The 144179-nt window shown below is 39.6% G+C and overlaps 1 protein-coding gene across 1 annotated transcript; it reads right to left on the bottom strand.

The window, feature by feature from the left end:
* Positions 1-44358: 44358 nt before the first annotated feature.
* On the bottom strand, positions 44359-124300 carry CASR (calcium sensing receptor). The gene is given in 8 exon segments (XM_020985933.2): positions 44359-46612; positions 53395-53518; positions 74272-74502; positions 107326-107765; positions 107768-108212; positions 110028-110125; positions 110128-110333; positions 123900-124300. Coding segments are annotated over 8 exon segments (3255 nt in total). The 5' UTR covers positions 124130-124300; the 3' UTR covers positions 44359-45131.
* Positions 124301-144179: the final 19879 nt, after the last annotated feature.

Below are 144179 nucleotides of genomic sequence, written 5' to 3'. Positions count from 1 at the left end.
TTTTATTGTTATTTTTTAGAAATAATTTTTACCAATTTTCTGGGTGTGAGGTAAAAGCTCAGAGTTGCTTTAATTTGAAATTTCTCTTAGTGATTTAGAATATTTTTTGTATGTTCACTGATAGTTTGAAATTCTTTTGAAAACTATTCAAATCCTTTATCTATTAGGACATGAATTCTATTCCTATATACAGGTTGTCCCAAAAATCTTAGTGTAATTTTAAGGTTAAAATTATTTAAACTTAAGCCTGCATTAAGACTTTTGGGGCATGCCGTATTTGTTATTTTTAATATACCATGGTCATTAGGCTTTTCAGAGAGACCTTGAAAGTATCCTTGTATCCTTCTTCTGACCTCCATGTGAGTGCTTGCCTTGTGTGAGTTCTCCATAAAATAGCCTTTTAGGCAAAGATATATTTGGCATTCTAACAATGTAGGCAATCTCACTGGAGCTGTGCTCTCTGCAGTAGAGTTTGAATGCCTGGCAATTCAGCTAGAGAAAGTACTTTGGTATCTGGTACCTTCTCTTCCAGGTGATCTTCAGAGTCTTCCTAAGACAATTTAAATGGAATCAATTTAGTGTCCTGGCATGGTGCTGGTAGACTAACCAGGTTTCACGGGCATACAACAATGAGGTCATCACAGCAGCTCTGCAGACTTTCAGTTTGCTAGGCAGCCTAATGCCTATTTTCTCTCACACTTTCCTAAATGAATCTGTGATTGCATCAATTTTTGTTTCCTCCAACAATACCAGTTACAACCTATTCCTGTTTGTCTATCCTGGGTGACTCTTCTTCATTTCTAAATGGAAAAAAATGAACTAAATTTCAAAAGTCACATCATAAGACAGTAGAGAACAAAAGGTTGTATCCTTCACAACTATAAGGGAAGAATTCTTACTCAAGTAGTGCCCAGTCCTGAATCCAGTGCTAGCACAGGAGTCACTTGTAATCTCTTTCTGACAAGTTGTCTGATCCCCTTACCATCCTTGGCTTGAGAGCTCCCAAAGCTGCTGCTGCTGCTGCTGCTGCCGCCACCTCCAAGGCCCACAGCTCGTGTGGCTGCCATATGGGCCCCAGGTCAGCCTCTATTCCAGTGTCACATACCTTCTTTTCTATGTCCTAAGTTGTCTTGGGCTGGAAAAATGTCTCACACCAACCTTTTATTGGCTCTGCTGCTTCAGAATTTTATTTGAAGAGCTATTTTAAAATTGTTCGGAGGGAAATGTTGGGAGAGCTTGGCTGTTTCTTCTACTCTACCATCTTGGCTGTGTCTCCCCCCACCCCACTCCAGAAGTCTCCATTCTTTTTTTCCCTAAACATGTAGAGTTAAAATAAATGTCTACATTGGCCATGTTTAAACATACACACACACACAAATAAAATAAAATCCCCATTCTATACATATCATTCTATACTTTGCATCTTTTACCTTTCTATTCAAAGATGAGAAGCATTTTCATCATGAGTCCTATGGAATCATGCTTGATCTGTATGCTGATTAGAGGTCCAAAGTCTTTCCACGTTGTTTAGCTTTACGATATTGTTGTCATTGTATAAATTGTTCTCCCGGTTCTGCTCACTCTGCATCAGTTCATCCAAGTTTTCCCAGGTTTTTCTGAAACTACTCCCTTCATCATTTCTTATGGTACTATAATATTCCATCTCATTTGTATATCATAACTTGTTCAGCCATTCCTCAATTGATGGGCATCCCCTCAACTTCCAATCCTTTGCCACCACAAAAAGAGTTGCTATAAATATTTTTGTACATGTGGGTCCTTTTCTCATTTGTATGATCTCTTTACGATACAGCCCTAGAAGTGCTATTGCTGGGTCAAAGGGCATAGTATTTATAATAGTCAGAATGACTTGGTTGCATGAAATTGAAGGAAGCATTTTTAACACTCCAGGAAAGTACTAAGGACCTGTATTAGGGAGGTGGCAGTGGGATATACGTAGCTAAATAGAAACAGCTAGCATTTTTATGGTACTTAAAGATTTGTAAAGTGCTGAACAAATGTTATCTCATTTTATCCTCACAACAACCCTGGAAGGTAAGTGCTATTATTATGTCCATTTTACAAGTAAGGAGGAAACTGAGGCAAACTGTTTAAGTGACTTGCTCAAGGTCACATAGCTTACTAGCTATCAGCAATCTAGCACTCTCTCCACTTCATCATCTAGCTGCCTCAGGAGATGCAAGAAAAATGGTGGAAATAGTACTGGGGAACTGATTGAATTTGAGGAATTTGGGAGCCAGAGAAGAGTCAAAAGTTGTGAGCATCGGAGATAGGGAGACCAGGATTCCACACAAATAAGCACCTAGGAAAGAAAAAGGAATAAGTTTAGGTGGAAAAGATGATAAGCTCAATTTTGGACATGCTGAATTTAGAATAATGGTGGGATATCCAGCTATCCTATAAGCATTTGAAAGTATAGATGTGGAGCTCAAAAAAGAGGTCATCTGGGTTTACACAATTGGAAGGCATTCATTGTTCATGTTTCTCTTTCTCTAAGCCAAAATTACTTTGCATTTATTATATGTTCATTTTGTAATCACCTATCTTAGCTACATGTTGCTTCCCACCAGTAGAATGTAAACCCCTCGAAAGCAGTGACTTTTGGTTTTGTCTTTGTATTCCTAGTGCCTGGTATGTAGATACATAGAGAATTTATTCATAGTTTTATGGATTATTCATATATTATAGATATTTATAGATTTATTAATGCTTCCTAGGAACAAGCATTTATTAAGCACCTATTATGTGCCAGGCATTGAGCTAAGTGCTTTACAAATATTACCTCATTTGATCATCACAGCAACCCTGTGAGGTAGGTCTGATTATTATCCCCATTTTACTGGGGATACAAATGCCAGCAAGTAAGACATTCTCTGCTCTCAAGAAACTTATATTCTGGTAGGAGAAGATAACACACAAATGGAAGTTGGAAAAAGGGGTTAGGGAGGCAGCTTTGGTGTGGAGATAGCTGGGAAGTAAGGTGGAGGCCTAATTCTAGGTAAAATAAAATGAAAGCTCACATAGCTTTTTGAATTGAATTGAATTAGCATATTAAATACTGCCTGAATAAATTTGAAAATGACAGAGTGTAAAGGATAGATTCTTGGGGAATCTTAATGTTTAGGGATTGAAAAGAGGATAAAGAGTCAGTGAAAGAGACAAAGAAGGAAGAACCATTAGAGAGGAAAGAAGAGAACTGAGGGTACGGGGTGCCTTGAAGCTAAGGGAAGAAAGTACTCCTCTTCCTACAGTAGTAGAGGGGAGCTGCTATAGGGGGTGGGTGACAGTGTCAAAAGCAGGAGGGTGGGGAATCTTCAGCTTAGAGGCCACCTGTGGCCTACGTCCTTGGGTGTGGCCTTTTGACTGAGTCCAAGTTTTATAAATCCTTTTATTAAGGGGGATTTGTTCTGTGAAATCTGGAATTAGTCATAGGGCAACACTTAAGGATCTAGAGGGCCACATGTGGCCTGGAGGCTGCAGGTTCCCCACCCCTGATCAAAAGGATAAAAGGTCAAGAAGGATGAGGAATGGAAAAAAAATCACTGGATTTGACCATTATAAGGTCACTATAACATTTCATAGAGTGGTTTCTATAAACTGGCCAGGGTGGGGAACAGAAAGCTGACTCAAAAGGGTTGAGAAAGCAGGTAGTAGAAGATTGGCCTTCGGCCGATAGGCATCTTTTGAATTTTTCAGTCATGTGTGTCCTTGGGCAAGTCACCGTCCTTCTCTGGGCTCCAGCTCCTTTTCACTAAAATGAGGGTTTAGACATGGAAGGGACTTCAAAGGTCACCGAGCCCGAATCCTTCCTTCTATGGATAAAGAAACTGAGAAATCAAGGTGGTACTGGTGTTAAGTAGGAGAGTTGGATCAGGTGATTTCCGTGGTCTCTTCCAGTTCCAAACTCAGGATCCTGTCAAGGTTTAAAAATATTCACACTTCCAAAATGTTCCATGGGCAAGGATGTAAAAGTAGTATATTTACTCAGGTAATCAGGAACCACTAAAAATTTCTGAGCAGTGACAAGACCAGGGCTGGGCAAAAGAAAGACTACACACTCTTGATGGGGGGGGAGGGGTGGTGGTGGTGGTGTTAAAAGAATGGTTATGCAGTTGAAAAAATACATCTGGAAACACCAATGATCTTGTGCGGTAACATTCTGCACTCACTCTCCCAGAGTTAGACTAGCTACATCTCCCCTTCGGAGTCGTAGGAGTAGCCCTATGAGGCAGTGGGATTGTCTTTTTCCAAATGCTATTGGTTTGAGCCCCCATCTCAATGTGTTCTGTCCCAGACAACTGCCTGGTGCAGTGGATAGAGCATTAAGCCTGGAGTCAGGAAAATCTGAGTTTGAATCCAGCCTCAACAATAGCTGTGTGACCCTAGGCAAGTCACTTAACCTATCTCACTTTCAGTTTCCTTATCTGTAAAATGAGGATAATAATGGTGTTACTTTCCAGAGTTGTTATAAGGATCAAATGAAGTAATATTTGTAAAGGGCTAAGCACAGTGCCTGGCACATAGTAGGTACTAAATGCTAGCTATCATTATTATTATTAATGTTAATCTCCAATAATTAGTGTCTAAGTTTCATTTACCCAATCAACTTATCTTTTACAAAGGGATATTTGCAAGACAAAAGAAATTATAGTGAAGTCAATACTATAAACACTTTCCCTTCAAACTTAGGGCACACACTCAGCTATTAAGAACATTTGTTCCACTAAGTTCGCTATTAAAATCACCATAACTGTGGGGCAAGTCATTGTCTTAGACTGTGTTGGTACATAAGCTGGTAGTGAACTCTGGTCTGGGTCTTGTCATTGGAATTATGGTGGATCATTCTCCTGACCTTCTGAAGGTCATAGGGCTATAGAATAGTCCTATATCCCTAAGAGCAGGAAAGAAGAAAGGCAAAGAGACAAAGAACAGGAGCCCACATTAACAGGCCACATGTTAGCCCAAGATGGGGAGGGCCCGAGGAAAGACTCACCATTCAGGGGCTTCTTTTTTAGTATTTAAATTTTTTTTTTCAAATAATATTTTGTATTTTCCCAATTACATGTTATAACATTTCTTAATATTTTATAAAAAGTTTTGAGTTTCAAATTCTATTTCTCCCTCCCTCTGTCCCCTCCTCTCCTTAAGGCAGTAAGCAATCTGATATAGGTTATATGTGTACAGTCATGTAAAACATTTCCATATTAGTCATTTTGTGCGAGATTTGAAAAAAAAAGAATGAAAGGAAGGAAGTGAAAAATAGTGTGCTTCACTTTGTATTCAGACAATCTCAGTTCTTTCTCTGGAGGTGGATAACATGTTTTACCATGAGTCCTTCGGGATTGTCTTGTATCATTGTATTGCTGAGAATAGCTAAGTCATGCACAGTTATTCATTGTACAATATTGCTGTTACTGTGTACTATGTTCTCCTGGTTCTGCTCACTTCACTTTGTATCAGTTCATGTAAGTCTTTCCAGGCATTTCATTCAGAGTCTTCTAGAAAATCTATCTTGATGGAAGGCAGAAAGAAAAGAGGATGAGAATTGCTTGCTAAGGAAGTCTTTTGTCTCTCAGTTCTGATTCAATGTCCAATCAAAAGTTCATTTCTTTACCTTGTGGTCAGTGGAGTAGAAGACAGTCATAGAGTACCTGTACTTGTTCTGAAGTCCATTTGTGGATTGTATTAGTTGGGGATACTACACATGCTTCCAACAGCTGCACTTGGTCAATCTCCCTTACGTCTGTAAGAAATTTAGCTGTGATAAGGAATAAGGCAGTAGCTGGAAGAGTCAGAAGAATCAAGGGAGGGTAGAAGACTCCCCACTTATAGGAGTTAGGAAAAGATTCTATTTTGGTTATATCTCATGCATCTGGTTCTTCCTCTCCATTCCCACCTCAGTTCAGGCTCTCAAAACTATGATGGGCTCTTTCTCTCTTCAATTAGTTTCCTCTCTAAGTCTATCCTCCAAATCACTATCTGAATAATAAACTTTCTGATACATCCCTAGGACCCTGTCACCTCTCTACTAAAAAACTTCCAGGGGCTCCCTGTTACCAAGCAAAATATTATTCTTGATTATTGAATTCAAGGCCCTCCATCATCTATTTCCAACCTACCTGTCTAGTCTCAATTCATACTAGTCTCCTTCATATATTCCATGGTTTAGTTCTCAAAGTGGGCGATACCACCCCCTGGGAGGCAGTGGAATGATCCAGGGAAGCAGTAGTGGTAGTAGCCTCAGATGCAATTGGAGGGCATTGAATAAAAATAAGGGGACAGTGGAAGCATAAGGAAAGAAGAGAAGAAAATTTTGAAAAGTCATTTGTACATTTTTCATCTGTTGTGTCATAGAATTAAAGTTGCAGTGATTATATTATTTTACAAATAAATGCACAAAATGCAAGTTACAACCAATCAGTGGTCAAGTCTGCCAACAAGTCTTAACAAGCATGCATCGGCAAAAATATGGGCGTGTAATAACTTGTTTACAATATGATACTATATTGTTACATGATAAAATAGTACATCATCAAAATGTCAGTGCAGGAAAAAAAACACAAATAATTATTAAATTTAAGAAATGTCATTTAAAAAATATTTTTTAAATGATGCAAATTAAAAAAAAAACATTAAGGGTTTCCGGGGGGAGGGGGCTGAGTAAATTTTTTTTTGGTAAGGCAGTTGGGGTTAAGTGATTTGTCCAGAGTCACACGGCTAATAAGTATTATGTGTCTGAGGCTGGACTTGAACTCAGGTCCTCCTGACTCCAGGGCCAGTGCTCTATCCACTGTACCACCTAGCTGCGCCCTGAGTAATTTTTTTTTAAAGGAGGTGGTAGGCCAAATAAGTTTAGGAACCTCTGGTTTAGCCAAACTGTGCTACTTTCTGTCCCCTATTTTTCATCTTGATCATCTCGTCTCTGTGTGTTGGTCATGGGGTCCTCTAAACAGGGAAATCAGAATAGATTCTCCCTCTCTGCCTGTTCAAAGCCCTCCCTTCAAGGCTCAATTCAAATACATCTCCTTCACAAAGCCTTCCCTGACCCTCACTGGGTAGCAAGTGACTTTGCTCTCCTCAAATTTTTAATAGCTCTTGCCTAAGTGCCATTTCTAATAGCCTCTGAGATGAACTCACTTATCTGTGTCTCACAGTCATTTGTGTATTTGGCCTTCCCTTCATTAGGCTGGGAAGATGCAAGGGCACTCTGTATGAAGGTAGGAAGATCTGGATTCAAAACCTCTTGATGCTTAACTATCTGACTTAAGTCGCTTTAGGTCTTTTAGACCCTCAATTTCCTCACATGTAAAATGGGGAAAATTATGCCTGAAATGTCTATTTCATAGGTTGTTGTGAGGCACTGATGAGATAATGCATGTTAGGGGCCTTTCAAAACTTAAAGACATGTAAATGTCAACTGTTATTAAGTTATTTGAGGCCAGGACCTATGCACTATCTAGCTTTGCAAACTTGGCACCTGTCATAGGGCCTGGCATGTAGTAGGTACTTAATCAATGTTTGTTCAATTTAATTGAATTTGGTGTCACCAATTAGAGCTTGTGCTTCACTAGCATTGCCTTTAATGGCCCAGGTTCCCATGCATGACATGGACATTGGAGGATAAACCAGTGTTAATTATGTTCCCAGGGGCTGATTAGAAGGTCAGAAAGTGGATTTATTAATTATATACATAGTGGGAGCTACAGCTGATAGAATTCTGGAGTTTGCTCTGATGATTTAAACTATTAAGAGGTTCTTAACCTGGAGTCTGTCAACTTGTATATGCATATACAATGTGTATATATATATATATATATATATATATATATACACACACACACACACACACACATATGTATATAAACAAGTTGACATTGATATTTTTATATATTAGATATGTATATATATAATATATATATATTAAGGGATATACATGTATGTATGAATATGTGTATGTATACATACATAAAACTATATTTTCAATAGAATTAGTTTCTTTGATAATCCTATGTATTTTATTTTATGCATTTAAAAAATTCCAAGATTACCAAAGGGTACATGGTATAAATAAAGGCAAGCTCCCCTGATTTAAAGTTTTCTGAACTCAGCCAGAGAAGAATTAGCACCTGGGGAGCTCACAGAATACCACAAAAGCATTACCAACTCCAGCACACTGTTTCTGAATTTATTTAAGGGGTACAATTTGGGACTGACTCTGGTCAGAGCTGTACATTTCTCATTTAGAACATAGGGGGAGGCAGATTGTGATTTGGGGATGGAGGGTGGAGTCAGGGTCATAGGAGTATAGATGTTGAGTTGCAAAAGATCATAGGAGCAATATCCTAATCCAAAAGGATTTGTTCTGTAAAATTTGGATTCGGTCAAAAGGCCACACTTAAGGATTCAGAAGACCACATGTGGCCTTGAGGCCGAAGGCTCCCCACCCTTGTCCTTATCCCCCCTATCCCCATGCAAGTTAGACTAGTTTTTCCTTAAGAGGTATTGAGATCTGGTTGACTCAGGGGACTAAAGGATCAAACTATTGGTCACATTCTCATTGCCTGGGCACAAAGGAGTCATGAGAAACGTTAGGGGTGCTCTGATGTTTGACTGGTGGATCAGGATGTGTAACTCAGGCAAGTGATTTTGCTCAGGGGAATTATTTTGTAGCCTTCTCAAGGTTAGCCTTGTTGAACAGCCTTCTCCTTCTGGAGCTAAGTAAATCCCTTTTTAGACAACTGTTGAATGACTTATGGATATCTCATTTTGCTTCAATATCCAACCTAAACTACCAGGAGACAAGTCTCAGGCCCTGACCAGAACAGGAACTCAGAGGTCATTTAGTCCAATGCTTTAATTTTAGAGATGAGACAACCGAGATTCAAGAGAGACTGGTTGACTTGTCTAAGACCATGTAAGTAGGGAGTATCAGAGGTAGTGTTTAACCTGGTTCTCTGCCTCTCACAGCAGCACTAGTTCTACTCAAAGGAAATAAGGCAGAAGTTGAGAGTCAGAAGAATCAAGGGAAGGTCTCTTAGGGGCGAGGAGAAGACTCTCTCTACCTTGGTCATATCTCTTGCACCTAGTTCTTCCTTTCCACTTCCTCTCCTCAGTTCAGGTTCTCATCTCCTTTCACCTACATGACTGTAATAACCTCACTTGTAACTGTGACAGGCTCTTTCTATTTTTCTTTCTAGTCTATCTTCCACACTATTACCTGAATAATAATCTTTCATATGCATCCTTATGACGTGTATCAATGATCATTTGTCACTGTACCCTGACTTCATGTTGCTTGTTTAAACCACATCAGTGACTTAGACAAGCATTTCATAGGCCTCCGGAACGATGCTTGCCTGTGTGGACAGAGGGAAGTGGTATTACCAACTTGCTGTATTTAAGCAGAGGAGGCAAGGAGAAAGACAGGCAAGTCCTTAAAATGTCCACACTCATTAAAAAGGGGAATGAAGCCCTGTTTTGCTTATGTCAATCTGTGTTGAACATAGTTGACTCTGTCAGGGTACAGAAACTAAGACTGTGGATTTATTTATTTAATTAATTCTTTTTTAAGGCAATTGGGGTTAAGTGACTTGCCCAAGGTCACGCAGCTAGTAAGTCTCAAGTGTTTGACCTGAAGCTGGAATTGAACTCAGGTCCTCCTGACTCCAGGGCCAGTGCTCTATCCACTGTGTCACCTAGCTGCCCTTAAAACTGTGAATTTAACCCATGTATTGTGTTTCCTACACCAGGAAAAATCTTTGCTCTCTAATCACAGGCCATAGCCTCAATTATAGTTACCAGTCATGAGCATGACTTGGAAAGAGAGTGTGAATGGCCTAGTCCCTCCTATTATGGGAGGGGAAAACCTTAAGCAAAAATCCCACTGTCAGCAGCTTATTTCCTCCTGAAAGGCAGGTAACTGTAAGACTTGAATTGTCAGACTAGGTTCTTACATGACACCAGCTAAGTGATTTTTGCATGGGCTCACCCCTAGAACTAAAGACCTGACTTGTCCAGACTGAGTCCCAGGAAGCCTCATAGATGATGATGCCATCATCTCCCAGTCTCATAGTCAAATGGAAAGAGAAAACAGGGATCATGTACTGAGGGCCTCTTTGCATCATAGGATTATATAGATTTTTAGCTGCAATGGACCTTATTCTAACTCAAATTCCTCCAGGCAACTTGGGATAAAAGAATTTCAAACTTTTTCTCATACACTAATCACTCAAGATTCTTGCCAAAACCTTCTAATAAGCTTTAAATAAGATTGATTATCTTGCATGCAGGCTAGAGTTCTTGGCTTTCCAGTGGACCATCACCCACAACTTCAAAGTTAAAAAGACTAAATGTATATGGAATAAAGTAGCATATGTGGAAAGACAACAGTCCACTGATATATTCTGAGCAGTGCAAAGTTAGATGCTTTTCATCCTAGATGAGTGCCAGTACTAGCCGACTGTGAATTCAGCATCCACTATTGGCCAGGGGAGAATAATTGGGATATAGGTGCCCTGTCTCGAAGATTATGTGACAGTGAAAGCTGTTTGAAATGCCCGAGGAGGTGGATTAAAAATACATGACGGTGCAGCTGAAAGTTTGAAACTTCTTTCTGACAGCATGCCAACAGCATGTGTGAACCTCTTTGTGTTGAGTCCATCTTCTTTGTCTCAGTTGTCTATAAATGACAGGCAAAGAGAGCAGAGGGCTGATGTAAGACTAAGTTATATATTTTATCTTTGGAAATTGCCTTTATCTTTTGTGTGGTTAAGAATATATCTCCTACCCATAGCTGTGAGAGATATATGATCTGTTTCTCTTTTAATTTTTTTAATACTATGGCATAATATTAAGGTTTCATATGCATTGAGAATGTATTTCAGAATATGATATAAGGTGTTGGTCTAAAACTATTTTCTGTCAAACAAATAATAAGAGAAATACAAATAAAAATATCCCTAACATTTCAACTCAGACTGAAAACTGGCAAAAATGACTAAAAAATGTCATTGTCAATGTTGAAAGGTTTTTGGAAGCATCAGTACACTAATACATTCTGTTGGTGGAGTTGTGAAATGGCACAACCATTTTGGAAAGCAATCTAGAATTGTGGAAATAAAATGACTAAAATGCCCATATCCTTTGAACCAGAGACTCTCTTACTGGGCTTGTACCCCAAGAAAGCCATTTTTAATAAAAATGTTGCAATATACTCCAATGCTTCCAATTGGAAACAAAATAGATATCCATCAATTGGGGGAATAACTAAACAAATTGTGATTCATTAATGTATTGGCATGTTACTGTGCTGTTAAAAAAAATATAAGCATGGTGAATACAGAGAAGCATGGAAAGATCTATATGAACTGATGCAGTGTGAAAGTAGCAGAGCCAAGAAAACAATATATCCGGTAATCACAACAATTTAAATGGAAACAACAACAAGCTACATGCCAAAAACAAAAGTAAATGCAAAAAAATTATAAATATCAGGCAGGTCTTGAATAAAGAAAAATTAGAAGACACCCCTAACCTAGCCTTTCTTAGAGGTGAGAGGTCCATAGTACATGTTGCACATGTTTTTGAACCTTTTCAGTGTTTCAGTTTCAGTTTCAGAACTTTTTCAGGACAGCTCAGACAACTGACCTTTTTTTTTCTCTCTAAAAAAATTATGTTTATTATATGAGCTGCCTCATGGAGATGGAGAAAGGGAAGGATACAGGAGGATACTATGGTGATGTAAGAACCAGAAAATATCAATAACATTTATTTTGAAAAACATTAATAGGAGTTAGAGTTATGTAACAGAGTACTGGACCTGACTGTCCCTTAAGTGCCCTTATGGCACCAGGAAGCAGTTAATACTATCCATTGCATATTGCTCTATAGTCACGAAAGCTTTGCTTGATGACTTTGGACTCAGAGGTCAATAAAAGGACTCTAGAAAAAGTAAAAAAAACAGATTTTATTGACCTAAGGTGGCCACAGATGTTTGCAAGAAGTGTGAAACTTGTGCTCACCATGTGCTAAGAAAGATACTACCAAATTGTACTGCTGCATTTGGGGAACACAAACACTAATAATCTTTGGAATTTGTCAGCATTGATTTCCTATCTCTGGAAAGAGATGGGAAGAATCTAAGTTATATATTAGTGATAACTGACCACTTCATTAGGTATGTGAAACCATACCTAACCAGGAACCCTAAAGCTTCCATGACTAAAGTACTGGGGGAAAGGGATTTCTGAGTATATAGACTTCATTTCAAGATCCATTCAGACCAAGGCAGAGACAAATATTAGCTCTGGCTGCATCAAGAAGTCTAGAATGACACCTTACCACCCTAAAGAAGACTCACAACTTGAACATTTCACCTGCCTAATGATGACTATGTTAGGGAAATGGGGACCTGAGCAAAAGTCTCCACAGAGTCAACATGTGGCTTTCCATGTGCAAACATACAATTCTACTGGGACTGATGCCACCAGCTTTATCTCCTACCTGCTGATGTTTGGGTGTGAGCCATACTTACCTACTTACTTGTGTTTCATAGCTTTTCAGGATGGAGAGATTACAGACACTTACAACAAGTATATATCTTGGTTAAGAGAGGAGCTAAAGTAACTTTACCACCTAGCTACAATTTTAGCCCAAAGAAAGCTAATACACCTATAACACCTGCAACTGGGGAGGTTGAGGCTGGTGGATCACTTGAGCTCACGAGTTTCAAGCTTCACTGTGTTAAGACAATTAAGCATCCACATTAAGTCTGGTACTAGTATAGTGAGCCCATGAGGGCTGGGAGCCATTAAGCTGCCTGAATAGGGGTGAACAGGTCACAGGTGGGAATAAAACAAGTTAACATTCCCATTCAAATCAGATTCAAGTGGAATTGAGTCCATGAGTGATTGCTATACTTCCAGTCTGGGTGAAATTGGGAAATCTAGTCTTTTAAAAATTTTTTTTTAAGAAGATAATTTACTTACTTTTAGTTTTCAGCATTCACTTCCATAAGATTTTGAGTTTTAATTTTTCTCCCCTTCTTTCTTCTTCCCCCTCCACAAGAGGGTGTGTAATCTGATATAGGCTCTATGTATACATTCATATTAAGTATATTTTCACATTGGTGGTGATATAAAGAAGAATTAGAACTAATGGGAGGAACCACAAGAAAGAAGAAACAAAACAAAACAACAAAAGAGAAGGAGAGCAGGGGGCGGAGCCAAGATGGTGGCATGAAAGCAGTGACTTGCTTGAGCTCTTCCCCAAACCCCTCCAAATACCCATAAAAAATAGCTCTAAACAAATTCTAAAGCAGCAGAACCCACAAAAAGACAGAGTAAAACAAATTTCCAGCCCAAGACAGCCTGGAGGGTTGATCGGAAAGGCAAATCCCCCAGGGCGGGAAGAGGAGCTCAGTTCAGCTTGGGCGCAGCGAACCTGGAGCAGGCCTCAGAGGGGAATCACGGGCAGCTGTGGCGGTTTCCAGACTCCTCAATCCACGAATGCCAAAGACAACTTAGAAGGTCAGTTGGAAAAGTCTGTTTTTGCGGTGAGAGAAGAGCTAGGTCAGAGCCAGTTCCAGAGCGCAGAGTACAGAGCACGGGCCCTGGGGCGTTAGCTGTGTCCTGAGCTTCTGGCCCACAGACTGAGGGGGAATCAAGTGGCTGATCAGACGGGGACTGCAGGAATCTCTTTGCCCGTGCTGAGACAGGAAACTCTTGCTTTGACCGTGCTTGGATCTGGGTCACAGTTCTGGGTGGCGGTCCTGGGATGAGGAGGAGCGCTGGCACGGTGGAGCTTGTAGTGGAGGGCACAAAGGAAACCTTCCTCACAGCTCCAAGAGAGAAAAGACTGCTTGTGGCTGGTTACTCAAAAGACCAGAGCTCAGGCCAGGAAAAGAGTAAATACCTCCACCCTTATCATACCACCTTGGAAGAACTGAAAATTTACAGGTCCCTACAAGTATCTCTGAAAACAGCTATACAAACCCCCAAAGCTTGGGACAGTACATTCTCCACATTGGAAGCAGACTTTTACCTTAACAAAGAATTTAAAACTCAAGTAATTGGCCGGGATCATGAGCAAACCTTGCAAAAAGAGGCAGACTATATTATCTTACTTTAGTGACAAAGAAGATCAAAACATACAACCAGAAGACAACAAAGTCAAAGCTCCTACATCCAAAGCCTCCAAGAAAAATATGAATCAGTCCCAGGCCTTGGAAGAGCTCAAAAGGAATTTTAAGAAGCAAGTAAGAGAAGTAGAGGAAAAATTGGGAAGAGAAATGAGAGTGATGCAAGAAAATCATGAAAAACAAGTCAACAGCTTGCTAAAGGAGATCCAAAAAAATACTGAAGAAAATAGCCTAACCCAAATGGCAAAAGAGGTCCAAAAAGCCAATGAGGAGAAGGATGCCCTAAAAAGCAAAATTGGCCAAATGGAAAAGGAAGTCCAAAAGCTTACTGAAGAAAATACTTCCTTAAAAATTAGAAGAGAGCAATTGGAAGCTAGTGACTTTATGAAAAATCACGACACAGTAGAACAAATCCAAAAGAATGAAAAATTAGAAAACAAAGTGAAATATCTCATTGGAAAAACAACTGACCTGGAAAATAGATCCAGGAGAGAGAATTTAAAAACTATTGGACTATCTGAAAGCCATGATCAAAAAAAGAGCCTAGATATCATCTTTCAAAAAGTTATCAAGGAAAACTGCCCTGATAGAGTAGAACCAGAGGGCAAAATAGAAATTGAAAGAATCTACCGATCTCCCCCTGAAAGAGATCCCCAAAGGAAAACTCCTAGGAATATTGTAGCCAAATTCCAGAGTTCCCAGGTCAAGGAGAAAATATTGCAAGCAGCCAGAAAGAAACAATTCAAGTATGGTGGAAACACAATCAGGATAACACAAGATTTAGCAGCTTCTATATTAAGGGACTGCAGGGCATGGAATATAATATTCTGGAGGGCAAAGGAGATAGGATTACAACCAAGAATCACCTACCCAGCAAAACTGAGTATAATTCTTCAGGGGAAAAAATGGTCATTCAGTGAAACAGAGGACTTTCAAGCATTCTTGATGAAAAGACCAGAGCTGAATAGAAAATTTGACTTTCAAGTACAAGACTCAAGTGGAACATGAAGAGGTAAACAAGAAAGAGAAATCATAAGAGACTTATTAAGGCTGAACTGTTTACATTCCTGCATGGAAAGATGATATTTATAACACATGAGACCTTTGTCAGTATTAGGGTAGTGGGAGGGGAAAAATTATATGTATGGGATGGATAGATAGATAGAGGGCACAGGGTGAGTTGAAGATGAAGGGGTGATATCTGGTGAATAAAATTAAGGGGTGAGACAGGATTATACTAGGAGAAGGAGAAATGGAGAGGTAGAATGGGGTACATTATCTTGCACAAAACAGACAAGAAAAGGTTCTTACAGTGGTGGGGAAACAGGGGAAGGTGAGAGGAAATGAGGGAACCTTATTCTCATAGGATTTGGCTTAAGGAGGGAATAACATACACATTCAATTGGGTATGGAAATCTGTCTTACCCTACAGGAAAATAGGGGAGGAAGGGGACAAGAGAGCAGGGGATGATAGAGAGAAGGGCAGATTGGGAAAGGGGTAATCAGAAGGAAGTACTTCTGAGGAGGGACAGGGTCAAAAGAAAGAATAGAATAAATGGGGGCAGGATAGGATTAAGGGAAATAGAGTTAGTTTTTCACAACATGTCTACTATGGAAGTGTTTTGCATAACTGCACATGTATGGCCTGTATTGAGTTGCTTGCCTTTTCAATGAGGGTGGGTGGGGTGGGAGGAAGGGAGAAAATTTGGAACCCAAAGTTTTAAAAACACATATTTTAAAAAAATGTTTCCATATGCAACTGGGAAATAAAAAATACAGGAAATGAGGTACAGAAATCTATCTTGCCCTACAGGAAAATAGAAGGGGAAGGGGATAAGAGAAGGGTGGGGAGGGATAGAAGGGAGGGCAGACTAGGGGAAGGGGTATTCAGAATGCATGCCATCTTGGGGTGGGGGGAGGGGCAAGATGGGGTGAAAATATGGAATTTAAAATCTTGTGGTAAAAATAAATTTATATACAAAAAAAAAAGGAGAGCAAATAGTATGCTTCTATCTATATTCAGACTCCATAGTTCCTTCTCTGGACATGGGTAGCATTTTCTATCTTGAGTCTTTTGGAGTTGTCTTATAAGGATCCTTGCATTGCTGAGAAGAGCTAAGTCTATCAAAGTCAGTCATAACACAATGTTCTCCTGGTTCTGCTCATTTCACTCTATCACTTCAAATAAAGCTTTCCAATAGGCAGGTAGGTGGCGCAGTGGATAGAGCACCAGCCCTGAAGTCAGGAGGACCTGAGTTCAAATCCGGCCTCAACCTAAGCACTTTACACTTACTAGCTGTGTGACCCTGGGCAAGTCACTTAACCCCACTTGCCTTAAAAAAAAAAAGGAAAAGAAAAGTCATATAAGTCTTTCCAGGTTTTTCTGAAGTCTGCCTGCTCATCACTTCTTACTGCACAATAGTATTCCATTCTATTTGCATACCACAACTTGTTCAGCCATTCGCCGGTTGATGGGTATCCCCTCAATTTCCAACTCTTGGCCACCACAAAAAGAGCTGCTATAAATATTTTTATACATGTGGGTCATTTTCCTGTTTTTATGATATCTTTGGGATATAGATCTAGAAGTGGTATTGCTAGGTGAAAGGGTATGTACAATTTTATAGCCCTTTGGGCATAGTTCCAAATTGTTCTCCAGAACAGTTGGATCAGTTCACAACTCCACAAACAATGCATTAGTGTTCAGTTTTCCCACATCTTCTCTAACATTTATCATTTTCCTGTTTTGTCATGTTAGCCAATCTGATAGGTGTGATGTTGTACCTCAGAGCTGTTTTGATTTGTACTTCTCTAATCAACAGTGACTTAAGCACTTTTTCATATGACTAGAGATGGCTTTAATATCTTTCTCCGAAAACTGCCTGTTCATATCCTTTGACCATTTATCAATTGGGGGATGACTTGTATTCTTACAAATTCGACTCAGTTCTCTATATATTTTAGAAATGAGGCCTCTATCAGAGATACTGGTTGTAAAAATTGTTTCCTAGCTTTCTGCTTCCTTCCTAATCTTGGTTGCATTGGCTTTGTTCAAAACTTTTCAATTTAATATTATTAAGGTCATCCATTTTGCATTTCATAATATTCTCTATCTCTTGTTTGGTCATAAATTCTTCTGTTCTCCATAGATCTGATAGGTAAACTATTCCTTGCCCTCCTAATTTGCTCATAGTATCAGTCTTTATATCTAAATCATGTTACCCATTTTGACTTTATCTTGGTACCAGGGTATAAGATGTTGGTCAATGCCTAGTTTCTGCTGTACTATTTTCCAGTTTTCCCAGCAGTTTTTGTTAAATAATGAGTTCTTATCTCACAAACTGGGGTCTTTGGGTTTATCAAACAGTAGCTTAGTCATTGACCATTGTAACTTGTATACCTAACCTATTCCATTGATCCACCACTCTATTTCTTAGCCAGTACCAAGTAGTTTTGATGATTGCTGCTTTTTAATACAATTTAAGATTTGGTATAGCTAGGCATGTTCCCTTGCTTTTCTTTTCATTAATTCCCTTGATATTCTGGACCTTTTGTACTTCCAGATGAATTTTGTTATTGTTTTTTTCTAGCTCTATAAAATAATTTTTGGTAGTTTGATTGGTATGGCACTGAATAAGTAATTTAATTTAGTTAGAATTGTCATTTTTATTATATTAGCTCGGCCTACCCATGAGCAACTTACATTTTTCCAATTATTTCGATCTGACTTTATTTGTGTGAAAAGTGTTTTGTAATTGTGTTCATATAGTTCCTGAGTTTGTTTTCATAGGTAGACTCCCAAATATTTAAAATGCCTACAGTAACTTTAAATGGAATTTCTCTTTCTATCTCTTGCTGTTGGGATTTGTTAGTAATATATAGAAATGCCAATGATTTATGTGAATTTATTTTATATCCTACAACTTTGTTAAATTTGTTTATTATTTCAAGTAATTTTTTACTTGATTCTCTAGGATTCTCTAAGTATACCATCGTATCATCTGCAAAGAGTGATAGCTTTGTTTCTTCTTTGCCTATTCTAATTCCTTCAATTTCTTTTTCTTCTCTCATTGATAAAGCTAACTTTTCTAGTACAATATTGAATAGTGGTGATAATGGACATCTTTGTTTCACCCCCAATCTTATCGGAAATGCTTCTAGCTTATCCCTATGACATATAATGCTTGCTGATGGTTTTAGATAGATGCTATCTATCATTTTAAGGAAGACTCCATTTATTCCTATGCTCTCTAGTGTTTTTTTTAACGGGAATGGGTGTTATTTTGTCCAATGCTTTTTTTGCATCTATTGAGATAATCATGAGATCTAGTCTTTTTTAAAAATGCTGAAAGAAATAAATGACAATATGACATCTGAGCTAGTTGGTAAAGTCTTCACCAAGATGACAGAATTTTGCTGGGAAGTCTTGGTGTTTACTGGCCAGACAAATGAATGGAAAACTACTCCATGCCTAGTTGTGGAAAGAATGAACAACTTACCTGTCTATAAAATAGCCTCACAGACTGGTAAGGGCACAGCAACAACGTACATACCATTGTGACCACGTATGGCCAAGAGATACATTGGGTGGACTCTGAGGAATAAGTAGAGACTGATGGCCAGTTGTCTCAGCAGACTCTAAGTAAAAGAGAATGCCCATTAATCATGCAAAGTCAGCTTGACCCAGACAGTGGCTCTGAAACAGACTTCCAAGTGAGGTCACTCTATGTATTGTACCCTCAGTTCAAGTGATAGAAAAGGAGTGAACTTAGAGTTGACACTTTTTTTTTTACTTCAGCTGTAGAGATTCTTAGGGTATAAATATACCTGAAGGAGTATATTAACATGGCTAGCCATCCTTGGTCCTCCACAAGCTTAGGTTTAGGTAGGCAGGGCTATAGTTATACTGGGAATTATAACCAGCTCTTACCATCAACTAGCTCAGGCATAGGGGTAGACAGGTCAGTAGGCTGCATGAGAGCTAGGACTATCTGACCAGTTACCAGAGTAACCTATAGTGTATATCATAAGGAAAAATTGGTGAAATAGTTTCACATGAAGCCAGCATCCATGCCAATTTTTTGTTTTTTGCTTTTTGGTGAGGCAATTGGGGTTAAGTGACTTGCCCAGGGTCACACAGCTAGTAAGTGTTATATGTCTGAGACTGGATTTGAACTCACATCCTCCTGACTCCAAGGCCAGAGCTCTATCCACTGTGCCACCTAGCTGCCCCTTTCCATGCTAATTCTCAACTATGTAATGTGTGCCTTGCATGTAATTGCATATGTCCATTGATATACATGTTAATTACCATGTGTTTAAGTATGCTTTGCTATTATTATTTGTTTCTGTTCATTTGCCCTTGTATTGGTATCATGCATTTATTGAAGCTGCAGTAGTCTGTTAACTATCCATGGTTTTGCTATTATTTGTGTATAGTTTTGCTTGTTTTGCATATTTTTATGCACACTAATGATATTATTGCTTTAATTTTGCTTAATGTCACTTATATCTATTTTATTATATGATATTCATGTCTTCCTATGATATGTGTACACAATATCTCCGGCATGTAATTTAGACCTGTAGTCACTGAAAACTCCTGTGAAGTGACTTTCTACATTGCACTATAGTTATTACTTATATTATTGATGTATGATAGTTAAAACTGTTCCCTTGTTTTGTTAAGTGTTAACGTATTTTGACTCTGAGTTACATAATTTCAGATGCCAAATGTACCCCAGGTAATTTTTCAAAGGACTGCAAAATTCTAAGAACAGGAGAGGAATATAACCTGGTATTTGAATGTTTGACCTGATTTACCCAAGATCCTCTGAAGAGGAGATGAAACTTAATACTATGGATTCTGGGATTTGTAGTCCAAAAGGACTTGAGAGAGACTAAGGGTGGTGAGGTGATGGAAGAGGAAAAGAATGATAAACTGGAATGGTTAGGGGCTACGACTTTCAGTTTTGGAGAAAGCTGAATGGAGAAGAAATCAGATGGGAAAAAGCAAGAGATGATGGACAGAAAATGGGGATCTGTGAATGGGAATTAAAGACCAGAGTGTTGAGATGGCTGGTTGGACAAAATGCATCTGCTCCTGACTGGGAGATAACAGCTGTTCTTTTGAGAAAATCGCTAATATACTTCATCTTTTCCCCTTCTATTTTATTTTAATATTTAGGAGGCAGTGTGACCCAATGGGTAGAGACTTGGTCTCAGAGTTAGGAAAATTTAGGTTCAAGTTTTGCCTCTAACAGTATTGGCTCTGTGACTCTGGGTGAGTGCCCTAAACAACTCTCTAAGGTTTTATGTTGTGGGGCAGTGGCTGATCTTCTTTGACAGAGTGTGGCTCCTTAACACAAGTTTCTCTGCACCAATTATTCTCAACCCTTTTTGGTCTTGGGATCCCTTTAAATCCTTAAAAATTATTAAGGACCCTAAAGAACTTTAGGTTATATGGATTATCAATATTTACCATGTTAGAAATTAAAATGTGAAAATAGTGATTATTTTTAAAAATGGTATTATTACATGTTAATGTAAATCACACGTTTATGAAAAATAACCATATTTTTCAAAGCAAGAATTGTAGTGAGAAGAGTGGCATTGTTTTACCTATTTTTGCAAATCTCTTTAATGTCTGGCTTAACAGAATTATATTACTACATATATATTATAACAGAATATTCTTATATCAGCTTCTACATTTAATCTGTTGCCAGGTGTCATTTTGATTGAAGTCTATGAAGACAAGTTGGCCTCACACAGACATGTATTTGGAAAAGGAAGGAGTATTTTAATAGGTAAATCATGTCTTAGTATTATTATGAAAATAGTTTTGATCTCAACAGATGCCCTGAAAGAGCCTTGGGGACCTTAGGAGTCCATGGACCACACTTTGAGAACCACTGCCCTATATCAATGAAATTATAGGTCTTCACTCCCCCATTAACCCCCTCTCCCCATAGGAGGAAAGTGTACATTTTTGTTTTCTTATCAGATACTTATAATTGTGCATGTTACCAACAAGAGTAAGTGACTTGATTACATGATTTGAACTATATATAAAGCCTTTTGTTTTGCTGGGATTCAGAAAAGGTTCCCAATTACAGATTAACCATGTTATAACCTTTTATTCCAAGTGTTGCTTTTTGTTATTGTTCAGTCATTTCAATTGTGTCTCACTGTTTGTGACCCCATTTGTGGTTTTCTTGGCAAAGCTCCTGGAGTGGTTTGCCATTTCCTTTGCCAGCTCATTTTACAGATGAGGAAACGGAGGTAAACAGGATTAAGTGATTTGTCCAGGGTTACACAGCTAGTCTGAGGTCAAATTTGAACTCAGGTCTCCCAACTCCAGGTGCCTGGTGCACTATCCACTGTGCCACCTACAGGCCTTTCCATTCTAAGTAGGGCTAGGTATATTTAGAGAACTTCCAGCCATTGCTCCTAGACAGACTGAGCACTGAACTTCCTTCCCCATAAAAGCCTTTCAAATAAGGTGTTCAAACTGGTTTTGAGAGCTCCAATCCTGGACAGCCAAATGATGGTGATGATGATGATGATGATAATTTGTATAGTCCTTTCAGGTTTAGAAAGGGCTTTGCAAATATCATCTTATTCAGCCTCACAACAATCCTGGGATGTGAATTCCTTTATTACCTCCATTTTACAGGTGAGTAAGTGGAAGTACATAGAGGTCTGGTGATTTGTCTGTGGTCATATAATAAGTTAAGTGTTTGAGGTAGAATTTGAATTCTAGTTTTCCCTGACTCCAGTGCTCTATCTACTATATTACCTGCCACCTAGATGTTTTCACTGTACAGGTCAGAAATGGCAGCTCTGTCAGGGTTCTTGCTAAAGAACCCAAACCAGGCTTTTGTCTACCCTTTTGTCTTTCCTATTGAAGTAGAGCTGCAGTGTTGTTGAGTTGTTTCAGTCATGTTTGACTCTTCATGACCCTATTTTGGGGTTTTCTTGGCATTTTACAGATGAAGAAATTGAGGTAAGCAAGGTTAAATGACTTGCCCAGGGTCACACAACCAGTAAATGTCTGAGGCTGGATTTGAACTCATGAAGATGATTTTTCTTGATTCCACTACACCACCTAGCTGTCACAGTACTATTTATTGAAATGAAAAGTGAGGAGCTGAAGCCCTGGCTTAGATATAGAAATATAGTCCCTTCTGGGACTAGTGTTCTTGACCTAATTATCCACTCTAATGGATCAGCTGGTAGAGATAGATAGTAATAATCACCAAACTGGGTCTTTGGAGAGCATACAATCTGGCCTGGATATAAGGGGAGAATAAGTGGAAGATGGCTTTCCAGACCAGCATACAGACTTTATAAATATTAGGCTATGTTGTTTAGGGCTATGCAATACCTCCACAGATGTGGCAGCTAAGTGGCACAGTGGATAGAGTACTGGGCGTTTAGGGTCGATACATACTTCTCCTACAATTTGAGTGTTATATAAATGAACTTTGGAATCTAGAAGAAGGTGCAATGGTTGCTCACAACAAAAGCTACATGGAAGGCAGGGAGGTACCAGCATGAGTGGTACATACAGTTTCCTTCATTTTCTAGACCTAGAACACCTATAGACCAACTCAATGAGTGCCAGGTCTCTTAAGCATTATTTCTCAGTTGGTTCAACCTCCTGTTATCTATATTATTCAAAAATACAACTTGTGGGTAGATATGCTAATTTAAAACCTGAATTTGTACATCTCGGGCATTGTATAGACCATAAACTTTGCAATTACTAAACTTCACTAGTTATTTTAAAATTGATTTTCTAGCACAAGGTGTGTAATGATTATTGTTAGACCCTGGCATTTCCAGTAAGGGCTCTCATCTGTTCTGTCTTGTCAATAATTATTGGATATATGTAGATGTGCTGTCGTGAAGCTGGTGACTGAGTGAATGTGCTAGCAGAGACTTACTCTCTGGGTGTGCCACTGGGAAGTGTGTTCAGGTTCTGGGGAGGGTGAATGATTCAAGTGAGTTTGTTGTGAATGGAGAATAGTAGCATGAATAAGAAAGAGAGAGTGATTTAGACAAATGACTCACAGTTAGATCCAGGAGTGTCAGGAAATCTTGGAGGCTTGGAGCTCTGGCCATAGGAAAGATTGGGTAAGGAGGAAGTGCATCTGGGAGCTTGGGAGATATGACAGCATGTGCTGAAATCTAGAGTAGAGGAGTGGTCCTTGATGTGAGTGTTCCTAGAAAGAGCAGGGACAACGGCCCAAGTGGAGTTTGGTATCCCCTGCCTGTGTATGGACCCCTGAGTCTTAGTGCTTTCACACACAGCATTAGCAACTTGGGAGCAATGAAGAGAATGTCCCCATCATAGCATCACAGAATCACATATCTAGAGCTGGAAGGGACTTTAGTGGTTGCCTACTCCAACTCGTTTATATTCTACACGAGGAAACTGGGGCTCAGGGAGCCCAAATGACCTAACAAATGTCCCACTGGCAGAAAGTGGCAGAGCTGGGATGTTGTATATCCAAATGGCAAATTGCTGAGCTCCCTATAGTTGTTTTTGTTTTTGGTGGGGGGGGGGGTGTAAAGTCCACACACCCTCAGATCATGCCTGAGGGACAGAATGTCTGGTGAGTTTGGCTGGGATGGAGAATAGTAGTATGAATCAAAAAGAGCTAAGGGAATGACTCATAGGCAGGGCCAAGAGTGTCAGAAAATCTTGGAGTTTGGAGCTCTGGCCACGTGAGAGATTGGGTGAGAAGGACTTGTATCCATGGAGCTTGGGGGACATGACAGCATGTACTTCAATCTAGAGTACAAGGAGTGTTCCTGAAGGAGGGTCAATATCGGATGGGCTCTTGCACCTCTGCTCCTGCCTGTACATCTCTCCTGGCAAAGTTCAAATGACAATGCTGTCTTTGGCAGCTAGGTGGTATGGTGGTTGAAGTGCTGGGCCTGGAATCAGGAAAACCTGAGTTCAAATCTGTCTTCAGACACTTATGAACTCTGTGACTGTGGCAAGACACTCGAACCTCTGCTTGCCTCAGTTTCCCCAATTGTAAAATGGGGATAATAATAGCCCTTACCTCATAGGGTTATTGTGATCCTCAAATAAGATAATATTTGTAAAGCACCTAGGTGACGCAGGGGATAGAGCACTGGGCTTAGAGAGTCAGGAAGACCTGAATTCAAATTCAGCCTCAGAAACGTCTTAACTATGTGACCTTAGGTAAGTCACTTAACCTCTGTTTGCTACTAGAAAAAGAAACTCCAGTACCTTTGCCAAGAAAACCCCATGGACAGAAAGGTCCACAGGATCATGAAGAGTCAGACAAGACTGAAATGACTGAACAACAAAAAAATGTAGTATTATATGAATGCTATTATTATTATTAGCCACGACAGTATGACGGCAGGTCACAGAAAACCATTCAATACTTTGCATAGAATTTCTTATGATTTTTGGGACACTACCAACTAGTATAATAATGATGATGATAACAACAACAACAGAAATAAGTAACATTTATCTATGAAATATGCACTCAGGCCGAAGAGCTGGTAAGCTGTCCAGCTGGAGCTTGTTATAACTCCTGCCAGTTTTCCTTCGTTCGTGGGAATTGTTGGTAAAGTAGATTTTATCACAGATCCATCCCCACCACAGAGTGATAGTAGATAGGATGACTAAGACTACTTACTCTTCCCCCTCATTATTTAAATTTTTTTTTTTGGTAAGGCATTTGGGGTTAAGTGATTTGCCCAGAGTTACACAACTAGTGAGTGTCAAGTGTCTGAGGTTAGATTTGAATTCAGGTCCTCCTGAATCCAGGGCCAGTGCTCTATCCAATGTGCCCCCTAGCTGCCCCAAGCCCACTCTTCATTATAGATCTTTCACTATGGTTGATATTGTTCAGTGTTAGAAGGAAATTTTTGGTTGGGGATCCCAGTTTACCTTTTATCTTTGTACAAAAGAATCCCCTTTCCCAGGCGATTGTCATTTCCAAACCATGCCATTCACATTCCTGCCTTCCTCCTCATCTCCTTCCCAACCTTGGGCTCTACTCCTGGGACGGTTAAGCTCTGATACGTAAGCATATCCCTTATTTTTCTGGGAACCAGGCCTCCATGTCATTTCCCATCATATTCTCCCTACCCTTTCCAACTCCCCTTTATTTGTTGTATCCCTTTGTCAGAATGGAGGGTAGGGGTTATCTTGCTTGCTTACATTTGTATTCCCAGTGCCAGGCAATGCCTTACAGAAAGTTAGGCTGGCTCAGTGACCTGATTGTAAATCAGTGTTGGGGGGAGACATCACCCAGTCCCCTGATATTTGTCATGTAATTAAGTTATGCCCTTCCTGTATGTACTTGGAAACTGTCACATACTTGCTACCTTGGGGGAGGAAATGAGATGCAAAGGCCCAACCTCTTTTACGATGTGGAACTATTTGAATTATCTTTATCTTATTATGAGTTAATAGTGAAAGCTAGCCCCACCTTAAAGCCATTGCTGATCTCCAGTGATTAACCTGTCAACATGTTGCTACCTTGATGTACTTATAATAAATTCCTTTTAATTGCCTTTGTCCTGAGTTTTACTTAGTTAATCAGGGCAAAAGGTCAAACAAAGAATTTTTCTTTTAACACCTGAAACATAGTAAGTACATATTAAAGGCTTAATCATTCATTTGTTTATCCATGGTCTCCTTTCTAATAGGCAGAAAGAACACAAATCACAACCTAGAATGATACTTTTGATGAAATTAGAATGATTGATGCCTATTACACATTCTAGAATTTTGTTATAATAATTTGGCTTAGTCGAATGCCTTGATAAAAATTATGGATTTTGTATGTGTGTGGTTTTTTCTCTAGAACTCACTATTCATATCATTGACCATATAGTAAATAATTGTTGGGGAGTTGGAGGCTGCTCAAGTTGACGCTGTGCATGCAGAGTAGCATAAAAACAAGAGAGATGACCACCACTGCCTCTGTAAAGAGCAAGTGAGCAGGGGTCTGGTTGTCCTGCAACTTCTACATCTTCATACCTTTTTCGAAATTGGTGGATATCACCTTCCCACCTCCCTCAGGTAGTCAGGCCTGTGCCCAACAGCCAGGGCTACTTGTTTACGGCAACCTACCACACATTCTGATCATCTTTGCTGCAACTGGCTCACTTCAAATCTGAGCTACTCCTTCTGAATTCTCGCTTACTTTCACTAATCATAAGTAAGCAGGAAGAATTCACTCTTCCTCAGTGTCAAATTCAAATAGAAATAGATCGCTGCAGGCTGCATATTGATTTGAAAAACCACAAATTAACATTATATATTTGGCATTATATTTTTAAAAGTCTGTTAAACATTTTCCAATTACATTTTAATCTGTTTTAAGCCATATTGGGGAGTTTTGTGGGCTGCTTGTGGCCTGTGGACCTGGAGTTTGACACTTCTACTCTTCAGCATAAAGGAGGTGGTGAGATCACCTCCTGGAGATCCTACCACCTAGTAGAGTGGGCTATGGACTTAAGGAGAGCAAAGGAACCAATGCTCCAGGTGTAGGTTCTGAAATTGGGAGAGTTCATCCAGCCGTGTTATTCCCCAAAACATGTCCATGAAGTCTGGAGAGATGCCAATTGGAGATGCTCAGGTCTACTGGGCTTAGTTGACTTTCCCAGAGTCACATAGCTACTAAATGACAGAACTTGGATCCAAATCCAGCTATTTTGTAAACACCATGCTATTTCCTCTAAGCTACCATACCTTTTTGACAATGCACTTTCCTTCCTCTGAGCTCCCTAGATGCCTAGAATAGCTTATATTCTAGTTCCGTGCACCTTATTTTCCCCATGGAAATAAAAGGCCCTAGAGAATAAGTATTGTGTCCTATTCAGCTTAACTTATTCCTGTCAAACCCCTTCACGGCAGGGACTGTACCACAGCCTAGCATAGTACCTAGAATGCCGTAGATGCTTAATAAAAACATGTTGAATGTGCAGGTGTCCTTAAAGCTTTTTGCCCTTAAACTTAGTGCTTAGTGAATCTCTGCTGAAGATATCATGCAATGGTGTATATAATTGATATATGGGAAAAGAAGTAGAAACCACAGTTGTCAGGAGAATCGTTTCAGTGCACTTATAAGGGTTATTAGAAAATAGAAAATATTATTCAGGAGCAATTATGTTTGAGGAATAAATCTGAAACAGCCAGTAACACATTTCAAGATTATGTAATAAGTGTGAGGCAGGGATTATCTGGAGGCTCATGTTTTAGGAGTGGGGGCAAGGCAATTGGGGTTAAGTGACTTGCCCAGGTCACACCAGTAGTAAGTGTGAAGTGTCTGATCTGAGACCGGATTTGAACTCAGGTCCTCCTGACTGCAGGGCCGGTGCTCTATCCACTGCGTCGCCTAGCTATTCCTGGAGGCTCATTTACCTGGAAAGTAAGTAGGATGCAAGTATGAACTTCATATACATGTATGCCAGTTTGTAGCTATTGTTGTTGTTGTTGAGCTGTTTCAGTTGTATCTGATTCTTCGTGACCACATTTGGGCTTTTCTTGGCAAAGATGCTGGAATGGTTTGTTATTTTCTTCTCCAGCCCATTTTATAGATGAGGAAACTGAGGCAAACAGGGTTAAGTGACTTGCCCAGGATCACACAGCTAGGAAGTGTCTGAGGCTGGATTTTAACTCAGAAGAGGAGTCTGCTGTGCCCCTAGTACCCAGTTTGCTCAAAAATACTAAGTCATTAATGATAAATATTCTGAACACTTTGCTTCACTAATCTAATGTATGAGGTATTCCAATACCGTAGTTTTTGATAAAGAAAAAAATGCATTGTTGTTAAAGTATGTATACATTTTATTGAAAAAATCTGTATTTCTATTTTTGTGCCCATACAGTATCATGTATACAGAGTTGGAAGGGACAAGCAGGGGTCATTGAATCTGGACTTCTCATTCTACAAATTTTACAAATTTACAAATTTTACAGAGCAATTAGGCCAAGGTCACACTGGTAGTAAAAGTCGTGGTGGGATCTGAACCCAGGTTCTTTGGGTGCAGAGCCAATGTTCTTTCTAGTGTAATTGGAGGGATCACACAATACTTAACTGAGCACCTGCTATGTTATGAGCATTGTAATAGATACTATTATAGATGTCTGTGGGGGCACGTGGTGGATTAGGTCACTTTGTGGTTCTTGTGTGCAGTCTCATCCCAATGCCTCGTTCTCTCCTCCCTCCCCTCCCCCACTCTTCACCCTCCAGGGATAGGCAAGGCCTCAGTTCCCAGTATTCCGTGAACTCTCTTCCCTCTGGAGTTCATGAGACCCTAATTCTAAACCACAGATTCCCTGGGGATAGCCTTGCCAGGTAAGTCACCTTTCACTGATTTATCCTTATTGCTAGGCCTCTTACCTTGATGAACCTCCAAGTTATTGCAGTGGGTTGGCTTTGCAAATCAATCTCCTTGTACTTTAATAAATACTTTTGAATTGAAATGAATTTGTGGCTTGTCTTGCTGTACAACCTTCTAGGTGTATGAAACGTAGAACAGTTGTAGACCTGCATTGGTAAGAGGAGTTTCAGCACTGGGAATTCTCTATACCAATAAAATCACAGGCCTGAACATGTAAAAAGAAATTGTATTGTAAGTCTCTAGAGACACTGGTTTTATTGTTGTTTATTGTGTTGTTAGTTTATTATCTATTGTTAACTGCTCCTCACCCCCCCAATAAAATAGAAACTCCTGGTGAACAGGAGTTATTTTTCATCCATCTTGTCTTTGGGTCCTTGACACTTTGTGTAACAGGTGTGGACTGACCTACGGAGGCTAGTCCTTGGAGGTTGCTCAGATGTTCTCTGCCTGGTTTCACCTCAAATGACCATGTAGAAGCTTATCTGCGTCTTCTTTGGGCCTTGATGACTTAGGGGTTTGTGTTATATAATGATGACATGATATCCAACTGGCAGCTGAAGCCAGAATAGGTAAAACTCAAGGGTTGCTAAGCCGGAACCTAGTGAGCAAACAAGACAGAGACCCACCCCTTTGTCATTCTCTTGCAGAAGTTCCCAAACTTATTTGGCCCACTGCTCCCTTTTAAAAAAAAATTACTCAGTGCCCTCCTGGGGTTAGGTTAGGTTAAGTTAATCTATAAGCGCAGCCCTTTGACTGAATCCAAACTTCACAGAACAAATCCCCTTAATGAAAGGATTTGTTCTGTAAAACTTGGACTCAGAAGGCCGCACCCAAGGACCTAGAAGGCCACCTGGCCTCAAAGCTGCAGGTTCCCCAACCCTGGGTTAACCCTTATTTTTATTCAATGCCCCCCAATTGCACCTGAGGCTACTAAACCACCCCAGCAACCCCAGCGGGCAGTATCATCCACTTTGGGAAACTATGTTTGGCAATGAGCTGGCAGGACTACTTTTGCTTGCCTTTGAGAGCCATGTGGGAAAAGAGTGGCTGCTCTTTCTCCCACCCAGACATGTTGATCAGTCACCTCAATCATGTCTGACTCTTCATGACTCCATTTGGGGTTTTCTTGGCAAAGATACTGGAGTGGTTTACCATTTCCTTCTCTAGCTAATTTTACAAATGAGGAAACTAAGGCAAACAGGGTTAAATGACTTGCCCAGGGTCACACAGCTAGTAATTGTCTGAGACCAGATTTGGCAGCTGTGAATACATGGCTACCTCTGTCTCTTTGTGTTTATTTCTTTCTTAATCGTAGGTGAATAAATATTCTTGGATGGAAGTGTCTAGACAAATTTATTGGCTTGGGAGTTCCAGAAGTTCTAACCACAGGTCCCATTGGTGGTCAGAGCTGAATGGAAGCAAACAAGTGGCCACTGGAGTAGCAGTGATTGGGAACTGAGGAAGTATCTGCATTGGAAGCAGAGAGGGACGTGGAGGACAGATCAGCAGGGAGCAGTAGTCACTTGAGGAAAGGCAACTTAGGAAGTATGACCCTTTGTGGCAGAGGGACAGTAGAAAGGCACTGACCCTCCAGACCCAACAGAACTACCCTTAAGGGGAACTTCATGAAACCTCTGCAGGGAAAAAGGACTTCCAGGTCAGGGGTTAGGATGTACTCCTTTGCCCCACATGTTCCTTATGTGTGTGCTTTTGTACATTGTGAATTTGAGTCCGTTTTCCCAGTGGTCATTGTATCTATTTGTGGGAGAGTACACCTCTCATTTTTTTGTTTTTTTGCTTTTTGCTAGGCAGTTGATGTTAAGTGACTTGCCCAGGGTTGCACAGCTAGTACGTGTTGTATGTTGCATGTCTGATACCAAATTTGAACTCAGGTCCTCCTGACTTCAAGGCCGGAGCTCTGTCCACTGTGCCACCTAGCTGCCCCTACACCTCTCATTTTTGAGAAATATGCTTTGTACCTACTGTTCGTGGCCCAGAGAGGGCCCTACACTAATCTTACATATTTTTGTTGTTGTTGAATAGTTTCAGTCATGTCTGCTCTATTCACTGTATCGCTTAGTTGCCCTAATCTTAGGCATAGTAAGTACTTAATAAAAATTTGTTGGATTGAATATCCAAATTTGTCCCATGACTCTAAGAAGTATTTTCTGATCAACCCCAAAACTCCATTTTAAAAGTGTGATGATCTGCATGGGTCAGGAAAGGATTAATTCATTAGTCTTTTTTGGTCTAGGTCCAAGAATTTTCTCCACAATGCCTTTCAAGCTGCATGAAATGATGTCATTTTAGTGCAAATAGGGCCCCCCTGGGAAGTGCAAAGCTACCTTGGGTAAAGGGTAATCAAAGATTTGGGTTAATACTCATGAATTGTAGCCAAAAGCCCAATTTTCTATACTATTCTACTCTTTCTATTCCTATCTCTTCCCCTTTTCAGAGACATATTTCTCTTTTTTTCTTTTTCTGTTTTTTTCCTCCCTTTTTACTTCTGTGCTTTACATATTATTTGCTCTTTTTTTCTTCTTTCTTGTGGTTCCTCTTATTGATTTTAATTCTTCTTTACAGCATGACTAATGTGAAAATATGTTTAATAGGAATGCATATGTAGAGCCTATATCAGATTGCACGTCGTCTTGGGGAGGGAGGTAGAGAGGAAGGGGGAGAAAATTTAAAAATCAAAAGCTTATGGAAATGATTGTTGAAAACTAAAAATTAATTAAATTGTTTTAAAATATACTTTTATGCTTTAGTGTCCGTTTCTATTCTTTTCCTGTTTCCAGTTTTCTTGACACATTCTTTTTTTCCTCTCCCTATACTCTTAATGCCTTTCAACTTTTTTCTCTGATTATATCTACATAGGTTACTGACAGAATAATTCAGTTAGCCTTGAATTCCCCCTGGGATTTGAAAGAAAATGTCAGAACATGCTTATGTGTATCAGATAATTGCCAATCCTTTACTTAGTATCTTATAGATCTAGCATCTGCTCTTCCTTCTCTCCTTCAAGTAGATGTACCCTAGCCAGGAAAAGTAGCCCTCTGTGTGGTCTACAAAACAAGCTGAGGGAAAGACTCATCCTTTTTACGGATTTTTTAAGGGGAGTTTTCTCCCTGGAATTTCCAGACTGGAGTTCATGGAGGGAAAGGGTGAGGAGACGAGATTTATCTCTCCTTTCTGCCCACCCCAGCTTTTCTGCAGGAACAGAAAATGGTGACTTGTAGGAAAAGCGCATGGTGAACAGTCAGTACTTAATCAGGAGAGCCTGAGAGGGCAGTCCCTCCCTCAAGTTCCTGGATGTTTTATTCCTCTATTCTGTTTTGGTTTGGGTTTTTGAGCACCAGTCAGAGACCAGTGATGTTGAGAAAGGACATTTTCAGTCTTCAGGTTACCCTGTGGGAAACCCTGGGAGCCACAAGTCACAAGTTAGAGAATTAGGTCTGAGGGAGAATTCCTCAACAGTGCCCTTCTCTGAGGAGGAAAGAAAGGACAACCAAGGATATTGCCTTGCAACCAGATCAACTCTCTTTGGGCAACAGATGGTTCTGATGAATTCGCTTTTTAGTCTCTCCCCTCTCCATTCTCTGGAGATAACAATAATGATAATAGGTCTAGCATTTATACGGTGCTTTAAGGTCTGCAAGCAATTTACTTATTTTATTTCATTTGAACTCACAAATGGGCAAATTTCACTGAACATCATGATTTCTTGGCAAGACTTTCATCTCGTTGAATTTCTTGATGACAGCCTCAAGCATCATACATATCATTATTCCTGCACAAGCTTGTCTTAGCTGAAATCTTGCCTAACATATAAGTGTCTTTCAATTTATATCTCAGCCTCAGGATATATTGGTCATTATTATTTGTATTCTTTTTGTCTTCTGCGACTTCAAAGTTCAAGTCAATACCGAGGTTTGATTCTTGCTCAAACATCAGTAAGTATGGTGGAAAACTTGTGGCATAACTCTTGGCAAAATCACACCAATGTACTAGAAATGCCACTTGTCAACTCCACTGAGAGTTCTGTTCAGGCTTCAACGTTCCTAACATGTTTGTTTATTGGCCATTAAAATGCTCAGACTATGGATCTTTTTGGAGATGATAAAATATAGTTCTAGACTTCATATCTGCCAAAACAAACTTTCCTTGAGGAGTTTATTCTCTCTCTCTCTCTGTCTCTTTCTTTCTTATTCTCTCTCTCAATTTCTTTCCCTCCCTACCTTCTCTCTCCCTCACTTTTCTCTTTCTCTCTTTGTCCCTTACTTCTCTCTCCCTCACTTTTCTCTTTCTCTCTTTGTCCCTTACTTCTCTCTTCCTCCTTTTATTCCTTCCTTCCTCCCTCCCTCCCTCCCTCCTTTCTCTTTCTTTCTTTCGTTCTTTCTTTCTTTCTTTCTTTCTTTCTTTCTTTCTTTCTTTCTTTCTTTCTTTCTTTCTTTTCTTTTTTCTTCCTTTTCTTCCTTCCTTGACATTGTATAACAACTTTATTTAAATGAAGGTCAATTTAGTTTTCATTCACATTGTCTACTTAATATGATTTTGAAAATGACGACAGATACAGGTGACCAATGTTAGGCTACATAAGTAACCGATACAGTTTGGTTGTTGAATCTTTACATCCTCATTGCCTCTATGGACAAAAGTACTAGGATATGTCTGGATCAGACCTTGTTCCTTTGGCCAAGACAGCTTTGTTAAAACTGAAGTCGATATGTAACTCTAGACTTCCTATTTCTTTTGTGGCAAATTTACAGATTTCCTTCAGAGCTTGGGGAGCAGGCTTTTTGAAGTCCATTCCATGGATCTACTTAGAAATGTTGATGGTACATTCCCTAGTTACCACCTCATTGACAACAGAACAACCTACCTTTTTCTCTATACCTTTATTTGGGGAACTATTCTGCCTGGGACAAGGTCAGAAAGGAATGGGGAAAGGGACGCTGGAAGAATCTAATCAGAAATGTGAGATGCACAAATTTAGAGACATCTCCACTCGAAATTTCATATGGACTATTTATGCTCGACTTGTGGCAGAGCCTTCTGAGCTTGTGTGTTGGTCTCATCAGCCACAGTCAGACACACTGTACCTAGACCCAACATAGTGGTGTCATTTTGGTCCTCCACAAGAATGAAGGACAACAACCAATCCCTATGGCTCCTTCCAGGTGGTAGAAGTGGGAGAGGGGATGAGTACGGATGATTGGATGGTTTATTCTCAAAATCTTGGTCAAAATGGATTTTGTCATAGAATCCGCATAAAGAGAACAGCTATTGAAGGTTTCTGGTTCCTAGCTGGGTATGCCTGGGCATGCCTGTTTTGCTAGGAGCAGAACTAATATGGGAGTTCCTACCAAGTAGGATAGGCTAGTTTTTTCCTCTCTAAAAAGCAAGGTAGCTATACCTGAGACTTGATTATTCCAGGGGGATGAAGGCATCAGCTGTTGATAGGACTTCTTGGCTACCTAAGGGCATAAAATAGGCCAGTCCAGGAGGTATTAGTGCCCCTCAGACATAGTGGTTGCCCCACTGCCATGCCAGTGACCATGCCCTTCTATTCAGATATAGAGATATATGGAGATACATGAGTGTCTTTTCCATTTTTTGGCTAAGTAAACCTCTTTTTGTTAAATGATAGATTGTCTAGGAATATCTTTTCATTCCAATCACAGACCTAAACTACCAGACTGACCTGAGTTAAGCTTGTCTCATAATACTTGGTGAATCAATCAATCATGACTAAATTGTTACTATAGTTTTCCAGAGATAAAAAAAATCAATGTCTACAAATTACAAAATTTTTCTATTTATACACTCTAAAGATGCAACTTGAGTTGATAGTACTTTTTTTTCAACACAAAGAACTTGTTTCATATTCTTGTGACATTAGCTATTACCTTGAATCAGTAAAACCTTTTTCATTTTAGCTCTAGAGCTATCTATTGTCATTGTGTGGAAGACGAGGAAGGGAATAAGCATTTATGAAGTGCCTACTCTGTGCTAGGCACTGTGAGAACTATTTTTAATAAATATCTCATTTGATCCTCACAATAACCCTGCTAGGTAGGTGATGTTATTATCCCCATTTTACAGTTGAAGAAACTGAGGCAAACAGAGGTTAAGGGACTTATCTAGGGTCACATAGCAAGTAAGTGTCTGAGGCCACATTTGAACGCAGGTCTGCCTGTCTCCAGGCCAGGGCTCTACCAGTTGTGCTATCAGCTGCCACCAGTTCTTTCATGGCCATAGTGATATGTGCCCTTGGTAGCACAAATTGCTTTCTGGTACCATTGTACATTCATTGTACAAATGCAACTTCTACCATTTTGTCTACAATAATGCACCTTTTAAGAAATGGAACTTGAGTCTTTCACCTTTGCTTCTTGGACTCTTCACTTTTATAACTTCTCATTGCTCCACATCAGCTATTTGCTTTTACTGCTAGTCATCCAAGGACAACTGAGGAAAAAAGGGTTGGTTCGATGGAATAAAATTCATATGTGTTTCTGGAAGTCCCAACTCTCATCTGTACATCTATGACTGTGGAGCCATTCTCTAGGTATTACAGAGAGCCTTTACTATGCTTACCACAGTGCCCAGCCCGTAGTTAAGTGTGGTGCTTAGTAAGTGTTGGCTGACTTGTTTTTTACTTACTTCTTCCCATAGCTTAGGGGTTTATGTGGCCTTTGGGAGAGAACATTTACATCCACGTTAATATTCCCTGGTCAGTAGTTTGTACAGAAGTCAGAGCCGGCCGGTGCTGTTACCTTTCTCTGATAATCAGCATGTAATTTAGTGCTGGTCAAAATAGATGTCAGTGGATTGCTCTCATTCCCTGCTTGAAGTTTACATTTGCTTGAGAGCTTAAGTCACAGCTGAACATTTATACTAAATTTCATCTGAACTCTCAAGCCAATTAGTCAGCCAGCTCAGAGGAAATCATAAATCAGAGGAAAAAGAAATGAACGGGTTTTTCCAAGGTTTATACTTGGTTTTGATCTGTAGGTCATTTGAGTTGAATTCATTTGGACCTGCATACAGGGAGATGTTGCAAACAGGAAAATGCTGAGAGGCACTTCATTCACAAAAGTGACTCATTCAGTGAAAAAACAGTGGGATATGGAAGGAGTGACTGAATTGGGAATAGAGATTAAGGTTTGTTTTCCAGTTCTGATGAACTATGTGACTTTCTCTGAGTAAGTCATTTAGTATCTTTGCACTTCAGTTTCCCTTTTTTCCTCTCTTTTCTTTAGCCCCAAGGCAATTGGGGTTAAGTGACTTGCCCAGGGTCACACAACTAGTAAGTGTCAAGCATCTCATCTGCACCGGATCTGAACTCGGTTCTCCTGACTCCAGGGCTGATTCTCTATCCACTGCACCACTAGCTGCCCCAGCACTTCAGTTTTCATATGTGTAAAACAGGGACAGTAATCTTTGCGCTAGACTGGACTGTTTTGAGGAAAATACTAAGTAAACTTCAAAATATTACATAACTGTGAGCTATTGTTATATTCATCACCAAGGGGAACACCTCTGGGAACTATTAACATCTTAGAAGATTTTAATTATCCTGAGGGCTTTTTATGGAGGGAAGCTAGCTTTAAGAGTAGATCGAAGCTAATAGTTCAAATCTGGCCTCAGACACTTACTAGCTTGTGTGACTGTAGGAAAGTCACTTAATCCTGTTTGCCTCAGTTTCCTCATCTGTAAAATGGAGAAGGAAATGACAAACTACTCCAGTATCTTTGCTAAGAAAAGCCCAAAAGGGGTCATGAAAGGGTCGGACTCGACTGAAAAATGACTAAACAACAAAGTCAGAGCAGAGGAAGATGAGCAAATCACTTAATTTCTCAGGCTGTGGTTCGGCCTTCATTTTTGAAGAGGACCAGTAAGCTCTCAAAAATTATAAATTGCTGCTAACTTGCCTTGGTAGAGGGATTTCCCTCATCTGGGAGGTCCCTATTCCAGTGAAATCACAGGTCCAATCCCAAACCTCTACACTTCATATCACAGACAGTGACTGACATGTTGTTGGTCCTTCATTCTCAAAGAGGACCAGTGATATCACGAGGGTGAATTGGATTTAAGTGAGGCTGGGCTGTGCAGAGTCATCAGCCTCATGCTCTCATCCATAGTCACTGGATTCCAGTGGCAAGATGATTGTCAATGGTCGGGGGGGCGGGGTTAAATAAGGAAGCACAACATGTCAGAATCCTAAGCAGCTGGCATGTAGTAGCCATTTAGTAAAGGCTGATTGACTGATGAGGAATGTTACTTTTAAGAACAGCCTATTTCTTTCAGGTAAATACATTGATGATGGTTCAAGTCATAAACCCTGAGCGTATCGCTGACTCCATGACTGCTTTAACACTTAATTTTGTCTTCCAAGAAAATGTTGCTAATTAAAAAACACCCCGTCATACATGGATTAGGAGGATTTGTTGTTACTAACACTGAATCAAGACACCTGCAATACTCTTTACAAAGATAGCAGCTATGTTGCAGAGTGAACGCACCAGGGACCGAGTATTATTATGCAAATGCATTATTTTATGTAAGTATCCACTATGGCTCTCTAGACCTTTCTCCTTTATCTAAATTATATTTGATCATTGTCTTCCCATAGCTGAAGGGCAGTCATGTGGAGGAGTGAGTATCAGAAGTCTGCTTGGCTCGGGAGGGCAGAACTGGGACCAATAAAAGGGAATTCTACTGAGGCAGATTTCAACTCAATAAAAAGACATGGTTGTTTTTGTTTTTTTTTTACAACTAGAGCTGATTGTCACTCTTCCAGGAGAGCTACTGGGACCTTGTCCTGAATTACCGAGCTATGCATTTACTCTTTGCAAGGTCTGATTGGAACCCACTGGGCACTGTGATGCCAGCTATGGTGGGTTCCCAATTAGGCAAGTGGAATGGCCAAGTATCTAAGAAAGTGAATCCAAGACTTTGAGAATAATAAAAAATTCCTTGTGACCTTTAGATAAGCTTTTGGACCCTATATGATGTCCCAAAAGTCTTAGTGCCATTTTAAGCTATTAATGCTCTTTAAGCTATTAAAGGTTAAAACTACAACAAGATTTTTTGCATATAATGTTAGCCTATGGGATTGTGCTTAATTACTGTGTAGAGAATTCTTTTCTATAGGTCATTCCAATATTGGGAATAGGTTGACTCATGAAATGGTGAGTCCCCTGTGGCTAGAAATGCTCAAGAGGAGGCTAGATGGATGACCATCTACTAGGGATATTATAGAAGGAATTATTGAATTGATTCAGAGGTTGGATTAGGGTTCTCAAGCTAGGGTCCATGAACTTATTTTAAAAAAATTTTGTTTTAGTTTTTAAAAAATATTTTAATACCTGTATTTCAATATAATTGTTTTACTTGGTAATCCTGTGTGTTTTGTTTTATACATTTGAAAACATTACTTTGAAAAGGGGTTCATAGGCTTTACTGCCAAAGGGGTCCATGACACAGAAAAGATTAAGAATATCTAGATTAGATGAATTCTAAGGTAGTTTTCAACCATGGAGGTCTATGACTTTTTGTGATACTCCTGCATTTTTGGTATTCAAGTGAATGTTATTATGGCAAAGTCCATTTCCCCAAAGACCAAACCCTTCCTCATTTTGGACTCTCTTGTCTTAGAGCAGGGGTGGGGAACCTGTAGCCTCAAGGCCACATGTGGCCTTCCAGGTCCTTGGGTTCAGCCTTTTGACTGAGTCCAAGTTTTACAGAGCAAATCCTTTTATTAAGGGGATTTGTTCTGTGAAATTTGGATTCAGTTAAAGGGCTGCACTTGAGGGCCTAGAAGGCCACATGTGGCTTTGAGGCCTCAGGTTTCCCACCTCTGTCTTACAGAGTATAGCATATAGGACTACACTGAGAAAGAAAAAGACAGTAAGAGACATTGGTTCCCAAAATCCAGGTTCTTCAGAACCAGGGAAGACCAGAAAAAAGGGCACTGACTTGCCTCTGGGAACTGGGGTGAAAGGGAGGGGGTTAATTACTCCAAGCAGCCCATTGTCTAGGGAATGCATTCTGCTGATGACCTCTCTCCCATTACCCCACTCATTCAATAGTAGAATCTTGAGTTGTACAAAACCCTATTGAGCTCACTCTGGACCTATTATGCCACAGGACAATATTTGCAAGACCCTACAGCTTTTGTGCCAGACCTTCAGATGGTCCACTAAGGTCAGGATTTCAAGCAATCTGTGGTATCTTGTGATGCTTGTGTCTTTAAAGTACCTTAGCATTGTCCCTAGGAATTACCTTAACCTTTAATGATCTTGTGAGAGGCCGTGGCACAATGGGTAACTAAGCTTTGTTGCTGGCTTCTCACTGTCCCATGGGCATAGGGTGATTTATGGGCAATGATTGGCCTACTCCTAAAGGTGGCTCATTCTACCTCTGCAAAAATGAATAAGCACTGGATTTGGAGTCAAAAGATCCTGACTGCGATGCAGAATAAATGTAACATTGGACAAATCACTTAATTCACAGGACTTGAATTTCTTCATCTATGTGATGACCAGGTTGGGCTGGGCTAGATCATTTCAAAATTTCTATAGCTCATAGAATCATAGACTTAGGGCTGAAGGAGACCTTAAATTCCAGCTAGTCCAACCAGCTCATTTTACAGATGAAGAGACTGAGGTCCAGAGAATTTAAGTGACTTAATAGCTAGGTAGCATAGAAGAGAGCTTAGAATTAGAATCAGGAAGTCCTGAGTTCTTACTTGGATTCAGATTCTTACTAGCTGTGTGACCCTGGGCAAGTCACTAAATCTCTCCATGCCTTAGTTTTCACATCTATAAAATGGGGATGACAATAGCACCTACTCCACAGGTTGTTGAGGAAACAGGGTGGCCCAGTGGATAGAGTGCTGGGCCTGGAGTCAGGAAGGGCTGCATTCAAATCAGGTCTTTGCCCAGGTTGTGGGGTGAGAACACCCATTTATCCTATAGTTGATAACAGGTTCATACCTGAGCGACCCTAGCCCCTTTCAGTCAGGGTAGCTAGGTGGCACAGTGGATAGAGTGCTAGTCCTGGAGTTAGGAAGACTCATCTTCATGAGTTCAAATCTGGCCTCATACACTAACTGTGCGACCCTGGGCAAGTCACTTCACCCTGTTTGCCTCAGTTTCCTCATCTGTAAAATGAGCTGGAGAAAGAAATGGCAAACCACTGTAGTATCTTTGCCAAAAAAAACCCAAATGGAGTCATGAAGAGTCAGACATGACTGAAAAAAAGACTACACTATAAGCAAAGGGTTGTTGTGAGGATAAAGTGAGAGAATATTTCTAAAGCACTTTGCAAACTTAAACACCATATAAATGTTAGCTATTCTTCTCATTATTATTCCTCAAAGCCACACAGCTAGTCAGTAGCAGAACTGGAATTTGAACCCAAGTCCTCAGACTCTAAATCCAACATCCTTTCTACTTAATCACACTGCCTCTAGTCCTTAGCTCTTACAAACATATATTCTTGAGCACCAGCTAGATTTCATAGCTCTTGCTCCACACCTGTCTTTTAGCCGTATCAATTCGCTTGTGCTATCTTTGGGAGTATAGGGAAATGTTATCACCCATTTAACAGAAACTCCCACTTACATCCTCTTCCAAAGTCACCTCACAGCATGGTGGTGACTCTGGACTCTTGAAGGCTGTGTCAGGGGAGGGCAGGCCCTGGGAGGTTCTACCAAACTTGGAAAGGACTCAAGCACACACCTAGTAGCAAAATGTCTCTTGTAAAAGAAACAGCCTTCTTAAGTTTTAACAGGCTCATAAGCAGAAGGAGGCTAAGGGATTAAATTTCTATTAATTATTTTATTAATACTAAAATCAACCAGTAAATTTTAAATGATTAATTTGTGTCATATAATTAATTCTATTTCATTATATTTAATTTTATTAAATTTATTAATCCACTCTAGCTCTTAAAGCTATCTACTGAAGTGTGGCATTGTTATGAACTGTATCCATGGAGGGAGTACAGACACTTAAGAAGACATAGATTCTTGAAGCGGCTGTATGCTTGATTTCTCACAGCCTCACTTTACTCATTTGCTTTGGAGTAAGGGCTTTGGACTTGGCCTCTGAGATTCTTTTTAGCTCTATATCTATTATCCTGTGTTCAATTATCTAATGGAAGATAAGATTTTCTTTAAAACAAATAACACTGAACCTTAGTTTCCTTTTCTGCAAAATGAGAGGACTGGATGAGATGATGTTTTTCCATTTTAAGACCTTTTCAATTTGTGGCTCTCAAGTTTTGAGACTCTACATCTAAACTGTCCTACCATCTACAGACAAATAATTGAACAGACTTGAACAATACAAGGTGTCCCAAAAGTCTTAGTGCCATTTTAAAGTTAAAACTTTAAGTTTAAAATGGCACTAAGACTTTTGGAACACCACAAACAAACTTTTAAACTTAAAAATTTAAGTTTAAAATGGCATTAAGACTTTTGGGACACCCTGTATTATGTTAACACAAATTAAGTGTAAACTTTAATAGTTTAAGATTGCATTAAGGATTTTAGACCTTGTATTTTAGGTGCTTGACTCCTGGAGATACCAACAAGATGAGTGCTTTCCTCCTTGGCCCTTGCAAAAGTCTTTCATCATTGTGTTTTATACACCTTGACTCTCCCTAACCTTTCTTTTTGCAAGCTACTCCTCCTTCTGATCTCTTCTCCAGTTTGTGCTGCTGCCTGGTGGGATGACCAACTTTGTCATAGTTATATATATTGATTTGCAGCTGAAAAGTAAAAGTAAGCCAAGCCAACTATTACTATTGAAATGGGATTCTGTTTTGTGTGTGGAAGATGTGGTCTTGACCTCTCCAGAGTGAACCTCAGTGAAGGTTGACCCCTGGTTTGACATCGCCTGCTATTGTTCAGTAGGTTTCCCTGGTGACCTTCAAGCTCGTCTTCCCAAATTTCCTTAAAATTGATTACCTTGCACAGTTCTATCCCACTTAAATCCAATTTATGAGTAAGTCAAGACATCACTCTTGTAACATCATTGGTCCTCTTTGAGAATAAAGAAAACAGGCTACTCCCTTCGCTCTCACTCTGACTCCCTCAATATTTTCCCCTCCCTGCCCATCTAGTTTCTCTTTTTCTTGCACAATCAGATAATATTCTCCCATTAAGATATGAAGATTTTCCATCTTTTGACTGTTCCCAGGCTTGGATTCTAGTTTTGGACAACCTCTCTGTACCTCAATTTCTCTATCTGCAAAACATGCATAATAATACCTGCCCTATCTACCCAAATGAAATGTTGTGAAGATAAAACAAGATAAAGGACTAGGAAGTGTTTTTGAAGGAAAAAAAAGGCACTATACCTGCTAGCCTCCCCTCAGCTTGATTCTCCTTCAAATAGGAATGTGTGTGTGTGTGTGTGTGTGTGTTGGGGAGGAGCAGGTATAACAGTAAATAATAGGAAGGACATATAGAGGCCTTAAAGGGTTTTTTGTTTGTTTGTTTGTTTTTATTTCCACACCATTGTTCAGCTGGTAGACTTTAGGTCACTGTAGGATCAACACACATTTATTAAGCACTCAGCACATGCCAGGCACTGTGCTAAGCACTAGAGATACAAAGAAAGGTAAAAACAGCCTCTACTTTCAAGGGCTCACATTCTAATAAGTGAGACAACATGCAAACATCTACATACATACAAGATACAGACAGGGTAGATGGAAGGTGATTTCAGAGAGAAGGGACTAGGGTGTGGTGGCCCAGGAAAGGCTTTTTGCAGAAGCTGGGATTGAGCTGGTCTTGAAGGAAGCTAGGGAATCCAGGTGTGAGGATTGAGAGGAGTGCAGGCATGAGGGACATCAAGGGAAAAGGGAAGGAGATAGGAGAAGGGAGATGGAGTGGTGTTTGAGGAATAGTAAGAAAGCCAGTGTTGCTGGTTCATAAAGTACTTGGAGGGGAATGAAGTATAAGAAGACTGGAGGAAGGTAGGTGCAGCCAGGTTATGAGGGGCTTTAAGAGTCAAACGTCATTTTTTATTTGATCCTGGAAGTAAAAGGGAGCTATTGGAGATTACTAAGGAGGAAAATGATGTAGTTAGACATGTACTTTGGAATCACAGGATTTAGAGCTGGAAGGACCTTAAGAATCAGCTAGCTCAACCCTTCAGATTACATAGGAAGAAATGGAATCTCAGAAAGGAGAAATGACTTGTTCAAAATCACACTGCTAGGAAGGTGTAGAGCTAGTAATTCATTCTTTCCTGGTCCAGGTATAAACTTGGATTTGGGAAAGAGGTGGAAGGGATTTCTTGATAATAATAGATCACCTTTATAAAGTGCTTTGCAGTTGTTTAGCACTGACTCCTCCTAATAACTCTGTGAAGTAGAAAATGCAATCATTATCCATCTTTTACAGGTGAGGAAACTGAGGAATTAATCAGTCAGTCGACTAGCATTTATTTATCAGGCATCTACTATTTGCCAGGCTCTGTGCTAATAAGTACTGCAGGTACAAAGAAAGGCAAAAAAGAGTCCCTGCTCTCACAGAACTTATGTTCTAAAGGGAGAGAAAACATACCAACAGCTATGTACAAGATATAAACAGGGTAAATAGGAGATAATCAGCAGAAGGAAGGCATTTAGGGGAACTGAGAAAGGCTTCTTGCAGAAGGTGGGACATCGGCTGAGACCTGAAGGAAGCTAGAGGGGGAGGGGAGGAGGGAGAGTATTCCAGGCATGAAAATACTCAGAATCAGAAGATGGAGGGCCTTGTTCAAGAGGTCAGTGTCTCAGGATTGAAGAGTATATGGGGGTATAAGGTATAAGAAGACTGGAAAGTTAGGAAGGGGCCAATCCGTCAAGAAGCATTTTTTAAGTACCTAGCATGTTCTAGGCACTGTGCTAAATGTTGGATATACAAAGAAAGGCCAAAAAAAAAAAAGCAGTTTCTACTCTCAAGGAGTATACATTTTAATATGTGAGACAGCTTGCACATAGCTAGGTACATAAAAAACTAGAGTAGATGAAAGGAATCTGAAGAGAGGTGAAATGTGAAGCACAAAGACATTAAAAGCTGGAGGACTAGGAAAGGCCTCCTGCAGAGGATGGAATTTGAGCAGATTACATAATTTGCCCAAAGTCAAACAGAGGAAGTGAACTTGAAGTCACTGGGACCAAGATTAAAATCCTGCCTTAGTCATTTACTACCTGTGTGACCTTGGGCAAGCCAAAGCTTTACTAAGCCTCAGTTTCCCCATCTGTAAAATAAGGGGGTTGGACTAAAGGGCCTCTTATTTCTCCTCTAATTCTAGATCTCTGATAGTATGGTACATGCGTCTATGAATTTAGTGTCTTTCCCACTACACTGTCCTGTCTTCCTGGCCTATCCCTTCCATTCCAAAGAGTGTATACGAGCATTTATGGCTGAAAATAAAGGAGAGACTGGAGCTTATTATGTAAGCAAGATTGTGAAAATGTTCATTTTATGTCCCACACCCCCAGAATATTAAAACAGAAACAACTCTTGAAGGCGAAAGCTACATGGAGCAAGCTCAGTCACAGATACACACTCATTGAATTTACATCTGAGACTGGTTCTCCTCCAAACCAATCGTGGTGTCTGTAACACATCCTGGACATAAGCATAGACAGTAGTATAAAGGGTTGCTGGCCAGCGTTTTAAGACTTTCCAAATTAGCAGCAGCAAGGAAGAGATCCAATGGTTTTATAAATAAGAAGCATTCATACATGCTTTATTTCAAACACTGAAAATACTTTACATGGCCAGGCTATCCTGGCATTCTGCCTTTTCCTTGGGTCATGCCACACCTGAAATCCTCTGAATCCATAGTCAAGTTCTCATTGAACCATCTAAGGCCATCAGTTTTCTTCCAGGACAGATATTTAACATATGTCATTTAATATACCCACACACAGGTATACACACACACACACACACACACATATATACATACACACCACAGAGGAGGAGGAAACTCAACGCCTTGTTGGTTATCCCCTGTTGGCACTGTGGTAGAAGAACAGAAACTGGTTTTCAAAAGAAGCAGTGCTATATCTCAGAATCCTAGAGCTGGAAGAGACCTCAGAGACCAGCTGGGCCAACCTCTATCTGGGCAGGAATCTCCTGCAAGTGGTCACTCATCCAACCTCTACTTGAAGACCTCAAGTGATAAGGACCCCACTACTGTCCAAAGCAGCCCACTCCATTTCTGGCCAGCTCTAAATGTTAGGGAATTTTCCCCTATACACCAAGCAGCATGAAAAAGCAGTTTCATTGCTCTGATTAAACCCCCAAAAGAGCATGACTTTGGGGGTTTTTTCAGTTGCCAGTCCTGCAACTTAAATGATTCAACCTAAGTTTATGATTCTAAAGACATGAATGTCTTATATCTACTTGATTCTCCTTATATCTCCAGAGGGAAAGAGCTATCTATGGACAACAATGCATCATAGTTTCCTCCAACAATTAGATGATGTACTTTAATGAAGCCATCTCTCTGAATCCTCTCTGGATCAGCAGCTGTCTTTCACTCTAGGAATGGATTTTTTTTTCTGTGATGGCACTGCCCCCTCCGCTGATGATAAATCCCCTTGAGTTAGATACAACAAGGCCTGGGGACATCTCTTCGGGGATCTGGGTGTCTGGCTGGCTATCACCTACCACGGACTCCTCGGAGCCCAAGACCCCGCTGCCCAGTCCTGATCCAGCTTCGCTGCTCTGAAGGGGGACTAAGGCTTGGCGTCGTGCCAGGCTGTCACCACTACTCTGGGCCTCTAGAGAGTTCTGCTGCTTGGTCACCTTGTGGGACATAGCATTCTTCTGTGGTTCATCGAAGCTCAGAGAAAAGGTGACCGTCCCACTGCCAAAGATCACTTTCTGCTTACAGCGGTGCTGCTGCTGCTGCTGTGGCCGCTGCTGCTGAGGGGTCAAGGTTTGCTGCTGCTGCTGTTCCTTCTCCCTCTCAGGCTGTGGGAAGGGGTCCTCAGAGTTGCTCTTACTGCTCATGGAAGAGGACGGGGTAGACCCAGTGGAGCCCCCGAGGCTGTTGGATCGCTTCCTGGAGACATTGCTGCGGCGTAAAGTGGCCCGGGCGGCCACCTTGAAAGCATGGGCAGCAGTGCTGCAGCGCACCTCCTCGATAGTATTCCGAGAGGGCTTGAAGAGGATGATGTAGACCTTGTTGAAGAAGATGCAGGCCAGCAACCCGAAGCTGGCCGCAAGGATAGCGATCACCTCCACAGCGGAGACGAACTTGCCATAGGTGCTGGCGTAGGCAGGGATGAAGGAGATCCAGACGATGAAGAAGATGAGCATGCTGAACGTGATGAACTTGGCTTCGTTGAAGTTCTCTGGCAGCTTCCTGGACTTGAATGCAAAAAAGAAGCAGATGGCAGCCAGAAGGCAGGTGTAGCCAATCAGGAAGCCGAGGGCCATAAGGGAGCCTTCGTGGCACGTGACAAAGATGATTTCATCTTCTAGCTCGTAGTTCCGGTAGCTGGAAGGGGGTGCATTGTAGAGCCAAATGACACATATGACAATCTGCATGAAAGTGCAGAGGAAAACGAGGAGAAACTGTAGGTTGAGACCCCACCACTTGCGGTGGAGGCTGGTGGGAATCTTAGCCTCAAATACCAAAAGGATCCGATTGGTTTTCACCAAGATGCAGGAGATGCATAATACAAAGCTGATCCCGAAGGCTGGCTGGCGCAGACAACACGTCCAGTCCTGGGGCTCGCCAATGAAGAACAAGGAGCTGGAGAAACAGCAAATCAAGGAAAAGAGAAGGAGGTAGGAGAGCTCCCGGTTGGTTGCCTTGACGATGGGTGTATTTCGGAACTTGATGAAGACTCCAAGTACAAAAGAAGTTAGGAAGATACCCAGAACTGCAAAAAGGGTGAGTGCAATTCCGAATGGCTCTGTCCAAGAAAGAAATTCGATCTGCTTAGCAATGCAAGAAGTGTGATTCTCATTGGACCACGAGTCATCAGGACACTTGTCACACGCACTTGCATCTGTAAAACATCATTGGATAGAATTAATTTGCAGCATAGAAGACAACTTTACTGGACAGAACCACCCTTGGAAAATGAAGTATTTGGAAGCAGTACCTGTGTTTTATAAGAGAAACTTAGCCCTCGCTCACCTTGGATAAAATGTTGGGGTCTGTAGAAATTCTAGTTAGTGAGCTCTTGGCAAGAGTGTACTGTGATACACAGGGGCATTGGCTTATAGAGAATTGGATAACAGATGCAGAACTGGAAGGAATCTCCAACCCATTTATTTTACAGATGAGGAAACAGATGAGGAAGTACAGTGGGGTTAATCAATCAACCATAGGATCACAGATTTAGAATTGGAAAGGACTTTAAAAGCCTTTAAGACCAACTCCCTCATTTTACAGATGAAGAAGAAAAGTTAACAGAAGTTAAATGAGTTGACTACAGTCACACAACTAGTTAAGTGTCTGAAGCAGGATACAGACTCAGGTCTGCCTGACTCCAAGGCCAGCTCCCTATCCATTAAGTCACTTGGATAGATTTAGAGATCAAAGAGATCTCAAAAGCCAGCTAGTCCAATCTCCCCATTTTACAGATGAGAAAACTGATTCTAACAAAGGTTAAGTGACTTTCTAATGATGGCCACACATCTGGTGCCAGGGGTCCTCTGAATTAAGGTCCTTTTACTCCAGGATTAATGTTCTTTCAACTGTACCAAGCTACCTCCTGAAGGAGTTGTTTACTTTCCTCCTGCTTCTCTCCTGGACTGTATTTCCCACAAGTGTTTGAGGTCAGAGAACCCTAGAGTTGTCTTCAGATGGAGGATGGAAAAGGCATAGATACGTATGGACTTAGAACTTTGAGGGGAGGATGGACAGAAGCACATATGTGAATTGCAGGCGAGCCTGGAAAATGTGGGAATTTTCATTTTCACTCCTTGACACTGACCATACCATAGAAGTGTATATTAGTGTGAGGGGAAAAGACAAAACCAAAATGATGAAGGAAGAGCTGGGGGAACCATATTTCCCTACCCTTGTACTCTACTGCCCCATCCTCACTCTTTCAGGAGCATTACTATCCAAATTACAGCATGTTTTGTAATGGTTCTTTCAGCTTCTCTAATTCACTTTCTTTGTAATGTACTGAAAACATTTAATTATTTAAATATATATTATATATATGTATATATATATTTTTTTTTCTTTTTTCAATTAGCAAAAATCTGCCTTCTTTCTCTCACGTGTCAACACCTTCTCCCCCTCCCCCCTCTACCCTCCCCTCCCACCTCAATTGAGACCAAAAAAAACCAACCCCAAAATCCCTGTTATAAGCATGTATAGTAAAGCAAACCATATTTTTCACATTGGCTATGTCAAAAAAAAATGTATCTCCTTCTGTACTTTCACTCCTTTACCTCTGCATCAGGAAGTATGCAGCATGTTTCATCATGAGTCCTCTGAAGCTATGGTTGATCATTCTCTCCTGTCCTGTCCTCTCCTTTCCCTTACCTGAGGGTGTTCTGCCCAAAGGAAGATAAATTTTGATGACCAAAAGCTGCCCAGTTCACTTGGGGTTTACTGGTCAGATCTCTCTCTCTCTCAAAGACCAAACCTTAAACCCAATTCACTCTGGATCTCATAGATTGGACCACAATTGGTCCCTGTCTACGCACACTTAATGGTTTTTTTGGGGGCCCTCCTGTTTCAGAGTGAATGTACATAGTAATCGTTTCTCTTTCAGCCAGCAACCCCGAGGCCTCCTCTTTCCCTCCTAGATTTTTTTTTTTTATTAAAGGGGCCATCCCTTGACTCTCTTCTTAAAGAGGCCTATTCACTGAATGGGCATTGCCTTACTCAAAGAATTTAAAAAGACCTTAGCTTAAAAGGGCCAAGGTCTCTCATTGCATCCTGGGCCATCTCCAGTCATCCTGATCTATATCTGACCACTGGACATAGATAGCTCTGGAGGAGAAAGTGAGGCTGGTGACCTTGCACAGCCCTCCCTCACTCAAATCAAAGTCAATTGCAAGTCATGTCATCATCTCCCTGATGTCATGGTCTTCTTCGAGAATGGAGGACAAACACAACACAGCCTGTGATCAGAGTTCTGAATTCTTTCAGTTGTTGGCCTTTATTGTATTGTTGTCATTGTATAAATTGTTCTCTTGGTTCTCTTCACTTCAATCTTCAACTGTTCGTACAAGTTTTCCAAGGTTTCTGTGAAACCATCCCTTCATCAATTCTTACAGCACAGTAGTATTCCATTACATTTATATACCATAACTTGTTCAGACATTTCCTAATTTATGGATACTCTCTTGGAGTCCCATTCTTTGCCACCTCAAAAAGAGCTATAAATTCTTTGTACAGTTTTAGGCAGAATTTGTTCTGATTAGGATTAATCCTTCCCTTAACCTCCTTATTCCCTTTCCTTATTTCCCTGTTGACTGAAATGTACTTCTGTACCTACCTATGTGTGTGTTTGTATGTGCATGTGTGTATTTTTCTTTCCTTTGACCAGTTCAAGTGAGAGTGAAGTTGCAGTGTCAATTGCTACCTCCATTTTCTTCCTAGTTCGTATAGATGTCTACATGTACAATCTGATTATACGAGATATTTTCCCCCAACCTTCCTTCCCCTCTCCCCTTATGTATTCTCTTTTCTTTCCATTCTTCTCTTAAGATCATCAGGGTATAACAAATGCTCCCGGGTCTTCTGTCTAATTAGATACTGTCTATGACCCCTGATGAGGATAAGGTTCAGAGGGAAAACATATATTATCTCCCAAAATTTGAATGTAAACAGTTTCTTTGTTTGGGTCCTTTTGATTGTTTATATTTACCTGTTACTGTTTCTCTCACCTCCTATGTTTGAACTTTTTATACAGCTCTGGACTTTTCATCAAGAATACTTGGAAGTTCTCTATTTCATTAAAGATTCATTTTTCCCCTCTAGGTTTATACTCAGTTTTGTGGCATAAATTATTCTTGACCATAAACCTATATGTTTTGCCTTCTGTAATATTGAATTCCAAGTTCTCCATTTCTTTATGGTGGTGGCTTCTAAATCACGAGTGATTCTTACTAAGGCTCCTCAGTACTTGAATTCTTTCAGGTTGCTTGCAATAGTTTTTTCTTTGGCCTAGAATCTCTGGACTTTGGCTATGATGTCTGTAGAAGTTTTCATTTCTTTAGGAGGTGATCATTTATTCTTTCTATTTTCTAATTTGCCCTCTGCTTCTAAGAGTAAAGTAACTCTGGCCAGTGTTACTTTAAGATTTCTTGAAATAGGATATCTAGGCTCTATTTTTGGTTCTGTCATTCCAGTAGTCAAATCATCCTTAAATTTTCTCCTCCTCAATCTGTTTTCCAGATTAGTTGTTTTCTTTTGCTATGAAATATCTTATATTTTCTTCCATTTTTTCAGGCTTTTGATTTTGTTTTTAATATTTCTCATGGAGTCATTGGCTTCTATTTGAAATTTCAAGGATTTTGTTGCTTGGGCAAGATTCTGTATCTCTTGTGCCAGGGTGTTAATTCTCTTTCCAATTCTTTATTTCATAGCTCTCATTTCTTTTCCTTTTTTTTCTTTAGCTATTATTTCATTATTAAAAATATTTTAACTCTCTTAAAGAAAACTCTTGCTTTATCTCTTCCAGGAGTTCAAGTTGAATTTATGCCTGAGTTCTTATTTTTCTCTCTGAGGCTTTGCTTGTAGATGTTAGGAGTCACTCCCTCCTTCTCTGTTTATGTCTTGAGCTTCCCTGGCACCATGATAGCTCTTTATAGTGGGTTCCTTTTTTGTTTGCTCATTTTTCCAGTCTACTTCCTGATTTTAAACTTGATGTTAGCACTGGGTACTGCCACATTTCTGAAGGGAGGATCTAGGCTGGTCCTGTTTCTGCTTTCTGGGGGTACTGAGTGATGTGTTATTCCAGGATCTCAGGTACAGGTTGGGGACCTGTGAACTTTCAATACTTCTAAAGTGGTCTTATCCAGGGCAAAGAATGATTGCTGCTCCCTTGTCTGTCAAGCTTCTAAATTGGATTTGGGTCTGAGCAAGATTGTTGCTGGGCTCCACCCCTATAAGCCACCTGGGAAGTTCTGCTGTTTCAGAGTAACATAACTGTAGGCTCCTTTTGGTCTAGGATTCCTGCTTGGGGTATACATTTGTAGGTATCAGAGTGGGCTAGATGCTAGAACTATGACCGTACTCCGCTCCTGTGTTTGGAGCCACATTGATGCTGCTTGCTTCTGAACTTCCACCTTTCTTTGTATTCCTACCTGGGAATCTCACCCTGTGGGGAAGGTCCACTTCTTGGTTCACCCTGGATCTGTAACTCACAGCTCAGTAGTATGAGCCAAAGCTGCCAGGTGGCACTTGTTCTCCCACCCCTGCAGCGCCCTGGTATGAATCTGGGACCTCATCTTGTCCCTGTTCACAGCCTCTTCCTGGGCACCAGAGTGCTCCTGGCTAGACCCATTCCCAGATCTATACAGTCTATCTCCAAATGCCAACCTGGTCTGGAAAAATTATTCCAGTGACATTTTCTGGATTTTTTTTTATCAGGATTTGGTCTGGTACATTTTCTAAATCGGAGTGGAGTTTTTGTTTTTGTTTTTAGCTTGCTCACTATTTTCTACTGCTCTGCCATCTTGGCTCTGCCTCCCTTCCTTTTTTTTTTTTTTAAGGCTATTGGGGTTAAGTTAATTGGCCAGGGTCACACAGCTAGTAGGTGTCAAGTGTTTGGTCTGAGGCTAGATTTGAACTCAGGTCCTCCTGCTCTATCCACTGTGCCACCTAGCTGCCCCCTCCCTTACTTCTTTTTAAAACATTGATTTCTGTTTTATAAATAGCCAAAATGAACTAGGAACTGCTTCCATTATAATCTGATCTATTTCTTAGTTTACTGCCTGAAGACTTTAATACAACACTTCACAGACTCACAGATTTAGAGCTGGAAGGGACCTTGGAGGTCATCAAGCCATACCCCATCTAACACATGAAGAAACAGAGGCCCAAAGAGGTTAAATGAGTTGCCCAAGGCCACACAATTGGTAAATGTTCTGAGGCAGGATTTGAAACCAGGTCTTTAGTTGCAAGTAGATTTAGCAAAAATTGTATCTGGCCTATGAAATCTTGTCAAACCATGTCTAGTGATGCTTGCTTCAATACTTCTAAAGATTGATGATACCACCAATGCAGAATGTAACCCATATGGACCTTAGTACATGGTTTTCTGGGTTTCCTTGGCCCCACCCCACCATGTGGCCAGCCTTGTGGTGATGAATTTCTTCTCTCTTAGACTGGTTGGTCTTTGGGAGATAGTTGGTCACCTCACCCATAATCAAAGCCTTTCCATCTTGGTGGAACCTGTTGGAGTTCATAGTAAGCACTTAATAAATACTGAATTGAAATGAAAGTCGATCTTGAATCACCCAGGTTAGTATGAGGTGAAACCAATTACTAGAGGAAAAGAGTAGCTAGCTGATAATATGTTACTAGTGCTATCTATCTATCTATGCAGTTTTAATCCTTGTAATTATTATAACCACATGTCTTTAGGATTCACCCCCTCGGGGTAAGGGCTCAAATGAGCCAAGTGATTCAGTACTTTGAGGTATGAAAGTGACTGGATTTCTAGGGAAGGATATGAAAATGATCTCTATTCTCTATTCACTCTAGGGTTGATCTGTCAGCTTAACCTAGCCAAAGGTGGGGAAATAGGGATGGGCCCACATGGGAACACTGGTTTAGAACTAGAAAACTAAATAGTCTTGGTGGAAGTAACCATGGAGCGAAAAGTGAAGGACTGGAAGAAATGTGTGCTCAGGTCACGTAGCCACAAGCCAGGGGTAGTCAGTCTAATACCTCTTCTCTCCCACACTTTCCTTCAAAGCCTCTCAAACATTTCTCCATTTGCTGTAACTGATGGTTCCCCATATGGATGGGGTTGTGCTGGCTGGTAGAGCACCTGTGTTTTCTTGGTGTTAATTGTTAGGCCAAAATTCACACAAGCAGCAGAGAATTGATCCATACTTTGTTGCATCTCAGCTTCAGAGGTTTCACTGAATGCATAATCATCTGCAAACAAAAAAATCATGCACTAACTCTCCCTCTACTTTAGTCTCGCTTGTAGCCATTTCAAGTTGAATAACTTACCATCACTGTAGTAGCTGACCTTGATGCCATTTTCATCCTCATCGAAGGTGTCTGAAAATAGCATGCTAAAAAGCATGGGAGTAAACACATAGCCATGCATCACTCCATTGTGACTGGGAAAGCATGCAAGCATTATCCATTATCCAGAACCCATGTAAGCATGCCATCATGAAACTTGACACATATATTAAGTGGTTAAGAAATGCATTTTTATTCATTTACTCATTCATATGTGCAGTAGTCACTTAACATGTATTTGGTGATTCAATGAATCAGAGTACTATTCTGTTCCACCAAAGAGGCAGCAGGTATAGTACGTGGAGAACAGGCTGACCTTGGAGTCAAGAAGACCTGGGTGCAACAAAGACCTGCTTCTGATAACATGCTAGTTGTGTGACTATGGATAAGTCACAACTTTTGAGTGACCCCAGACAATTCTCTAAGGTTGTAAATCGCTGAGGTGGACAGATGGAGAGTGTTTACACATCACAAGAGTTCTTAGTTGATGAAATAAAAACTGAAACAATTCCACCCTGGTAATGGGCTTCATTTACTCTTGCTGGCCCCCAAGGCAATCCCTAGAGCGCTTTCATTCAAACCTTTAATCACGTAGGACAACATTCTTTCTGTTACCTGTTTCATCACTGTACTCGCCATCTGGACATTCCACACATTCAAAGCAACAGGTGGGCTCCCCTTCAATGATCCCTTTCCTGGTTCCTGCCAGACAGTCTCTGCTGCAGTTGGAAAATGGCACCTTATGGATGAAAAGAAACAAAATGAATTGCATTAGGCCAGGAAGGGGTTTGGTGCTGATTTAACTAAAAACAATTTTTTTCTGATGTATATTGGAGATTTTATTTCAAAATTTTTAATTTTTCAATGAATAATCTATTTCTTTCCTGACCATATTCTTCCCATCCCCCCATTACACACACACACACACACACACACACACACACACACACACACATTCACATACATACACATACACACAAACACATATTTCTTTGGTGCTGATTTTAAGAGTACACAGGATGACAGAGAATTGGTCTGGGAGTGGGGGTTGCACAGTGGCAGCACACACCAAAATATGATCAAGAAACCCACCTCACTTTGTGTCATTCCATAAATAGCTTTTTTGGTATTGTGCTGCTCTTGTAATAATTTTTGTTCAGTCATTTTAGTTGGGTCTGATTCTTCATGACCCTTTTTGGGAAAATTTTCTTAGCAAAGATACCTTAGTGGTTTGCCATTTCTTTTTCCAGCTTATTTTACAGATGAGGAAACTTAGGCAAAAAGGGTTAAGTGATTTGGCCAGGATCACACAGCTAACGAAGTATCTGAGGCTGGATTTGAACTCAGATCTTCCTGATTCTGACTGGTGCTCCAGGCCTGGTGCTCTATTCGTTGTGCCACTTAGCTGACCTTATAATAATTACAGCTAACATTTATGTAGCACTTTAAGGTTTGTAAAGAGCTTCACATAAATATTATCTTATTTGATCTTCATAATACTCCTGTGTGATTTATATTGCTATCACCCCCCTTTTATAGATGAGGAAACAGACTGAGAGAGGTTAAGTGATTTGCCCAGTTGTTGAAATACTCACTTCATCCTCCACTTTCTCCCCCCTCTCTCTCCCCCCTCAATTCTAGGTTGGTCTTGTGTGGTGACCTTGTCATTGTTTCAAGGTTTTATTTGTAACTTTATTGAAGAGTTAGTCTCTTCCTCTGAGTTAGTGTCTTGAGTGTTTCTGACTCTATAAAAGCTTATTTCCTGAAGCGGAACTTTGTATTAGGGGCAGCTTTCTGTACTTCTCGGATTTAGTGGCCATGTATGGTCCTGTTCTTCACTAGCTGGGGTTCTGCTATTCATTTCTCTAAGTACTGAGTGCTGTATTCTTAGAGGATCTCAGGGGCATTTCAGACCAGGGAGCTATAATCTTTTACTGGGCCCAAAGTGGCTGGCTCTTGGACTTGGTCTGAGCACTGCTGTCTTGGTCTGAGTTCTGTAGGCTCTCAACCTCAGTCTGGGTTTGAGCAATACCACTACAAGCTTGCCTCTGGTTAGGGTTCCAGTAGATGGCAATGTCCCTGCCCCCTGTCAACTAACTAGGAGACTCTATAGGTTCTGAGTAAGAGATCTGTAGGCTCACCAATGGTCCATAGCCTTTGCCCTGGTTACGCAGCTGTAGACTCATCCCAGGTCTGAGGGCTGAATCCAAGAGCTTGCTCTGGGATCAGGGTGACAGAGTGATAAGCTCACTACTGGTCTATAATCCCTGCCCTGGTTATTCAGTTGAAAGCCCCAGCCTCATTCTATGTTGACTTGGGGATGACAGGTCAAAATAACAAAGCTGACAACTTGTTCCTTATCCTTTCCCCTGCCTCATACACAGCCACAGACCCATGCTTAGTCCCCTTGTTGAAAGACTTTGCACAGACCTCTCAGACTTAACCTCCTTGCTAGTGCCTATAAGGCTTCTGTCTGTCTCTTGTTCTGAATGGGTTTTGAAAAATTATCCACTGTGGTTTCTTCTTGTATTTTCTCTTCAGTCCTCAATCTAGGGCAGCTAGGTGATGCAATGGATAGAGTGTCATGCCTGGAGTCAGGAAGACCTGACTTCAAATCCAGCCTCTGATACTTACTAGCTGTATGACCCTGGGTAAGTTGCTCAACCCTGTTTGACTCAGTTTCCTCATCTGTAAAAAAAAAACTGAAGGAAATGGCAAACCACTCTAGTATCTTTGCCAAAAATACCACCAAAGGGATCATGAACAGACAGATGTGATTGAAAATGACTAAACAACACAACTCAATCTGGTACCCTTTCTCAGTCTTTGTTGGGGGGAATACTGGACTTTCCTGCTTTCTCTTGTTCACAGCTATCTTTACCAGTCTCCTAAAGTTAGCTTTTCCTCCTGTCCACATGATGACTTAGGCCAACGCTGTTACCATGGCATAGTGTATGAACACTGGACTAGGAGTCAGAAGGCAGAGTTAAGGTCCCAGAGTTGCTACTGAGTAGTTGTGTGATCTGGTTTAGACCTAAAAGGGACCATAGAGGTCATTTAATCTACCATTGATTTTACAAATGAGTAAGGCAAAGGTCAATGACACAATAAGTAGTAGAGCCATGATTCAGAACATCTTTTGTTTACAAATCTAGTGCTATTCACATCTCTGGACATTAGGCTCCTTATTTATAAAATGAAATGGGAGGATATTGATAGATGCTCTTTAGGCTAATTGTGCAGCCAATTCTGCTCAATGATTTCAAAGGTACTTGCAGCTAAAAAAAATACATGATTTTACAAGCACATTGGATCAATGAAATGCTACATATACAATATGTTTGGATTCAAGAAAGGCTTTTGAAAAAATCTCACATGATTGCCTTATGGACAAGATGGAGAAATATGGGCTGAATGATAAAAAGGAGCTGGTTGAATATGTCTTCCAAATATTGCTGATAAAAAGGTTGGCCTGGAGGGAAACTTATAAAGGTATACTTCAGAGCCCTGCCTTCAGTCTTGTTCTGTTTGAACTTTTTATCCATTGAACAAGGGCACAGAAGGCATTCTTATCAAATTTGTTAAAATGCAAAATTGGAAGAGATAGCTAAAAGATGGAAGATGAAATCAAGATAACAAGCCCTGGAAAGTTAGAATGATGGGCTCAGTCTGAAAAGATAGGAATGAATCACAATAAATGCAAAGTTCTGTATTTGGGTCAACAAAAATAAATTTCACAAGCATGGGATGGAGAACACGTGGCTTAACAGCCACTCTCATCAAAAAGGCTGGGGAATTTGGGCTGATACAGATGCAATGAGTCAATGGTTTGATTGAAATGGCTGCTGAGAAAACTCACATAATTTTATGCTACATCAGTAGAAAAATGATTTCCAGAATGAGGGAAGTCTTAGCATCTTCTATTCTGTCCTGGTCTAGCCAATTAATAATAATCATTTTATCCTCAACAACAGAAGCAACTGATATCTGTATAGTGTTTTTAAAGTTTATAGATGCTATTCATACTTCATTTCATTTGAATCGCATAATGATCCTGTAAAATAGGTGCTATAGATATTATCTCCATTTTACAGAGGAAAAAACTGAGTCTCAGACAGGTTAAATGACTTGCTAATGGTCGCATAGTTAGTAAACATAAGAGGCACTAAGAGTACTTCATTCATTGTTGTCCAGTCATTCAGTTGTGTCTAACTCTTCATGACTCCATGGATTTTTATCCATGAGATTTTCTTGGTAAAGATACTGGATTGGTTTCCCATTTCCTTCTCCAGTGTGTCACAATTTTACATATTAAGAACAAAAGCAAATAGGGGTTAAGTTACTTGCCCAGGGTCACACAGCTAGGAAGTGTCTGAGGCCACATTTAAACTCAGATCTTCCTAACTCCAGGGTGGTACTTTATCCACTGCATCACCTAGCTGCCCTTCATTTGGGTTTGTGCACTACTAATTAGGAAAGACATTGACAAGCTGGAGTAGGCAAGAAGAGCACAACTAGACTTGTAAGAGGTCCCCAAATCATGCTATTTGAGAAACAGTTGAAAGAATTGGGAATATTTAGCATAGAAAAGAGAAGGCTAGGGAATAATAAGTTTCATATAGTGGAAGGCCTACAATCTGGAGAGGGATTAGACTTATTCTGTGTGGTTTTAGAAGGCAGAAGAGTAGAAGTGACAGAGTTAAATTCAAGGTTAGGGAGAACATTCTAACAATTAGAGCTGTCTGACAATGAAATGAGTTTCCTTTTAAAGTAGCTCTCTGTCACTAGAGATGTGCAAGCGGAGAGGTGACCGATCAATCATCAAGCATCTACTAGGCATCTACTATGTTCCAAGCACAACACCTACACTGCATCAATTCATAGAGGTCTCCTCAGTTTCCTTGGAAATTAGCTCTTTCCTCATTTCTTACAACACAATAGTATTCTGTTACATGAGTATATCATAACTTGTTCAGCCATTCCCCAACTGATGAGCATCCCCTTTAGTTTCCAGGTCTTCACCACTACAAAAAACCTGCTATAAATATCTTTGTACATATAGGATCTTTTCTTCTTTCTCTGATTTCTTTGGGAGCATAGGTCTACTCACGGTATCTCTGGGTCAGAAGGCAGATACAAGTTTAGTGACATTGGGCACATATTCCAAATTGCTTTGCATCATGCATCCAGGTTCTCAAAGGCTAGGTCAGTGTAATATAAACTATGTCAGGACATTATGAAGCTATAAAGCCTTCAGCTACATGCCAGGTGATGATCTGTGTTTGTCAAGCAAAGCCTAGCCTAAACAACTGGAAAGGGGCTTATTATCAGGAATCTGGTCTCTAGTTGATGACTTTTGTCAGCCGTAGCAATTCATGAAACCTATGGTCTGTATCGGTGGAAAGAGATCCCACGTTGATGAAATCATAGACCATTGAAGTATTAGGGAGGCAATGTGATTCAATGCAAAATATGCTGAATTTGGAGTCAGAGGACCTTGGCTCAATGCTTGCCTCTAATTATTGTGCGATCTTTGGCAAGTCACATAACCCCTCTGGGCCTCAGTTTCTTCCTTTGTAAAATCAGGAGATTGGACTAGATTATCAATGAAAATCTCTTCCAGTGTTGACTCTAGGATTTTTTAAAGAGAACTTTCAGACATACTGCCTGTGTACATTTTGGACTCACATTTTGTTGTAGTTCAGTCATTTTTTCAGTCATGTCCAATTCTTTTCTTTTTTTTTTTTTAGGCAGTTGGGATTAAGTGACTTGCCCAGGGTCACACAGCTAGTAAGTGTCAAGTGTTTGGTCTGAGGTCAGATTTGAATTCAAGTCCTCCTGACTCCAGGGCTGGTGCTGTATCCACTGCACCACTTAGCTGCCCCAGTCATGTCCAATTCTGTGACACCATTTGGGGTTTTCTTGGCAACAATGCTGGAGTGGTTTGCCATTTCCTTCTTTGACTCATTTTATAGATGAGGAATTGAGGCCAATAGGATGAAGTGACTTGCCCAAAGTCATATAGCTAGTATGAGTCTGAGGCTGGATTTGAACTCAGGAGTCTTCCTAACTCCAGGCTTTTTACTCTATCCATTGTGTCTCCTAGCCACAACTTAAGTATACTTTTTCTTCTGACTATGTTTAGAAGACTGATTCCTATTTCCCAAGTCTACCTGACATAGGTCAGCTGCTTTCTGAACAAGAGTCTTATTTCTTTGGAAATATCACCACAAACTATGTCCCAGAAAACTATGCATACCTATTGACCGCTAATACCACTACAAGGTCTATACCATATAGAGATCATGTATAAAAATACTGATACTAGCTCTTTTTGTAGTGTCAAAAACCAGGAAACTAAATGAGTGCCCATCAATTGGGGAATGGCTAAACCAATAATAGCATACCCATGTAATGGAATACTATAATGCCATAAGAAATGATAAAGAAGATGGTTTCAGAAAACCTGGGAAGATTTGTATGAACTGATTCAGAGTGGAGTAAGCAGAATCAGGAAAACAATTTATACTATAACAACAACACTGTAAGAGCAAACAACACTGAACACTTAGAACTCTGATCAACACAATGACCAACCATGATTCTGGAGGACCAACGAAGAAAGGTGATGGACTTAAGATGCAGAATAAAACATACATTTTTGGACCTGGTCAATGTGGGAATTTATTTTGTTGGACTATATATATTTGTTTTGCTTGACTATGCATATTTGTTACAAGGATTTTTTCTTTTTCCTTTTTTCCAATTGGGTGCAGGGAGGGAGAGGAAATAAATGCTTATTAATGAAAAAACGGTAAAAATATGTCAGGCTTATGCAAAGCACAACTTTTCTTCCCACTTAGGCAATCTGCATTCTGTTTCCTAGTCAGTCTCTTGTCCTTTAATATCTCCTAGAAAGTATTTCCACATTCCCACCACTGCTGATGGTCCCCAGAGTACCACAAATCTCTTTAAATAAGAACTGCACTCCAGACATGAGGATTTTGTTAAAAAAAAATACTGAGCACACACACTATTGGAAAAATTTTTATTACAAACATTGTGTGTTACTATTTTAAAAAATTGTTTAGTATTTTATTTTTCCCCAATTAAATGTAAAAACACTTTTAACATTCATTTTTAAAACTTTGAGTTCCAAATTCTCTCCCTTTCTTCCTCCCAACCCCTTCATTGAGAAGGCAAGCAATTCGATATAGGTTACATATGTGTAGTCATGCATCTGTGTATTACTGTTAAAAGAGATTGCTCAGAAAAAAGGACAGGTGGGAATCCTCTCTACAGCTGTAGAGTTTTATATCTAACACTCACGAGACTCAATAGGTGATAATCCACACTACATCAACATTATAGCATCAAAGAATTTTAGCACTGGGAAGGACCTTAGGGATGATTCTCCATTCTACCATCACATGATTTGTGACCTGAAGAAGTAAAATGCTTACAGACAAGAATTTGAGGAAATGGAGAGTTATAAATTTTATCCAAGGTTGTTATCACAGAATGAACTCATTCAACCCTCAAGCACAACATACTCACTTTGTGCCTCAGCTGGGCAATGATCCCTGAACGTGAGGCATTTTAATGGTAGAACAGCTCTCATGAATTTAAGCATCAAACTTATCCTATGGTAGCTCCAGGATGACATAACTGCCTGGGTATTTTGACCACACATCTGTCACACCAATCAACTTTCAATTACCTTAGACATTAACTCCTTACCTAGCTCTCCCATCTCACCTAAATAGCTTGTAACATACTGTATTCTTTACTAAAGCATCATGAACAATGGGGTGTGAAGACAATGGTACATCCAGGTTATCAACCATTGTGAACTCCTTCTGTGTGCATTTCCTTAGGACCCATAGAAGTGAGACATGCAAAGTTTAGTTGCAGGTACCTTAACACTGTCAGTATTTGTAAGAAAACTGGCTTTGCTGGATCTGAGATCCTATCAAGGTAGAAATTCCATGAACAGATTGCAACCCTTTCACATCTTTTCATTCCTTGCATTTTTGTCCATGTCTTTCCATAAATCCTCCAAAGAGGCTCTTTCATGAAGAAATTACCAATGGAAAACTAGGAAAGGGAAAGCAAACAAACTGGACAAACTTTCAAAAAAATCTTTCTTGCCTATTTCTAGAAATAATTCCATTGGTTTTTTTCCCACTTGTGAAAATAAGCAGAACAAAAAAACCTCTTTTACCTCATACAGATTTTTGAAGTCTTTCTGGTCTGCTATCATCATGGCCACAGGTTACACAAATACCGGATTCATGGTGGTGTATGGGCCCAGGAAGATTCTGCCATCTTGGAGATGGTTCAGCTTCCTTGGTCTTGAGACTATTGTTGAAGCTGGTGTTGACTAACCATTTGGTTCAGGATGCATTATTAAATCTCTATCACTGGACTTGCCCTTGAAAACATAACTGCTAGTTCTCTTACCACACTTTGTTCAATAATCAATAGACCTCCTTTGTTGCTGAAGGAACTAAACTATATCCAAATGGACAATTTCCCTAGACAAAAAGCTTTCAAAAGACATAAGAATATTACAGCTATATGAAAAATTTCTCCTTTAAGAGGGGCATACTAGAGTTGGTAGAGCTGGTTTCATTGTTAGTAAGCATTTATTAAGCATCTGTTATGTGTCAGACATTGTGTTAACCATTGGAGATGCAAAGAAAGGCAAAAAACAGTTCCTTCTCTCAAAGAGCTCCTATTCTAATGAGGGGTGGGGTGAGAGAGACAATATACAAACAACTATGTACAAATACAATACGTAGAGTCTAAATGGATGGTAACTGTGCCTCAAAAGGCAACCAAAATCATCCTTTCATGGGAGTTTTAATTATTCAGCTTCTAATGTTTATGATGAATATAAACAAAAAGATGTGCACATACATTTGTTTTAGAGGTTGATAAAGTAGAGCAATTCTAGGAAGAACCTGATAAGATCCTCATAATGAAGTCAACAAGTGTCATGATACTAGGGAACTTCATAGTAAAAGTAAACATAGGAAGATGGCCAAAAAAAGTTGGAAAATTTGAAATCAGAATTAAGCAATGAAAGGCCAAAAACTTCTGTATACCGTTTGTCCTTTCTTCAAGAAGAAAATTGGAAGAAACTATGCAGGGGCAGGTAGGTGGTACAGTGGATAGAGCACTGGCCCTGAAGCCGGGAGCACCTGAGTTCAAATACAACCTCAGACCAAACTTTGACACTTACTAGCTGTGTGACCCTGGGCAAGTCACTTAACCCCAATTGCCTAAAATAAATAAATAACAATAATAATAATAAATAATAAAAATAAATAAACTATGCAGCAAGTATCAAACAATGTAAAAAAAATTACATTGATTGTAGTTTAACAGATGTTAAGGAACTGGTTCCTGGTGTAATAAGTCATTTCAGATTCTTCTGTCTGTATGTTGTTAGATCTTTGGCTGGTAAGAGTGAAGCTTAAAATCAATACCAAATTTGAGGAAAGGGTAAAGATGAAAAGAAGACATTTTGTACCATTTTGTCTGCAACCTATTCAAAGAAGCTGTTGATTTGAGAAAATGGGAAATGGACAGAAACAGAGAGACATTGATGCTGATGATGACCAATTTTTAAAACGGTTTAATTAAAGTAATAGTCACTCCTAGGAGTTGGCCAAAAGAGTCCATAAATCACCTTGACCAGCAAACAATTGGTCTCTTTGTCAAGTTGACAGACCTGGCAGCCAAGAGAAATACTGTTTTAGTTTACGAGCCCACTTGTGAAACATGGTTGAGGAAGATGACAATATTATGCAATGTTATCACCTCACAAAACAGCAAAATGCAGTTGGGAAGAAAACAAGCCTGAAGAAAGTTTGTTAGAACTTAGCCTGTCTGGAGGACTTTCAGAGGAAGCTGGAAGGATGAAACATGAATAAGAAATGGAACAGACCTGTGATGTTTCTACTACTTTAGAGGCCCACATACTACGTGAGAAGGTTGTAATGGCCCTTCAAGAAGATGACGTGGGGGAGTACAACTGACCCAATCAAATACTTACTTAAAAATATGTGGGAAAGTGAGAAAAGCACTGATTTGGAGGCAAAGAACCTGGATTCAAATCCTGCCACAGCTACTTAATACTGTGTATCCCTAAGGCAAGTGTCTCATTCTCCTTAGGCCTTCATCTGACTTCATCTGTAAAGTGAGAGGGTTGAACTAGATGGCCTCTAAGTGTGAGAAGGGGCATAAAATAAATAAATATAATTATAGCTAGCATTTATAAATGCACTTTAAGGTTTGCAAAGTGCTTTACAAATGTTAATTTTATCCTCAAAACAATCTTAGGAAGTAGGTGCTATTATAATTACCATTTTACAGATGAAGAAACTGAGGCAGAAAGAGGTTAAGTAACTTGTTCAGAGTTACACATAATATGCATTTGAGACAGGATTTGAACTCAGATCTTCTTGACTCCAAGTCCAATGCTCTATCCATTGTACCACTTCGATGATCAGAGGAGTATCCGATAGTTAGTACATAACATTTCTGTGTATTTGCTGTTGTTGATGAGTTGTTCCAGTTGTGTCATTTGGGGTCTTCTTGGCAAAGATAGTGGAGTGGTTTGCCATTTCTTTCTCCAGCACATCTTACAAATGAGGACCTGAGAAATGGGGTGGAGTGACTGGCCCAGGGTCACACAGCTAGTAAGTGTTTGAGTCCAGATTTGAACTCAAGAAGATGAGTCTTCCTGACTCCAGGCTCGGTGCTCTATCTACTGTGCTACCTAGCTGCCCAACTGACTTATACAGCAAGGTATTAAAAAAATAAAAACAAACCTGAACAAGAAAGAAGGTGAGAAGGAGCATCCTGCAATAGGCTGTCAGCCCTATGAAGGCCCCCGGGGATAATGGTAACATTGGACTGTGTATCTTCTAAAGTCTCTTCCTGTTCTAAGCCAGGACAATATGCTTTACAACATTCAACCAGAGGGTCTAAGTCAGGTTAAACGAAAATTTCTAGATTTGAATTTTCTGTTAAGGTTGGAAGGTCAGCATGGAAGGTAGTGCTGGGTTGTCATCTGACATCATTCAGAGGATCTTAAGGTCAGAAGGGGCCTCAGAGGGCAGCTAGGTCAACTCATCCCTGAAGAGGAGTCACATTGACAGCATTCTTGACCACTGGTCACCCACTCTCTGCTTGTGATGGGTAAGCTACCACCTCCCAAGGCAGAGCACTGTACTTTTCCAAGGCTTTCATTATCAGCAAGTTTCTGCTTATATCTAGCAGAAATCTCCCTCCCACACACTGTTTTTGATTCTGCAAACAAATATAAACCTTCTTCCCCCATCCAGGCCTGCAAATATTTGAACATAGCAAAACTTCGTCCCCGGAGAAGTAAGCCTCCTCCAGTCTAAACCCCTTATTTGTTGTGATCTCCAGGCCTGATCACCCTTCCAGATGTTATCAATCACCCTTGGAGGTAGTGACATAATTCCCCCTGATTTTGTGCTTTTCTAAATGGAAAACTTTTCATCTCTGTTTCTGAAGGAAAGCACGCCTGCTCTCTCCCTTCTATTGCCCAGGTGGTGGTGTGCAAGAAGACCCATTTGGTAGAGGGGAGGGAGGGGGAACAGATACCCTTCCCTACACAAAGCAGGCCTAGGTTCCTATTAGCTTTGCTGTGAAAAACCAAACCTGAAAAAGGCTTGCTGTCTCCCCCACCTTGTAAACTCCATCATAACAGATGTTTTATTCTTTGTACTCACGTTCTCATTGTCTAGCACAGTGCCTAGAACATAGTAGGCACTTAATACACATTTAATGATTGACTGTTTGATTTGTAAAGAGATAGAATAGAATTGAGAACTGAGGCAGCATGGTATGGAGGGCAGACCACTGGACCTGCAGTCTGGTAGACCTAGGCTCTGAAATCTGACACTTATAGTAGTTGGATGTCAGTTTCCTCACCTTTAAAATAGAGGCAACAATACCTGTACTACCTATTTCTTAGATTTGCTACCAGGAAAGTGTTTTATAATCCATAAAAGTATTAAATGTCTCACCTTCTCAAAAAAACCCTTTTCCCAGTCCTTAATCTTGGTGTTTTGAGACTATTCTCCATTCATTACATCTATATCTTGTTTAGGAGCACCTAGGTGGTGCAGTAGATAGAGCACTGGGTCAAGAAGACTCCTCTTCATGAGTTCAAATCCAGTCTCAGAATCCTACTAGCTATGTGACCCTGGGCAAGTCACTTCACCCTGTTTGCCTCAGGTTCTCATCTGTAAAAATGAGCTGGAGAAGCAAATGGCAAACCATTCCAGTATCTCAACCAAGAAAACCTCAAATGGGTCATGAAGAGCCACTTGCAAATAGTTTTTTGCCTGTTGTCTCCCCAATTAAACAGTGAGCTTTTTGAGGGCAGAATCTATTTTTAAAACTCGGGGGCTTTCTTTATCTCCAGCACTTAGCATTATGCCTGGTACATAGTAGGTGCTTAATAAATGCTTATGGACTGACTTTTTTGTTTTTAGAAGATCTGGGAGTTCAAATGGACTAAGTTCACTTTCTTATTCCTAGAATCTACTCCTCTCTTAATGCAACCCATTAACCCATACTGACTTTTTTTGGCTACCAAAGCCCACATCTATGTCAGTTCACACTGATCTTTCAATCCACTGAAAACCTCAGCTCTTTTTCAGACAAACTGCTATCTGACCTACTTACAATACAGTTAATGACTGTGAACAGTATCTCAGGGCTAGAAGCATCCTTGGATGAATCAACAAGCATTGATTAAGTGCCTACTATGTGTCAAGCATTTTGCTAGGATGGTGCTGGAAATAAACATAAAGCAAATAAAACAATCTCTGCTCTCAAAGAGGTCTTATTCTTTTGTTTTTACCAATCCAGCAATCATTTTTTAAGTGCCTACTCCATGCAAGGTACCGTGCTGTGTAATAAGAATTGGAAGATAAAGTAAACATCAGTCTCTTTCCTTAAGGGCCTCATATTCTTTTGAGGGGATATGCCATGTAAATACATATTCATGATGATTTGAGAAGGAGAGAGCATTAACAATGAGAGGGATAAGAAAAGACTTCCTGTGGAATATGACACATGAGTGGAGCCTTGAAGGAAGCTAGGGATTTTAATGGCACTTACATCACCACCCTTTTTAATTATCGCTATGTGTTCTCTGTCATTAAATATTAGCTTTTAAGCTCTTGCAAATTTTATAGGTTCTACAATAAATGGTGGATAGGTTTTTACATGGACAGTTTTAGATTAAAGCCTATTTAAATGTATATGAAAATCCAGATTTATTAAAGAACAGGGATGATTATTTACTTTGCATAGTAGAGAATTTACATTTTAATAGGGGAATTTTAACCATTGGAATACACCTAGTCAGAAGAAGAAGCCCAACATTCCCTGGAGCTCAAAAATTCATTCAAGACAGCTTTTAGTGTTAATACCAAACAATCATATTTTCAGCAAGAATGAGGTAGGTCTGGGCTGGAACTCTTTATGCAGGGCCCCTTCTGTGACTTGCAATAGTGTTTATCTAGTTGAATGTGTTCATTTTACAAAAGGGAAAATGAGACTGGGATAGGATATGTGACTTGCCTAAGCTCGCACAAATAGTAAGAGACAATGCTGGAATTTGAATGCAGGTCCTCTTGAATTCAGATTAACTACACTAAGTCGCCCCTTCATTTTATAGATACAGACAGAGAAGCTCAGGGAAAGGATGCAACCTACCCGAGATCACATAATAAGTCATTGGCAGAGCCAGTATTAAAACTCAGGTCCCTAGACTCTCAGGTTGGAGATCTTTCAAGGAAATATATCGACATGATAAAGGTATCACTGGTATTTCTAGAAATGGCTAGCCCAGGGGAACCTGTGACCTCGAGGCCATGTGAGGCATTCTAGATCTTCAAGTGCTGCCCTTTGACTGAATCCAAACTAGTCAAAGGGCTGCACTTGAGGACCTAGAGGGACACTTGTGGCCTCGAGGTCACAGGTTCCCCAGCCCTGTGAGTCTAGACACTAGGCTATTGTATAGATGAAGCTGCCTTCTGAGAGCAGTTACGTGTGGAGCTTAATTTCCCTGCACCAGACAAAATGGACTTAGTGGGTGCCAGTGAAGAAGACGTGTACTGGTCTCCTTGTATTCTTTACATTTGAAGGAATATTTCTACCTGTGGTTTGCATATTACTCATTTGGTCTTGTAGTTAGCTTAAGATGAAGATGGCTTTGTTCTTCTCCCTTGAAATACCAAGCCCAAAGGACAGCAGGTCTGGAGGCTGAAGCAGCCCAAGATTCTTGCTTGTTGCCTATTCCCCAAACATTAACGAACCAAAAGTGTGAGCAGCCATTCCATTTTGTTGAAACTTCATTTGTTTGTCAACACAGCATTGAGGGATGTGTCACCCATGCTGGAGATGGTTTTCAGTATTCACATTTTTCTGTGTGCCATGAAAAAGGCCAACTCAATTAAATTCAAGAGGTATTTGGTCAACACTTATTACATATATCATGAGAACATGTTGACTAGGAATTTAGCCTCCTGAAATCATGTACCATATATTAATCTTACGTGAGTATTATCAGAGTCATAAGTAGGTTAAGATAGCAAGGAACTGGAAAATTCAGAGGGTGCAAAAATTTAACGCGTGAGTTCCTTTGGCAGAGCAGAAAGAAGTGAAGAGAACTAACTATCAGCTGAAAATCAAAAAAGGTGAGAGAGTGAGGTGCTGGCCCACTCACTCCCTCTGTCCCACAAAGAAATTCCCAGCCAGTCCTTCCTATCACTTCCTCAAGGCTTTTCCTTCCATGAGGACTAGCCTTTCTCTCTACTGCCCACCCATTGCAAGCAGAGACATTTCCCTCCCAGCAAAGGTAAGTAATGCTTCCTTCTGCTTCAGTATTTTGTGGGGAAATTCACTGAGACCTTTCTGTTAGAGGAAAAAGGGGCATGGGATAGCAAATCCTATGAGTTGGGCCAGATTACTTCCAAACACCCTTTTAACTCGGAGATTTTATCTCTTGAGCCACTATCATGACTAATATTTCTTCCTATTCAATTGAATTTATCTCAGTTACTTAATTTCTTTTCACATCATGATATATAAAAGTTAATTTCGGGGTACCTTTGTGTTGCTAAGCCCCTGATGTCAAAACTGCTAGTTATGGCTCTGAGTAGAGCATCTCTCTACCAGGTGAGAAGGGCTTGTTTCCTATGTTGATCAAAGCTGTGAATCCTGGTTGCTGACAATGACTCAAGTGAAACTGCCCTTCATCTGAGAAAAAGCTTGTGTCTAAAATTCCAGATGCATTTGAAAAATATATCTGAAAATAACTTGAAGTTTTCTGCTAGTTATGGCTGTTTGTTACTTAGACAAGCTGTATCATTTTCCTAGGCCTGGGTTTCTTCATCTGGAAAATGACGGATTGGACTTGATGTAAACTAAGAAACCAGGCATGATCTGCTCTACTCAGGTAGCAAATTAATGGAGAAGTTAGCATCTGAACTAAGCTCTGTACCTCCACAATCACCTAGTAGCAAGTTGTGTGCTTAGATCGGTTCAGTTTTTCAGTGTGTCTAACTCTTTTGTACCCCATTTGGGGTTTTCTTGGCAAAGATACTGGAGTACTTTGCCTTTTCCTTCTCCAGCTCATTTAACAGATGAGGAAACCAAGGCAAGCACGTTTAAGTGACCTGCCTAGGGTCACACAGCTAGTAAGTGTCTGAGAGCAGATTCGAACTCAGAAAACAGGAGTCTTCCTGGCTTCAGGCTCAGCACTCTATTCACTGCACCACCTAGCTGCCTTAGCCTATAGAACATTTGAAGTGATAGTCTCTTAAGGATTTTTCTGAATGAATACTAGCACAGAAGAAATTTCTACTGCTTTTTCAATCTCTAGGACTTGAAGAGAGGACTACGTTTGCCATGAATGTTGGAAAACACGATATTTTTGTCAGCGTGGGACTGAATACCTATGTGATATATATTTTTTTCTTTTCTTTTTTTTTTTTTTGGCTAGGCAAGGAGGTTAAGTGACTTGCCTAGGGTCACACAGCTAGTAAGTGTCATGTGTCTGAGGCTGGATTTGAACTCTGGTCCTCCTGAATCCAGGACCAGTGCTCTATCCACTGCGCCACCTAGCTGCCCCCTATACCTATGTGATATATAAGAATAATTTTTTTATGTAGAGAAATGTGGTCTTTTGTTATTCCTGATGCTAACAGGAGAAAAATATGCTAATGGATATGTTGTAAAAAAAGATACTGTATTGCTGAAAGGACCTCAGTTCTGTTCTTGGCTGTGCCATTTACTAACTATGAACTTGTTTAAATCACCTCATTTCTTTGTGCCTCAGTCCACCATCTATAAAATGGGAATAGTAATGCTTGTACTAAGGTCAGCTAGGTGATGCAGTGGTTAGAGCACTGGGCTTGGAATTAGGAACACCTGAGGTCAAATCTAGCCTCAGATATTTACTAGCTGTGTGACCCTGGGCAAGTCAACCCCTATTTGCCTCAGTTCCTCAGCTATAGAATGGGGACACATTGGAGAAGGAAATGGCAAATCACTCTAGCAAGAAAGAAAACCCCACAGACAAGTCCATGGGGTCACGAAGAGTTAGACATGATGGAAAAACTGAATATCGATGCTTGTACTGCCCACCAACACAGTTGTTGTAAGGAAAATACCTTGTAAGCTATAATGTGCTGCAGAAAAGTGAGCCATTATTTTGAATCGTTCTCAGGTTACACTGTGCTTTTTATTATCAAGATACATGATTGCCCTAATCTATTTTTACCTAGAAAGCTAATGACTGATATCGACGGGCATGATCTAAGAATAAATTATAAGCTTGTTCTTTGTTTTTTGTTTTGAGACGGGGTCTCCCTGGGTCACGCAGGTTGGAAGTACACCAGCCACTCACCGGCCTGATCCTATTACTGACCAATACAGAAACTTGAACCTGCTCTGTTTATGGCCTGAGCTGGTTCACCCCTCCCTAGGCAGCCTGGTGGCCCCCTGCTCCCAGAGGCTCATCACCCTGGGGGACTTACTACAGAAGCTTGATTGATTTTAGCTATTGTATCCCAGAACTCCTGAGCTCAAGCAATACAGCCTGCAAACAACCCCCTCCCCACACCCCCTCCCCAGAAGGGATTATTGGAATGTGCCATGTGGCTAACAAATGAATTCTAAATTAGCCAGTTTATTCTCCACTATAGGTCAGGAAGGGCAGCTAGGTGGCATAGTGAGTAGAGTGGATAGAGAGCCTGAATTCAAGGAGACTCATCTTCTTGAGTTCAAATCTGGCCTCAGACACTTACTAGCGAGGTAACCTTGGGCAAGTCATTTAACCCTGATTGCCTCAATTTCCTCATCAGTTAAATGAGCTGGAGAAGGAAATGGCAAACCAGTTCAGTATCTTTAACAACAAAACCCCAAATGGGGTCATGAAGAATCAAACATGACCGGACAATGACAATACACCAGGAAAAGGAAATGCCTTTCTAGTATAATACAAATAGAGAAACTTTACCAGATGAGCAGTACAAAAAGATATCAAATTCTTATTCTGGAAAAAGGTAAGAGTAAATATAAAAATTTCTTTCAGTTTCAATATGGGTTATTAACAGAACAGTATGGTGACAAATAATAGAGAATATTGTTGAATATTTAAACCTAGAGCTTCTATAGAGGTAAAAAGATGTCATAGAAAAAGTACTAGCCTTAGAATCAGAAGACCTGGGTTCAAGTCCTTGTTCTGATACTTATTAAATTTTGTCACCCTGCAGAAACCAATTTGCTGATGTGAGCCTCAGTTTCCTGATTTGTAAAAAGTGAGGCAAGTGGTTTGTAAACTTTAAATATGGACTGACCCTGTGATTTCTTTGGTATAGATAGGGTAAGGAAACTCTCTCTATCAATGTGGAGTGGTACCTTCTCTACAACTCAAAGAGTCAGCTAGTTGATATAGGGATCAATGTGATGAGCTTGGAGTAAAAAGACCTGAGTCCAAATCCAGCCTCAGACTAGATATGGAACCCTGAATAAGTCACTAAACTTCTGTATGTCTCAGTTTCCTTAACTGTAAAATGGGGATAGCAATAGTACCTAACTCCCAGGTTTGTTAGGATCAAATAAAATAGTATTTATAAGTGCTTGGCACAGTGCAATGTTTCTTTCCTTCCTTCCCTTCCTTCTTTCCTCCCTCCTTTCCTTCCTTCCGAGGTTCACACGACCATATGTGGCTAAGGCAAGATTTGAACTCAAAACTTCCTGATTTTGAGGCCAGCTCTCTGCTATGTTATCTCTCCAGCTTTAAATGGGAGTTATTATTGTTCAGATGGAAACCAACATCAATAAATGAAGGTGCAAATGAAAAAAAATTAAGGGAAACATAAGTTGTATATATCTGAGCACACTGGAGTTTAACAACATCAAGTAAAATCACATAACTAGACTTGGACATGCATCTTCCTTTGTATCTATAGCTCTGCTGTTCCTTTTAATTTTTTTTAATTCTTCTTTCTTTAGTCTTTCCTCTTTCCTCACCAAATTTCATCAATGAGAGGCTCCTCCTAGCAGTTCTGTTTCCAAATCTGTGACCCACAAAGGTGGGAGGCACTGAGCTAAACTGCTAACTCTTCAAGTGTGTCTCTTGGTCTATTCTGGTCCATTTTTTTGTGCTGAGAAAGCTGGACACAGACCACTTCCTGTCTGTAATCTACAGTTAACTAGAAAACGTTATCAGTGGATCTGGACATATTGGTTAGTCAGGACATTATCTTGATATTTTGCAAATAGGAATGATTAGAACCTTGCTAGCTGGCCCAATACAAGCACTGGGGTCTGAGGATGCGGATGTTCTACCAAATCCTCAGATGGAGAACATTCCAGGCGTGGGCACCAGCCATTTCATTTATTATATCCCCTAAAACTAAGAATTCATGGTACCTTTGAAAAAGTAATAAAATTATGCTCAGGAGGCTGAATTCATGAGGAGTTATTAAATAACTCTGTTTCTTGTGCTCACCTCCTTACTCAACTCCTTCCTTCTCCCCATTGCATTCTGAGAATGGAAAATGCCATGCCACTGTAGCCTCAACAGACCTATGTGTCTCTAAGCTTCCTGTTTGCCTGGATCCTGACTTGCCAGGCAGATAAATAGGAAATAAAATTACCCTTTTTGATGACTGAGACTAAATGAGGAGAGGAAATCCAACTTCTTTCCCTTTTAGCTCCTTTTGGATGAATTTAAAAGAAGAGTAGGCAGAGGCCATGACTCTGGGAGAAGTGATTTTAAGCATTTTTATACTAAAATGGCCCATCAATTCAGGCAAATGGCCAGACTAGTTATGTGTAGGCACAGCTGGAAATAGGTAATACTGACAACAAATGCAAAAAGAGCTCTGGATAAACTGCAGTGTCAATAATGGATCAGGTGAATTTTATAGAAAGTTGGTTATATCAGCAACAATGGAGTGAATGGGTACCCTGGAGGCTTAAAAGAGTGAATGTCCCTCTCTAAATAGCTCCCTTACTATCAGAAGGCCTTAGGGCCCAGAGAAGAATAGATAATCTTATCTGTGGTTCTGTGGCCTTTGCCTTCCCAATGTAAAAAATTCCTTCAAATGTAGGAAAAAGGCAGTGGATTCTGGGCCTCTGGGATTTCTCTTCATATGCTAAACCACAACCTTCCCAGAGAGCCCGGCAAGTGAAGGAAGATCAGTGATCAAAGCAAATTGAACTCTGGGAGGCCATACAATAAACCGGGGCGGGGGGGGGGGGGGGGGGAAGACATAGCAAGTGTGTATTCTATAAATATTTACTGATGTCCTCATACCCTGTGCTAAGGCCAGAGAGAAGATACAAAGATAAATAGGACCCTGTCCTTGCAAACACAAGGAGTTTGTGATAAGAATGGCCTATTACAGTCCAGTAACTGGGATTAGATAAAGAGAACACACAGAGTAATGTTGGTATAATGTTTGCTAAATCGGCGAGGAAGGGGTGGTGTGGGTTTCGGAGAGAAGTTATCAGAGTATTGTGACTACACTGCAGAAGCAGCTGGCTGGGCGGGATTTCTTTATGATGCCATTATCTACCTTGAAAGAATAGCATCCCCAGGTCTCATTAGTCATAATGAGAGACTATGACTTTTATGACTTTTTTTTTTAGTCATAACAGAGCTAAAGGAAGAAATGTAGGCTCATCCATTCCTCCCCTACCTGACTCTCCCAACCCAATTAATAGAAAAAAAGACAGAGGTAAAAGTAGTAGGGAATGGAGACCTATCTCTGTCTCAGGCTTTTTACCTATAAAATTTTGTTGACGTTGTTAGTCATTTCAGAACGTTTGTGACCCCACTTGGGGTTTTTTTGGTAAAGACACTGGAGTGGTTTGCCATTTTCTTCTCGACCTTATTTTACCAGTGAGGAGACTGAGGCAAACCAGGTTAAGTGGCTAGCTAAGTGTCTGAGGCCAGATTTGCATTCACAAAGAGGAGTCTTCCTGACTTCAGGCCAGCACTCTACCCACTGCACCACCAACTACCTCTACCTGTAAAACAGGAGAAGCTGTCTACTTCACATAATTATAATATGGAGTGCACTTATAAATATTATTATCATTAGAAAATTTCATCAGAAATGCAATTGGGAAAAAAAGAAATTTAGTGCCTCCCCTCCTCTCTTCCATACCCTACTTTACCTTCAGAGGATGACTAGAAAAGATCTAGAGACACACAAAAAGAGAGATAAAATACTGAGATTGGATGAGTCTCTTCCTTTTCTCCCTCCCTCCCTCTCCCCACCCCAGAATATTATTACAGAATTTGTTCAGTGGTTTGGAATTGCCTAAGTCAGGAATGGGGATAAGGGGAGGATAAAAGAAAAGGGATAATAATGAGAACAGAGGCAGGTATAGCTGTTATTTTTATAAGCTGGGATATTTGGGCTGAGGGCTTTCTTTTTTTTTATCTTCAATAAGTTTTTTATTGGTATCTTCTGTTTTTACATTGAGGGTTTTCTTAATAATAATCTAGAATATCTATCACAGAGGATTGCTTTCAGGACCAAATAAAATAATATTTGCAAAGCACTTTGCAAACTTCAAAGTATTTTTAAAATGTCAGCTATTAGCATTATTTATACTTCTGGGAGATTCCATAACTCTGGGTAAAATGCTTCAAACTTCAAGAATGATCTAGTGGGACTCCTGGAAAAGTAGAATTCTCTTTCATCTCCCTTTTCCATGTGAGCTTTATTCTTGTGAAGGATTGTTATGATTCCATTGCAGCTAAATTTTTGCTGGCAAAGAATCTATCTAGTTGGACAGTGCTAGGCATTTGTTTTTGAGCTAACATTTCCCCAAAGTAATCATCTATCTTGCCCACGTGTTATTTGCTATTGTCAGTAGACCACTCATGGCTTTCTTATATTCAGTACATACCTCCCTGGAGAATCCACTCCACAGAATTTTCTCCTCATTGATGAAGAGCCGTTCACCTTTCTTGGCATAAACGTTGTAATGCCCAACCTCCTTAAAGACGATGGAACCATCCTCTGGGGAGAGGTGCCAGTTGATGATTGAATAGTTGCCCACCAGGTCCCCAAACTCATCAAAATCCACCTGCTCACCCATATTATTGGTGAAGTTTAAGTGCCGCAGGTGTTTCAAAACCTAAAGAAGAGCAGAGAAAGACATCTTGAGTATAAGTGCCTGTCTGGCCATTCCAAAGAGGGGCTTCCTTTGGTAAACCCTTGGGATTTGGAGTTGGGGAGTCACCTTTTCAAGGTCATAAGAGGAAATCGATCTCCGCTCCTGTGAGCCACTAGTTTTGTCTAACCTTAAGATTCTGCCATCACTGGCATGATGAAGAAAGCAACATGATTTTTTCTGCTCTCAGTCCCATCAAGAAATGCATACTGGAGGAGGGGATCAGAAGTTGTAGTTGGTGCTACTGTTGACATCTTTTTGAGAAGCAGTGTGGTACAGTGGAAAGAGTGTTGGATTTGGAGTGTGAAGTCTTCAAATCTAATCCAGCAATATAACTACTAGGTCTATATACAAAAGAGATCAAAGAAAGAGGAAAAGAACCCATACATACAAAAATATTTATCAGAGCCCTTTTTGGGATGACAAAGAGCTGAAAACCAAGTGCCTATTAATTGAGGAATGACCAAACAAGTTCTGGTAGATGAATGTGATGGAATACTATGGTGCTGTAAGAAATGAGGAAGGGGATGGTTTCAGAAAAACTTGGAAAGACTCTATGAACTATATTGGAATGAAGTGTGTGGAACTAGGAGAAGAATTTATATAATAACACCGATCTTGAAATAAATGAACAACTTCGAAATACTGAAGAACTCTTACCAACAAAATGATCAACCATGATTTCAGAAGACCGATGATGAAGCGTGCTACCTATCTCCCAATAGAGAGAGGATGACATAAATGTGCAGAATGAGACATGCTTTTCAATGTGACCAACACAATTTAATTTGACTATGCATATTTTAATTAGGGTTTCCTACCTTCTACCCAGGGGGTAGTAGGGAAGAGGGAAAGAAAATGAATGCTTACTATTTTTTTTTAATTATAAAATGAATACATTGGACTGGATGATGTCTTGGGTCCTTTCATCTCTAAATCCTATGATTCTGTGGTCAAGGCACGGCAGTGGACACAACAATAATTTATCTTACTTTAGTCAATGACCAGCATTTGCTTATTAGTTGTTCATTACACATCTGATATAGTACTAGGGATTATAGAGACACTTAAGAAAGAGTTACAGCATGGTGCAGGAGGAAAGAGCCCTGGACTTTGAATCAGAAAATCTGGGTTTGAAAGTCCTGCCTCCACACTTAACCTCTCTGAGGCACCATGTCATGTGGACTTCCTTCTGGGTTCTTGTTTCACCACTGACCTTGGTTTTACAAGCCTCCCTTCTCTTTCCCCGTGTGCTTTCCAAATCCTTTCCTTCTGCATCCCCCCAACCTCACATCCCCAACCTGCTCCTGCTGGAAGGTGAATTGGGTGGGGGAAAATGAACCAGCAGGAAGAGAGCTCCTTCCTCTGGCTCGTTGGGGGGGAAATGATCCCAGGATTACTAGACTGGTAAACCAGGGGAATGCTGTTAAGTGACAGTTTGCCTAGATTTTAGCAAAGCACTGAACAAAATCCATCTTGCAATCCTTGGGTAAAAGGATACATGTGGGCTATACTATTATGTGTTGTTAGGTGAGTAGGTAACAGTTTGATATCAACTTAGAAGATCTTTAGCAATCAATCAACACTTATTAAGCATGTATCCTAGGTCAGGCACAGTGCTAAGTCCTGGGGATATAAATGGAGACAAAAGATAGTCCCAGCCCTTTTGGAGATCATAATGGAGGAGATAACATGCAAATAAATATATAAACAAAAGCTATATACATGACAAATAGGAAATAATTAAATATAGGGAAGGCATTAGAATCCAGAGGGATTGGGATAGGCTTCCTGTAAAAGATGTGGTTTAATGGAGAACCCCAGGAACTTGACCTTGCCCTACCCTGTTTAAAATTTTTATCAATGACTTAAATGAAGGTATAGAAGACGTATTTATCAACTTTTCATATGACATATAACTGGGAGAGATAGCTAACGTATTGAATATGAAACAATCATGAGAGGGTAGAACATTGAGTTGAATCTAATAAGATGAAATGCATCAGAGCTCAATGGGAAGTCTTAACCTTGGGTTCAAAAACTCTTCAAGATGGGTGTAGCAAAGCTGGATAGTTGTACAGAAAAAAAATATCGGGGTTTTAGTGCATTGTAAGCTGAGTGTGAGTCAACAGCATGGCGTGTCAGTCAAAAACCAAAAAAGCTAATGCAATCTCAGGCTGCATTTAGGAGAGACCTACTGTGCAAAGTGAGGGAAGCGCTATTCTCACTGCTGTCTGCCTTGGCCAGACCCTATGTGGAGCAGTATGTTCAGTTCTGGGTACCATACTTTCAGAAGATTATTCATATGCTGGAGAGCATTAATTAGAAGGTGACTGGGATAGTAAAGTGCTTTGAGATATTCCACAAAAAAGATAGGTTGGAGGAATGGAGAATATTCAGCCTGTAGAAAAGATAGTGAGGAAGAGGAGGAGAAGGGATGGAGATGGTAGTTGCCTCATATCTCCACCTAGCATAAAGTTGGTGCTTAGGAAATCTTGTTGATCGACTAATTCAAGAACCGCCTCAAGAATATGGGGTTATGGATATGGGGTTACATTCCATCCATGTGGACCTAAAGGGCAGAATCAAAAACAAGCAGAAGTTGCCAAAAGAGCAGCTTTTAGGTAAACATAAGAAAAAAACTAACTTTCTAACAGAGATATCTCAAAGTGAAATGTGCTGCATCAGGAAGTAAGAGTAGGAGTAGGAGTTAGGAGTAGGAGTAATAGGATTAGTAATAGTAGTAGTAGTAGTAGTAGTAGTAGTAGTAGTAGTAGTGTAGTGGTGGTGGTGATAACAATAATATTAACAATAACAATAATAATGATGATGATAAAAATACTAAAACAACTGATATTTATATAGTACTTTAAAGCTTACAAACTACTTTCCATACATGATCTCATTAGAACCTCACAATAGCCTTGTGAAGTAGGTACTATAGGCATTATCATACCCATTTTGTAGCTGAACAAATTGAGCTTTAGAAAACTGCCCATAAGCTAGGAAGGAGTAGTGGTAGGATCTGAACCCATATCTTCCTGATTCCAAGTCTAGCACTCCATCCACATACATCTAGAATGGATTCTCCTTAGCAGAGTTCTTTAAGCAAAGGCTGGATGGCCATTTGCCAGGGATGGTATAGGATGGGTTCTTGTATCCACATATGCCCTTTATTACTACAGAAATCACATAACAAGTAATATATTGAGGATTAATAGCAGGAATGACCTTACCTAAAAGCTCCTTATGATCTGAGCAGTTAGGTGATGCAGTGTGTAGAATGTTAGACTTGGGAGTCAAGAAGGCCTGAGTTCAAATCCTGCTTCAGACAGCTACTAGCTGTGTGACCCTAGACAAGTCACTTGGCTTCTGTCTGCCTCAGTTTCCTCAACTTTAAAATGGGGATAATAATAGGATCTACCTTACAGGATTGTTGTGACAATGAGTAAGATAGTCAGTTAATAAGCATTTATTGGGTTTAATGTCGCCAAGTACTATGCTAAGCTCTGGGGATAAAAGAAGAGGCAAAAGACAATCCTTGCCCTGGAGGAAGTCACAATCTACCAAGTGAGATAATTAATCAATCAATTAATCAAAAAATTTATTAAGTGCCTACTATGTGCCAAGCAATATGCTAAGCTCTGGGTATACAAGAAGAGACAAAAGACAGCCTTTACTCTCAAGGAGTTTATAATCTAATTCGAGAAACAACATGTAAACAAATAGATACAAGACAAGCTAAATACAGGATAAATAGGAAATAATTAACCAAGAGAAAGCTCTGGAATTAAGAGTGGTAGGGGAAGGCTTCCTTTACAAACCTTAAAGTTCAGTATAAAAGCTAGCTATTTTTATTATTACCTGGAATGCTACAGTAATAACTTACATTTATAGAATGCTTCAAGTTTATTAAAGCCCTTTATCTTATTTGATCTTCAAAACAACCATGTGAGGTAGACATCACAAGCATTATGTAGATGAGGAAACTGAGGCCCAGAGGACTAAATGCCTTTCTTAAGAATATATAGGTTGGGGGCAGCTAGGTGGCACAGTGGATAGAACACCGACCCTGGATTCAGGAGGACCTGAGTTCAAATGCAGCCTCAGGCACATAACACTTACTAGCTGTGTGACCCTGGTTAAGTCACTTAACCCTCCACTGCCTAGCCAAAAAAAAAAAAAAGAATATATAGGTAACAAGGATCAGAGACGGGATTTGAACCCAGGTCCTCTGACTCCAGGGACTGTGTTCTTTATACTAACAATTTAGGATGGAGGTCACATAATGGATACAAAATATGATTGTTGGGATCCCGTTTAAATCTGTAAGCAAACAAATTTAGTTATTGACGTTGGGAAGAAAATGAGAGGTATTTCCTGGTGAGACCAGGTCAGGTAGCCCAGTTTGTTATGGCACAAGGTGAAAGTCATGGGTTTGATCATCATGTGGGCTAGTTCCACACAGGGAAAGGGAGATACATACAGCTGTTCTATAGCCATAGCTTATACACTATTGAACTGTGAGCACTGAGTAGTCCGCCTAAGTTCTGGTCCCGACTTTGCTACCAACTTGCTATGTGACATTGAACAAGTCCCCTTGCTTCTCTGGGCCTTAGCCTTATTATCCATAGAAGGAAAAATGTTAGTGATCTCTAAGATCTTTTTCATTTCAGGCTTTTGAAAAGTCTACGAGCTGAGGGGGAGAACACGCTGGATTCAACTCAATTCAAGACATGTTTATTGAGTATTATATGCGAGGTGCAGTATGAGGCACTTGATACAAAGACAAAAAAGAAAATGTAAAATCCCTATCCTCAAGGAGCTTACAGTTGTGTGTGTGTGTGTGTGTGTGTGCTGGCCTGTGAGTTGTGTCTGATGTACCATGTACATAGATACGAGTATGTAACCTGGGTAGAAGCAGTCTTTGTTACCGTCTCCTGCCAAAGAGAAACAGCAGAGGAGGAAGCCTGCAGGCAATGCCCAGTTACAGTTAAACTCAGAGCTAAAGTAATTTCAAGGAGAACATATAACAAGGGGGGCAGTAAATGGGGGTAATAAAGAAAGGCCTCGGGTAGGAAATGGAACTTGAAGGAAACAAGGCATTCTGAGAGGCAGAAGCCTGCAGAATGTTCTTTCCTCTTTCATTTACAAATTGTTTGTCTTGGCAAATAACACCAAGTTATTATAGAGAAAGGTGTTTACCAAGGGATGTGAACACACTGTTAATTTAAAGAACATTTTAATGGTTCAGTGCTTTTCTGTTGTTAAAGGAAATTGTTTATTTTATATTTCAATTTCCTTTGTACTAATAAAAATGTGTGACAGTATGATGACCCGCTTCTCCCCTCTTTCTTTATACCACCCTTCTCTCCCCTACAAAGTCTGTCTCTAACTTATGGGGCTCCTGACAGCTTGAGAACAATCTTCAAGCTGACATCTCATTACAGGATCTTAGAGTTGGAAAGGACCTTAGAGAATGCCTCCAGGCTGCATGTGGCCCTCTAGGTCCTTGGGTGCGGCCTTTCTACTGAGTCCAAGTTTTATAGAACTAATCCTTTTATTAAGAGGATTTGTTCTGTGAAGTTCAGATTCAGTCAAAGGGCCACACAAAGAGGGCCACATGAGGCCTCAAGGTCACAAGTTCCCTGTCTCTGGTCTAGTGCATTGCTTTTATTGGACAATCAAGGAAAATGAAGCCCACAGAAGGAAGTGATTTGCCCAAGGTCACTCAGCTAATAAGTATATAGACAAAATAGGTTTTGAATCTGGGCTCCCTGACTCCCAGTTCAGTTTGGGTATCCCTTCCAATGCTCAGCTATGGATATTTGGATGATTCTTAGGGGAAGCCAGTGGGGAAGGGAAGGGAAGGAAAAGAAGGCATCTGGTGATTAGAGAAGAGGTGAAGGAAATGGGGAAGCAGGCTTTCTGTTCCTCTTTTCTCTCCACCCTCCATCCTTTTATTATTTTCCCCAACACAGAATAGTTACCTCCTTCCTCCTCCATACCTATTCAAACTCTTGCCCTTCCGCAATCCTCCAGTGCCTAGCTCAAGTCTCACCACTCTTCTCCATGACCTCCTTCCCTCCCCCAGTGCTTGGCACATAGCACTTGCTTAATAAAGTTACATTAGTTCATTTGCTCTTTTCTGAACTCTTACTACACTTATGGTTGGCATCACACTACTTAGCCCTTAGTTAACTGCTCTCTTATTTATTGTTGTTGTTCAGTCATGGCTGACTCTTCCTGACCCCATTTGGGATTTTCTTGACAAAGATATCGGAGCAGCTTGCCATTGCCTTTTCTAGCTCATTTTACAGATGAGAAAACTGAGGCAGAGTTAAGTGACTTGCCCAGGGTCACATAGCTAGTAAATATCTGAGGCCAGACTTGAACTCAGAAGATGAGTCTTCCTGACTCCAGGCCCAGCACTCTGTGCACCATGGTGCCACCTAGCTGCCCTTTGACTTTGAACCAAGTCACTCAAACTCTCAGTAAGGTACAGTGGAAAAAGTCCTGGGTCAGGAGTCAAGAGGACCAGGCCTGAATCCTGAACTTTGTCATTTTCTACCTGTGTGACCTCAGACAAGTCACTTGAGTTCTTTAGGACTCAGTTCCCTCATCTGTAATAAGAGAGCTTTGAACTAGATGACTTCCAAGATCCCTACTACCTCTAAACAAGAGATCTTAACCTAGCTTCTCTCTCCAACTAGATTAGAAGACTCTAAAGAGAGCAAAGGAGATATTTGTCAAAAGTGCTTAGCACACAGTAGGTGCTATACAAATGCTTATTCCCCTCCCCCCACTAAAAGGCAGAACCATGTCTTCTATTTCTGGGCTCCCTCTCCTCACCTCAGTATCCAGAACGGTTAGGTTCTCACTAAATATTTGAATTGTAGTCCAGGTAAGAGGAGGCAGAGTCACAACTAGCAGGTCAATAGCAAAGGAAGTTCCTGTTACTTCATGCCTTGGGATCCCCACAGGTGTGCTGCAGCCCGTTTGAACCAGTTCAGGAGAGCTGATTCTTATATCTTCAGTGTGTGTATTTATTTATACTATGGCGCTACAACGTAATAAGGCTTGATATAGGGTTTTGCTGATTGCTAGACACGGGGAAATGATAGGGAAAATGTTAATAATGTAGATAAGCTTAAAAGTGTGTATTGCACACTATTTTTTAGAGAGCTGATTGTTAAACATTTGCCAGCACACACCACTGGTAATAATACCCTCACTATCATCTACCCTCACTATCACTGCTTTGAGTAATTACTAGGCCTGCCCCATAAAACATAATTCAATTAGTGCAGTTCAATTCCCCAGTTATCAACTACCTGTTATTTACTAGGCTAAGCGCTAAGAATGCAAAAGTGAAAAATGGGAATTACTGGCTTCACAGACTTTACAATTTAATTTCTTTTAAAAATTTATTTATTTATTTCATTTTTAATTCATGGAATAAAATAAGCATTTCCATAACAGTATAATGAAAAAAAGATGATTGCATATGAAACTGCGAATCTATTATGTACAACTTGCTATTCCTTGTAAATAAATAATAAAGTTATCATATAAACATTATTATGACACATTTATGAAATTCTAGCTAGCACAGTGGATAGAGAGCTGGGCCTGGAGTCAGGAAGACCTGAGTTCTAATCCTGCCCCAGACATTTACTAGCTGTATGTCACTTCACTTTTGTCTGCTTCAGTTTCAACTGTAAAATGGAGATAACAATAGTGTCTATATTCTAGGCCTGTTGTGAAGATCAAACAGTATTTGTAAAGCACCTAGCACAGTGCCCAGCACATAGTAGGAGCATATATTCCCTTCTCTTCCTTGCTCAGGGAGATACAAAATTTAGATTAGAGAAGGTACCTTCCCTCTAAGAGTTCACAGTTTATAGGGAGGTATCACACAGATGCATTGAATGGCAATACAAGATAATACAGGGATCAATAACCATAACTTAATGTGTCCAAAGATCAGCTATTATAATTATTTTCTCATCTGTAAAATGAAGGAATTGGACTAGATGACTTACAAGGGTGGCTACAGGGACATTGAGACGGCAATGACATACCTTGCTTTTAGATGCCACTTGTAGGATGTTTCTGTCGTTTCATTATTAAGTCCTTTCAGTCCTGTCCAACTCTCTGTGACCCCATTTGAGGTGTTCATGGCAAAGATGCTGGAGTGGTTTGCCATTTCCTTTTCCAGATGAAAACAACTGAGGCAAATAGGTTTAAGTGATTTGCCCAGGTTCATACAGCTAGCAAATGTCTGGAGCTGGATTTGAACTCAGAAGGATAAGACTTCCTGACTCCAAGCCCACCCAGTGTTCTATCCACTGTGCCACCTCTACTGAGTGTAAAGGAAACTGAGGAGGGTAGATCCTCCCCAGCCCCCTGTGTAACCATCTTATGACCTAACGGTGTAACTGCCTCATGACCTGACATAAAGACAAAATGGAGTCATCAAAATTGGCAGGATCACAGAGACTGGAACACTAAGTAACGACTAAACAATGTGACCTGGGAAAACAATCTATCTCAAGGGACATTTTTCTTGAGAAAAGCCTGTAGTAGTCCAAGGAATTGATCACTCCTTGGACAATTACACAACAAACAGGTAGCTGGAGCTCTGGTCAAGCTCCAACCATTGTTAGAATGGTGTACGTTCCCTGGATCTGAGTACTCACCAAGGAGACGTACACAAAACAAGATATCAAGATTGTTTTTCCCTGCTTTACATGGATATGAAAACGGTCATTGGAAAGGGAGATTTTGGAGACTTTAGTTGCAAAGATAGGGACGCCGATTCTTTGCTAGAAGCGGATCGGCGTGCACGGCTTTCGTTGTGTTTCGGGGTAGGACGCTCCCCGTTGCCTCCCTGACCACACCTTTTTGGCCGTTCTCCAGTCTCCCTGGTCTATTCGGTACTTGAGCTCACCTGGTCAGTGAGTGTGTATCCTTTCTTTTCTTATTCCTGCTTTCCTTTCTGTTGATTAGTACTTATTGCATTGAATGTTATTCTTATCTTTACTGCTTGTGTGGTTTTTAATCATTATTAATCATTGTAAATAAATGTGACTATTTGTTAAGTTTATCCTGAGTATGTCATTATATCTTGAGATCTGAACGTAAAATTGAATCTGCGCAGTAAGTAATCCTTTCAATTACACTGAGGTTGAAAAGTTCAGCATTTCACAACTTATAAAATATACAAGAATATTATCTAAAACTAAAGGCTCATGAGACAGTTACCCAACTAATCCTAGTTGAGGAGACTGTATTTTCCAGTCTGTGTCCTTCTCTCGAGGTCTGTGTTCACCACAAGGGAGAGCTGTCTGATCACAAGGGAAGGCTTTGGGCTCTCCTAGTGATGGGGCCTAATTCTCCAGCCCTTCCACTGTCCAGAGCAACTTGAGTCTCATTCTCCTGTTCTTCCCAGTACATTCAGGCTTCCTAGGGCATTGCCCAAGATAAAAGAAGGCAACCCAAATATTTTCTAAGTAAAAAGGCAAATCCTGGGGTGATTAATTTGAGGGACTTTTTAAAGACACCACAACCATTTTTATAGGAATGCATTCCTATTGTAAGGAGGGGGAGAAGCAGAGTGTTGGCCTATTCAAAACAGCTCAAGAGAGCTGACAGTTAACCAAAAAAAAATAGTAAAAAAGGGAAAAGAACCTACATGTGCAAAAAATATTTATACCGGCTCTTTTTATGGTGACAAGTTATTGGAAATAGAGGGGATGCTCATTAATTGTGGAATGACTGAACAAGCTGTGGTACATGAGTGAAATGGAATAATTGTGCAATAAGAAATGATGAACAGGCAGATTTCAGAAAAACCTGAAAAGACATGTATGAACTGATGCAAAATGAAATGAGCAAAACCGGGAAAACATTGTACACAATAACAGTAAGATTTTGTGATGATCAACTGTGAATGACTCAGCTCTTCTCAGCAACACAATGATCTAAGACAAGTACAAAGGACTCATGATGGAAAATGTTATCCATATCCAGACAGAGAACTGATGGACTCTGAATGCAGATCAAGTCACTCTTTTTTCACTCTATTTTTTTCACGTTTGGGGTAGCTAGGTGGCAACTAGCTGTGTGACCCTGGACAAGTCACTTAACCCCATTGCCTAGCCAAATATATATATATATATATATATATATATATATATATATATATATATATATATATATATATACATATATATACACATATATATATATACACACACACATATATATATATATATACACATATATATATATATATACACACACATATATATATATACATATATATATTTTTTTTTCATGGCTTTACCATTTTGGTCTATTTCTTCTTTCACAACTGTGACTAATATGGAAATATATGTTACATGATTGCACATATATAACCTATATCAAATTGCTTACCATTTTAGGAAGAGGGGAGGGGAGGGAGAGGGAGAAAAATTTGGAACTCAAAATCTTGTGAAAATGAATGCTAAAAATTTTCTTTACATATATTGGGAAAAAATAAAATATTGTTGCATAAGAAAATAAAATAATTTTAAAGGAAAAATATAACCACCACTCATCACCCCCCAAAAGATAAGAAATTGACAAGATTGCAAAGCTTGTCACACTTCTCTGTCCTTCTAGGTATGACTTTTTAGCCATACAGGTCTGGATCCCCAGCAGTCAGCTTATATAAGGAAATACTGATTCAAATGAAACTTGCTGAACACCTCTTAACAAAGGCAGATGGACTTAAGGTACAGGTGGAGACATCCCTGTTTGAATGTTGTCCAATGTGGGAGTTTGTTTTGGTCGACTATGCCTATTTGTTACAAGGGTTTTGCTTTTCTTTCTGGAGGGGGAAGATTGAAGGGAAATGTACATTTTCATTAACTTAAAAAATTAAATTTAAATTTAAAAATGAAAAAGCTGATTCATGTGCTCAAAGTCACACAGAGCTGGGTATCATCAGAGGGATAATTTACTTATTGCAAATTTAATTGCTGAGGGAACCAGAATATTTGCGTCCTTGAGTCTAAATTAATGCCATTCAAAGATTACACAGAACCCTAGCTGATCAAAGGGAAATGGATTGTCTTAAGGGACATTCTTATCAAGCTTTCATCATCTAGTAAGTCACTTGCCTCCATTACAGGTTTATCTAAGCAAGACAATTAGGTACCTTGCCACCCAGCTAGAGCAACCTATTCTCCAGTCTGCGTATGGGGTGTCTTGTGAATAAGTTTCCTTCTAATCCTGTTTTTCAGTATTCAATATTACAATAGCTAAGTGGTATAAATGGACAGAGTGCTGGACTTGGAAGGAGGAAGCCCTGAGTTGAAATCTTGCTTCTGACGCTAACTACCTTGTGACTCTGAGGAAGTTACTTAACCTCTCAGCCTTGTTTTCCTCAGCTATAAAATGGGACTACCTGCAAACTTTGTTGTGAGGATCAAAGGAGACAATATGTGTGAAACACTTTGCAAACCTTAAAGTGCGTTGTTGGTGATTGTTATTATTCCAAGGAATGCTCTCATTATTTCTGGTTCCATCATTCTTATCTCATCCACATTCCAAAACTTTGTAATACATGTATGTGTGTGTGTACATATGTACATGCATATATATATTATATATAATGTGTATGCATGTGTGTATGGACATAGGTATATATAGTAATTATTATATAGTACATATAGTGTGCATTATTTGTGTATCCATGTGGATATATATGTATGTGCATATGTGTGTATATACGCATACATACATACACACAAATACACACACTAATTTTCGTTAGAAGGCTGTCCTAGTTACTTATGGAAGGATCTGTGGTCCATGCCGAATGCATTATGAATTTCTGCTCTCATGGATCCAAGAGCTGTCCTTTCTTTCATCCCTGACTGTCTATTTGGCATGATGCAAATTGCCATTGCCCAGGATTATCTGCAAGCTTCCATTTGTTCTCCCTTCCCCACTGTACCTAGTAAAATCTTCTGAATGCAGTAGGGACTTGAAAACTGGCTAAATAACCTGCCTACAGATGCTTTAGCAAGAGCTGTCTACCGATGCAATACTTCCCCAAAGTATAACCGTAAACACTTGACAAGTCATTACAATTTTCTAATTAAATTACAGTCTGCTTGACTTACACAGAGGTATAGGGAAAGCAATGATTTTTGGTGCCTGGAGGAAGACAGAACACCAAAATCATTGGCTCGTTTTCCATCCCTTTCCCCAGTTCCCCTGCCAAATTTTAAAGCAAAGGTCCACAAATGTCGAGTTTGTAAAGGGAAGTAGTAAGAAACAAGCCTGGAAAAAGGTAGGTGGACCTTTACCTTAGGAGGAATTTTTTTATTTTGATAGTGGTATGGAGGATGGATTGGAGAGGAGAGAAATGCATCAGTTGAGAGAGTCTCTGTATTGATGAAGTCACAGATCTTTGATGTATTGGTAACTGCATCTGTCATACACATTTTTTCTATCCTTCTTCCATGCCACCCATCCCTCATCTTCCTTGTAGCTGTAGTCACAGGTAACTCATGTATATAGAACTTTGCATTTTACAAAGTATTTCCCCATAACTTATAAGATAGATAGGACAAATATTCATGCCCTCCATTTTATAGATGAAGAAATGCATCCTCAGGGAAGTGAAAAGACTTTTGCCTGGCCCAAGCACACCCAGTAAATGTCAGGACTGGAACGAAAACCCAGGTCTTTTGATGAGAATTCAGTGTTATTTCTACCACACCATAACACCTCATCTATTGTCCTTCCTGAGTTTACTAGACATCAATTATATTAAATTCCTTTTTGGCTACCCAGTATATCAGCTCATCCATTATATCATTTAGGCATCTAGCTTTAGCATAGAAGCATTTTGTTTTAACTCTATGAAGATTTGAGCTGATCTCTTTTGTCCCTTTACATACTTTTTCTAAAATTGCAATGACTCTTCTAGGTTTTTAGACTAAAATCTCTTCCTCCATAATCTGATCCCATATGAGGAATGACTGAAGGAACTGAGAATGTTTAGCCTAGAGAAAACTTAGGGCTGGGAGATGCTAGCTATCTTTCAAGTATCTGAAGGGCTCTCACATGAAAGAGGGATTCAATTTGTTCTGGTTGGCACTGAACTATAAGTGATGGATGAAAGTTACAGAGGCAAAATTAAGGTCGATGCAAGGAAAAACTTTCTAACAGAGCTTTCTGAAAGTGGAATGGACTGCTTTGTGAGGTAATGGGTTCCTCTTCTTTGGAGGTCTTCAAACAGATTGAATGACCACTACTTGAGTATGTTACAGGTGGAATTCTTGTTCAGGTATGGATTTGACTACATGGCTACTGTGGACCCTTTTCAATGCTGAAATTCTGTGATCCTGTAATTGGTTAAAACCCAGTCAAAGGTACAGCAGTTCAGGAGGGTTTGTACACAGTGGTTCTGCTCCTCAAGTCAGGTTTCCAGGCCAAATCTCACCCAGTGGAAAAAATGAAGATTTGTCTCAAACCAAACTCCATGCAATTAATATGCCTTGGTCAATTATCTAGATAAAACCAAAGCTAATCAACCATAGGCCAGGGAATTGGGATGGTGGGGGGTAGGGGCAGGAGTGGGAGAGGCTCCTTTTTTTTTTTTGCAAAGGCATCTTTTTACTTCGAAAGTCGTATTCTCAATAGGATAAAATAAATGTATTCAAATAGTCACCTTAACATTATTCATTTCAATCAGTGTGTCAAACAAATGGAATTGGGTTACAAATTGACTCAGAAAACCACACATTAACATTATCCATGTTATATTTTTATTTTGTTAAGTATTTTCCAATTATAGTTTAATCTGGTTCAGGCTGCACTTGGCAGGTTTGCAGGCTGCAAGTTTGACATCTCTGATTTAAACCGATTTATTTTTTCAAAATGTATTTTGAACCTCATCAGCGTTTTACGTAGCCCAAACTCCCTTAAAACATGGATCCCTTGAAAGTTATTTCAGGTTCGAGGCATACTTGGATCAGTTGAAAACCGCAGCTCACCCTGTCATTTCTCTTTTGCCAGATCGTCTAGCCTAGGGTATTTGTTAGTTCAAAGCCAGAGGCACTTAATTGAACAGCACAGCAAGACAAATAAGAAGGGAAATTCCCCATATACACAGAGGTACACTCTTAGACAAATTCTCACAACATCAGTGGTGAGGCTTGGCACAAAGAAAGCCTTTGACATATACTTGTTGGCTCATTAACTGCCTCCAACACTACCATTTGCTGCATTCTCCAGTGTGCTATGAGCTCCTGATGTCCTCTCTTGGGCTACTTCCTCCATCACCCTCGCTAAAAATGTTGCTGGCTCTCTGCTGAGTCTCTGCTATGTGGTTCTTGGTTGCTCTCTACTGGTTTTTCATTGAATTGCAGCCGCTATGCGACCTTTTTCCTTAAAAGAGGAAAAGTCCTAGACTTTTTCTTAGCTCTTTTGTGAGCCAAAAGCCCAACCCCCTCCAATCACCCAGCAAAAGTCCTAGGTTAAGTTTATCTTTTAAACTCCATCTTTTTTCTTCTGTTGTCACCTGCCTCCCTCTGAATGCAGTCTAATATTTGAGTCAGCATAAGTACAATCTACTATTCTTAGGATCAAGTTCTAGAGTCAGAAGGGACCTCAGAGGCTCATAAAGATTAAATGGCTTACACAAGGTCACAGAGGTGATCAGGTTTTGAACCCAAGACCTTGGACTCCAGGCTTAGTGCTCCTTCCCTTGTGTCACATCACCTCATGCTCCTTCTCAAGAGCACTGGGTCCGTGCACATAGCTCCACAGAAAGTGAATTGCTAGCCGTTCCCTAAATGCAACATTTGCTACCATGCATTCTCTCAGACTATCCCACAAGTACACATCCCCCATCTCTGCTTCTCAGAATATTAATTTTCCTTCAAGGCTCAATCCCATTCCACCTCCTTTTAAAACTTCCTGATCCCTTCTCTTTTCCATTCAGTTGTTTGTGCTCCCTCTCTCATCAAATGACTGCATTATATTTATTTGTCTTTGATTGGAAAAACCACTTATCCTCTCTGGGTCTCAGTTCCCTCATCTGTAAAATGGATGGATAGATTTTAGGTGATCTTTAAGGTCCCTTTCAGGTCAAAGTCCTATGATTTCTCTATACCTCATTAATTTCTATGACCAAAAAAATTCACTACTTGTTGTTTTCTTCCTTCTTTAAGCTTATTTAAGCTTAAAACTGTACTAGGACCTGTGGGAGACTACATATATTCTACCTGTCCAGTCCCCAACCCCCACAACCTAGCAAGACATCACTTCTAATAGATTTTTTTAAGTGAAGAGAAGTTCAGCAAAATTAGCCAACACATTGACCGTGTTTGATAGATCCATAGTCTCCCACAAATTTAGCTCAGAAGGGCTCATTGGTGGGCCCTACACAAAACCTTCCCCTGTATAGAAGAACCTGCCAAAAGGGCCCCAAAGGGAAAGTCTTATAAGAAAAAGGAAGTACCAAGGTGTGGGTACCCTTTCTGGTTTTCTGGGGCTAGCCTTTCTTGCAACAGTCTGTCTCTGCTCCTACTAACCCTTCTTGCCTGGCATCTGTGCCCTGCTTTTCTAAAAGCATCGATACTGGGAATCTTCTATGCCTAGAATCTCCCATGCCTGGAATCTCCCATGCTAGAAAGTTCCATGATCCTTTCAATCTTGCTAATTGGAGGCACAAAGACAAAAGCAAAATCGTCTCACTTCTCAGGAAGCTTACATTCTACTGGAGGATACTATGAGTACATAAATAAGCAGTATGGATTAATTTGTGGAGGGCCAAGAAGAATGCCAGGGAAAGTTTCACGAGGAGGTGGCAACTCAGCTAAGCCTTGAAGATCTAGATCAGGGGTGGGGAAACCAGGGGCCATGAGGCCATAAGTGCAGCCCTTTGACTGAATCCAAACATCACAGAACAAATCCCCTTAGTAAAAGGATTTATTCTGTAAAACTTGAATTTGATCAAAGGGCCACACTTGAGGACCTAGAGGGCCACATGTGGCCTTGAGATCCCGGGTTCCCCACTCCTGGTCTAGATGGTTGCTAGATTGCTGTGCCCTAAGTGAAGGGAAAATAGTGAGCTGCACCTAATGGAGGCTCTGCCCCCTCTATAAAACCTCTGGTCCTCACCCACCTTATTGAACTGCCCCACTGTGTGGGATGGGCCTCAATATCATTACACTGAAATGGGAGGAGTGATGACAGTCTTTGCAACCTGGGTGCCAGATCCAGACATTATTATTATTTTTTTTTTAAAGTAAGACTGATCCCCTTCCTTCTCCTACTTTTGCCTGAAGATGATCTTGCCTGAGTCCTGACCTTTGATCCTTGCCCTTTGCCCTGATGATTTGCAGAATTTTCCTGCTCCATCTGGAGAACTAGTTATAACCTTGTTTCTGGTTGCTATGATCTTGATGTATCCTTTGCCATGGACCCCTCTTCATGCCATTGAGTATCTCAAGTTAGACCTTATGTAAATTAAATTGTACCTATAATAAAGGCCTAATGCTTTTAGCATTACTAGCTTCTCTGCCTCTCCTGTGAAAACTATAGCAAACCAAATCACACTGTAGCAGATGGGAAGAAATGAAATCTCTGTGGGTAGAAATTCCATACTCACATAAGAAAAAGATTAGCAACATTAATGTATTATAAGTCATCTAAAAAAGAGTAATGAGACTATGGAATGCTAAATGCAATTGGGGAAGAGGCAAACTTGGACTTAGGAAATAGTAAGAGGGGACTTTAATTGCTGCAAAAATAAATTGGCTGAATGCCTCATTGGAAAATGAGGTAGAAATCAGGTTTTAAGATAGGAGAAAGGATTATTTCTTAGAATGATCTAATTTGAGCCAGTAAGCAGTTATTAAGGAGCCAATAATATACTGTTAATGGAGACGTGAATTAGTCCAGCTGTCCTGGAAAGCAATTTGTATTTATGATAAAGAAAAGTGACTAAAATGTCCTGATCTTATGTTACCACTAAGACCCCCAAAGAGGTCAAAGACAGAAAAAAAGGCTGATTTCCCAGTGCTATATTGTCTTTCCCTGTTAGAATGTAAGGTCTTTGAGGGCAGGGACTGTGTTTGCTTTCCTATTTGTGTCCTCTCTTCAGCACCCCCCCCCTTAACACAGAGCTTGGCACATAGTACATGTTTAATAAAGGCTTTTACATTCATTCATTCATTCATTCATTCAGAGTAGTACCTCAGTGGCAACAAAGAATTGTAGACAAGGTAGGTGAACCTTAATTAGGGACATTGGTAAACAACTTGTACCACATGGTTGTAATGGAATCCTACTGCACTGTCAGAAATGATGAAGAATTTGGAGAAGTGTGAGAAGACATATGGACTGATTTAGAGATACCAGGAAAATAATACACACCATTGTAACAATGTAAATGAAAAAATAAACAATTGAAATTGTTCGTAACTTTGTAATTCTAATGCTCAAGCTTGACCTGAGAGAAGAGATGAGAAAACGGCATTCATTCCCTTCATTGCAGAGGTGGGAGACTTATGGATCTATCAAACATGGTCAATGTGTTGGCTAATTTTGCTGAACTTCTCTTCACTTTAAAAAAAAATCTATTAGAAGTGATGTCTTGCTAGGTTGTGGGGGTTGGGGACTGGACAGGCAGAATATATGTAGTCTCCCACAGGTCCTAGTACAGTTTTAAGCTTAAATAAGCTTAAAGAAGGAAGAAAACAAGCATTTATTAAGCACCCACTATATGATAGGAACTGTGCTAAATATTTCACAAATGTTGTCTCATCTAATCCTTGCAACAATCCAAATAAGAAGGTACTATTATTATTCCCATTTTATAGAGAAGGAAAATAACAATGAAAGATTAAGTGACTTGCCCAGAGTTACCCAGATGGTAAGTCTATGGGACAGAATTTGAACTCAGGTCTTCCTCACTGCAAACCCAGTACTCTATCCATTTTGCCATCTAACTATCTAAATACAAATAACTGAAGTACAAATTAGAATATTGCAAGTGGTGCAGGAACCTCTGGACAAGAAGGAATGAATTGGTTTAGGTACTGACTTGAGAATACTGTGACTATGGGTAAACTACTTAGTGTAACCCTTGGCTCAAAGGTCCAGTTGTACAAGACTCTCTTCTCATTGGTGGATATTGACTGTTCAATGTCCCATGCCTGCATTGAGAGGTGGGTGGAGTTGACTAGAACAGGAGAGATGAGAAATTCTGGACTCTTCTGGCCTCCAGCTTCAAGGGAAAAGCTGGCCATTCCAGCCTCTCTTCAGGTTACTGAAGAAAGAAAAAAAACCTCTGTGAAGAAGCTGACATGTAGAGAAGCAGTCTCTATCATGGCCCCACCCCTCCCAGCTTGCTATATTAGAGACTTCAGGGAATTTCCCCTTAGAAAATCTGGAATTTATTCTCTCTCTCTCTCTCTCTCTCTCTCTCTCTCTCTTCTCTCTCTCTCTCTCTCTCTCTCTCTCTCTCTCTCTTTCTCTCTCTCTCTCTCCCCTCCATCTATCTGTCTCTGTCTCTGTCCCCTCTCCGTTGAGCTGAGCTATCTTGATCCCAAAGGGAAAATCCTTCACTCTTCATCACCTGGTATATATTCTTCTACGTATACTTTCTCTGATTTCTGTGCTGCTATCAACTTGAATAAATGGATTTATTTGCTATTTGCTATGTGTGTTCATTGTAGAACTGGTATTTGGTGGGAAAGGAGTTAAGTCTTGGCTATAAAGCTTGTGGTCCTCCAAAGCTTATGGTCCTCCTTTTCCTATCAATGAATAGTGATCAGGAGTTTAGCTTGAACTTAAAAATTACATACTCTACACTAATAATATTTAAGGAAGCATATATAATTCTGGTTCAGTATTCCCTCTCTCTGAGGACAGCAGATTGGTCAGCCTCTGGCCCCAACCTCCTGCTTCCCTTCCTGGAAAGAATCAAAGTACACTAGAGGTACTTATTCTTGCCTCCCTATGAACCCCACTGAGACAGTCATATTACATGAATAACACTGTTTCAGCATTTTGTGAGAGAAAGGAAACCCAAAGAATCTATTAAAATTATTCAATATTAGAAAAAAAACCATGGTAAAGTGAGGCATTATTTAGGAATAAGCAGAAAGGTACATCTTAAAAAGTCAAGGAGTTGGATGACTATTTAAAAAGACCTTATTGGACACACACACACACACACACACACACACACACACACACACGCACACTCCTGCAGATGAAATGACAGCATCCAGTTGACTAGTCAATTCGAATTTATTAAGCACCTATTGTGTGCCAGGCACTGTGCTAAGCTCTGAGTATACAAAGACTCAAAAAGATCAGTCCCTGTTCTTAAGGAGTTCAGTGTAATGGAGGAGAAATGCTTCAAAAAAAAAACTGCAAAAAGAGTCCATGTGAGAATAGAAAAACCAATGAAGCAGGCAGTAAGGTGAAGTGGATAGAGTGCTGTACTTAGAGTCAAGAAGACTTGAGTTCAAATCTAGCCCTAGATACTTATTAGCTGTGTGACCCTAGGCAAATCACTTAACCTTTCCCTGTCTCAGTTTCCTCATCTATAAAGTGGGAATAATAATAGGATCCACCTCATAGAGTCATGAGGTAAAGAGCTCAGCAAACATTAAAGCACTAGATAAATGCTAGCTTGTGGAAATAAAAAAGGCAAGTAAAGTTTGACCAGTAGTTAGGTCCCAAAACACTTTGCAGCATTTCTCACAAAGGATCAGGTTTTTTTTGAAAAAAAAAATTTAAAGGTTCTTTAAATACATCCATCACAAGGGGGATTTCAAAGGGTCGAGGGTACTTTGTGATGTCCTCAAACAGATAAATGCCCTCCTTGTAGACTAAATCCTCTCCTCATTTCTCTAATTCTCAGTCTTTACCTAGAAGGCAATTAGAGAGCATCTCCGTTCCAACCAATCCCAGAAATGGACAAGCTGGAGACTCTAGGTCAAGTAGTAGTCAACACTAAAGATGCTCTGGGGCAAAATGACAAAAAATAAATGTAGATATATTACCAGCATTGGATAGCATCCAGTTGAAAGCTTTAAAGGGCACTCAAGGATGAAACTGGAGTGCCATTAGCCAAAATACGTGAGTTCTTATTACAGAGGCTGAAAGAGGAGTGGCAGATTGTGAATGTGACCCCTGAAGAAAAGAAGGGCTCCAGTGGGGATCTCACAAGCAACATGTTTTCTATAAGGAGAAACCATGCCTGACTAATTTATTGGAGTTCTTTGATGGTGAAAATAGGCTTGTAAATAAAGAGGTGGATACACGGGTGGATATAATACACCCACCGACTTTCAGAAAACCTTGACTATAGTCAGTCCCAGTCCAGTGTAGTGGTTTGCAGACTTAAAAGATTCCTTTGAAGAATTAGACCAACTGCTCAATACAAAGTCGTAGGCATTTATTTGTCATGTTTTAACTCACTTAAGGGAATATTATCTGATTTCACTGGAGTTAGCTAATGGTAGGGACATAGAGTTGAAGTTTGGAACAAGAGCAGGACATCAGGGAAATGCCCAACTGCCAAACTAGGGCATCAGTTGGTGCCTCAAAAAATGGGAAAGGGAAGAGTGAGAAAGAATTCATCCAGGAATGTATGGCCAGGGTCTTATGAAAAAATGATATCCGGGACATGACAGCAGGAAAAGAAAGTCTGTGATGGTTTTTTGAGATACTTCTCCCTAAAGGGTAGAACTCCCCCGGAGTCCATTGTCACTTCATGTACCATGGAAGCTCACGGAGGCTGAAGAATGCCAGATGTTTTATTGGGGTCTTTCTTGATCACATCTAATTGGCTTCCCAAATCTGATACCACAGGCAGAAAAGTACCATTTTGCAAGACTACATGGAAGATGTAAATTTCTAGCATAGAGAAATCTAGGCTTAGACGAGTCAAGAAAAGGATCAGGTAGGAGAGGGAGGTTTTTCTAGAGCAGAGACAGCTTGTGGAAAGAAAAGTTAGACTTAGAAAACCAGAAAGGCCTACTTCAAATGACCTATCTTTCAGAAGCTCATATGGCAACTCATATGGAATCTTTCATTCATTTGTTGTGTATTCTTTTAGAGTTATCAGTGTACATGTCATATCTCCCTTCTAGATTATAAACTTCATGAAGACAGATATCACTTTTTATCCAGTCTTTGTGTAGAAGATGATCTTCTTTCCATTCTCTCTCCCCCCTTGGAACCTACTCAGTCACTATTCTTGGAGACCACATGGAAGCTTGGGATGATTCTATTTCCAGGCATGAATGACTTAGGGGATCACAACAGGACATGATGCAGAGCTCCTAACTGGATCCCTTCAATTGGCTGCTGAGCTGGAAATCACTTTACATACAAGAGAAGAGACACACCCTTCTGCCTTTTCCCCTTCCTTTCTAGCTTCAAAGTCTGAAAACTATTCTGAATGCATCAATTGCCCTATCTCCCACCCAACACCATGCAGCCATGAGGATATGTCTCCTCTAGGCAAGCCTGTGCCTGGAATGTGCTCTTGTTTTCTTTTCTTAAATAGGTGACCTTGTTTATTTCCATTATCCACACAACTAGCAAAATGGTATTATTCCAATTTGCATTAGTCTGACCACGTCCCTGCTCAAAAAGCATCACTGATTCCATACTTCCTCTAGGATAAAAGACAAGTTTTGTCCTTTAAAGCCCTTCATAGTCTGACTCCAATCTATTTTTTCCAACTAAGTGCCACCTTCTACATTTGACTTCCCACCTTCGTTATATTGTACTCACTTTATGTGTATTTAATAATATGTAATATATCTAATATATTAATATAATATTAACTAATATATAATTACATATGCATATATATACTTGACTTATTTGTCCCTTCCCCAGTAGAATATAAGCTCCCTGAGGGCAGGAAATGTTTCGTTTTTGCTCAGTGTCTAGCACATAGTCGGTACTTAATAAACGCTTATTGAGTTTAAGAGTAGGGATCCTCAGGGAATCATACAGAACAGGGTTTTGTTTATACATCTTTATAAATGATCCACACAGTGAAATCTTCAAGTCTATGAAGGGCCCTGAACTCCTTTAGATAGGGAAGAGCTAAACCAACAGAAACAGATGACCTTACAGGTTTGTATGTGTGGGTAGAGAAATGACAGACATGTTTAAAGACAAATAATAAATATAAAACTCAAATTATACATATGCAATAAAGAGTTATGGGTCATTAGTTATGAAGGAAGAAAAGAAACAAGCATTTATTAAGTACCTATTACGTGCAAGGGAAAGTGCTAAGTGCTTTACAAATATTATCAAATTTAATCCTTGCAACAACTCTGGGAGGTAGGTGCTATTATTATCCCCATTTTACATTTGAGGAAGCTGAGGCAGACAGTAATTAATGATTTACCCAGGGTCACACAGCTGGTAAGTGTGTGAGGTGACTTCAGGCCCAGTGCTCTAGGTTACCACCCACAAAAGAGACCTGGGAATCATGTGGACTATTTTCTGTGAAGATAGTATGGCACCAGGGAAAGAATCCTGAATTTGGAGTCAGGGGACCTGGATTTGCATCTGGGTTTTGCTACTCATCTCCTATGTGACCCTATCCCAGTCACTTCTCCCTGGGCCTCAGTTTCCTCATTTGTAAAATGAGGGAGGTAGTCTCTAATTCCCTTCTAACTCTACTGAGTCAGCCCAATGCACTGCTATGAACAAAAAGGCCAACTTGGTTAACCAGAAAGAAAACTTGGTTCCTTAGATGGTGACTACATATACACAAGGGGCTACATTACCAGTGAGTATTTCTGTAAGGATAGGATGTGGGAAATCTATGAGGACCTGAAAGATTCAAACAGACATCACTAAAAACATGTTTGGAAAAGATCAAGTTATTCCAAGCAGATTTCAAGGAGATTCCAATAAGCTCCTGAGAAAGCAGAAGACATTTCTGGCTTCCTACAAATACGAGGAAAGCAGAACTACACTAAATCCATAATTAACCAGAAACTTCATGCAGTCAACTTAAAAAAAAAGACCTAAAGCAAGATGGAAGGCCTAAGTTCTATACTTAAAAATTAATTTTCTGAACTCTTCAGAAAACAGAGGGGAAAAAAACTACTTCTGTGTAGTTGCAAGAAGGCCAAATTGGGATTCGCAGACCTGTTCGTCACTAATTCATCGTTAACTTCTCTGGGCCTCAATTTTTACATCTGTAAAATCAGAAGGTTGGACTAGATGAACTTAAAGATCCCTGCCTCCTCAGATATTCTATAATTCTGTGGTTTAGAACTCACCTGAAGAACTCTACTTATGTTAATTACTATCATCAAGGGTCATAAAGCTTTGAATTTCATACCTGGTCGCAGCCTAAACAATAAAAGAAAAAAAAAGAAAAAAAAAAGAAATGCTGGAACCACAAAACAATAACAGCAAAATCATAAAAAGTTTTATCATGAGATCATGGAAAACACATCTTTCCTTGACCTAGAGTTACTTATATAAATGCAAATTGACTGTTTGCAAAAGCCCGCTCAGAAATAAATACAATTTATTTGCTGATTTTGTTGTTTTCTGAGAAAACAAAATACAACCTTCCAGGTGAAAAAGAATGGGCAAATGTTAACTGAATTTATTACATAAATACTAAAAATGCCCCTCTTGGGGTTCTGAGTTGCGACATTTATGGAATGCTGTCTTCTCTTCATTTTTAAGTGAGAAAAAGTAAACCAACCCTAGTTTCTTGTTCTAGAAAAAGAAGTTTCCCTGGGGAAACATTCCCATTTTGATGGCATTTCAGAAATTGTGGCTAAAGACTGATTCTGCTTGCTAATTCATTTTTTTTCACAGCCCTATAGGTATAAATTAAATTCACAGTTAACCAGAAAATTCAGTTAACTAGCACATCCTATTCTCTGACCCTGCCAACTAATGAAGATATCATTGTACCTTCAATTCCTTTCTACAAGAACTAATAAAAAAAAAACTCATTCCTCCCATATTAGTCACTCTAATGAGGCAGTCAGCCAGAGATAATAGAAGAGAACCTTTTTGACTGATTGGAAAGGTCTCTCTCTGTTCCTTGGAGAAACTAAGGCAATGAGCACCAAAGGACACCACCGTATAAGAAGCATCTGGAAGAATCTTGTCTAACAGAACATTGGGGCACAGGAACTGAGGACAGAGGATGAGTCCAAAAAAACAACAAACCTTTCAGCTATGACTAATGACAAAAATACACCAGAGGACCTGAAGCAAACAACCTTCAGATGAAGAATTGGAAATTTCAAATGAAAAATTAGATATCTAGAGTGGAGAACACCCAGACTTGCTGGGGGCAGCATTTTCATAGGTATGAGAAAAAACCCAAAATCAAACCTTGATAATTTAGAGTAACTGGGGAGGGGTGGCCTCCTGAATTAGTGAAAAATATGAAATGGAATGCTTTTAAAATTATTTCCTAGGATAGCTACAATCTCTTCAACTAGCATACAAGAAATTGCTTTATGAAAGGTCATAGGCTGGTAAATGTTTAATAACTGACTCTCAGAAAAAATGATTTTCAATTTAATATTCATTAACCTTCTTTCCATCACTTTCTTAAGTCTAGACAATCAATAAAACAATAAATCAAGCCCTGATTTATAGCATTTGTTAATTTCTGGGGTGTAAATGTTTACCCTGAAAACTTGGAGCTCGTTCCAGCACACCCTGGCCATAGGGGCATGTACCCTAATAAGTAATAAGAATGATATACAATATCATTGAAATATTTAACTGTTTACATGCAAATGAATGTTAATTCTCCTAAGTAGTTTAAACATCCTCACTACAGCCCTATTTAGGCTATTAACTTATTTACCTATATAATCTTATGTAATTATATAATTAGTTAATCATAATTACATTTGTATATAATAGAGAGAGGAACTTCAGTTTGGATAAATTATCCTATCACTGCCAAATTATCACAATCTGAGTAATTGCTGTATTTCTTTCTTTCTTTTTTTTGGTGAGGCAATTGGGGTTAAGTGACAGCTAGTGAGTGTTGTATGTCTGAGGCCAGATCTGAGCCCAGGTCCTCCTGACTTCAGGGCCAGTACTCCAACCACTGTGCCATCTAGCTGCCCCCAACTACTGTATTTCTGGAGACTTTGTGTTCACTTCTCTGACTGCTGGCTCTCTTCCCCCTGACAGCCACTTAGTGTTCTACTGTCACCCAGCTTCTTTCTTCCCCACCCACTTACTGATAATTTCCCTCAACTCCTTCCTATTCATTGTTATTCAGTCGTGTCTGACTTTTGGTGACCCCATTTGGGGTTTTCTTGGCAAACATACTGGAGTGGTTTGCCATTTCCTTCTGCAGCTCATTTTACAGATGAGGAAGCTGAAGCAGAATTAAGTGACTTGCCCAGGGTCACACAGCTAGTAAGTGTCTGAGGCTGGATTTGAACTCGGGAAGATGAGTCTTTCTGACCCCAGGCCCAGTGCTCTATCCACTGTGCCACCTAGCTGCCCTTTGACTTGGGCAGTTATTAAATTGTAAAACAAACAAATTCCTCTCCTGCCCATGTACACTTGACCTGGTAACATACTTTGTACAGGAAATAAAGTTATGGTGCAGATAAAGCTGGTCATTAATTTCTTTAGTAAGAAACATGTCTTCCTAGTTGATCACTTAAAACACACACACACACACACACACACACACACACAGAGCCCAATTTTACACTGATGGCTAATTAGGATTCTGCAAACATTTAGATCCCAAGAAAAGTCAAATAACGGTTACTCTCTTAGAAAACTACATAACCTAGGACTCCTAGGAGTTCATTGAAATTTTGTGCAAAGAATATTTACCATAGTCACCAGCTACAAGCCATAATAAATAGGAAGAATTAGTGAAAATAGTTCTGTGTTGGGAGTAGAGGCAGCTCTGAGTACCAGTTCTTCTACTCACCTTGGGCAAGTCACTTCATACCTGTCAACTTTAGTTTGCAACTCTGTAGAATGAAGGGGTTGGATTAGATGACCTCAAAGGCCCATTCTAGTTGTTTGGTTCTCTGAGTCTATGTTTTACATTCTGCTTTAACAGGTGAATTAGGTGGAACTTGGGCTGGGCAAGAGTGATATTTTACAAATGAAGTAAGGTAGAGACCTGTAGACATGCTTCATACAGAGATAAATGTAGTTTCATAGTCATATAGGCCTATAACCTAGTAAGAAATACATCCTTGCAGATATAAAATGCCTCTTTCTTTTCCTCCCCTCTTTGAGACTTGCTAGATGGGCTTGCCCTCCCTATTTCTCTACATAAAGTTCGGCTGAGGCTGACATGTAGCTGTGTCACATGACTAGAGCAGGAATTCTTAACGTGAAGTCCATGAACTTGTTCGAAAAAATATTTTGATAACTATATTTCAATAGAATTCGTTTCCTTTTAATATTATGCATTTTAATTATGTCATTATTATGTAACTATGCATTATTTAATTTTATGCATTTAAAAACATCATTCTGAAAAGGGGTACAGAGGCTTCACCACATTGCCAAAGGGATCCATGGCACTCAAGTTTCTATAAATGATGAAGAATATGTCCTTGAAACACTTTTTAAAAAAAAAAACTTTTTTTTTTCTATTATGAACTGGCCTCAAAAGAAAACCTGAGTTCAGATCCCATCTCTGACACATACTTGCTATGTGACCCTGGGCAAATTACTTTACCTATCAGTAAATAGGGAGGCAACTCCCTATAGGTTGCAGAGAAGGTGTTGATTTGCATTAGTAAGAGGGAGTTTCCTTACTAGAAGTCCCTATGTCAATAAAACCATGTTCCAAGCCTGATTCCTATTATGAACATCATCAACATGAACATTTCCATATACAAAGAACGGAAAAGATAGTTGTATAAAAACCTGTGATCTGCTGCTACAAAGTGGTTTTTTTAAACATGTATTTCAAATTTAACATAGCCCTAAACATTACCCAAAAGGCTAATTTTCTTTTTGTGTACAGTGAAGGAGGTGTGCTAGAGGGATTATTTAGGAAGCTCTTCAACTCTTTGGATGACTGTGATACCTCTAAGGTAATTTTCTGACTTTAAATATTCAGGGTGAGCTCTCAGGAGCCTTTGCTTCCTCCTAGGTATTTTACCTGTAATTTGGGAAAGTAATTATGGAGGTGGAAATTAAAATTACTCCAGCACTAAAAATAGACTCCCTCCCTTCCCCCAGGCCATTGACCTACAGGAAGTAATTAGTTAAAGGACATATTAGTAAAAAGTAATTTAAATTAGTTCCCTCTTTTCCCTTTCTAGAAATAGAGAACATTCCACTCATTTGTGAGGGCCTGGCACACAGCCAACATTGAATAAATGCTTGTTGACTTGGCTTTTTAAAATTAGGGATTGGAACAAAATTCTACTCGATAAATACAACAAATAATTAAAATATTCTTCGTCTTGTTTTAGGCTATTGGAAGAGAGAAGGAGAGGAGCTGATCAGGACCCGGGGCAAACCATTTATTTTCCTTCACGTCCAAAGTCCTGTCTGGATGTTCAATTGTCCCAACACTCGAACTCAGGGGAGATTTTTCCTATCTGGGTTCAACCCCAAACAGAAACATATAGCACTGCCTGCCAGGTCAGATTTGAAGGACTCATAGGCTGAAAAAGGCAAATCTATGATCCAGTCAGCCCCTGTGGATGGCCTGACTCCCTTATGACTGAGATTGGCCACCATCCAGGCTTGATGTTAAGGGTTGTTGTTTGTCCTTCCTTCTGGAAGAGGACCATGACATCATGGAGGTGATGCCATGACATGCAAGTGAATTGGATCTGAGTGAGGGAGGGCTATGCAAAGTCCCCTGCCTCACTTTCTGTTACCTCAGTTCACCTTTTGAGGAGAGGTCCCAGTTATCTACTTCGACCTCAGATCAGCACTAGATTCACAGCCCTCCGTGGTTTCTCAAGTCCTGAAAAGGCTTGTTGACCTCACACCTGTTTGTTTCATTATCTACCTGAGGCTGATTCCCACCTATGTTCCCTCTAAACTGGCCTGCCCCTTCTTTCCCGACTTCTTTATTGAAGAGTCAGTCTAGGCCTCTGTTCTAGCCTGTACCTGGCCAGCCTTGGACACCTGGTGGGGTTCAGAATTCCTAGTACCATCACCCTGTGTGTAAGACCAAGCATTAGGCCAGTTCCCCACTCAGAGTAGTTAGAATCACACCTACCTACCAGGCTTAATCGCCAGCCTTTTCCCTACATTTCAAAGCTTAACAGCTGCTAGCCAGAGAAGTACATCAACATGTTCATACCCTTTGACCCTAAGATTCCCAAAGAGATAAGAGAGGAAGTCCCATATGTAACAAAATATTCATAGTAGCACTCTTTGTGGCAGCAAAAAATTGGAAATAAAGTAGGTATATGCTAATTAGGAAGTGGCTGGACAAATTTTGGCATATCAAGGGAATGAAATATTGTTGTGCCATAAAAATGATAAATAATATAAGAAATTTGAAGAAATAGGAAGAACTACCTGAACTGATAACAGAGTAATATAAGCAGAATCAGGAAAACAAGATTCACAACCAAAATTATGTAAATAAAAAGAACATTAAGTGCTATGTGATTTTAACTGACTAATCTTAAATTTGCAGAAGAGATGAGAAAATAGGCCACTCCCCTCTCTTGGTAGAGGTGAGGCACTGGGTAAAGCTTTTCACACAGACTGTCAGATGACAGATGCCTTGGTTATTTTGTTTTGTTTTAGTTACAAGGGAAGGTTCACTTGGTGGATGTTTGGAGGAGGCAGAGTGAGGAGGTTAATTTAGAAATAAACTAAATGAAAAAATAAAAGGCATCGATACAACTTTGATTTTAAAAAAAGTCCAACAGAGACAATATAACTAGACTTATGTCTATATGCAGAAACAAAGACATACAGACAAAGGAAAAAAGAGATGCACGGATACACATAGACACAGAGCCACGAAGTAACATTTCTATCTTCTGGGCTTTTGTGGTATTGCTCCCAAAGATTTCAAACTAGGTTTTGTTCATAACAATAATCATAAATCAGAAGCATCTCTTGGTACTTGCTCCAATCAATCAAAAACTCATTAAGTACCTTCTAAGTGCCAGGCAGTTTCTGAAAATACAAACACAAAATGAAATAAGGAGCTTATGTCCTATCAATATGTCAACGATCCCTGACCTCTGACCACAAGGGTTTTCGGACCTTTGGCATTGCCAGGCCATCGGGGTAGGGTAGTGAGTCGGAAAGTGTGGTCAAGGGTTATGCTTCTGCTGATATGGGGCAGGTTTTTCATCAGAGTCCCCTTCCCTTAGCGTACATAGACACAGGGGACACACCGTAATGCCTCACTGACTAGGCATCACAGACCTCCCCTAGCTAGAATTCCCTGGGAGGCAAGCTGGTGAACATCTAGCGACACACAAAAAACACAGCTGGGGCCTCTTGCCACTACTTGATGCCTACTCTCATTTAATCTGTCTGGGCCTCAGTTTCCTCATCTGTAAAGTGGGGAAGATGGTCTCTAAGGCCCTTTCCGGCTCTAAATCTATGACCCTATGAACTCTCCTGCATAATGAGCCCTTTCTGCAAGTCAAAGGATTGCATTGGCCAGCTTTGTCTAAAGATGCACCAATCCCTGGCTCCAGCAGTCCTGGCAGTACCACAGAAACAGGCCCAGCTGCTCTCACTAGTGGTGGCAGAAGAAAGGCATAGCCTCCTTTGCCTGTAAAACACAGTACTCCCTGCATTTTCTCTGCCTCCACTGGGTTTCTTTCTTCCGTTAGGTTAACAAGATGAAACAAAACTGAGGACTGAATGAGGTTTACAGGCTGAGGTCCCTCATACCTGTCCAAGAACTCCTGTTCACATAAACTGTTTTCCTTTGGTACTTAGCACAGTGCCAGACACACAGTGAGCACTTAATAAATGCTTATTGACTTGAGGAAAAGAACAATGTTACTATTAGAGAGCCTGCATCTTTTTTCCCAAAAGAGGGAAAGAAAGCCCTCAGATGGATAAAATCATAGGATTACAGGCCCATGAACCTAAAGGACCTCAGAGGCCACCCTGTCCAGCTTCTTTATTTTGTTTAGTTGTTTTTCAGTTGTGTCTGCCTCTTTGTGGCCCCATTTGGCATTTTCTTGGCAAAGAGACTGGAGTGGTTTGCCATTTCCTTCTCCAGCTCATTTTACAGATGAGGAAACTGAGGCAAACAAGATTAAGTGACTAGCCCAGGGTTGCCCTGCATTTGAAGCTGGATTTGGACTCAGGAAGATGAGTCTTCCTGATTTCAGGCCTGATACTCTACCCACTGTGACACCTAGCTGCCCCTTTATTTTACAGATGAGCAAAGGGAGGCATTGGGAAATAAAGTAACTTATCCAAAGTCACACAGACAGTAAAGGTTTGAGGTGGAATTTGAACCCATCAGGACCGGTACTCTTTCCAGTGTATCATTCTGCATAGAAAGTAAAAAGTAAAGTTATGAATAATTCCCACCCTGACTCTCCTACCTATTTCTTCAACTCCAATCCTGTGCCTACAATGTATAGAAAGGAAAGGACAGTGTCAATTCTTTGACCCAGTATCAATTATCTCTTCCTTTTCTGCTGATCCTAAGTGCACCTCCATTCCCTCACATGCCCAATGCTAAAAGCATCTCCCCAGAAATTCTCTCTCACTTAGCTCTGGGTCTTGTTGCCTGTTCTGGCTGGTTACTGCACGTTTTCATTAGGCTAGCAGAGGGAGCAGAGTATGCAAAATCCTGCTGGGGAAAAGAGGAAGGGTTTTCTTGAATGAAATAATCCCCTGCGCTAGCTACCAGGTGGAACTATCATCCCGGGACAGCTTGGTTGCTAAATATAACATAAGAGGCAAAAAGGAAGAGAAAGATCTACATAGAGAGAAACCCACGGGAGACAATATACAAGTGGCCAATTTTATGTGTGAATGTTTCTTTAAGTTAGACCTTCAAAATGTAGAGCGATGCCTGGACTGTATTACTAGTAAGGCAGCAAAGTAAACTAATGTATGTTAGAGAAAAAAATGTGAGCAACAGAAGTTAAAGCAAAAAGGTTAATCATCTTTTAACCAGAACATTCCAGCTAATTGAAATTCTACTGTTGTATAAGTTAAATACATGAGTACTGAAAGGGATGCCAAGCGGGGGGGGGGGGTGATTAGAGAGGATATGGGTAATCAGGAAAGAGGGCATTTGAAGCAGATTATGGATAAAGACTGGGGAAGAGGAAGCACATTTCAGTTGTGGGCAAAGGAAGACCAAATTTCATTGTCTGGCCAGCAGAGAGGGGCCACTCAACAACCTTTTCCTAGACACTAGCTCTCTTCAATTGATCGTTAATGCAACTTCCAGAGTTGTTTTCTCTGCCCACTGCTTTACCCACCTTTCTCCGCCACTACATTGAGGACTTCTTCCCACTGCACTCTGGATCAGGTCCATTCTCTGTTCCAAATAACTCACTCTCCTTATCTCCTTTTATTCCAACCTACACACTTTTTAGACAGACTTGCTTAATGTCACTCTTATCAGAGAATAACAGAACTAACATTCTTATTGTTGTTGTTTAATTGTTTCAGTCATGTCCGACTTTCTATCACTCCATTTGGAATTTTCTTGGCAAAGATAGTAAAGGATTTGTTATTTCCTTCTCCAGCTCATTTTACAGATGAGGAAATTGAGGTAAACAGGGTTAAATGACTTGCCCAGTCACACAACTAGTAAGTTTCTGAGGCTGGATTTGAACTCAGGTCATCTTTACTCCAGGCCTGGCACTCTGTATACTGTGCCCCCTATCTGCCCTCTAAGATTATTAGAGATCACTTAACCCAGGGTACATGAATTTGTTTTTTTTTTTTATAAATATTTTGATAATTGTATTTCAATATTATTGGTTTCTTTGGTAATCATTTTATAAATATGAGGTCTTATACTATAACCTATAGTATGTGGCACAATGCTAGGAATATAGCAAATGTTCATTCATTCATTCTTTCATTCATTTGTTCATTCCTCAAATATTTTCAAAGAGCGTATTATAATCGAGGTACTGGAATAAATACTTGTTGATTGAAAGTCAATCAAATATCCTAATACAATCCTAATAAAGTCAACCTAATAACCTAATATCTTTAATTCTATTTAAGGCAAGGGTAATTAACCTGGGATCTATGAACTTGTTTTTAAAGATGTTTTGATTACTGTATTTCGATAGAATTGATTTCCTTGTAATTCTATGTATTTCACACATTTAAAAACATTGTGCTGAAAAGGGGGTCCATATGCTTTACCAAATTACCAAAGGAGTCCATGACCCAATTAAGAACCCTTGGTTTAAAGTATTATAAAAAACATCCTTGTGGGCACTGACACAGTCCTAGGACACTAAAAAACTTTTTGGAAGCTAGACGCTGGCCATGTCTATACATTAAAAACTTCCACAATGAAATATAGTGGTTTTAGCTAATATACTAACACTATGTAGTAGCCGATTGTTTTATAGAAACTGGTTGTTAAGATGTCTTTACACCTTAAGGAAGAAACAATTTGACTGAAAACATGAGGTTTGGTCAGTGGTCCCATATGGGAATTGCCTTTGTGAAATGTTCACATGATCTTACTTCTCTGGGCTAGACAAATTTGGACTTAGACACACAGAACTGTATTTTATGCTGACTTCTTACCTGCCAAGCCTCAACCTTTTTTATATCTGCACAGGAGCCATTGGTGAAGAGTCCTTTCCCAGGTGAGCAGGTGTATATGTCCTGTAGGGCGTGGGCGATGGAGTAGACAGCCAGGTATACATTATAAGATATCCTCAAATGGGTGTAGTCCATGTATGGTGTCTCAACACTGGTGATGTTCTCATCCCCAGTACACAGAGGACGGAAGGTGGTGGTCGTGTTGTTAGGCCGGCTCCTGCCCCCTTCCTCCCGATTCTTCAGAAAGGAGTCTAAAGATAGAGACCCTTTAGAACCTTCCTGGAGATGACAGTTAAATGTTTCTTCCCAAAACTCCTTGGCAAAACCATTGTGAACTGACTTCTTGGGATGTACCTTCTGAAGGAACTCCCTGAACCCTGGAATCTGCCCTCCCTTAAGTGCAAACCCAATCGTGCCTCCATAACATGGAAAAACTCAGGCATGGCTATGAGTGAGGAGCTGGCCCAAGCCTCACTGGCCAACCATATCCTGCCTGTGATATTACGACGGACAATCTCCTTGATGAGAGGTTCCAGATCAGGGCCGCTAGAAAAGACAACAATCACTTTGGCTGTGGAATTCTGGATGACCTCCACCACGTGCTGTATCTCATCCTCATCAGAGTACTGGGAGATAAGCTCACTGAAGTTAATGCAGATGTCCCTCTCTTCTGCCTCCTCTCGGAACTTCTCAATCCCTGGCCGGCCATAGTCATCATCTGCAGCGATGGTGCCCACCCAGTTCCAGCGGAAATACTCGATGATGTCTGCCATCGCAGTGGCCTGGTGCTCATCATTGGGGATGGTCCGGAGGAAAGACTTGTACTGGTTTTTGTTGCTCAGGAGCCTGCTGGACGATGCATAGCTGACCTGGGGCAAACAAACAAACAACAATTAAAAAAGGATACTAGATAAATGAATCAAAAATTCACTGAGTTATCAACCAATCTAGTTTACAGGGTGATGATCTTGATTTGAAGTTAAATTTGTGGATAGGATGAAAAGGAAGATAACCTATTTTAGCACAATGTGAACACTCAGGGCTATTTTCTGTAGGCAGTTAAACTCCTAACATAAAAGTAGAAAATTTGGACTCATTAAAGTTTACAAAGGGTTCCCCACAGCTGCTGTCCCTGGGCAGGTGAGAAAATGGATAAGAAAAATCAAGTGTGATATTATGCTGCCTCATAAGATCAGAGAGTTTGAGCTAGGAGGGATCTTAGAGGCCACTGAGTCAAGCTTCCTCATTTTACAGATGAGAAAACCGAGGCAAAAGGGAGTTGATGACTTGTCCAGGGCCACATAGCTACTAAGTATATGAAGGGGGATTTGAACTCAGATCTTCTTGACTCTGAATCTAGTGCTTTATCTACCATGCCATACTGCCTCATAAGTTTCCAAAGCTGGGAATCCTCCCCTTTATGCTTTTATGTCACCAAGTAAGGAAGACCTGAGTTCAAGTCCTATCACTGACACTTACTGACAATATGATTCTATGCAAGTCATTTAACTTCTCAATGCACAAATATTTCTCTAACTACTAGAATTTTGGTCATTATAGAGGTAAGTTTTTGTATGTAGTATCTTTCCTTATCAATGATGGGAAAAGAAGGAAGAGCAAAAGAAATTACGTGATCTTTTGTCTCTTCAGGACCCTTCCTCAACCACTTTTCTTGTTGGGGGGAGGAATTGGCCATTATTTCAGCATTCCTCACCTCCCCACACACTTCCTCGGTGGAATCTGATGCCTAGTCTGCCTGGTCTGATATTTGATTCTTCATAAACACTTGCGGATGGCTGCACCTATTAGCCAGGGGCTCATAGAACTTCTGGGATGTTGGCACCGTCTACTAGCCAATGAAGGTGCATCCCTGGATTATGAAGGGTCCTCACAGGAAGCCAAAAGCACTCTGCCATTCTCTGCTGCCCTGTCCAATGTTTAGCTTGACCATTTAAATGTAATGCTCATTTTAATCATTTGCATGAACCGATAACCATTCATGACTAGACATCATGAAGCAGCACGGGGATGATAATTATCATTAAATATGTGTTAGATTAACTATGTTGTAAATTTCATGTGATTGCAATGCCAAATTGTTCTCTGGGTAGACTCTGTTTTCATTGTTGCCTAAAAGGCATGTTCACTTGAGATCATTTGAACTGATCTAGATTTGTGGACATATATAACTGTGCCATTCTGTACTTGCAAACATATTGGAGGATATAAATAAGAGTCTTATGGGATGGGCATGCGTGACTGCACTATATTCGTTGCTATTAGGACTATTCACATCAAGGAAATTTCAGAACCATTGGACCCTTGAGGTTGGTGCATAATGAAGGGTGAAGCCATACCCAAGTAGGATCATCATAGAATCATAAATTTACAGCTGGAAAGAACCTTATAGGTCTTCTAATCTAATCCCTCATTTTACTAAGGAAGAAACTGATGCCCAAATAGAGTAAATGACTTGCCCCAAATCACACAGGTATTTAATGACAATAACGTGTTTAATTTGGAAGATAACTTTGTAGTTTGGCGTAATTACCATCATATAGGGCTCTAACCAAGTCCTCAAATGGCTCAAAATCAGACATGCAGATGGAATGTTCCTAGCAAGTATGTCTTCACTGACTTTGCATGAACCTCTCCCAACAGAGCTACCCAAGAAGGCCCAGTACCTGAGGTATATAGAACAGTCCCAGCAGGTTTGCCACAGCCGTGGATATGCCAGAGCCAGTCGCACCAACCACAGCGATGGTGGAGGGGATGTGCTCGAGCAGTTGCAGAATTCATCCAAGTTCAAGGAATCAATCTTGTTCTGGGCCACAAAACTCAGTGTGGCCTCTAGGGCTTTGGAAACTGTGTTGCAGGTATCAAATATCCTGTATCCCAGAGTCATGTTGGGAAGAAGAGCAGGACTACTGTTTATCTCCTCAATGGCAAAAATCATTGCTTGTAACCATCGAAACCCTCGAAAATTATACCTGAGGGAAAGAAAAAGACAAAGTCAGTGTGGCCATTTTCCTATCATCCGCTTTATATCGGTAAAAGGCTAGTGGTTAAACTCAAAGTAAGGAGTTTATAATTATAATAGTTAAAAGTACATAGCACTTTAAGGTTTGCAAAGAACTTTACATATGTCACCCCATTAGCTACTCACAGCAGTCCTGTGAGGTAGGTACTCTTATTATCCCATTTTAAGGATGAAGAAACTGAATCTGAGACAGATTAAATAACTTGCCCTGAGTCACATATCCTGTGGTTGTATGATACATGATCCACATGAGAAAGCACATGGTTTAAGATGAGAATAATATAGTTTCCATCTAATGTCATGGCAAAGAAACCAGAATTCTTTATGAAAAGAGTAACCATAATAATCTTAACCATGATTAGCAGACTCTATTAAAAATATTAATTATGTATTATCATTATTTAATACTATTTAATATTAATTATAATATTAAAAGATAACATATAGGGAGCAAGGCATAAAGCAGTAAACACAAGTTCAATTTGGTAACTTTTCCCTAGATTATTAGATCTGTAAGAGTGTCCTGAAAGACTATCTAATCCAATTTTCTTATTTTACAGATAAGGGAGATAATTCCCAGAGGGTTGCTGTGATTTGCCCAAAGTCATATGGCTCCAATCTTGTCTTTTGCCAGTGAGACAAGGTTCTGGTCATTCCCTGCTCTCAGTTCCTGCTTTCTCATATGTGGCGGAAGTTGAAAAAGATGATCATCTCAAGTGACTCTCTATGTGAACCCCATGACTACCTTTTCCTAACAGAAGAAAGTTTCTTGAAACCTGACTATATCATTTTTGGAGAGGACTCATCCAAGCTCCCCACTTCTCTTTTGATTAAGTTAACTGGAAACTTCTGTGAACTGAATTTTTTTTTTTAATTTTTAGGCAAATGGGGTTAAGTGACTGCCTAGGGTCACACAGCTACTAAGTGTCAAGTGTTTGGTCCGAGGCCGGATTTGAACTCAGGTCCTCCTGACTTCAGGGCTGGTGCTCTATCCACTGCACCATTTAGCTGCCCCTTTTTTCTTTTCTTTTTTTAAAAATTAATTGTGAAATGAATTTTGAAAAGAATTGTTAACAAAGAAGAGACTTGCTTTTGATGCCCAGTCTAGAGTTATAAAAATCTTAGCTTATTCCAGAAACTGTATTTTCGAAGAAAACCATAAAAAACTCTCATTTGAACAGAAAAATTAACAACATTTTTGATAGATAAAATAGTTTTGTCACAAGGTTAACAAAATTCTCTTCCAAATGGGAGTTGAATGAAATATATATATATATATATATATATATATATAATATTGATAAATGTGTCTATATAATACATTTAATATCATAAATACATGTATCCAGATAACATGATATATTTACTTTTTTATTTATTAATTTATTTTGATTTATCAACAATCACTTCCATATGCTTTCGAGTTTAAAATTTTCTCTCCCTTCCTCCCTACCACCCTCCCCAAGATGGCACACAATCTGATATAGGCTATATATTTACATTCCTATTAAACATATTTTCACATTAATGAAGTTGTAAGTAAAAATTAAAACCAATAGGAGGAACCATCAGAAAGAGGAAACAAAACTCAACAGAAGAGAAAACAAAAAGATAGCAATTCAACTTCCATAGTTCTTTCTTTGGATGTGGATAGCATTTTCCATCACAAGGCCTCTGGAGATGTCTTACGTTCTTGTATTGTTGAGAAGGGTTAAGTTTATCAATATTAATCATCGCACAACGTGGCTGTTTTTGTGTACAACATTCTCTTGGTTCTGCTCACTTCACTCAGCATCAGACCATACAGGTCTTTCCAGGTTTTTCTAAAGTCAGCCTGTTCATCATTTCTTATAGCACAATAGTATTCCATTACATTCATACACCACAACTTGCTCAGCCATTCCCCAATTGATGGCATGATATATTTACACATAAAGAGTATGAATATAATTTGAATGTGTAATCTGCATATGTATGTATGGAGGATACACACACGTATATTTTATATACTTGTATATTTAGTGGACTTATATGTATTTGTATGTTTCTACACACTAATGTATGTATATATAATATATAATTAAATATTCCCTACTCTTAATTGAAAAAATGTGAGACATGATCTTGCAAAAGATATTCCTTTGGAAAAATCTTATTTAGAAGTAGAATCTCCTTTCTTGAGATTAAGACTATCCCCTATATCAAATGATGTTTGGTTTCTGTACTTACAGCCTAGGTATGTCAGCGTCTGAGTTCTCTCCCCATAATTTTCTTCTTGGTTTTCCAGACACCACAGTAGGTGCTCAATATATGTTGCTGTTGTTAGTGATAGAAAATGATGAACAGTAGCTGCCCAAAGAAATCCCCTGATCCTGGCTGCCTTTCACATGAGGTGTGTGTGTGTGTGTGTGTGTGTGTGTGTGTGTGTGTGTGTGTGTGAGAGAGAGAGAGAGAGATCGTAAAATAGAATACAAAAAGAGGGATTAAGTCTGGAATTCAGATCAAGCTAATGACTTTGGTGCATTAAAAAATATTCTACAGGAAAAGAATCACATTTGGGAGATCAACAGCTCTAGGAGGAGGCATGTGAGTTAAACATGACCCAACATGACCGTGTGACGTTGGGCACAGAGACTAGTGATTAATTCTAACGAGATTCTGCCTCTGGGTTTTTTGGACATTGTTAACAGCTATATCATTTCTGTGAATTGTGTCATGGGACTCCGTTTGAATACATAAATCATAGGTGTCATAAAGATACCTACCGGCAGATAATCTTCCCTTGTGATAGGACACAGAGCTCAGTTATAGGAGAGTACTAGTAGCCTAGAATACCTCGGTTTATTTACAAGACACTTTATAGCTCAGATACCCTCTTAGAATTATTCTGTATCCTGGCTGTGGTGTGACACAGTGCCCGATCACGGATCACACAAGAGAACTATGAAAATTACAGTTCAACATGTAAGTTCTCAACAGCCTTCCCTGGAAGTACAGTGACCACATATCCCACCAACAGTAGTGGAAGGGAATGGGAGAGAAATCCCAGACTACCCCAGCTGAGCAGTCACAACTTCAGAGCCTAACCTGACTGTTCACTTCCCCATTCTCTTGTGCAATAAAGTATGAATCTTACAAAAGTCAAGGTGGTTTAACAATGGTACTCCTGCATTAAAAGCACAGTGAAGTAAAGTGGAATATTCACTTTTTTTTCCTATTCTAGTTGGGGCAATTAGGTGGTATAGTTAATAGAGCACTGAGACTGGAGTCAGGAAGACCTGAGTTCAAATGTGGCCTCACACACTTACTAGCTGTGTGGCCTTGTGCAAGTCACTTAACCTGGTTGCCTCAGTTTCCTCATCTGTAAAACGAGCTGGAGAAGGAAATGGCAAACCACTCCAGTATCTTTGCCAAGAAAATCTCAAATGGGGTCATGAAGAGTTGGACACAACTGAAACAATTGAACGACTATTCTAGTTACTGGTGGGGTGCCTGAAGCTCAAGTCCAGTATGTGACCCCAGAATTTTTCAACCTTCAAACATGTTGCTAAGAACAGGATGCTACTTACTTCTTCACATCTGAGAGGACAGAGGGTTAGGAGACAATCTGGCTGACTAACAGAAGCATCTTAAATGCTCGAATGTCCAGCTATGGGTCATTGTATAGCAAGAGGATCTGTAATCACAGTAGACTAGGGGTTGGGTAGGTAATGTATTCTTTTTTATATTACAATAACATCTGAGAAAATTGATTGTCAATTCATGACCTAGAGCCCAACAAATAGAATGAATGGGACATCCATCTAGTGACAACAGATGATGAAATGAACTACTCAATTCTTATGTATGCTTCTGTCTTCTCTGCCAAGGAGAAGGAATTCTATTCTGATTTACCCTCCTTTTTTGTTGTTTAGTTGTTTCAGTCGTGTCTGACTCTTCGTGACGCCATTTGAAGTTTTCTTGACAGAGATCCTGGAGTGGTGTGCCATGTCCTTCTCCAGCTCATTTTACAGATGAGGAAACTGAGGCAAACAGGGTTAAGAGACTTGCCCAGGGTCACACAACTAGGAAGCCTCAGAGGCCAGATTTGAACTCAGGAAGATGTCTTCCTGACTTCAGGTCTGGCATGCTATCCACTGAGCCACCTAACTGATCACTTACCCTCCTACCACGCTTATTTAGTACCTCTGTTTTTCCCCAACATGACTCAGAGAGGCAGCACTGGGGTGGATTGAGCATTAGACCTTGAGTCAGAAAAACTTGGGTTCAATTCCCTCTTGTGACATTGGCTAGTTGTGAGATTCTGGTCAAGTAACTTAACTTCTTGGTTTCCTTATCTATAAAATGAGGGTAAGGACTCTCTGACCTCTAAACTCCCCTCTAGTTCTAAATCTATATGTTAGGACACTAAAATATCCCTTTTGATCCTTGGTATTCATCTCTACCTTTGAGTCATTCTGAGCACTAATACTCTTATCCATCCTCCATTACTTACCCTTGTCTCTATCTGTTACACATATGCAGTTTACGTTGATTAAGTTCTTGTACATCCATGTTGTTCTCTTTTAAAACCTTCCTCTTTTACGCCTCAATGAAATTGCTTCTAGTCTCACTCTTGAGAGGTATCCATGCTTCTTGGGTTGTCTTCTCATGGAGAATATTCTGTTGTTGTTATTAAGTTGTTTCAGTCACATCCAACTCTTCAAGACCCCATTTGGGTTTTCTTGGCAAAGATACTGGAGTGGTTGGCCATTTCCTTCTCTAGTTCATTTTACAGATGAGGAAACTGAAGCAAACAGGGTTAAATGACTTGCCCAGGGTCACACAGCTGGTAAGTGTCTGAGGCTGGATTTGAACTTATGAACATGGGTCTTCCTGATTCCAAGCCCACTGCTCTCTCCGATGTACCACTTAGCTACCCTGTTGGCATACTGTAGGCCCTATATAAAATCCTAGCTATTATTATTATTATTATTACTAACTACTTCATATATATGTGTATCTGTTCACTTTATATCTGTGCTATAAATATTTATTTATGCATTTGTTGTCTTTCCCATTAGAAGTTCCTTTTCATTAGGGATTGTTTCATTCTCTATACTTGTGTCCTCAGTATTTAGAATAGTGCCTTGTACATAGTAGACACTTAACAAATATTTGTTAATTGATTGATTAGGTAAGAGTTAGATTAGATGACCTCTGAGGTCTCTTTTAACTGTGGCTAGCAGATCTTAATCTTTAACATTGTGACTCAAAGTCAACTATTTCTCTCCTTTCCTCAGAAAGACGTGGAGGACACTTCAAGGATAATAGATAGATAAACATATTCTCTCTTTAGGTTTTCTTGCAAATATATGTATGTAGGCTTCTCAGTTCTGGTGTGGAACTTAAATACATCTGCTCAACTAGGACATGGGCTTGAGGGGGCCAATCCATAGGGCAGTCCTAAAAGTAGTAAGACAGGATCATCTCAGAATTCTCTTCCTCTCAGTCTCTTCTAGAACTACATAAATACTTTGTAGGTTACTGCACTGGAACTTTGCATTTTTCCTCAATAAAAACTCTCAGTGTGTGAATAACACATATGAAATCCCAAGTTTTAGTTGGGCTGGAGACATATTCCTTATGGTATCTCCCAGACCACAGAGAAATAGGTAGATTCTCTGACAGAGTGAATAGAAGGAAATTTTGCCTTAGTTCAGAGAATCGTGGGGTCACAACAGAGGAACCAGGGAATTTTGAGGATTCCAGGGAAATACAGAGTCTGAATCGCTACCAACTGGAGGTATTTTTTTGTGTGTGTTTATAGTGGGTAGGAAGAAGAAGGGGAAACAAATTTAGAAGTTAGGAGGTCCCTCTGATCCCTTTTATCTCAACGGGGATGTCTTTGGACTTCAAGCAAATACTTTGAACCAAATCGACATGCACATAGTTAGTAAGGTCTGAGTATTGCTGATCGTTTGAGTAGATACTATTTTGACTCTAACTTGCTCATCCAGGAGCAGAGTACAAAGGTTGAGGTTTCTGGACATCAGTCTAAATTTCCCTTTTCCCCCAGTGAAAAGTGAAATGTTTCTCTGGGATTTTGGGTGGCAGAGGGGATGCAATTTTTCACTGTGCTCTTGTTATCTGCAATATTATTAAGGGCCTAGGCCCAGGAATACACACTATCTTCTGTTGTAGCAAAAGAATATAATGATTGCCAGTTTGAAAGTTAGTGGAGAGAATGAAGAGGAATAGGGACAAGGCATTCTCTTTTGGAAGACTTTGCATTGTGGGCTTCTGAAAAGCACCTGGGGATGCCTGTTCCTAGGCTCTACTGTGATTGTTTGGAGCCTTAGGGCTTCTAGATTCCTATGTCAGTTATCTAAATGGTTCTGAAGGATCCTGGGAAAGGAACAATTCTAGATAAGGAATAATTACAAGTCTTTTATGTACATGGCTGTACAAATAGATAATTAGGAGTTTACAGGCAACCACAAAACAGTTTGACACAGTGGATGGAGTATTGGCCTTAGTCAGGAAAAACTAGGTTCAAATTCTACTTCTGACACTTACTAGTAGGCAAGTCACAACTTCTCTGAGGCCCAGTCTTCTCATCCATAAAATGGCATAATAATAACTTATATGCCTGTTGAGAACTAATATGAAGGTATAAAGCACTTTATAAAATTTAAAACACAATAAAAATGTTTGATATTATAACCAATAAAATTATGCACACAAGGAAGCTATTTTGTAAGTTGTCATATTTGGTTTGAGTTAAAGTGTTCCTAAGGTAATCAATATATAGAGTACTGTGTGCTTTATAAATATAATCTTGTCTCCAGGAAGAAATTTGTGCATATAAAACTTAATAGGTGTAGGAGGCATGCAGAGGGGAATGATACCTAAGTGTAAAACATTCACTATATTTCACAGTAACAATAACAATGTGTGATGGTCAACTATGATTGACTTAGCTCTTCTCAGCAATACAATGATCCAAGACAATCCAAAGACCCATGATAGTAAATGCTATCCACACTCAGAGAAAGAACTGTGGAGTCTGAATGCAGATCAAAGTATACTATTTTTGCTTTTTTCTTTCTTGTAGTTTTCCCTCTGATTCTTCTTTTACGACATACCTAACGTGGAAATATGTTTCACATAATTGTGCATGTCTAATCTATATCAGATTGCTTGTTGTCTTGGAAATGGGGGAGGGAAAGGAGGGAGAGAGGAAAATTTGGAACTCAAAATCTTACAAAAAGGAATGTTGAAAACTATCTTTACATGTCATTGAAAAATAAAATATTATTAAGTACGAAAAAAAAGAAAGAATGTTCAACATCACATTTACCAGGGTGCTATAAAATGTAACTAGACTTGCCTGGATAAATTTTAAAAAAAACCCAAAAAACAAAAAAAAATTCCCTGTATTTACAAAACTAAGTTTGCTGGGGAATACGGAGGCAGGAGTTTTGCTAAGAATTCTGGGAGGGAAGTTGAGTATCCTTGGCAGAATGCAAGTACTGGTACTGGTGAAGATTAGTACTTAAAAGCACGTTGAACAATGAAGAATTTTTTTGAAGCAAAACCAAAAGAAAATAAAAATATTCTTGTAAACAGTACTTAGCTACCTCTGTACATAGTCTCTATTTAGATGAAATCCAAATTTCATGAAGCAATTTTGATGTTTCATCATGTTCCTTAAAATTGGATGGCAGTGTTTCTCTTTGGGGGAAATATCCTTGACCTTTAGACTCTGGGAGAAACCCAGAATGTTTGTGCTGAAAAGGATGTTGGAGAGATTTTCTAGTTCTTCAATATGGCTGACAAATGGTAATCCAGGATAAGGGATCCCTACCTTCTAAAGAGGTGGCTCATTCCCCTTCTGAATAGCTTTAATTATTAAGAAGATTTTCCTTTTATCAAGTTGAAATTTACATCACTGAAACTCGTTGCTTCTTGTCCTCAAGTCTAGAATATTTTCCATATGACAGCTTTTCAAATATTTGAAGTTGGCTATTATGTCCTCCCCAAATTATCTTTACCTATAGATGAACTATCTTGAGTTCCCTCAACCAATTGTGAGATGGCATGGTCCTTGGTTTTCATCTTCTTAATGTACTCTTGTTTATCAGTGTCTTTCTAAATGTAATATTCAGAAAAAGACATAATAATATCTAGCACTTATATAGTGTTTAAGGATTATACAATGCTTTGCAAATATTATCTCATTTTATCCTCACAACGACTCTGGGAGATAGTGCTATTATTATCCCCATTTTACAGATGAGGATACTGAGGCAAACAAAGATTAAGTGACTTGCTCAGGGTCACACAGCTAATAAGTATCTGAGGTTGGATTTGAATTAAGGTTCTCCTGACCTCAGGCCCAGTGCTCAACACAGTAGCCTCTAAATGTGATCTGACCAGAGCAAAGTGTCACAGATCTTTCTTCCCTCTGAATATTACCAGCAGGTAATCAGCATAAGATGCAATGAGCATTTGTGATTTTCATGTCACTTTGAACCTTCAGAATATTAAAACTCCCTCATTTTCTCACACATATTGTTGTTCAGACTTATGTCCCTCATCTGTATTTGTGAAGTTGATTTTCTGAACCCAAGCACAGAATTTTCCATTCATCTCTAATAAATTTCTACTTGTTCAGCTCAGTCCATCATTCTATCCCATTAAGATTTCTTTGCATATTGACTCTGTCATCTGACATATTTATTGTCTTTCCCAGTTTCTGTCATCTCCAAATTTGATAAGCATGACATCTATGGTTTGATCTAAGACATTGACCAAAATGTTCAACATGACAGCCTGATCTTTAAAGGCATGCTACTAGAGGCATTCCTCTGAAGCAATGGTTCTCAGACTTTTGATCCGAAGATCCTTTATGCTCTTAAAAAATGAGGATCCCAAAGAGCTTTTGTTTCTATTGATTATATCTGTTGATATTTACTATACTAGAAATTAAAATATCCTGATATTATTATGCAAGTAGTTTCGTCCTCAAAGACTGACCTCCTGAAAGGGTCACAGGACCCCAAGAGTCCCCATACCACACTTTGAAAATTATTGCTCCCACGTCTTGGGGAGGGTGGGGGAAGGAAGGGGGAGAAAAATTTTCAACTCAAAAGCATATGGAAGTGTTTTTGATAAATCAAAATAAATCAATAAAATTAAAAAAAGAAAAGAAAAGAAAATTATTGCTCTGAGGCATCATTGACCCATTGAGGACTATTATATGGGTTCAGTGCAGCATCAGAATAGCAGTGGACTTGGAGTCAGAAGAACTAGGTTTGAATTTTGCTAGAGATACTTATTATTATCACCTATAAAATGGTCATAATAATGCTTATCCTACTCATCTTACTACTGATACTAACTTATACTAATGACTAACTTATTAGTAAATAGCTTAACTTATACTAACACTGCTTCTATTACTTCTCTAGGTACCTCACTAAGACTGTAAGTTACAGAAAAGTTGCTGATGATAAAGGGAGCTTCCTCATCCAGGATTTCCCTACATCAGTGAAATCACAGGCCCAGCTTATCCCTACTACTTACCCTACAGAACTGTTGTGAGGAAAGTACTTTGTAAACCTTAAAATGCAACATAAATTTGAGTTAATTATTAACCAGTATGGTTATACTATTGTCTGGACTTTCTTCTTCATCTTATCTATAACAGCAGTATGAGAGACTGTTAGATACTTCACTGAAATCTTGGCCTATTCTACAACTGCAATATTCCCCTGGACTGCTTGATAATTACGCTATCAAAAAACAATGAGTTTGTCTGGCATGACTTGTTCTTAGTGAAGCCATAGAAACCATTAATAAATGGTTTTAAATACTCACAGATTGTCTTTTTAATAGACAGACTTTTGGAAAGAATTGGAATCGGGTTTTTTAACTTCTACTCTCTTACTCCTCTGTTTTTTGAAAATTAAGACATTTGTGCTGATACAACCTATGCCCCACAAAGAGATCAAAGAAAAAGGAAAAGGACTCATATGTATCAAAATACAGTAGCTTTTTATGGTGGCAAAGAACTGGAAACAAAGGAGGAGTCTACCAATTGGGGAAAGGCTGAACAAATTATGATATATCAAAGTAATACAAACTATGTGGGGTAAGAAATGATGAAAGGGACAGTTTCAGAGAAACCTGGGAAAACTAATATGAACTGATGCAAAATGAAGTGAGCAGAACCACAAGAACAATTTATACAATAACAACATCATAAGCACAAACAATTTTGAAAGACTTAAGAAGACTAAGTAATACAATGACTTCCCATGATTCCAGAGAACTGATGATAAAGAATACTACCTGCCTTCTGATACAGAAGAGCTAGACTAAATACGTAGAATAAGACATCTTTTTGGATAAGGCCAATACGGAAATTTGTTTTGCTTGACTAAGCATATTTATTAAAAAGGTTTTTACTTTTTAGTTCAGGAGGGTAGGTTGGGAAGAAGAGAAAATAAATACTTGTTAATTGAAAAAAATATTATGAGAAGAATTTCAGGACATGTTCCCTTTTTAATAAATAATAGACACAACAATGTTCTCAATACTTCTTAGTCAGTTGTGTGACTATGAAGATGTGGGCCTGATGCAGAAAGTTGTCTGCACAAGCTTGAGTATTTTCTTCTCATGTTTTCATCAAAGATCCCACTGCTATGTACACATGAGATTCTTGTAGTTATTTTAGAGAGATGAAAGAGTAGGCTTATGAGTAATTGCTATCTTTTCATCTCTTTGTGGGGTAAAAACACCACTGATGACACTTTTCTCTTTGAGATAGCTTGGAAACCTCTCCCTGAGTGCCTTTGAAATTATGTTATTTCCTGCAAAGATTTCTTCTGTATTTTGCCAGAGCCAGTTTTTCTTCCTGATTTCCTCTCATATCAGGTGATATACACTAAGGGGTTAGAATCCATATGTGGTAGTTTCACTGTGGACAATGATGAAGTGAGCATATATAAAAATCCCAGCAGATTCCAGAAGAAATTTTGTCCCACAAATTTCACATCTTTGTGTAGTGTCTTTTTTTTTTCAGTTTCACCTACAAATATTCTCAGGTATTTGATATGGCTTAGCTGGGTGTCAAAGTAAGAATTGTTAGACTTGTTTATTCCTTTCCTGATTTTTTGCTGTTTTCTGAGACAGGGCTTCTTATGAGGTACTCATCTGTAATGTTTTGCAAATGGGTTTCAAATTGTGGTTCCTGACACCATAGCTCGCTGTTGACAGAGGCGATTAAGTATTTGCTGGCTGAGGAGGTTTCTGGGATCTTTCAGTCTTATTATTGTATGGACTATGTTGCACTGGTTCAATTTCTCTAGGAAACAGTAAGAGGAAATTTCTTTATTTTTGTGCATGTCTCATTTTTCCCTCCAAAGTAGATAGCTTTCAATAGTCAGGAGGGAACTGCTTTATTCACATGTAGTGTTTTATGATGCTGACATTTATATAGTGCCTTATGGTTTCCAAAGTGCTTTACATATCTCATTTCAGGCTCGCAACAACCCTATGAACTAAGTACCACGGGGTAGTAATTTTCTTTTACAGATGAGGAAACTGAGACTTACAGACATAAGGAGACTTACTCATGGCTGCCCAACCGGTTAATGTCAAAAGCGAGATTTGAATCCGGTCTTTCTGATTCCAAGTCCAGCACTCTATCCACTACTCTGTGATTCATTTATCGTATTTCTATCTAATCTGTATTTACTTCGGCTTTTGCATATACAATGTCTTCCTACTGAATTTTCATCCTGTCTTCCAATTTGTTATTTACTTTGAACTTTGTTGTTATTGTTGGTCAGTCGTGTCTGACTCTTGGTGACCCCATTTGGGGTTTTCTTGGCAAAGGTACCGGAGTAGTTTGCCATTTCCTTCTCCAGCTCATTTTACAGATGAAGAAACTGAGACAAACAGGGTTAAGTGACTTGCCCAGGGTCACACAGCTAGTAAGTATCTGAGGCCAGATTTGAACTCAGGGATATGAGTCTTCCTGACTCTAGGGCTGGTGCTCTATCCATTTCACCACCTAGCTGTCCCAAAATGGCACAGTGGCAGAAAGTATTAGAGGCAAAATTTGAAACCAGATTCTCTGACTCTAAAGCCAGTGCTTTTTTGTGCTCTATAACACTTGGACAGCAAGGTCCTTGCTGGAGGCTAGGTTTTCATGTTTTTTAAGTATTAGAACCTGCCAAAACTCAAATTCTGCTCGCATGGTGTTCAAGGATCCAGGGTTACTGCCATGCTAAGGTAAAGTATCGGAGTGAGACTTTTGTGAAGACATTTTGGTCAGTCCCCATCCATTCACACATGAGGCTTCTAATCTATGGAAAACATCTGGCTCATCTCTCTCACTTTACGTGTGAAGAAATTGGATTCCAGAGATGTTAAGTGGGATTTCAGTATACATACTGGCTCTCTCTCCAGCACCCTAACCACTCATTTGCTCAACCTACTCACTTTCATGTTCAAGAATTCCCAAATCCCTTTATCCACCTATGATCGATTGACTTTTCATCTCTCCCTCTACCTTCCCCTATAAAACCCTGCTCTTTATCTGCACTGTGACCTCCAATCCTTGATCCCTTAAATTCTTTCCAGGCAATCTCCCCCATACCAGATACTCTCTCCCATTTTCTCATCCTGACCCCTGGATGAACCAGTTCAACTCTACACTGTCCTCCTTTCTTGAATCTCTAGCTCCTATAGCTATCCTATCTTCACCAATTATGCCTTGTCAAGATTCTGCCTTGGATCACTTCACTCCCACCATTTCTCTCCTTTGCTCTTATACGTGCTGCTGAATGAAGGTAGAGAAAATCATGCAACAGTTCTAACTTGGCCCATTACAAATTTATATTTCACAGCCTCAGTTGGACCCTTATGGCTGCTAGGCAACTCTTCTATGCTATGCTCTTTCAGCACATCAAGTATACAAGGAGAAAATGAAATGTCACTCCAGAAAGGTAAACAGCAGGTGACTTAGGAAAGGCAGAAACTCTTAAGTTTCTTTGTTTTTAAATATATCAAGTACAGAAAATACGGGAAAAAATAAAAGAGATACAGGATGGACTAGATGGTAGTAAGATGGCAATCAGTGGGCATAAGAGAAAGGAAATGTGGTTTCTAGCCCTGGCCTTTCTATAAGGGCTTTGGGTAATTTTGTTACCCAAAAAAGGGTGTGACTTTGGGTAACTGGGTTCACTTCTGTGAACCTCAACCTTCTCATTTGTAGAATGAACTACTGAACTAAATGATCTTTAAGGCCCTTTCCAGCTCCAATATCATATTCTAATAAATTTGAGTAAGAAAAGAAGACATGACCTCAGCATGAGCCTATTGAACGATCATTACAAACTCTGAACCACTAAAGAGAAACCACTGCCGTAGACCACTTCCTGAGTTTCTCTCCATCTGCATCCCCAACACCCTAAGAGAAAATCAGACTCTGGGCATCTGGAAGTTGGCTTCTTTCTCTTACCTGATGCATTTCACTGACTCAGGCCTTGACTTTAGATCTTGATCTTTAGCTGCTACTCCAAAGTGAATTGGAAAGAGTCCCCCAAGAATAATATCCCCCTTCTTCTGTGCTCTCTGGTCAGGGCCATAGGCAGAAGCGTTCCAGGTGAATGCCAAGAGGATCAAGCAACTTCTATAATAGGTCATCGTTTCTCTTTTCTCCAGGAGGGAGAAAAAAGGGTACAAGGACATAAGGGGTGTCCTGAGGGCCTTTCACTCTCTGCTTTGAGGGCACATGTCTACAGTGAAACTAAAAACGGAACGGTGGTCTCCATGTTGGTACTTGGCGTGCTGTCTTCTCCATTATAGACTGGGTTGGTCAGGAATCTCAGTTCTTCAGAATCAATATCATGTAGAGACCATCTGTCATCTTCTGAAAAACAAAAATAAAAAAGTAACAACTAAAGCAAAAACTTCATTTGTCATGTCTGTTTTTAGTCTTTTCTCCCCTTCTTTGTCTTTCCTTTTATCCGGCCTTAGGCAGGTCTCTTTTTTTTCCTATTGTTCATTGTTTTGTAATGAAAATGAACACCAGGATTCCATTGAGATTAGAGGGTAAAAAAAACTTTAAAAAGACCATATTCACTCATTCATGCAAACATTCTTTTTTCCCAAGCATCTACTATGTGCAATACATTATCTTAGGCACTGAGGGAAGATACAAAGATCAACAAAATATGGTCAGGGCTCTCAAGGAGGATACTAGATAATAGAATATAATTTATCAGTAAGAATTTATGAGGTGTCCACTATGTTCCATTCATTATGTTAGATCCTGGGTGTTTACAAAGGGAAAAAAATGGTTCCTGCCTTCAAGAAGTTTACATTCTATCGGGGAAAACAGTATGTACATATAAAAGGAGACAAAGGATACATACAAAATACAAAGTAATTAATATTTTGTAGGAGGCAAATACTTGTTAGTGGTGAGATTAGGGCATTTCGAATGTAAACTAATTTATAACCATCTATATAGGAAAAACTAATTGGATGAAGAATGACTACAATAGGCAAATAAATAGACAACCAAAAAGCTCATCCATCAGAATATACATATGTACCTATGTATATACATACATATCTATCCACATATATATGTATTACATATGCAATCAGCACAATGTCATATACATATATGTGGAAAGACATGTGTACATAGTCTCAATTCTGCATGTATATGTATATAATATGTATATATGTGTAATATATATGACATACACTGTAAATGGATGAATTAAGTCTAGACTTGAACAGAAGAATGGACTGGGTTGCCTTTGGGAAAGTACAATATTTTTAATGATTCCTAAGCTTCTCCCTGAAACAAAGGTCCTCAATCCTTTCAATGTCAAGGGAAAGATTGGGAAGCCTTCAACTTTCTTCCTGAAGTTGGGTGGACTTCTGTGGTGAAATAGTGGAGGACAAGGATAAGAATATTCCAAGATGGACAGGCATGGATGGGTTGAGATTTGCATTGCTAGAGGGAATTCCTATAATGAGATCACAAATTCCTTTGAGTATTTTGAGTCCTAAATTCAGATTAAGGCAAAAAAAATCACTTATATTACCCACTGGGATGCTGGTGTAAATCAAGGAAGGCTTAGCAGGCATTTGAGCTAGGTCTTGAAATATAGGTAGGATTTCAATAGGCAACAATGATTAGGGAGGGCATTCCAGACATAGGAAGTGGTGTGAACAAAGGGTCAGAAGCAAGAAAGCCTGGAATGTGTTTGGGGGACAGAGAGTAGCCAGCTTGGATAGAGCATAAGAAAATTGGAGAGGGAAAAATATGAAAGCCAGAAAGGTAAGTTACAGCCAGACTGTATAAGGCAGGGGTGGGGAACCTGCAGCCTCCAGGCCCTAGGTCTTCCAGGTTCTTGGGTGAGGGACTTTTGACTGAGTCCAGGTTTTACAGAACACATCCTTTTATTAAGGGGGTTTGTTCTGTGAAGTTTGGATTCAGTCAAAAGGCTGCACTTGAGGACCTAGAGGGCCACATGTGGCCTCGAGGCCACAGGTTCCCCACCATTGGTATAAGGCCTTTAATGCTATGCTAAGGAATTCAGTCATCACCTGTAGGTGATTGAAGGCTTTGATTAGTAGAGTGACATGATCAGAGTTATGTACGTCTGCCACATAACTGGCATCAGCATGTGGGGTGTATTAGAGAGAAAAGACACCTGAAGTAAGGAATTTTTTGCCAAGAATTCAGGTAATTTTCCCTGCCGTCTTCTCTCTTTCAGTCAATTTGGATTGCCAAGCAAAATATGCCAGAAAGGGGGCTCTTTACTATTTGTTAGTTATAAAGTAAGTTGAAAGAAATGTGTTGCCATGGAATGAGAATCAGACGAGGCATGGGGAGCCAGGTTATACTTTGGGTTCTGATATTAACTTATTGTGGAACTTTGAGCAAGTAACTTTACCTCTATCGGTCTCAGTTTCCACATCTGTAAAATAAAGGTGCATAAGAGATGATTACTAAGATCTCTCTGAGCTCTCAAATTCAATGACAGTTTCTCTGAGCCTTAATTTCCTCATTTGTAAAATGAAGGGGCTAGAATAGAGGCTTCCTTGCAGCTTTAACATTATATGAGTCTAAATTATCTCCAGTAAAAAGAAGTCTCCACCTAAAAGAAAAATGGATACATGGTGTTTTGTTATAGAAATTTCTCAACAAACCTACAAAAAACCCAACCTACCAAAGTACATTCCCCTCAAATGGTTAATGAGTTAATATACATATTGATTATATGTATATGTAATATATGTAATGGTTAATATATGTATGATGATACATATATCATTGATCAACAGGAAAGAGAGATGTCCCCTTTACCTTTGATAGTATGGAATACTGACCACTGTTATTTAACTATAGTTTTGTTGCCTCTCAATGTTAACTTTATTGATTGTTGTATTATTCAGAGTCTATATAGATTATTTTTTCTTCTGTCTTTTTCACCCTCAATAACGTCACACAAATCTTTCCGTATTTTTCTAAATTCTTCACATTTTGTATTCCCCGCGGCACAGTAACAATCAATTATATTCACATACCATAAATCGTTCAACAACTTCCCAGTTGCTGAAACATCAGAAATATCAGAAGCATATTTTGTTTGCATTTTTTTGTGATGACTTTTTTATTTAAGTTTTGTAAACTTCTCCTAGGGGTATGGTCCTAATAGCCAGAAAGGAAGGAAGGAAGGAAGGAAGGAAGGAAGGAAGGAAGGAAGAAAGAAAGAAAGAAAGAAAGAAAGAAAGAAAGAAAGAAAGAAAGAAAGAAAGAAAGAAAGAAAGAAAATTCATTCTTTCCTCCTACTTCCAAAAAAGTTTGGGCAATATTTCCGTTCTGGGCTTCCAAAACTTTGGAACATGATGTTATGTAACCCTACTAAAACATACTTTACAGATTTATATCTACCATAGGTCAAATAATGTTATCCCAAACATAACCCCAAAGAAAATAATATAATAACTAGTAATAATATTTATTTTGTATTTGTATTTATTTATTAGTATTGTATAAATATGTTTATTATTACATTTAGAATTGCATTTATTTTGCACATTTATATTGCACTCTAAGGTTTGAAAAGTGCTTTACAAATATCATCTAGTTTGGCCCTCGCAACACCCTGAGAGGTAGGTGTTCACTATTAGTTAATCATTAAAGGGGAAGCTGATACATACAAAAGTGAAGTGACTTGCTTAAGGTCATGAAGCTAGTAAGTGTCTGGGGTTGGCTTTGAACGTTGGTCTTTCTGACTCTAGGTCCAGTGCACTATCCATTGTGTCACTTAAGCTGCCTTTGTCCTTAAGAATATCTGCTATAACGCCTTTAGCCTATACCTTACATGCCAGTCCCCAAACACCAGCAATAGAGCAGTTTCATAGCATAGAAAGGAAGATGTTGGCTCTATTTAAAGAGAAATTTTCCATAGATGCTTCAAGATGTGGATGCACTTCTCTTCCTCTCTCTTCCCCATTGCTGGTGGTTAGAGCTGGTTATGCTGTAGTCATATTGTAGTAGCTAATGACCAAGATGCCCAAATATCCCTGTACCCCCTACCAGCCACGGTGGGTTAAAATGCTTGAACAGAATGGGGACACTGATCACATCTTTCCATCCTCTTACTATCCTTTTTTTCCCCTAGATTTTATTTTCACTGTTTGTTCTAACACCACTCAAATTCTGAGGTTCCTTCCCTTTTCCTTTCCCCCAACCGCTTCTCTCCCTCTCTTCCCCCTACATCTTTCCCTTCTCCCTTCTTATCTCTCTTTGCTCTATCTCCTTCTTCATCCCTTTCTCTTCACTCTCCTTTCTCCCTGTTTCCCTCTCATTCTCTATGTACTGCAAAGAGAAGTCAGGGTACCTGATTTCCAGTCCCAGTGAAGCCACATACTAGCTAATATGCCATTGAGAAAATGACTTCATTTATCTGGCCTTCCATTCTATTCATCAATAAGATGAATGACTTGTTTATCTTTTTGCCTGTATTGTCTTTTGCAAAATGGCTCATATGGAAATATGTTTTGCATGACTTTACATGTATGATTGATACCAAATTGCTTGCCTTCTCAAGGAGGGGGAAGTATGGGAGGGAGAGAGAGAACTTTGAATTCAAAATTTAAAAAAAATGATTGGTCCAGGGGCAGTCAGGTGGTACAGTAGATAGAGCCCTGGCCCTGAAGTCAGGAGGATTTGAGTTCAAATCTGGCCTCAGGCATTTAATAGCTGTGTGACCCTGGGCAAGTCACTTAACTCTGATTGCCTCAAAAAAATTGTTATTTTTCTACATGTAATTGTGGAATATTTAATGAAATAAATTAAAAGAAATCTTTAAAAAGAAAAAAACATGAACGGGCTGTATTAGATCAGCTCTAAGATCTCTTTCTACAATTCCATGGTGCTTTCATGTACTACTATTTTAAAAGCAGCTAAACATTAGTGAACAAACAGGAACCTTTGAGTCTACTTTCTTTAATGAGATGTAGTCCGCTTTTGGTCATGCCCACAGGGGACAGAGAGACCAGAGCGGAATGACCTGCTGAATGGGTGATGGCTCAGATTCCCAAGTCCTAACTCAGTGTTTCCTTTAAGACTGGAGGTGCTTGTAAAAAGACTTTGGGGGTGGAAGGGAAGGGGAGAAAAGGTGAACTACAAAGATTTTTGGTATTCCTTCAGAGAAATCTAACTTAACATCAGACAAAACAAAACACTTCTCCTTACCATCTTCCTCCAAACACGCAACTTCTAAGTTTTCAACATTCTACATCTCTAGACAAGGATAATGAGTTTCATAGTTCTTTAATTCATTCACTTGTGAAACATTTATTAAAAGCAATGTGTAATGAATGCACCATCCCAGGTTGTGGTAGAGATACAAATATAAGACAGTCTCTGATTTGAAAGAGCTTACATTCTAAGAAGGGAGAGCAGATGAGTACACAAATAAATAGAATATAAATTATGTGGTAAGTGCATAAGAAGAGCAGAAAGTTCTATGAGATCAGGGAACATTTCAGATGTGGAAACTGAATCACCGAAGTTTCAGTGATTTGCCCCATGCTATTCATCAACCCCATGGTTCCAGAACAGAAACTAGGATCTCTCCATTTCTGAGAAATACCAAACAGGAATTTATTTAGAGCAAAGATTCTGATGGAATTCGTTCTGTTTCATTAATTACACTAAAAAGAGCTCAGAAAAGGAACAAGTTATCTATAATGAATAGTAGCTGTAACAGCAGCTCTGTAGAATGCAGACTTTTTTGCTTTTGTTCTGTATATGTATGTGTATATGTGTGTATACATATACACACACACAAACACATGCATATGTTTCTGTATGTGTGTTTAAGAAGTCACTCATAAAATCTGATATGAATGAAAAATGTCATCCACTATCCTACCCCACCCCCCCGATTCCATCCCCAGGCCTGTCCAACTGGTTCTGGATAAAACTTCCACTAACTTTAACTTGGCTGGTGACATATTCATGTGATATGTTTCCATTCATGTCTGGTCTATACACGCATGCACACATATACACATGTGTACAGACATACATGTGTACATAAATGTCTATGCACATGTCATTGGCCAAGTGACATATATGTGTGTACATGTTTGTTGTTCTTCAGTTGTTTCAGTCATGTATGACTTTTTGTGACTCCATTTGAAGTTTTCTTGGCAAAGATACTGGAGTGGTTTGCCATTTCCTTCTCCAGCTCATTTTACAGAAGAGGAACTAAGGCAAACTGAGTTAAGTGACTTGCCCAAGGTCACACAACTACTAAGTGTCTGAGGCCAGATTTGAGTTCAGGTCTTCCTGTCTCCAAGCCTGGTACTGTATCCACTATGCCACCTAGCTGTCCAAATACACACATACACACACACACACACACACACGATATATATAACCAAGTGATTATACCATTAGTTGGGTAATATGTGTGTGTGTGTGTGTGTGTGTGTACACACACACACACACACACACACACACATATATAAACTTGGGTCATAATATATTACTATATGTATGCACACATATATATGTCATTAACCTACATAGATAGATATAGATACATATGCCAGGTAGGAGCCTCGTTAACTATCTACAATCCAATCCTGTCTCCAGTCTAGATCAAAGGCTTTTATTGAAAGGAAGGAATATTTTCTTTGGTATGAAGGTGATCTTTCAGCATGAGGGAAACACAAAAACAGGGGCAAGTCACACTCCACTGACTCCCTCCACTCCCACTTCCCTGCCAACTACTCAGCCATGTGTGCTCCATCTCCCTGACAACAGGTGTGACTTTTGGAGGCTCCATGCCTCATTTAGTTCTGGTAATGGCTTAATTGAGTTGGAAAAATGCAGGGACAGGAGCCGTGATAAAAACTAGCCTAGCTGTGTTCCTGTTATTCATTGAAAAAGCCATCAAGAAAGAGAGAGGAAGGGATGAACAAGAGAGTAAAGTCTGGCGCTCAATATAAAATGGGGGTAAAAAGAAATGGAAAGAGAAAAAAAGAGAAAGGATACATAGAGAGCAAGTGATAAATCTCAATTCTATAGCCCTTTAAAGTTTACAAAGGCATAGCCATATGGCATATACGTGAGTCATTGCACATGGTAAGTGTTCATTCATTCATTCATTCATTCATCCATTCATATAAAGTGCTTTCCCCACAAAACCTTGTGAGATAGATCATTGACACCCCATTTGATTGATCAGGAACCTGAACTCAGGGAAGTTCAATGACTTGCTCCCATTCACATGGCTAGCAAAGGTTGGACCCCAGACTCTAAACCAGGTCTCTTAACTCCAGATTCAGTGTTCTCTGTACCCCCATGAGGCCACCTTTTCAGGACAATTTGTTCAGTCTTTTCAGTTATGTCTGACTCTTCATGATCCATTTGGGGTTTTCTTGGCAAAGATACTGGAGTAATTTGCCATTTCTTTCTCTAGCTCATTTTACAGATGAGGAAACAGAGGCAAACAGGGTTAAGTGACTTGCCCAGGATCACGCAGCTAGCAAGTGTCTGAGACCATATTTGAACTGTCAAAGATGAGTCTGCCTGACTTCAGGCCTGGCACTCTAACCACTGTGCCACCTAGATGCCCTTTCTAGGAGAAAGAAGGCAAAAAAGGAACTAAGCAGGGAGAGAGAAAACCAGAAAGTCCAACAAAAGGCAAAAAAGATAATGCACATTCTCATCTTCACCTCAACAATGGGTGAAAATGTCTTCTCACTCTGGATTCTGACACTGCAAACAGTCCCTATGTTTCAAAACCTGACTGAGTAGAGAATTGAGAACAGAGCTGGTAGCACAAAGTTTTGCTGTCTGGGTTGTTTACCAAAACTGCTGTGGTATGGGTACCCATAGGGTTAACATAAGTTTGGTCAGGTGCAAAGGAAAATGATTCAAAGCTCCTTCTAGGTCTTAATTTGGTTGGGGAGGGGAGCGTAGGGTGGGAGTGAGTGGTGTAACACCAAATACTGAATCCTTGGGCTGGGAAGGACCCTGGGAGATCACCTGGTCAAATGGGATGCCTTTAGGCAGGTGAATGTTTAAGCCAACGGTGGATGACCCCACCAGGGATGAAAACCTGAATTCATTAGCACCATTGAAAGAGAAAGCCAGTAAACTTTAGGAATAATAACTGAGAAAAATGTTTCATTGGTTAGAGATCCTAAAAATCAGAGAACCTGGGTTGAAAACCTGTGTTTCTTATTTACTGTCTGTCTCTTGGTTTGGTCTTCTGTGAATATGAAAACAAATGATCCCTACTTCTATGACAAAAACTTCTTATATATTTGAAGACATGAGAAATCACCCTTCGTTCTTCCTTTCTCTGGGCTCAACAGCCCCAATTCTTTTAACCTTTCTTCCCAGGCAGTGTGGAAGATTGGAAAGAATACTGAACTGGGGATAAGGAGATCTTGGTTCAAATCTCAATTCTGATATTGACTATGTATGTGACCACAGGAAATTTATTTAGCTCCCTTGGGGATCAGTTTTCTCACCTCTAGGGGACAATACCTTTTCTATCTACTCAAAGAGGTGGGAATGAGAGGAAGCATTTTATAAGCCTTAAAGTATGATATAAATGTAAGTTATTATTCCATCTTTATAGTGATCTTCATTCTTCTTTGAATTTCCTCCACATTCCTTTTTATGGGGGGGGGGAGGTGAGGTAATTGGGGTTAAGTGACTTGTCCAGAGTCACACAGCTACTAAGTGTTATTTGTCTGAGGCCAGATTTGAACTCATGTCCTCCTGACTCCAGGGCCAGTGATCTATCCACTGTGCCACTTTCCTGCCCCTCCACATTCCTTTTTAACTGTGGAGACAGAGCCTAGATATTCATCTAACTGTTGCAGCATAGTGCAGATGCCATCCTACTACAGTGAAATGGGTATTGGATTTGGAGTTAAAAGATGTGGGTTAAAATCCCAGGTTGGTACTCACTATCTATGTAAACTTGCAAGTCAATTAACTTCTTTGGACCACAATTTCCTCATTTGTAAAATAATATGATCATGTAATTTGAATATTATTTGGATTATAATAGTATATAGGAGTAATAATAGAATTTGAATTCAAATGAAGTTTGAAGGCCCTTCAATCTTTAAATCTAGGCTCTTTGCCACATAGGTCCTTTAAGCCTTTTTTACCATACGTGTGCCTACCTGACAGATTCTGAAAAGCTACCAGCTGCATGCTTGAGGGAAGGGGAAAAATCTTACACCTGCCCATGGCTGTGAATTATTGTCCACTCCACTTCAACTCCTAGCCATAAAGGAGCTAGCCAAATGCCCTTCTGATGCTGACAGTTGGTGCGGGGATGAGTACATGAGGAAGGTGGCCTCTAGGTTTTCTGTGTGCAGTCTAGAACAGAATTTGTGTGTGCAAAGGATGGACAGGTAATATTTGGTTTACCTGATCAAGGTGATGCTGAGAAATACTGTAAATCAACAGTGTGAGAGAACAAAACTATTATGATTGTGTCATGAGGTAGTCAAATACAAATCCTTGGGCAACTGGGGGCACGTTTCAGGCTGGGTGTAACTGTTTGAAGAGTATGGTTTGACTCTTGTGGCAAATGATAATTGGAGGAGTATGGGAACAGCAAGAATTAGGGCAGGGTACAAGTAGAGTAAGAGCAAATGCATAAAAGTATGTGCATGAATGGGCTTTGACACCATCCTGTTGTTATTCTGGCACTTTTTGTCCTAGCATAACATTGTTTTGGTGTCTACTGAATTTTATCCTATTTATATAGAATAATTTCCCAATTTATCCAAGTCATTTTGAATTTTCTTTCTACCTTCCATAGTGTTAAAAATCCATCCTAATTCATCACAATCTGCAAACTTGATGAGAATATTCTCAATTACTTAACCAACTCAATAATGATATTGAAGTCTATGGAATACATTCAAATAGATCCCCAAGGCCAACTTTTACTCTTTGTGGGTGATTTTCAAGTTTGTAACATATGAACCACTGCTTGGGTTTGGATTGTTCTGTCACACATTCCAGAGACTATTTCTCTGATAGTTGTGGCAGCAGTTTCGGTAACTGCCACTAGATAAAGATAATCGTGATAATAAGGACAGAGACTAGACTAGTGAGTTTATTAGTATAATGTAATGATTTGCAATTTTTATTGTTGTTCCGAGAACTCCTTCCAACCAAAACAAAATGTGTTGTGAACTTCCAGGGTAATTTAATGCTATACTTATAATATTCTGCAATTATTGCTTTAAGGTGCCATTAAGGAACTGTTAGGGTAAACGCTTTGGTTTATGTTCAAAATTGCCAAGGAATCCATGGTATAAGGAACTCCCAGGTGAGGAAATTCCCTCTCCCAATGTAGATTGATACCTTTTCTACATCTTAGTCTCTTAGAGAGCTGCCAGGGTACTGAGAGGTGTACCTCATCCAGACTCACAGCCAGTATGTGTTAGAAGAGGGACTAGAACTCAGTTTTTCCTGGTTCTGAGAGATCTCTCTATCTACTTCATCACTGTGCCTCTCCAATAATACTCCTTGAATATTTCAAAGATCTGTAAGTTCATCTATATGGTTATTCCCTTTGTCAATATAGAACAGATACCCTCTTCCTGTCCTTAGCCATCCTATGACTTATAGGGGTAGGAAACCTGGGGCCTTAGTAGATCATCTTTGTGATTTTCTATAGCTGAAAAAATTATTGCCATATTTAGATTGAATATATCATATTTTCTGATTTGATTGGACCTTCCAGTGCCTTGTGCTCTGATGGCATAATTCATCATATCAATCTGGGATTGTTAGACTGCTTTCACCCTTATTTTCCTATCAGAACCTTCCCAGAGATTGTCATCGTCTCAGGTGACTGCCTTCCTGAGTCTGAAACTGCTCCCTAGGTATTACCCCATCCATTAACTAAACTGTTGTACTTAGCTTATCTAGTTCAGTGATGGCTTTCTTTGATAAGCCAGGAGTAAGGCTCTTTTCTGTTTCCTTTCCACTTAATTCAAAGTCGACTGAATTTAGAAGTTAATTACCAAACATGGTGGTTGTTCCTATAACTATGGGGATGTATGGAGTGCCATCCTTCCACTTCATGTTTGTCCGTGCTCCTGCTGTGTTCTCAGCTTCCTTTGTCCCACAGACACTCATTTAACACAACGGCTCCCTCTCAGGGCTTAATAGGGTTGTTTCGTTTTGTTCTGCTTTCTATGGCTTAAGCTTTCTAACCTAGGAACTGTTCTAAAATGATATCTCTATCCTTTAAACATAATATATTCCAGACATAGGCTTACCTCACACACAAAGAAGTTAAAATTAAAAATTGAAACAGGTTTCCCAACAAAATCAAGTCAGTCCTATTTTCCTGCATCTCAGGATTTAGAACTAGAAGGTACCTTTAGAAGTCATCTAGTCTAGGTCTCTCATTTTATACAGGAGGAAAGCAAGGCCCAGAAGAATTTAATGAATTGAATTGCTGTTCAAAACCAGATCTGATATTCTTTTTACTTCCACATTCCAGTATTTGGCGCAGTGCCTGGAACATAGTAAGGACTTAGTAAGTGCTAGTTGACATTCTAGAACAGTGGTCTCCAAAGTGGAAGTCCTGGCTTGACCACAATGGGTATGTGGTCCACCAACTGTATGAGTGGGAAGATAGATCAGTTCCCTAACCCCCCAGACAATGATGGCTTTGTCTCCAACACAGCTACCACAACTCCTTCAACATCCCCCCAATCTGCTCTTTCTCCATTCTACATGCTGTCCTCCCATGTAGCAATCTTGGAGGTGGGCTGCTCAGGGAATTTACAACCTAATTATATCCATGTATGTCTAGCAGTGGGCAGCTAAGTGGTACAGTGGGTAGAGGGCCAGGCCTGGAGTCAGGAAGACTCATCTTCCTGAGTTCAAATCCAGCCTCAGACACTTACTAGCTGTGTGACCCTAGGCAAGTAACTTAACCCTGTTTGCCTCAGTTTCTTCATCTGTAAAATGAGCTGGAGAAGGAAATGGCAAACCACTTCAATATCTCTGCCAAGAAAGCTTTAAAATGGGATCATGAAGAGTAGGATATGATGGGAAAAAATGACTAAAGAACAACAAATCTGTAGCAATAACTCCCTACACCCCTCCCCATGAAGAACGCTCCCCTGGACCTACCACCACAGCAGCAGATTTTGTGCTTTGAGTCAATGGACCAGTGAGTAAGCTCTCCCCTCCCCCCTTTTCATTTTGGAGTAAGAAAGAGTGAGTAGCGTAGGGGGTACAGTGTTAGATAAGTTTCCTTTATGTTACCTTTCCCCCCAAAGCCACTCCTCTTCTGAACTTCCTTTTTTACTTTGAGGGCACAACCATCCTTGCATCTCTCATGTTCTCAGTCTCCTCCTTATTCTTGCCTTCTCACTTAAATGAAAATGTTCTGTTCTCTTCGAAGTTTCCAGAGATCTCTTTACTGCCACATCTGACCACCTTTCTTCTCAGTGCTCATCCTTGACTTCTTTGTAACATTTGACACTATTAGCCACCCTCTCCTCCTGGAGACTTACCCTCTTCTCTTTGGCTGCTTATCACAATACTTGTCTCTCATGGATCTTCTCCTATCTGGCTAATCACTGTTTCTCAGTCTCCTTTGTTGGCTCGTCATCCACATCAGGCCCCCTAACAGTGGGTGTACCCCAAGGCTGTGTCCAGAGCTCTCTTCTTTCTGTACACTCTTACTCTGTGACTTCCTCAACTCCTCTGGGTTTAATTATTATCTCTATGCAGATGACTCCTAGATCTATATATCTAGCCCTTATCTTTCTCCTGGACTCTAGGCTTGGATCACCAGCCACCTATTGGATATTTTGAATTTGACGTCCCAGAGCTGTCTCAAAGTCAACCTGTTTAACACAGAACTCATTCCCTTTTCCCCAAACCTACTCATCTTCCACACGTTCCTATTTCTGATGAGGTCACCTCCATGTCATAAGAAGAAATCAGAGGAGAGGACTTAGGTGGGGGAATTTAAACAGCTCCAACTTGCCTCTCTGTTGACCTGTTTGTTGCCAGCTGCTACTCTCTCATGTCTCTTTAACTGCTCCTGGCGTCTGTCTGGACAACTCCTGAAAAGCTGGTTAGGTTCATTCCACCTCATTAATTTCACAGAACTGGATGTGGTTAGTTCAAGCTGTTAGTGAGACTGCTTTCCACTGTTTGTCTCACAAAAAGAGATGTTTTCCTTTTTTCCCCCTCTTTCCTCCTTCTCTCTTTTGCCTTTTCTCTTCTTTTTCTCTTTCCGATTGCCTCTAACTGAGCCTTCTCTCTCCAGTAAAAAACAAAACTCCTTTTCATTACTTGTAAAAGCCTCTCCCTTTTCCCTACCATTGGACAGTTCACTAGGTTCTGAGGCTCATTCACATAAGATAATTTAGGTAAAGCAATTTGCAAACCTTAAAGCACTATATAAAATCAATTAATAAATGAATAATAATAATGATTGCAAAAACTAGAATAGAGCAAAACAAATTTCCTTTTCCCCCCACTGACTTCTCTCAGGACAAGGATAGCAAAATGAAACCTTGCCAGCAGTAGTAAGAACAATAATAGTATCAATAAAATTAAAATAACAGCAACTAACATTTATACAGCATTTTAAAACTGCTTTGTATATCTTATGTCATTTGATCCTTGAAACAGCCCTGTAAATCACAAAAGCTGCCATTATTATCTTTTATCATCAGACAAAGAAACTGAGATTCTCCACCAAATGAATTTACTCCAGGTCTCAGAATTCCTAGTCATTACTATGGATGATGATGAAAGGTGGACCTAAAAGTAGAAATGAGGAAAAGTAAGAAAGCAGGGAAGAGATCATTAGCACCTTTCATTCTACTGTCTGCTTTTAAGTGTTTTACAAGCTGCTCTGAGGCATCTTTCTTGTCTTTTTCATCACCTTTTTCTTTTTTACCCCAATGCTCAAAGCAAACAGGTAGGAAGCTATGATTATGGTGGGTGAGATGGGTACTGGTTAGGGTTGACAAGAAAGGAAATCCTATTCCCTTTAAGTCCCAGGACCATAGAGCCAAAAGGAGGGCCCCTAGAGATCACCTAGTCCAGACCCTCATTTTATAAATTAAGACCTTAAGACCCAGAGAGATGAAACTTTTAGTTAACAGCAGAACTGTGGCTGGAAGCTAGTTCTCCTGACTCATTTCAGTTCCACTTCTTATATACTTTGTTAAATCCAGAAAAAGTTCCTTTCTATGACATAAATGTGATTGCAGACTGGTTTATTCTACAATTAGAAAAAGAAAATTTTGAATATTTGCTGGATATGAAGTGAAATTTTAGTATGTTTTCTTACTAAGCATGATTTATAGCAATCTTTCATATAGTTGAAATTTTCTGAGTGGGCCCCAAATCAGAATTTTAGAGTTGAAAGGGCAATTGTCCTTGAAAAGGAATTCCCAATAAAACATGCCTGGTAGTTACCATCCAGCCTCTGCTTGTAGACCTCCACTGAAGATGTCACTACTTCCTGAGGCAGCACTTTGGGGATGTTCTGATGACTCTTCCCAATCTTACGCCTAAATTTACCTCTCTGCAAATTCTGCCTATTGCTACTGGTTCTGACCTAGGGGGTCAAAGAGAACAAACCCAATTTTTCCAGAAATCAAAGTCAAGCTCATTGGCCTAGAGTCTGCAGACTCTTTTCACATGTCTCATCCTTCCATAAAAACACCAACAACCACTTAATCCTACCATTCCTGCTAGCTGATGTTCTCTATCTTTCCTTCTTGGCTAAACACCTAGAAAAAGTCACCTATGATCTGTGCCTCTGCTTTCTCTTTTCTCATTCTCTTTTAAACCTTTTATAATCTGGCCTCTGACCTCATCATTCAATCAATTGAAACTGCCTTCTCCAAAGTTGCCAGTGATCCCCTAATTGCCAGATCTGATGGCCTTTTCTTAAGTCTGATCCTTCTTGACTTCTCTGCCACATTGGACACCACTGATTACCCTCTCCTCCTAGATACTCTCTTCTTTCTAGTCTAAGTTTTTATGACACTGCCTTCACCTAGTTTTCTTCCTGTCTGAACAAAGGACTGCTACTTGGTCTCTTTTTTTGGCTCCTCTTCCCAGTCTGAGCCCTCTTCCCTTTTCTTTCTATGTGCTCACATGGGTTTGATTATCCTCTCTATGCAATTGAATGACAGGTCTATATATCCTTCCTCTTTCTCCTGAGCTCTACCTTTCCAGTCTTTTCATACTTCACCCTGCCTTACCCACACTGAATAACTTTGTGGTCCATACACCCACTCTGGTTTACTTGCTCCCTTGAACACTACATTCCATTTCTGATCTTTGTGCCTATGCACTGGGTATCTCCAACACTCTCCCTCCTCGTCCCAACCTCTTGATTTACCTGGCTTCCTTCAAGACTTAACTTGAATCTCATCTTTTGAAAGAGGTCCTTCTTGATCCCTCTCCCTTTCCCTGGTCCACCCCCAGCTTGTAATCAGATTATCTTTCATCTTACCCTTTCAGATTAATCTTCCATCTACTCTGTATATATATATATATACTCTGTATATATGTATATGTATGTATGTGTGTGTATAGTACCTAATTATTTGCTTTTTAAAAAATTTTTGTTTATTTAATTTTAATTTATGGAATAAAGCAAACATTTCCATAACATAGTATAATAAAAAAGGTAGTTACACGTGGAACTGCAAATCTATTATGTACAACTTGCTATTCCTTTTAAATATATGATAAAATTATGCAAATTTTTTTTCCTTTTTATTATTTGCATACAGTCTCCCTTGTTAGAATGTGAGCTCCTTCATGGCCGAGACTGGTTTTTGCCTTTGTTTGTAAGCCAAAAGCTTAGCAAATATGTACCTGGCCAATGATAAGCACTTAATAAATGCCTGTTAACTAGCTGACTGACTAGCTGGCTCTATTCCCTTGCCTTTTTTGAAAATCAGGACAATAGCAGCACTTCTGCAGACCTGTTTATCTTTCCCATTCTCAATGATGTTTTAAATATACGTAGCAGCAACTCAGCAATCACAGCTACTCCTTTCTCTCTTTTAAAAATATTTTTATTATTGCTGGTACCTTTTGTTTCTACATCACCTCCATTTCCAAATATGGTACTCTCCTTCCCAGAGAGATAACCCTTATAAGAATGAATTTTTAAAAACCTTTTCAATAAATCTAACCAACAAATCGACCAAATCTCACATTATATAAAGTATTCCATACCCATAGTCCCCCACCTCAGAAGTGAAAGGGGGGAGATGAATTCTCATATCACCTGCTTGGGGCTAATATTGGTCATTATAGCATTCCACTCCCCCGCTTTCCATTTACATTGTTGTTACTGTGTATGTTGTTTTCCTAGTTCTGCTTTTTCTACTTTATATCAGTTCATATGTCTTCCCATGCTTCTCTGTATCCTTCATCTTCACAATTTTTTACAGAGCAGTAACATTCAATTGTATTTGTGTGCCACAATGAATTTAGCCATCCCTCAATCAAGTATTTATTTGGTTTCCAATACTTTGCAATGACAAAGAAAAACCGCTGCTATAAATATTTTGGTATATATGGGAACATTCTTTTTATCATCAATCTGATGATATGTACCTAGCAATGGGATCTCTGGGTCCAGAGGTTTGGAAAATTTTATTTATTTCTTTAGTATAATTCCCATTTGCTTTATTTTTTCCATTCAATTTTTTTTCCAATTTGCTTTCCAGGCTGGTTCACAGCTCCACCAACAGTGCATTATTGTGGGTATCTTTTTACAATGTTCCTCAGCACTGATTCCTGCTTTTTTGGTTATCTTTGCCAATTTGCTTAATATGAGGCAAAACTGTAGTGTTTTCACTTGCATTTCCCCTATTATTAATGATTTGGAGCAATCTTTCATATTGTTGTTAATTGTTTTTTGTTCTTATTTTGAGAACTGTTTATGTCTTTCGATCACTTATCTACTGGAGAATGAATTTTGGTCACATATTTGTGTTAACTTCCTATATGTGTGTTGAATATTGTACTGTTACCAGAAATATTGGATATAAAGATTTTTTCCCCAAGCGACCACTTCCTTTCTTATCCTAATTGCACTGATTTTCTTAGAGCAAGAGCTTTTCAATTTCACGTAACGAAAATTATCTATATTTTGTGTTCATCTTTAGCCTTTATTTGGTTAAAAATTCTATTGTTGACCACATCTGAGAAATGTGTCTGATGTTGTTTTCCTCTAATGTTTTTATGGTATGACCTTTCAATACTCAGGTAGCGTATTTTGTTTGAGCTTATTATGGTTTATATATAAGATGTAATCTATACCTAATTTCTGCCAAACTGATTTCCAGTTTTTCCAGCAATTGTCAAGTGGGAGTTTTCCACAAATGATTTATCTTTTTAAGTTCTTCAGATACTGGATTATTGAGTTCAGTTATTTCCAATTCTTCCTTTTCTAGTCTGTTCTATAGAACTACTTTTCTGTTTTTCAACCAGTACTAAATAGTGTCATGTCATTTCTTTCAGTATTTGAGGATGCAGTTCATGTGGTCCAGTTTATATGAATTAATCAAGGGCATCATTGCCCCCTCTCTATCTCCTTACTTATCTTGGGTATCAGCCCCCTTTTAGTCATTTTTGTTCTGTCCTTTCCCATGCAAAGGTCATTCTCCTTTGGCAGAGAAAGAAAAAGGAAGCAAAATAAGGATTAAGCCTTTTTGTTTTTTCTCTCTTATCAGTCATCCTGAGCAGCCATTCTATCCCTTTGGGGATTCATCTTTCCCCCCTCCCCCCACTTCCCCATATACCAAACAAACTCTTCGTATCGTTTTTTACCCTTCATAAGGATAAATTACAATCTAGTTGCAAGTGACGACTAAGCAGGCCAAAGTTCTGAAGCACTTTAAGCAGGTTGAATAAAGGTTGAATTTGATGATCCTATTTCTCTATCATTTTTCCTGCGATTACTATCTGTATTGAAGATGTGGTTGAAAAGACCTGGGTATGACATACTTTGTAGTTATAGAAACCACCCCGTGGTTTGAAACTTTGGTAAACACAAGTCTGTACTGCTAATGAGACTAGACCAAAAAGTGAGTATCAGAGGCAGAAGGATCTTTATAGACTCCACCCACGAGGAAACTGATCTCCAGAGAATTGTAATGATCCATCCAAGGTCTCACCCTTGACTGGATCCCAAAGCCAATGTCAACACATCCTCTATAGTTTACCTTCTGTTATGTATAGTATCCTTATTTGAACCCAAGAATCACAACTATACCCTCCCCCAACAGTCTCTGATTCATATTTTCTAGCAATAGAATATAGTTGTGTATAATGCCATTATCTGAACTCAAGAACCAAAACTCTCTTCTTCTCAACAGTCTTTTATTCTCATTTTCTAGGTATCTATTTATCACTGTGATTTCTGTGCCATAATATCTGATTGCTGCCTTGTGTATCTTTATGCTTCTCTGAAAAAGGTCAAACTTTTTGTGATAATGTCTTGTAGATTCCTAATATCTACATTTCAATACGCAGTTGGATGGCCAGTTCATTGAGCTGGCATATCAGTACATATATTTGGGAAAAGAATTGTAGATGAATAATGAGTTATACACAGGATTGAATGAGAAGAAGAGAATGAGATGGATACTCAAATGCTTTTGTGTAATTATCATTATGCTCATTTTATAGATGAGGAAGCTGAAATTCAAAGATGTGAGCTGACTTTCTCAAAGTCAAATAGCTAGTAGGGGCAAAAGAGGAAGGGAATAAGCATTTATTAAATATCTATTATGTGCTAAAGACTTTAAAAACATTAACTCATTTGATCCTCACAATAACCCAGCAAGGTAGTGTTGTTATTGTCCCCATTTATAGTTAAGGAAATTGAGGCAGAGGTTAAGTTACTTACCCAGGGTCACACAGCTAGTAAGCATCTGAGGTTGAATTTGAACTCAGAGTAGGCCCAGAACTCTATCCACTATACTACCTGCCTGTCTCAAGATACAGAAATAAAATTCAAACCCATGTCTTCCAACTCCCAAGTTCAGAACTCTTTCTACTACACTATAGCAGCCCAAGCCAGATGAAATACCCTCTCTTAAAGTGAATCCCATTGTAGAAAGGTTTAGTTATCTAGAAGTCATCCACTTTATGTTGTGATTTAGACAGAATTTGCAATATGTTATGAAAAGAGCACTTGACTTGAGTCAGGAGATGAGGATTCTATTCTCGGCTATATTGCTTGCTAGCTATAAGACTTTCGCTGAGTCACATCATTTTTCCAGAACATGGTCTCTTCACCTGTAAAATGTGTGGGTTGACTTAGAATATAGGCCCTACCTCATGGTCCAGCTCTGACATTCTAATATTCTACTTCTCACATTTACCCCCGCAAGAACCACTTTTAGTTTCATTCATAAACTTTTTTTTGAAAGCTCAGGAGTTGCAGTAAAGGGAAAGGTGTCAGCAAATTGTCAAGACAGCATGCTGGGATCAGGAGTATTATTGGACTAGAAATTATGTCTTTCTCTCATTCACTAATTATCTTGGTCTCACTGTACCCCTTTCTTGCCTCAGAGTTCGTGGTTGGTAATGCTTCTTCTGAATAGGATTTTCTGGACAATCTGGAAATGTAGTAAGTGCTGACAATGCTCTATAAGGAAGCCTCTCCCAAGGGGTTTAAAAAGAAGATATGAAGGGCTCTCTCCCCTAAACCTTTCTGATGCTTCCTAAAGGTTGAGATAACATTCTAATTTATAACATAGCATATATTCAAAAATGGCACTGTCACAGATAAAAGTGAAGCAGCTAAGGGGTGGAATGGATAGATCATTGGACTTGGCATCAGAAGACCTGAGTTCAAAAGCTGCATGCAGACACTTATTGGCTATGTGATTGTGGACAACTCACTTAACTTCTCTGTTTGCCTCAATTTCCTCATCTGTAAAACAGGAATAATAATAATAGCACCTATCTCACAGAATTGTGGTGAGGATGAAATGAGATAATATATAAATTATGGAAAGTGTTTGACAAATCTTAAAACACAGTGTGTATTGGCAGGTGGGGGAAAGGAGAGGTCATCAGTTATTATTATTGAGAGCAGTTGCTTGGCGGTCCTCACCACTACTTCCCCTCTGCCTGTGCACCCTTGGCCTTCGGTTTTGAGTACATGGATAAGCTGAACTCCTA

This window comes from Phascolarctos cinereus, unplaced genomic scaffold, assembly GCF_003287225.1.
Source record: "Phascolarctos cinereus isolate Bilbo 61053 unplaced genomic scaffold, phaCin_HiC Scaffold_726;HRSCAF=1367, whole genome shotgun sequence".
NCBI classification, from domain to species: Eukaryota; Metazoa; Chordata; class Mammalia; order Diprotodontia; family Phascolarctidae; genus Phascolarctos; species Phascolarctos cinereus.
The sequence above is the reverse complement of the archived record's forward strand: the minus strand, read 5'-3'. Positions and strand labels throughout refer to the sequence as shown.